Source organism: Haliotis rubra, unplaced genomic scaffold (assembly GCF_003918875.1).
Source record: "Haliotis rubra isolate DU_JTF1 unplaced genomic scaffold, ASM391887v1 Scf117, whole genome shotgun sequence".
NCBI classification, from domain to species: Eukaryota; Metazoa; Mollusca; class Gastropoda; order Lepetellida; family Haliotidae; genus Haliotis; species Haliotis rubra.
In genome coordinates, this window is record NW_025765081.1 from 1,198,092 (window position 1) to 1,324,288 (window position 126,197).

At 40.9% G+C, this 126,197-nt stretch overlaps 4 protein-coding genes across 9 annotated transcripts; 2 read left to right on the plus strand and 2 right to left on the minus strand.

Annotated features, from left to right (window-relative positions):
* Positions 1-7,613: 7,613 nt before the first annotated feature.
* On the minus strand, positions 7,614-23,193 carry LOC124257614. Of its 2 annotated transcripts, none has more exons than XM_046691727.1 (5): positions 23,119-23,193; positions 11,330-11,509; positions 10,348-10,584; positions 9,744-9,917; positions 7,614-9,328 (listed from the first exon to the last, which is right to left on the minus strand). In XM_046691727.1, exons 2-5 carry the CDS (start codon positions 11,502-11,504, stop codon positions 9,108-9,110), a joined length of 807 nt encoding a protein of 268 aa, XP_046547683.1. In that variant the 5' UTR covers positions 11,505-11,509; positions 23,119-23,193; the 3' UTR covers positions 7,614-9,107. The 2 variants fall into 2 exon arrangements, with proteins under 2 accessions (XP_046547683.1, XP_046547675.1); XM_046691719.1 differs by lacking the exon at positions 23,119-23,193 and adding an exon at positions 14,680-14,763.
* Positions 23,194-27,174: 3,981 nt separating this feature from the next.
* Positions 27,175-51,518, plus strand: LOC124257629 (tetraspanin-18-like). 5 transcript variants are annotated; one of them, XM_046691739.1, is made up of 8 exons: positions 27,175-27,284; positions 43,630-43,714; positions 45,080-45,313; positions 45,780-45,854; positions 46,146-46,256; positions 47,457-47,663; positions 49,028-49,111; positions 49,836-51,518. In XM_046691739.1, exons 1-8 carry the CDS (start codon positions 27,190-27,192, stop codon positions 49,896-49,898), a joined length of 954 nt encoding a protein of 317 aa, XP_046547695.1. In that variant the 5' UTR covers positions 27,175-27,189; the 3' UTR covers positions 49,899-51,518. The 5 variants fall into 5 exon arrangements, with proteins under 5 accessions (XP_046547695.1, XP_046547710.1, XP_046547716.1 ...); XM_046691754.1 differs by lacking the exon at positions 27,175-27,284 and adding an exon at positions 33,628-33,767; XM_046691760.1 differs by lacking the exon at positions 27,175-27,284 and adding an exon at positions 33,804-33,916.
* Positions 51,519-58,508: 6,990 nt separating this feature from the next.
* Positions 58,509-72,332, minus strand: LOC124257661 (cubilin-like). Its single transcript, XM_046691779.1, has 10 exons — positions 72,194-72,332; positions 71,675-71,788; positions 71,050-71,154; positions 70,308-70,470; positions 67,647-67,726; positions 67,014-67,382; positions 64,970-65,156; positions 62,672-62,856; positions 59,910-60,050; positions 58,509-59,259 (listed from the first exon to the last, which is right to left on the minus strand). Exons 2-10 carry the CDS (start codon positions 71,736-71,738, stop codon positions 59,114-59,116), a joined length of 1,440 nt encoding a protein of 479 aa, XP_046547735.1. The 5' UTR covers positions 71,739-71,788; positions 72,194-72,332; the 3' UTR covers positions 58,509-59,113.
* Positions 72,333-83,800: 11,468 nt separating this feature from the next.
* On the plus strand, positions 83,801-103,101 carry LOC124257668 (transient receptor potential cation channel subfamily V member 6-like). The gene is given in 5 exon segments (XM_046691792.1): positions 83,801-83,918; positions 98,511-98,661; positions 99,559-100,926; positions 100,929-101,390; positions 101,392-103,101. Coding segments are annotated over 4 exon segments (2,799 nt in total). The 5' UTR covers positions 83,801-83,918; positions 98,511-98,583; the 3' UTR covers positions 102,283-103,101.
* Positions 103,102-126,197: the final 23,096 nt, after the last annotated feature.

The window sequence follows — 126,197 nt, forward strand, 5'->3', positions numbered from 1 at the left end:
AAGCTATATTTCCTCCATCCACCCAGTGTAGCCTGGCACTGAGGGGGTTACCTATCACGTCTACATTACCACCCTGATCACCTGTAGGCTCAGTGTGAGGCTGTGCTCAACTGGTTCTATAACAAACAGATCATTTACTTGTTTGTATGAAATTAAACCTGATGAAGTTTGACAACAGCTAAATGGTACATTCTTCAACCAATACATGCAAAATAACTTCCTAATGATTGTAGGTCAAATTTAATTTACAAAAGGTGAGAGCGATTATTAACAAAATTAAAACACGCTTTGCAGGCTGTTGATTAAAAGTGGAATACTGATCTTAAAACTATTATTAAAATCAACCACTTTCCAGGCTGTTGATTAAACGCCATGACATAGATTTGGTTATGAAAGGCTAGAACTATTATGAAAATCAAACACACTTTGTAACCAAAGGCTGTTGATGAAATAAACAATACTGATTTGGTTACAAAAGTTTAGAATTATTATCAAAATTAAACACACTTTGCAGGCTGTTGATTAAAAGAGCGATAATGATTTGGTTATGAAATGTTAGAATTATTATTAAAATCAAACACTTTGCAGGCTGTTGATGAAAAGAACAATACTGAATTGGTTATAAATGATTAGAATTATTATTAAAATCAAACACACTTTGCAGGCTGTTGATGAAAAGAACGATAATGATTTGGTTATAAAATGTTAGAATTATTATTAAAATCAAACACACTTTGCAGGCTGTTGATGGAAACAATACTGATTTGGTTATAAAATGTTAGAATTATTTTTAAAATCAAACACACCTTGCAGGCTGTTGATGAAAAGAACAATACTGAATTGGTTATAAAAGATTAGAATTATTATTAAAATCAAACACACTTTGCAGGCTGTTGATGAAAAGAACGATAATGATTTGGTTATAAAATGTTAGAATTATTATTAAAATCAAACACACTTTGCAGGCTGTTGATGAAAAGAACGATAATGATTTGGTTATAAGAGATTAGAATTATTATTAAAATCAACCACACTTTGCAGGCTGTTGATTAAGAGTCACAATACCCAAATCCTATCTAAATTGTTGAGGTCTTATCTAATTAGAGAGCAAGATGACTTCTTGCTTTTACGTAGATGTCATCAAAGGTTGTACTGATGACACACAATACATCTGATGACATGTTGATGACCAACCAAATAACAAGGGTTGTTATGTTGTGGTGGTAATGTAGAAGTGAGGACCAAAACGGGGGGATGGAGAGACTGACGAAAGAATGGATGACACAGGTTTTGGAAGAAGAACTGAGACATTTATGTCTCTTAGAAGTCAGTGCCTCACAGATGAACAGACTGCTGAAATGAAAATAAACCCAACCTTCAGACGTGGGTCATCCTACAGATGACAGTCTGACCACATCAGCTTGTGGACACAGTTGGGTCGCTTGAGATAACACAATGTACAGTTTACTCCAGGACTGGGTTTGAATCCCAGCATCCGAGGGAGATGCATGATAGAGTAACCTTTTAACTAGACAGACTTTGTGGTCACACTTTGTGGTGGACAAGTTGTCAAAACTGAGGATGAAAAGGTCGGTGGTTCAAATCTCACCATTGCTTCTCCAAAAGCATGATAAGATACAGAATAAATGAGGGACTGACATATCTGGTCATGTAGACAGGGTGACATGCTGTCGTCGTATTAGCTGGTCTTTGTTCCGATACCTGAACAGAACTCTGACATTTCAAGGATGTGATAGATGCAACATAAATATCATGCATCCAACTTCAAACTAAATATGCACAGAAAAAGGCCAACTGCATTGTTGGGTGGTTGGCCATTTGAAAGATGCATTCCAGGAACTTCACCCATGAGGCACTGCTGTTTAACAATTCTAAGGCACATTCAACCATGACATAAAGAGTTCAAAATAATTGATATATGACATTTAAAGTATGAAAACAAGAAGATTTGTAATGTCTTTTCTCAATTTGAAATAAAATATGTATAATGAAGTTTATCAATTTCTTAAAGAACAAATGATTATTTGGAAATTTTGAACGGCCAGACAGCAGACAGACCAACTTCCCTACACTCCAATGTCTGACGTCACTGCATCGGAAGTGTCTTCCTTGAAGGCCGCCTGACTGCCTGCCTCCATCCATTCTTCATCAGTCCTCCGTCCAATACATCGTCTGGGGCAATATTTCAACCATCATACACGACGACCTGCAATAAGAGGGTTGAACACCCGGGATCAGGTCGGTGCAGGCAAACCACAGCTGCCAGTGTGTGTCACTCCTTGCTCATGGGTATGAATTCACACTAGAGCAGCCAGGCAACAGCACAGTTGGTCTTCCTTGGGCTAACCATCCAAGTACTATCCAAACTTAAAGCTGCTTCACTTTATGTGTAAATGTTACAGCATTGCTGTCAATGCCACCTGATCCACTTTCAAATAATTTAGAAATTATTGATATAAGTTTAAATCCAAAATGGGCTAAATTTCCTCCATCCACCCAGTGTAGCCTGGCACTGAGGGAGATACCTATCACGTCTACATTACCACCAACTATAGCCTCAGTATGAGGCTGTGCTCAACTGGTTCTAAAAATAATTACTTGTTCAATTAAAATTACTTCTAATGAAGTTTGACAGCAGCCAAACAAACAAAACTATTGATAGCACATTCTTTAACCAATATAATTTTGTAATGATTGTGGGTGAAATTTAAGTTACAATAAGGTTAGAATTATTATTAAAATCAAACACACTTTACAGGCTGTTGATTAAATGCCACGATATTGATGTAGTGATGGTAATGTAGAAGTGAGGATCCAAATGGGGGGATGGAGAGACTGATGAAGGAATGGATGACACAGGTTTTGGAAGAAGAACTGAGACATTTATGTCTCTTAGAAGCCAGTGCCTCATAGATGAACAGACTGCTGAAATGAAAACTGGAATGTTAAACATTAGTCTCTATGGTTAACAATATGTCACCTGGCAGATTGGGTTAGCCTCTATGGTAGACAATGTGTCACCTGGCAGATTGGATTAGCCTCTGTGGTAGACAAGGTGTCACCTTAAAGACTGTATTAGCCTCTATGGTAGACAGGGTGTCACCTTAAAGATTGTATTAGCCTCTATGGTAGACAAGGTGTCAACTTAAAGATTGTATTAGCCTCTATGGTAGACAAGGTGTCACTTGGTAGATTGGGTTAGCCTCTATGGTAGACAATGTGTCACCTGGCAGATTGGGTTAGCTTCTATGGTAGACAAGGTGTCACCTGGCAGATTGGGTTAGCCTCTTTGGTAGACAAGGTGTCAACTTACAGATTGGGTTAGCCTCTATGGTAGATAAGGTGTCACTTGGTAGATTGGGTTAGCCTCTATGGTAGACAAGGTGTCACCTGGCAGATTGGGTCAGCCTCTTTGGTAGACAAGGTGTCAACTTACAGATTGGGTTAGCCTCTATGGTAGATAAGGTGTCACTTGGTAGATTGGGTTAGCCTCTATGGTAGATAAGGTGTCACTTGGTAGATTGGGTTAGCCTATATGGTAGACAATGTGTCACCTGGTAGATTGGGTTAGCCTCTATAGTGGACCAGGTGTCACCTGGCAGATTGGTTTAGCCTCTATGGTAGACAAGGTGTCACCTGGCAGATTGGTTTAGCCTCTATGGTAGACAATGTGTCACCTGGCAGATTGGGTTAGCCTCTATAGTAGACAATGTGTCACCTGGCAGATTGGGTTAGCCTCTATGGTAGACAAGGTGTCACCTGGCAGATTGGGTTAGCCTCTATGGTAGACAAGGTGTCACCTGGCAGATTGGGTTAGCCTCTATGGTAGACAAGGTGTCACCTGGCAGATTGGGTTAGCCTCTATGGTAGACAATGTGTCACCTGGCAGATTGGGTTAGCCTCTATGGTAGACAAAGGTGTCACCTGGCAGATTGGGTTAGCCTCTATGGTAGACAAGGTGTCACCTGGCAGATTGGGTTAGCCTCTATGGTAGACAATGTGTCACCTGGCAGATTGGGTTAGCCTCTATGGTAGACAATGTGTCACCTGGCAGATTGGGTTAGCCTCTATGGTAGACAAGGTGTCACCTGGCAGATTGGGTTAGCCTCTATGGTAGACAAGGTGTCACCTGGCAGATTGGGTTAGCCTCTATGGTAGACAATGTGTCACCTGGCAGATTGGGTTAGCCTCTATGGTAGACAATGTGTCACCTGGCAGATTGGGCTAGCCTCTATGGTAGACAAGGTGTCACCTGGCAGATTGGGTTAGCCTCTATGGTAGACAAGGTGTCACCTGGCAGATTGGGCTAGCCTCTATAGTAGACAATGTGTCACCTGGCAGATTGGGCTAGCCTCTATGGTAGACAAGGTGTCACCTGGCAGATTGGGTTAGCCTCTATGGTAGACAAGGTGTCACCTGGCAGATTGGGTTAGCCTCTATGGTAGACAATGTTTCATCTGGCAGATTGGGTGAGCCTCTATGGTGAGACAAGGTGTCACCTGGCAGATTGGGTTAGCCTCTATGGTGGACAATGTGTCACCTGGCCTAGCCTCTATGGTGGACAAGGTGTCACCTGGCAGATCATGGTGGACAAGGTGTCACCTGGCTAGCCTCTATGGTGGACAAGGTGTCCCTGGCAGATTGGGTGAGCCTCTATGGTGGACAAGGTGTCACCTGGCAGATTGGGTGAGCCTCTATGGTGGACAAGGTGTCACCTGGCAGATTGGGTGAGCCTCTATGGTAGACAAGGTGTCACCTGGCAGATTGGGCTAGCCTCTATGGTAGACAAGGTGTCACCTGGCAGATTGGGCTAGCCTCTATGGTAGACAAGGTGTCACCTGGCAGATTGGGCTAGCCTCTATGGTAGACAAGGTGTCAACTGGCAGATTGGGCTAGCCTCTATGGTAGACAAGGTGTCACCTGGCAGATTGGGTGAGCCTCTATGGTAGACAAGGTGTCACCTGGCAGATTGGGTGAGCCTCTATGGTAGACAAAGTGTCACCTGGCAGATTGGGTTAACCTCTATGGTGGACAAGGTGTCACCTGGCAGATTGGGTGAGCCTCTATGGTGGACAAGGTGTCAACTGGCAGATTGGGCTAGCCTCTATGGTAGACAAGGTGTCACCTGGCAGATTGGGTGAGCCTCTATGGTAGACAAGGTGTCAACTGGCAGATTGGGCTAGCCTCTATGGTGGACAAGGTGTCAACTGGCAGATTGGGCTAGCCTCTATGGTAGACAAGGTGTCACCTGGCAGATTGGGTGAGCCTCTATGGTGGACAAGGTGTCACCTGGCAGATTGGGCTAGCCTCTATGGTAGACAAGGTGTCAACTGGCAGATTGGGTTAGCCTCTATGGTGGACAAGGTGTCACCTGGCAGATTGGGTTAGCCTCTATGGTGGACAAGGTGTCACCTGGCAGATTGGGCTAGCCTCTATGGTGGACAAGGTGTCACCTGGCAGATTGGGTTAGCCTCTATGGTAGACAAGGTGTCACCTGGCAGATTGGGTTAGCCTCTATGGTGGACAAGGTGTCACCTGGCAGATTGGGCTAGCCTCTATGGTAGACAAGGTGTCAACTGGCAGATTGGGTTAGCCTCTTTGGTAGACAAGGTGTCACCTGGCAGATTGGGTGAGCCTCTATGGTGGACAAGGTGTCACCTGGCAGATTGGGTTAGCCTCTATGGTGGACAAGGTGTCACCTGGCAGATTGGGTCAGCCTCTTTGGTAGACAAGGTGTCAACTTACAGATTGGGTTAGCCTCTATGGTAGATAAGGTGTCACTTGGTAGATTGGGTTAGCCTATATGGTAGACAATGTGTCACCTGGTAGATTGGGTTAGCCTCTATAGTGGACCAGGTGTCACCTGGCAGATTGGTTTAGCCTCTATGGTAGACAAGGTGTCACCTTCCAGATTGGTTTAGCCTCTATGGTAGACAATGTGTCACCTGGCAGATTGGGTTAGCCTCTATAGTAGACAATGTGTCACCTGGCAGATTGGGTTAGCCTCTATGGTAGACAATGTGTCACCTGGCAGATTGGGTTAGCCTCTATGGTAGACAATGTGTCACCTGGCAGATTGGGCTAGCCTCTATGGTAGACAATGTGTCACCTGGCAGATTGGGTTAGCCTCTATGGTAGACAATGTGTCATCTGGCAGATTGGGCTAGCCTCTATGGTAGACAAGGTGTCACCTGGCAGATTGGGTTAGCCTCTATGGTAGACAATGTTTCATCTGGCAGATTGGGCTAGCCTCTATGGTAGACAAGGTGTCAACTGGCAGATTGGGTGAGCCTCTATGGTAGACAATGTGTCACCTGGCAGATTGGGCTAGCCTCTATGGTAGACAATGTGTCACCTGGCAGATTGGGTGAGCCTCTATGGTGGACAAGGTGTCACCTGGCAGATTGGGTTAGCCTCTATGGTAGACAATGTTTCATCTGGCAGATTGGGCTAGCCTCTATGGTAGACAAGGTGTCACCTGGCAGATTGGGTGAGCCTCTATGGTGGACAAGGTGTCACCTGGCAGATTGGGTTAGCCTCTATGGTGGACAAGGTGTCACCTGGCAGATTGGGTGAGCCTCTATGGTGGACAAGGTGTCACCTGGCAGATTGGGCTAGCCTCTATGGTGGACAAGGTGTCACCTGGCAGATTGGGTTAGCCTCTATGGTAGACAAGGTGTCACCTGGCAGATTGGGTGAGCCTCTATGGTGGACAAGGTGTCACCTGGCAGATTGGGTGAGCCTCTATGGTGGACAAGGTGTCACCTGGCAGATTGGGTGAGCCTCTATGGTAGACAAGGTGTCACCTGGCAGATTGGGCTAGCCTCTATGGTAGACAAGGTGTCACCTGGCAGATTGGGCTAGCCTCTATGGTAGACAAGGTGTCACTGGCAGATTGGGCTAGCCTCTATGGTAGACAAGGTGTCAACTGGCAGATTGGGCTAGCCTCTATGGTAGACAAGGTGTCACCTGGCAGATTGGGTGAGCCTCTATGGTAGACAAGGTGTCACCTGGCAGATTGGGTGAGCCTCTATGGTAGACAAAGTGTCACCTGGCAGATTGGGTTAACCTCTATGGTGGACAAGGTGTCACCTGGCAGATTGGGTGAGCCTCTATGGTGGACAAGGTGTCAACTGGCAGATTGGGCTAGCCTCTATGGTAGACAAGGTGTCACCTGGCAGATTGGGTGAGCCTCTATGGTGGACAAGGTGTCAACTGGCAGATTGGGTGAGCCTCTATGGTGGACAAGGTGTCAACTGGCAGATTGGGCTAGCCTCTATGGTAGACAAGGTGTCACCTGGCAGATTGGGTGAGCCTCTATGGTGGACAAGGTGTCACCTGGCAGATTGGGTTAGCCTCTATGGTAGACAAGGTGTCAACTGGCAGATTGGGTGAGCCTCTATGGTGGACAAGGTGTCACCTGGCAGATTGGGGCTAGCCTCTATGGTGGACAAGGTGTCACCTGGCAGATTGGGCTAGCCTCTATGGTGGACAAGGTGTCACCTGGCAGATTGGGTTAGCCTCTATGGTGGACAAGGTGTCACCTGGCAGATTGGGTGAGCCTCTATGGTGGACAAGGTGTCACCTGGCAGATTGGGCTAGCCTCTATGGTAGACAAGGTGTCACCTGGCAGATTGGGTTAGCCTCTATGGTGGACAAGGTGTCACCTGGCAGATTGGGTTAGCCTCTATGGTAGACAAGGTGTCACCTGGCAGATTATCTCTATCGTAAACCAGGTGTCTGATAAGCACATCAGAAGTTGAATCCCATCTGTGACCTCAGTACAGCTGATACCGAATGATGTTCTGTGATCTTACGAGATACAGCTGCATCAGAAGTGGAGATGGTCATGTTGCTCTGACCAAGGCATCAAGTTTGACAGATGACCTTGACTCAAGATATGATATGACTCTATGATACAGACTATCTCTAACCATGAAATGATGGATATGTGCTGTGATCAATTGTATGTAACAGCTGTGGCATTTTATGTCTGTCAAAACACCCATGGCCATGAATGACATCGCTTAGATACTTTTATCAGTAAAACTGAATACCAATATGTCAATACCAAGCTTCACACATGTTCAGGTAATAAGAAAATTACTTCTTCAACTCCCAACCCTTGTGGTATAACTGATAGCTTGATTGAGCAGTTCAGGTTAGTTATTGTGATTTTGCTAACTTCACATTCAATGATGACATTTAGAGCACAAATGCAATTATTGATTGATTAATATCTCATATAATCCACTTAACAAACATGAGGTAATTTCTTAGTTTATTGACTAGATTCTGAAAATAACATGGCCAGTTGTTGCATCATTACTTCAAAGTAATATCATTTCACTTGTGCCCCATTGAAAAACGCGTGATAACACTGAACTGCATCATCATTTTGAAAAGACCTTATAAATTACATAATACTTGTCCATATTGGATAGGAAACTACTAAAGTGTTCTGAGTCAGAGCAGTATGCTAACTTGGTGGACACTGTCATAAGACCTATGTTTTGCAAGATATGTATATTCCTCTATCCTCAAAGCAGCCCTACATATAATTCAGTGTCTGGCAAATTGAGGCATCGTGAGTTCAATCAGTGTACTGTACATTGTATACTGTGGCAATACTTCATAAAAATCTGGTTAAAACATATCATGAAACAGTATCACAGGGTTCTCAGTAGGATATAGCCTTAAAAAGTAAGGCAAAATGTCAGTAATAACAAAATCGCATGCCTCAAGAAAAGGCTAAAATATCTCATCATAACTGTCAAATAAAAGTTGAACACAAGTTGTCGAATTCACTGCTATACTAAAATGGTATCAATAGAAATCTTACCCTTTATATTGTTCGAAACGTTGCTCGTAATGTTTTCTAGGAAAATAGCTACCCATGTACCAATTAACCCCAAATTTTGTTGCTAGTATTAAATATAATTTCACTTTTGAAGACCTGAAAAGACACTCTTTAACTAGAAAATAGGTTCTTTGTTGCCAAATGTTACATAAAATCTAAATAAAGTTTCACCTTAACTGCCTAAATATTGATTTTGAAATACTTGTGTTGTGTCTTCAAGAGTTGTCTAGCAATCATCAGTGGCGGCCCTCCTCTTGTGTTTCCTGATGCGAGGAAGATGGGGTAATGTGCTGGGGCTGGGTGACCTCATGTCATCAGCTGCGTAGTCCTGGGCCATCAGCCGGGGTGTGAGGAGTCGTGGAGATCGCCTGGGGATCTGTGGCAGGTTGAGAGATGGTACCTCGGACAGGTTGAGGCGCTGCACTGTGGTTGTGCTGTCTGATCCACCTGTTGCAGAAGAGGCAGATTAGGATTTGGTATCAGTATTTAAATGCTTTCATACCTGAAACTTGAATGCATTGTCACTTACTTATGGTCTAGTTTCTTCGGTACTTTGCATTTCTGGAGTATATTTTATTCCAAATCATTCTCCGAGATTAAAAACTTTCTGCATCTTGTGCTCATGATATTCAGTATAGTGCCATCACTGTACACACGCTGACTAAGCTTTCTCCTTAAGAAATTCAATACCTGACAAAGAGGGCATGCAATCTGACTGCCAGTACGTAAATGTCTCCTCATACAACAGAGGTCACTTGGAACCAGTTCTTACTAGTTCTAACCAGTTGGCCATGAGGACAATTGCATGTTGCATCTGCATCAGTAAGATAGCCATATTTCTCAAAGCTTACACTGAACCTACCCAAGGGGAAAATCTCCTCGGAGCTGACGTCTGAGACTGGGTCCTCCATGCCTTCCCCGGGGGAGCGAGTAAATGGGGTGTAGATCCTCTGTCCATGGATCGCTAGAGGCACTGCTTCAGGAGAGTGGTGGCTGCTTCCAGGTCCTCCTTGAGGGCTGAGTCTCTCGTTCCCACCTACACAACAACAATAGTTAGACTCACTGGTCATTTATGCCTACAAGTTGCTCAAGGAATGCCAGACGTTGTCTGAATTGTAATGTCAGACTTACTATGTTTAATGGCATATGAAATCTACAAGATGATCACAGTGACCTGGATCACACAATCACACCCAATCTGGTCACAGTGATCCAGGTCAATCAAGGTCACACCCAATCTGATCACAGTGATCTGGTCAATCACATAATCACACCCAGTCTGGTCACAGTGGTCCAGGTCAAGGACATTGTCACACCTAATCTGGTCACAGTGATCCAGGTCAATCACACAATCAAACCCAAACTGGTCACAGGGCTTTGAAACAATAATTCTACAACCCATATCATAAATAAAACATGCCATGGCCATAAGATCCTGGTTAGTTTCATCGCCCTGAACAACTCACCATACGTCATGTGAGACATCTGCTGTCTCCGGAGCAAACGGACATGTCTACGTGAAAGTCCATTGTTGATGCTTGGCAGGGTCAGATCCAACTGGGAGTTGACTGGTCGTCTGACCTGGTAGTCCTTGAAACTAGGGTGAGGCATCTGGGTGTTGTCATTGTAGGCTGCTGGTTCACGGCTGCAAGGTGGGTGTGGCAAGTAGTTCACGGAGTGCACTGATGTGCTGTGGTGAGAACCTGAAACAAACAACATTGTTGTTTCAACGACAGCCTGACCAGAGGCCTCTGAAATATTCTTTATTTCTTCATACACAGAGGTGACAGGGATATTATATTCAGCATACATCAAAATCTAGTATAATCAAAATACCACGTCATTACATATTCTAAGGGACCGTTCATAATTTATGACAATGGGGGGTGATGATGATTTTAATGGAGAAGCGATGATTGTACAATGTGAATGGAAATGTGAACGAAACACAGGCACACTACTAAAATTTACTAAAATTTACGTACAGAGTAAGTGACACAAATGAATATTTGTTGAATACTATGTCAGAAATCCTATTTGGGAAGGTTGAGGGGAATTTCATTACTGCAGGAGATGTAGCCCCCTCTACCTCTGAACTGTGTTGTAATTTTGGGTAGGATTATTTTGCATGATTTGAAATAAATGGCACTGACTATCTGTCCTGCCTCAAAATCTGTAAGCAGCATCACTGAGCTGAAAAACATCAATTTATATATAAAATAATATTAAGGCATTAAAAAGAAAAATTTCAAGCTGCATGTAGACTGTCAACATGTATCATAATTCAGTGAGAAACACTGTAGTCTGATCCCTGAGATTTGTCACAAACATTTTCTGTTCAACAAACCCAGCGTATAACAGTGAATATTGTTTGCCTAACATCTGCTGAGAATATTAATGTAAAGTAGACAGAGTTTGACACAGATCTGTTTTGATTGTATCTCCAACCTGTAGGTGGTCTGACACGTCGTCCAAGGTTGTTCTGTCCCTGTACAGTCGTCACCAGTGGGGTGTTGACAATCTGTGGGAGACGCACACGGCGAGGATCCCTGGCTCCAGGGTCATAGATCGGGCTTGTGCAGCTCGGTGGCCGAAGTGGGGGTAGCTTTGTTTTCCTACCCATTTTAGCTGGAATAAAATATATTATCACTGATGAATGACCTAGATACAAAGATGATCTACCTTGAAGTAATGTCTTTGATCTGTACCTTATAACAGAATAGTCTGGATCTTATGGTACATGACCATGAAAGATCGGGAACTTACTGGTACATGCAGGATATTATGTTATGGTATGTGATATGAGCTGGACCCTATGCTCCAAAATACTAGCTAGATCTTGTGGTACAGTGGACTTGAGGGACATGGTACAAAGTATGGACTGGACCCTATGCTCCACTACTTACTGGATCCTATGGTACATTAAACATAAGAAACCTTCTAGTAAATGTTTGATGTCATGGTACAAAGTATGGACTGGACCCTATGCTCCACTACTTACTGGATCCTTTGGTACATTAAACATAAGGAACCTTCTGGTACATGTTTGATGTCATGGTACAAAGAATGGAGTGGACCCTATGCTCCACTACTTACTGGATCCTATGGTACATTAAACATAAGGAACCTTCTGGTACATGTTTGATGTCATGGTACAAAGTATGGACTGGACCCTATGCTCCACTACTTACTGGATCCTATGGTACATTAAACATAAGGAACCTTCTGGTAAATGTTTGATGTCATGGTACAAAGAATGGACTGGACCCTATGCTCCACTACTTACTGGATCCTATGGTACATTAAACATAAGGAACCTTCTGGTACATGTTTGATGTCATGGTACAAAGAATGGAGTGGACCCTGTGCTCCACTACTTACTGGATCCTATGGTACATTAAACATAAGGAACCTTCTGGTACATGTTTGATGTCATGGTACAAAGTATGGACTGGACCCTATGCTCCACTACTTACTGGATCCTATGGTACATTAAACATAAGGAACCTTCTGGTACATGTTTGATGTCATGGTACAAAGAATGGACTGGACCCTGTGCTCCACTGTGCTTACTGGATCCTATGGTACATTAAACATAAGGAACCTTCTGGTACATGTTTGATGTCATGGTACAAAGTATGGACCAGACCCTGTGCTCCACTGTGCTTACTGGATCCTATGGTACACTTTGACTTGGTACACTAAATATAAGAAACCTTCAGGTACATGTTTGATGTCATGGTACAAAGTGTGCTTACTGGATCCTATGGTACATTAAACATAAGGAACCTTCTGGTACATGTTTGATGTCATGGTACAAAGAATGGACTGGACCCTATGCTCCACTACTTACTGGATCCTATGGTACACTAAACATAAGGAACCTTCTGGTACATGTTTGATGTCATGGTACAAAGAATGGACTGGACCCTATGCTCCACTACTTACTGGATCCTATGGTACATTAAACATAAGGAACCTTCTGGTACCTTCTGGTAATGTTTGATGTCATGGTACAAAGAATGGACTGGACCCTATGCTCCACTACTTACTGGATCCTATGGTACATTAAACATAAGGAACCTTCTGGTACATGTTTGATGTCATGGTACAAAGTATGGACCAGACCCTACGCTCCACTACTTGCTGGATCCTATGGTACATTAAACATAAGGAACCTTCTGGTACATGTTTGATGTCATGGTACAAAGTATGGACCGAACCCTATGCTCCACTACTTACTGGATCCTGTGGTACATTAAACATAAGGAACCTTCTGGTACATGTTTGATGTCATGGTACAAAGAATGGACCGGACCCTATTCTCCACTGTGCTTACTGGATCCTATGGTACACTTTGACTTGGTACACTAAATATAAGAAACCTTCAGGTACATGTTTGATGTCATGGTACAAAGTGTGCTTACTGGATCCTATGGTACTCTAAATAAAAGGAAGCTTCTGGTCCCTGGCATGAGAATCCTGATGGTACATGTTGGATCCAACAGTGAAGTATTGTAAAGAGTATCAGCATGTATCACTGCACCCCTATTCAGGCATTGTTCATTCTGCTAAATCAGGAAAGAATTCTTTCGCCCACATTACCTTTTTGAATAGGCACTGGACATCCAAATGAATTACCTGTGGGGTATTTGGATTGAACTGTTACAACTATAAATAGGAAATAGCATCAAAACAGTCTGTATGTAGACAATCTTATATATATTGATAAAGTCATCAGTAAAACAATTTCCTTGGATGGGCCATGATTGACAGTATCTGAGTAGGGTAGGGCTGGGATTGGTAGAATTTGTGTACCCTGTACTCAGACAGCATTATTTGAACACAACTTGGTACTGTTACAATTCCATTTAAAGTTTATTCCCTTGGTAGTTCATATGAATAAACTCGTATTCCAGCCAAGGCCTACATCCAGCACACCTTGGTATAGTGCAAAGTCGTGTCATCTAGTTATATGCTGGACTAATTCCCTTGGTAGTCATAGCGACTGAAACCAAAATTCTGTGGTTGGGTCATATTTCAGTCATAACTAACGCACCTGGCACCATTACAAGCTGTACGTTGGTTCATTATCTTAGTTAGAACTATGAAATTAGGCAACATATCAGACTTTGCGGACGAAACTGGCCCGGGTAGTTTATTCAGGAAACAAGGAATAAATTATTTACCCGACACGGGTAGACACGTCCCAGACCTAGAGTAGCAATTCACGTGAAAGAGCAACATTCCCAATCTAACATGCATAGTCTGAAGACAGTAAGCGTCAGACAGGTAGAATACACGCAGGTATCCATGTTTGTCCTGATTATTCTGGCAGATCAGCAATGAAACACCATGATGTAGTACAATACTTGCTTAGATATAGGGAAGTTACCAGTGTCAGACCGAGCAGAATAGACCAATTGGTGTATGCCTTATTCATCCATATCGAACAAAACAAGTTTGGGATCATGACTTTTTGAAAGGAATAATTGGGGGATTGAAAACTGAACACTGACCTTCATAAAAATATCCCCGGAATATTCGTGATCTGTAACTTTGTTTAGCAGTATACATCCATTTCACGTTTGTAATGTTTGCATCTGAATTCATATCGAATCTTAAGCTTGCGAATCCCGTGAATAAGACTCGAATTCGTGACCAAGTTGGATATTCGTAGCGTTGCCTAGATCACGTATCATTAGATCACCTATCATGTTGTTTCTACTGCCCGACAAGCTTACACCGAGCAACATATTGAGGATTACTAGCTTACGATTCGCCTCCAATGTACTTACATACGATTTTGTGACTTTTTCACTCAGATAACGTAACTTTCTTCGGAAGAAATCAGAAATAGTGTCTCCTTGTCGACATTTGCATGAATATGACGTCATTATTCTATGACATCACTGATATGTGTACACACTAGGAGATGACGTTCTACGTGATTTGGTGACCAAGCCACCTATACCAACTTTCGGCCAACTTCGTCCCTTTCCGTTCTTTTCCTTTCAGCGCACACTACTTCGAGTCACCTGAACTATCTTCACCGAAAATAGCCGATCTATTCAGAAATGTTATGACCATGGCCTTAGATTATATGACAAACCGAGATATCCAAGGACGTTTGCTGGCGAAGATCACACTTGAAGCTTATATATTATATGGTTGATGAAGTTAGTAGTCGGTGCTGAAGAAAGGTATCTAAATATAGTTCTTATTTTTAAAGTTCTAAACTTTCGTTACAGTGAATAATAACAATGATAATAATAATAATATCAAATGGAAATTGGAAAATGACTGTAGTTACGTTAGGTTAAGTTACGATACACGTAAGCATTTCGTAATACCACATCTAAACTAGTGGGTGGTGCTTGATTAATGCCCATATGTATAGTTTCCCCCTAGTTGTTCAAATGTTGCAGTCGGGTAGATTCCAAAACAGTTGTCACGATATGGCTGAGATATTGCCGATGTGACGTTAAATATTAACTCACTCACTCCAAAACAGTTGCAGCCTCAGCAAAATACTATAGACCTGTAGCCACCAAAATTTACAAAATAGTTCATTTTTAAGGTATTTTTTCTGATCACTACCTTTTGGAAGATAATGTTAATATGATATAAATGGCTTTCAGTTGGTAGTGCTAGCCCACTGACAAACCCTGCCGCAGCTTAACTTTGACCGAGTAAGTTTAGTTTTACGCCGCACTCAGCGATATTCCAGCTATATGGCGACGGTCTGTAAATCATCGAGTCTGGACCGGACAATCCAGTGATCAACAGCATAAGCATCGATCTATACAATCGGGATACAGTAACATGTGTCAACAAGGTCAGCGAGCCTGACCACCCGATCCCGTTAGACGCCTCTTTCGACTAGCATGTGTTACTGAAGATCACTTCGAACCCGGATCTTCACGGGTAGGTTAAATGAGTGCACCTCATTACACGCTGTTGGGGGAGTTCCCATTACTGGTGTCTATATAGAGACTGTTGGTGAACTGGTAAACACTCATTAATAATACACTATCGCGTGCTGTTATATGTACCAAAATATTCTATTTGTGGAAAAAACATATATATATTTCTATCTGAAATTCGTCAGAACCCTTGTATGGACAAAATGAATATCTATGCTGCCGTACATAAGAAAGTACACACCTGGTGTTTTGGGACTATTCCAAATAACACCATAAATATTTTGCTAGCAATGTTGTAATTGGGTACAATATCTGTGGTGTTTCGGAAACACTTGCACAATGTTTGTGACAAGGCAGAATCAAAACACCTTGTTAGATATTGATGCTGTTTTAAAGAAAATATTTTACCAAAGAATCAGGTGTGTACTTTCTTTTGAACGTCGGTTTATGTATAAGAGCGTATCTCGGATCTAGTTTGTCAAACATGGACAGGTTTAGTAGACAGCCCTCCTGTTTTATGGAGTATTTATACATTAAATAAAACTAGAAAGGTGTGTCTCTCACAAATCCATTGTGTATTCCTGTCTTTGACATAAGAAACTCTAACGACAGAGAATGGAAGATGGGGCATTTGAGGTACATGAAGATCGACTTTGACTTTAAGCCATGGCACGAGAACACCATGCATGCACTAATTATCATTATTCCACTATGTGCTATTTTGATGATCTACGTTAAGAGTTATGCACACACAAAATACTTTACAAGGCAGAAGTTTATCGAACTAGAACAATCATTAACTGCTAATGATCAAACAGAATTGAGAATACTGGCTCATTCCTTTTAATATCGAAGTAAACAATTTAATCATCAATATCCAATGCAGTAAAGTGAATTTAAATGATCTTATTACCTGCATACGTCTGACTGGCGTGTTACTTCATGCGTTTCTAATTATACCTATTCATTATCTCATCATTTTTACCTTGAACATATTAATTGTCGTGTTGTTGTTTGGTGAGGTGAGGTGAGGTGAAATTGGGTTTAACGTCGTGCTTGAGAATATTTCGCTCATATGACGACGTGCATGCGTGTGTATGTGTATGTGCGGCTGCTTGTACTAGCCCAGACTGAAGCTGGTTTAATAGTGCTAGCACACTGAGATACCATGCCGCAGTGAAGCATGAATACACCACTCAGACACATTATACTGACTCCGAACCGACCAGTCCTTGTTGTACCCATTAATGCCGAGCGCCAGGCAGGGACCAACAAGTACCATATTTTAACGTCTTTTGGTATGACGCGGTCGGGGATCGAACCCGCGGCCTTCCGTTCTCCGGGCGGACGCTCTAACCACTACACCACGGATGCGGTATGTTGTTGTTTGGTGATGATGTCCACGTTGATGTTGACGTGATCACCTCCACCATCAGCTGACGACCATTGCCTTTAATAGCCTAACTGTTTGTTGTAGTGGGGCGGTGGGGTAGCCCAGTGGTTAAAGCGTTGGCTCGTCACGCCGAAGACCCGGGTTCGAATCCCCTCAAGGGTACAATGTGTGAAGCCCATTTCTGGTGTTCCCCGCCGTGATGTTGCTGGAATATTGCTAAAAGCGGCGTAAAACTAAACTCAGTCAGTCAGTCAGTCAGTCAGTCAGTTTGTTGTAGTGGTGTGTGGTCATGTGCGTATAGCTCAGGTCACAATCAGGTGAAGTTAAGCAACGCTGAGCGCGGAGAGTCGTTGGGTGGGTTGCCGTGTTTGGCAGCTTGACTTCTGAGAGGTTCTAGGACTTCGGTCTGCCCCCACAACAAAGCATCCTAGGCAAGTGAGTTTGTTCAAAATTGCCTCTGTTCACCCAACAGAAAATGGGTACCCGGTGGAACAAGTCCTGTGACTATTAACCTTCTAGCGCCTAACATGCAGCTTGGGTTATCCGGGGTAATACTGTGCTGTGCTTTGATTGTTAGCGCTAAGAGCATATCTGGGGTGGAGTTTGGAGCTATATAAATGGACACATTATTATTACTTGGAGCTTAAACAAGTATCCACAACCAGAGACGCCTGTCTCTATGATAGAGACGACATACCATTATAATAGACATCGTGCAATGCACATCTAAACATGCATCTTGTCAGTCATGTAAAACTGTGGACGTATACATAGCTATGAGTGAGTGAGTGAGCTTAGTTTTACGCCGCACTCAGCAATATTCCAGCTATATGTCGGCGGTCTGTAAATAATCGAGTCTGGACCATACAATCCAGTGCTCAACAGTATGAGCATCGTTCTGCGCAGTTGGGAACCGATGACATGTGTCAACCAAGTCAACGAGCCTTTCACAAAAATATACACAATAATTACATGCTCAAAACGAAAGCTATTTACACAATAAAACTGACATGATATAATTCAATTAACCATGTAGGTAAAGAGGCTGAATAATTCTAGTTGTAATCACATGGTGATACTTCAAAATATTTGTTGCATTCACGAATACTTGATGGTATGAAAGACTGTCGAACTCTGTTTTGAGGGAAGGTAATCGACAGCAGCGTCCAGGAGGAAGTAGGGCTTCAACGAGTCCATTTTCTTGGACTCGAGTACTCGAGGGTGAGACTCGACTCGGACCCGAGTACTACGAAATTCATACCTTTCAAGCAAACAATAGCGTAACTTGCATGACATGTGTTCCGATCACACAAGTGAACACTTACTTCATTCCGACTTCATATCGTTATGTGACTAACATTTCCCATTGGTCAGAATCAGTATTTGGATGTTTACTTGACACTTGTTTTTTTCATCGTACTTCTTGTACTGCCAGGGGCGGTGGGGTAGCCTAATGGTTAAAGCGTCCGCTCGACACGCTGAAGACCCGGGTTCGATTCCCCACATGGGTGCAATGTGTGAAGCCCATTTCTGGTGTCCCCCGCCGTGATATTGCTGGAATATTGCTAAAAGCGGCGTAAAACCAAACTCAGTCACTCACTCTTGTACTGCCTGCAAAACGCAGTGATATACCGCACAGGCGGCATTTGGTTATTTTTCTCTTTTCTCTATCCAGATCAAGATACGCCCATACATTTGATTTTTTATCTTTCTCCATGTCTATCAATTGTCAAGATAGTTACCTTATCATTTTAAGAAGTGAAATTTCAAACGATGTATAATATTTACTCTCATCTGCAGAGAATTGTAACAACTAATACCATACAGCCACACCTTATGAGGAGTAAACTATATATATTTAATATAGGTCTTAATAAAAACATTATCAGATGGGTACATAGAACTCAGTATGTCAGTGTAAATGGCTATCAATCTTCTTTTCTCTCAACCTCTACTGCAGAACCAAATGGCTGTGTTCCTTCATCCGTACTCTTCGTTTTGTATACTAATGACTGTTACTTGTCAATATATGACGTGCTTACTGTGAAATTCGCAGATGACGCCACTGTTACTGGCCTAATTTCCGATTCTGAACATTATTATTGTCAAGGCATTGACAAAACAGTAATGACAGTTTTTATCAAACCTCTATTCAAAGTGTGTTGACCTACAATTTTCTATGTTGGTATGGGAGTCTGTCTCATTGCAACAAAAACAAGCTTTTCAAAATTGTTAATACTGCTTGCAAAATTTCTGGGGTGTCTTTTAAGTATATTCCCTTTATCTATGAGCGCCAGATTGTCACAAAGGCAACTAAAATTAGATTTGATAGTTGACATATTTGATCTCACCATTTTGAACTACTTCCTTCTGGACGCTGCTGTCGATTACCTTCCCTCAAACAGAGTTCGACAGTCTTTCATACCATCAAGTATTCGTGAATGCAACAAATATTTTGAATCACCATCACGTGATTACAACTAGAATTATTCAGCCTCTTTACCTATGTGGTTAATTGAATTATATCATGTCAGTTTTATTGTGTAAATAGCATTCGTTTTCTGCATGTAATTATTGTGTATATTTTTGTGAACTGTGTATATATTCATTTTGAGACAGTTGGATGTATAAGAATTTCCTCCGGGATAATCAAGTTACATCTTATCTTAATATTAGACGTTAACGGCCGCTCATGCTTAGCACATGGCAGACAGTCTGTCAACGTCAATAATTCGAGTTGTCTCCCCTTTTCGAGTCCTCGAGTCCTTGAAAATGGACTCGAGTCCAGCTAAACCCGACTCGTCCTCGAGTACTCGAGTACCCGTGGAATGTGGCAGATTCAACTTTGTATTGTATATAGTTGTAAATATAATAAACATGTGAATCTTTTTAATATGTGTGTTATCATGATGAGATATACAATCTCATTAAATAACCTAAGTGTAATCATTTTATCAATAATTTTATATTCAACATTTTATATCACACCCTTAGCCCTTCTAAACATCAATCTAATCTTAAATGTAATCTATTTCAGCAATACTCATTTGCACTGCATGCTTTTCTCCCTGCAATCCCTTCTAAAGCTTGTCCCTTGCTCAGGCTAGTGTGTAATTTCTATTGTTCTCTGTTCAGCCAAGCGTATAAGGTATTAGGTATTTAAAGGTTAATTTCATCTAGTCTCTTGGTCAGTATCTTATGTGGTTGTCATCGCGCATGTTGCGGTTTAGTCTCTAGGATCGAGATCATGGTGATCTGGACTGTGTTTTTCCCATGTATATAAGGTTAGTAATCTCTAGTCTTGTGTATATATTTATTGTGGTTTTGTGTGTGATAGTTGATGGTTATATTGGCTATAGTTTAAAGTATGTTTAATCTCGTTATCCACTTTCTACTATGTGTAAATATTTTATGTGGTGGTAACTCACAGTATAGTGAGTTATGACATTGTTATTAGTGTAGGTTATAACTCGCATTAGAGTGAGTTATCATACTGTTTTTATAGTTTAAGTTTAGCTCACAGTACAGTGAGTTAGGTTAATGTTACGTTTTGACTCACAGAACAGTGAGTTGTGTAAGTGTTATATTATATATTTATAACATTACATATAATCATTAATTATATTTCATCTAAGTATAATATTTAGCAATAATCTTATTTTCCATATTCCTATCACATTAAAGCATTATTACTATTAGCATTATTATAGCTACCATAAATAGGGTGCATGTGTGGATGTATGTGCGTATGTGTGGTTAGATGTGGTTGTATGTAGCTTTTACCGTAGTTAATCTTTTAATCATTTGTTGTAAATATCATCTGCACATGGTATTTATTCATCCTGCAGATGACGTAAAAACCAGCAGTATCACCTTTGCATTGAATGCAGGAGCTCAGGTCATACCAACCTGGTATGTTGTTATCATTGTTATTTCAATTATATTTATCATTGTATATTATGTAACATTCATCATATTTGTAAATGTTTATAGTATTCATTTATATATCTGTGGAGTTGTCACGGTAACGTGTTGGCAACAGTAGGTATGATTAGTTATGTATATACATGTACGTGTGTGTTTAATTAAGTATTTGGATAAGTTAATTCACTTGTTATGTAGTAATGTGATTCCTGTCAATTGATTGTAAACTTATATTGTCATTTTAACATGTTTCAGGCTAAAGCTTTTGTTTATTACATTCTTGTAATAAAAGTCCATCCGCCTCACACCCCAGTGGCTTTGTGGTTCTTGTCACTACAATAACTACATCCTGACGCTACTACATGAGTATATATGTATTTTTATCACAACAAACATATCAGTATTGCCACACACACTTATTGTGTTTTGTTTTGTCCCGTCAATCTCATATTTTTCAATTTCCTAATAAAATTCCTAATATTCTACATAGTAATCGATAAATAGTTTCCGGACCAGACATACTGGTCCCTTTGGAGTTACGCCTGTACATACATACACACGCCATAACAAGTGGCATTTGTTTCAAACTGTCTGTCTGATACTCAGATAGTTTGTGTACGTAAAATGGGTGCAGCAACCACTTTGCTGATATCGCAATACTTCACAATCTGTAGCGCTGCATAAAACATGACACGATGTTAAACCTGTGATGATTGGGATGGCAACGGTTCTTGTACGAATTTTATACAATCAGAGTAGGACATCTCAATCCACAGCTGAATCGGGACCACATATGGTTCGGTACTTTAATAACGGTGTGTGGCACAAGGAAGAATAACCCAAGCCGTAATGTTAGATAGAAGTTTAAAAAACGTGAAAAAACGACAACAAAACAAACTAAAAAATCACCGGTGCATCATAAGTACCCATGACCCGACGGCAATATATCGATCGCAGCTTAATCGATAGTTTCTGTCCATGCTGTGTTAAACTAGTGATGGTATCGATCCAGCTGTTAATTACTGTATCTTATTTGTTTTATTCTGGTTGGACATACTCACGGTTGTATCTCTGTAGCCATATTTAATCAGAAAACATTGATAAATGTTACCGGAATCAATTTGGTAGGCATTTTGTCCTTTGTCGTGTATTGAAAAACTAAAGGTATTACACACAAAAAAGAAGGCAGAGTGTCCTAATTTCGATGTCCTAACTACTGCAGTGCTATTGTTAGATATGTACCTGAATAGGTACAGCAATATAAAGTTTGAATATCTCAATAATATTGTAATGGAAAAAATGCAATTGATAGCCACCCCTGCAACCATGGAATCTGGGATATAAACTGAACAATTCGAACAAGATGTAGAACTTAATAATTTTGTAACATATTTTGTAAAGATTTTCAATGCTCTCTTCTTTATATTAGAGTAGCTTGTTTTGTAGACTGAAGCCAACGCTGGAACGTGTATTCTTACCAGAGAGACAGAACTGGAAGCATCTTTATCAAGAGAACATGAAGTGTTGGGCGATTCTAGTTTCATATTTCTTTGCTGGCCTCAAATTGTTCTGTGACGTAACATATGTTATATTTGGGATAACACTTTTTTAGTAAAGTGCAAATTCTAGTACTTTTTTGTGTTGAGTCCCATCCGGGATTCGAACCCACACCCTCAGAGTCAGGCACCAAATCGCCAGCACACAAAGTCAGCTGCCTAACCCGCTCCGCCACCGCGACTTCCGCGAAACGCCTTGTTCTATGACGTTTCACACGGAGACGATTAAACTATTTCAGCATACATATAGTCCCACCTCATGTACGTGATAGACAACATGTAGTTACACAGACTTAACAGATGAAGTAGCAATGGTCTCTACTCAACAGTAGGCCATCAAGATTTCATTATCTTTCACTGTTCTCTTCGCTTTATACAAGTTTCACCTCCGATGCCTGTTGACAGATATCGTTTGAGGAATATTTCAGACATACTTACCTCAGGTATTGCGCTTTTTTCTCTCAGAACTGTGGTTATATCTGGGATAAAGTTTGCTGTAGCGTCTTCCTGTCGCAAATAGCGTGTTTATGACGTCATCAGTCTGTGACGTCACAGAAATGTGCATCGTCCAACATGACGTACTACACGGGGTATTTAAGGTTGGACATGGATTCACCATTTGAAACAGTGTTTTTCTGCTCCTTCGGTGTATATTTGTCTACATAGACAACAATTGGAAAGCTATAATAAAATAAACCAGTGACTCGGGGCGGCGGGGTAGCGTAGTGTTCGCCCGTCACGCCGAAGATCCTGGTTCGAATTCCCCATATTTGTACAAAGTGTGAAGCACATTTCTGGTGTCACCATCTGTGAGATTGCTTGAATATTGCTAAAAACCACACCCATTCACTAAAGAATCAAGGAATAAATGGATGGATGGATGGTGTAAGACGCAATGTTAAGCTACATGACAAGGTGTTTGCATGCATAGATATTTCCTACAGAGGGATCATGGATATTGAAAGAGGTTGCTGCACATGGGATGTGTCGTGCATAAAGCACATCATCCGATTCCTGACACTGGCGTCATCAGCAGCGCATACGGGTAGTCGACAGACGTCAACGTGTTGTGTTGTCGTGATCTGCAACGTGTTGTCGTGACAGATCTGTCAACGTGTTGTTGTCCCCAGATCGTCACTGGATAAGGTCATTGTGATCGGTTATTGATACTTATTGTGATCGGTTATTGATACTTATTGTGATCGGTTATTGATACTTATTGTGATCGGTTATTGATACTTATGAGGTTTTTGGAGGATTGTATGCCAGAGTCTTGACCGGACTTGCTAACGTCATACGACCATAGTTATCAACACTACAAAATGTGTCTCCTTGTGTGCTTCCGCAAATAAACTGCAGTTTTTCGTTCTTTTTGCGTTTAGGTTTGCCATTTAATAATTCCTTGAGGGTCAGTTTATCCATTAGTAAGTTAAATTGAGATTTGGATTTGATGCTATGAAAAATAATGTTTTCCATGTGCATATATGCTACCCCACCTCAATTCTGGCAAGTTGCTCGTCACGCCGAAGACCCGGGTTCGAATCCCCACATGGGTACAATGTGTGAAGCCCATTTCTGGTGTCCCCCGCCGTGATGTTGCTGGAATATTGCTAAAAGCGGCGTAAAACCAAACTCAGTCAGTCAGTCTGGCAAGTGGTATGTCAGTATCGGTTGTTGTACGTCTGGCATCTTAAATGACGATTTTGTTGAGATTTTGATCTTTAAAATATATTTTACTTCATAGATTTATCGTTTGTGGTTTTTAAACTAGATTGATTGAAAAACTATGGTAAAGTTATCTTTGGTCGTAGGTTTATATAAATAGATCACGAGCAGCATCCCCTATCGCCTTGAAATCACCAACATGTTTGTTATAGGTTATAGGTGATTGGTTATATATTACACCCTGCATGCAATGTATCGATTTATCTGGTCACCACACTCTGAAGCAGTGTTAACAGGAACTCTGTGTGACCCTGACCTTGGTGGCCTTTGTTTGAAGGACATTGCACAGATCTCATTGACGCCATGTCGATCTGATACGTCAACAGTTGAGTCCGTTCGCTGCAGAATTGTACCGAAGAAATGGCAGATAAATATACCTTCGAAAGCAACAAATCGTCTTAAATGGCCCGAAAGTTAGTTATTTGTCCTTACAGAATCGTCACTATAAGTTTAGACGTTGACAAGAAGAAGAGGAAATGTTGTTTAACAAACGATCATTTAAATGTTGGTGTTTCATATTACATCATGCAGCGGTCAGTCAAATTGTTATTTCAGTCAAATTGTTATTTCAGTTGACAGTGACAATGGCAGTGACAATGAAAATATTTCAGACTAAAAGTTTTGAGACGATCCCTGTGTTTCGGGGTACACTTTAGATGTTCTATTTCTTGTGCATATCCAATGCAAATGTCTGAAATTATAGTGACGATTTGGTATGGACAAACTTTCATGCCATTTAAGACCATTTGTTGTATATTTATCGGCCATTTCATCGGTACGATTTTCCAGCAAACGAATTATATAGTGCTTAACACATAAACACATACATTAGGGAATTAACTGCTATATATCGTAAAAGAGGTGTTCACAAAACCTTCCATGTAAAGGGATTGCAAAAACACTGTGGTGGCTCAAACCACTCATCTGATTTTTCATCTGAGTGACGACTGCCTCACAGATGGCTACATTGGGTGACGTCATGTACAGGTATCGTTGCTCGTGGCTATATGCCCGACGTGGACACAAATATACCACTAAACTTTTATCAGGGATTATCAAATGTGTCATTCTCTTCAAATTCACACTTGACATATTTGGAAGAGTAATGACAATTATTATGGATATACAACTACCTTTATTCTGTGGAGGCGACGTTTCGACATAGGTTCTAATGTCGTTTTCAAGCAAGTGATGACGACAATAGAAACTATGTCGAAACGTCGCCTCCACAGAATAAAAGAAGTTGTATATCCATAATAATTGTCATTATTCTTCATCAACTCAACTTCTAAAATGCCCATCAAAGAAGCTGACATATTTTGAGAATCATTTTTATGTAGCATAGGTAGATGAGTGAGAGATTATGGAATCGAACCCGGGTCTAACGAACGGACGATTTAACCACTAGGCTACCCCTTCGCCCCCTTTGGCATGGAACATATCCTTATGAAAGGTGGAGTTGTATAGTAAGTGAAGTTGCTGACGGACAAAGTATATCCAAATCTTATTGATACAGCGTAAAGATATTTGGAAAGAAGATTTACATTGCAAAGATGTATTGTTCGTATGTATAGCCTACTGTGGATGCTTCGAGCACTTTAGTCGTGTTGGTACTTGGTCATTTCTTATGCTGAGGGATATGTCGAAAAATCGGATAAGTCGAACTTTGCCCTTGGTCCCGAAGACGTCGACACAACAGGGTTTGGCTGTACGTGTATATGCACTATCGTTTTATCTATCAAACACGATTATTTATAGACGGCCGCCATAAAGCTGCAAAATGTCAAGTGTATGTTTCAATAGAATTAAAAGACAAACAAGACATGCGCCCCGACATTCACTTTGAAACAGATAATCAGTAATCTGTAAAGTTAGGCTTCGGTTGAACCTGTACCCACGAGCAGTGCTATCTCCAGCCTGGTTCCCTGGGTCTCAGTGTCGGAGCGTTAGCGCAGGCGCAACAGACCCAGGGAACCAGGCTGTGCTATCTCTTGTCATTACACGGTAAATGACGTGGGTTTTGTGTCCGGAATCGTATTACGCTACTGAATAGTAATCACACCCTGATAGCCAACGCATTGAAATCCACAAAATAATGACACAACACGGATTTGTCTCCTACGCGTTTATCTTAGGGAGTGGTTACAGATTATACTTCAAATATTTCCTTTCTTCATAATGAATACAGCTGACACAATGCAGCGTGCAGTTAAGGAAAACTATGTCATGAAAAGGTTGTGTCCATGAATAAATAAACATGCATTGGAACATTTTATTATACTCTTTCAGAGAGTAGAATAACATGTTATTTCACTGAGTAGAATATCACTTTTGCCTGGAACTACTTTCTGTTCAAGGGCTAGACTGTAGTTGGGTTGCGTAATAAAATGCAGACTTTCTCGATGACTCGATCATTTATAAACAATGATCAAAATACAATAAATAGAATATTTTGTTAATGTCAAATAACATGTATATTTCATCTCGTGGTCTGACAAAGTCCTGACATGCGCCACTCATGAACATATCAACTTTGTCACACCACGAGATGAAATCTACATGTTATTTGACATTAACAAAATATCCTCTATGTACTTACTATTGTCATTGTAAGCCCCTTGTGTGACGTCATGGCAGCGCCACGTCTCAGTGTTGTGAACGTTCCATATGACGTCATTGTGATGAGTAACTGTAATCACTCATTGAAGATAGAGTGGAAACGTCTAGGAGGGAATTAGAGTTTCACACTTTCCGCCAATGTCAGGGATCGAATCCGGGTCTTCAATGCTTCAACCACTGGACGGGCCACTGTCCCCGTGTAGAAAGAAACTTGACACTTTCTATTGTGAGTGCTCTGGGATAACATATATTTTATTAAGGTGAGTGGATGAGTGAATTAAGCTGACAAAGTTTCAATCATAATACCGCCACTCTCTGTAGGTTAGTCGGAAATCCCAAATGGATACACACGTGAATCCCGGAGTTGCACTGTTGATCACCGTCGAGTTTTGGAACTACAAATGGAGGCAACTCTTGACAGCAAATTACTGCACCTCAAATGACTGGACATGCATGTCTTCTGCAATCATTATATTAAAACGACGATAGTCCATATAGATATTTCAAGATTTATTCAAAAAGTTGAGGGCCTTACTTTTGAACCGGCACATAACCGTACATTTATTCAGAGTTAAACTAGACAGTACTTAGTTAATATGGCACGCTTATGTAGATGCCCAGTAGACTGTGTCCCAGTGAACGTTCTAACTGGCGTTGTGTTGTTAACACCTGAACTCCGTAGTGCTTGATCGCATGTCGGTGCAGCATAACTTTACTCTGAAGGGGTTTACTCTGAACAATAGGGTCAATTGACATGAGGATAGATCACTGTATGACTCACTCGCATGCAAGAAATATTTCCGTGTACTCAATGCATCCTAACCCATATTGAAAATCTCAACGGATTAAACTGATTAAACCGACAACAACTGAATGTGTCGATTCAGGCCTGGGTATGTCGTAACACTTTTCAGATACATTGTTGGAAATCTCTATCTTTTTCTCTCTCTCTCCTCTCTCTCTCTCTCTCTCTCTCTCTCTCTCTCTCTCTCTCTCTCTCTCTCTCTCTCTCTCTATCTCTATCTCTGTGAGTGTGAAAATGCGTTAGTGAAGGTTAAAATAATCTACGTTATTACACCGTTCTATCAGTAGCCTATTTCGTTTGTGGTACACCTACAAAATACCGGATACCTACCAGCCATATTGTTTTGTGTCATTATATGGGAAGCACGAGCTATTGAAATCGAAAACAAATATGGGTGCATCAAAATAAAAAATAACCATTAAAATCAGATTATTTGATACGACATCCGGGTAGTAAAACTAACCAACGAATTTGAAATTGTCACAATATATGCGTCTTTGAAGAAAAAGCTTCGGAATTTCGGGATTTGGAGCGAATGAGCGTGGAAAAGGTACCTAACCCTAACCTAACCCCTAACCATATTCGTTATACTAACCCTAAAGAAGATAGTAACGGATGTCCAAGGACTGATAAAGTAAGTACACAAAGATAGCGAAGTACTAAAAACTCGAGTCGAGTTGCGCACATTTCTTGCGCAGTTGTAAAGATGCCGGAAGTTATCCTGTATTTTGTGTTATCAATGCGTGTCAACCTAATGTTGAAGGAAATCCCCAGGTATCAATACCGCGTTGGTGAAAGACACGATTATGGTAATCTAAAACATAATCAGTGATCGGCGCCTCATGACTGCGAACCAATGAACTAAATGACTCGATGAACTAAGTCACCAGGCCTGATCACCCAAACAATTTTTTCGGCTCTTACGACAGCTTGTTGTGGGAGGACCCGCAGGTCCCAGATTTGAGCTGACTGATCAAGGTTCACAATCAGTGCAAGAATTGTGTCATGGCTAGGGGATAGTTAACTTTGACAGTGGTTTTGCGGCACCTAACAAAGAACGAAACTGCATTCTCAAACAAGTAGCAGCTGTAAACAGATGTGTCAATTCAAGCAGCTGTAGTGGCGGAGAGCCAACTTGAAACAGTATAAATGAGGTTCTTATCGCACGGCAAGACATATTCAAGTGTTTAGATAATGGTTTGAAGTATTTATATCTCCGTTTGCCTCTCACCGTGAACAATATGCATACATTTGATACTAAGCAAGTGAACAATACGATTTTGGTTTGTACTCTTCCAACACACGCCCCTACCCAAGACCATAGCTGTTCAATAGAAAACATAGGCGGATCCAGAGAGATAGAGGTAGGTGTGTGCGTGCGTGCGTGTGCGTGCGTGCGTGCGTGTGTGTGTGCAGGGGTGCGCACCATTTGTCCTGAAAGTTTGTTCAATGAACATTGAAAATCTTAGCCCTCCAGTCAGACATTGTTGATGCAAACATTGTCGTACCAACACCCGTGAAGATCCGGGAAAGTATTGATCTTCAGTAACCCATGCCTGTCGTAAGAGGCGACTAACGGGATCGGTTCAGGTTCGCTGACTTTGTTGACAGATCGATGCTCATGCTGTTGATCACTGGAATGTCTGGTCCAGGCTCGATTATTTACAAACCGCCGCCATATAACTGGAATATTGCTGAGCGCGGCGTAAAACTACAGTCACTCACTCACTCACTCGTACCTAGCACTATAATTTGCTCAGAAATAGATGTCTTCCTAATCCAGTACACTGCACCGTTCTAGGTGTCCGTACTGTGTTTTAATCATTATAGAACCATGGATGATTGACATCTCGTGTCAATATCATGGTAACGGGATCTGACCGTACACACGTTTATAGCCATGTCAACATGTGTAGAAGCAATGTTTCCAACAGTTGTCATGGTAACATGTCATTCTTTAGGAACGTGATATTCTGAAGCCAGATCTCAGTTAGTGTCAACCAATGGTGGCCGGTTGGCTTTAGATTGTCCAACATCATTGACAGAACAATTCCAGGTTCACACGTTTCGGACGTTATACTAGGATTAATCGGGCGTGTAAATAGGAAGAGAGATATAGAGAATCTCACCCAAGTGTCTACTGATATCAATTATATCAACACGAGTTGATAAAGTTACAAATATCCGTGGCTTGATATAATTGATATCAATAGATACAATGGTGAGATTCTATTTATCATCAAAAATCATTCTTCATTAGTTTTCAATGAAAAATGTACATCTCTCAACTCTCTACTACCATTAGATTTGCAGTGCAGATGTCAACTTGATGACGTCATAGCATTGTCAGGGCATTGTACAAAATCTACTGTCAAAAGTATATCTCCTAGGAGATATCATATGATCTCACACAACAATATCTCCTGTGGGACACAGTTTGGGATGATAAAACTATATCTGTTTGGACATAATTAAGTCCTGTATTGCGTGGTGGGCGGTGGGGTGGCCTAGTGGTTAAAGTGTTCACTTGTCTTGTCGAAGGCCCGGTTTCGATTCCAAACATGTCTGAAATCCATTTCTGACGTTCCCAGCTGTGATATTGCTGGAATATTGCTAAACGCGGCGTAAACTTCACTCATTTCTATTCTATCTGGGACATCATGAAGGGAAGGAAGAAGCCATCTTGCTTGGATGAACCAGATTGACATCACTGGTTTGTCAGTGATTATAATTTTGTTACCGTAACTGGGACAAAATGGCCTCTGTTTCTACCCTAAAACAGACCATTACACATTCCAATATGACATTATGGAAAGCTTGGTTACTCCGCCACACTAATACATACGCACGCGGAGGTAGAGACGCGCCGATCAGTGGACGACTGTTTTTTTAGATCCACATGAGACGCTAACATTGTCTAAGTGATTTCCTCTAACATTTTTTGGCAATATATGTTACAAATTTACCGTCATAAAACATGTCGTTACTTCCGTGACATTATTGCATAACATGTTCAAACAAATAATCGGTGATTTAATTCACTCCTACCCCAGATAGGATCATGTGACATGTTGATTGGAAGGACCCTTATACCCAAGTCCTACAATACATGTACAGGAACGGGCTACGTGCGTTTACACTCATCCCGCAGTCAAGAGTATTTGATTTATTTAGCGTGGGGGGAAGATATAGTCAATACGGGGCAGCAGGGGTAGCCTAGTGGTTAAAGCGTTTGCTCGTCACGCCGAAGACTCGGGTTCGATTCCTCACATGGCTACAATTTATGAAGCCCATTTCCGTGATATTGCTGGAATATTGCTAGGAGCGGCGTAAAACCATACTCACTCACTCACTCACTCAATCTTCATACTATACCCTGAAGACCCCAAACAGCAAACAGGTCACAATTTCATCAAATAATACTAATCAGAATTTCCCTAGAACGAAAATAGTCATTTTTAATCAAAGGTGGTCCTTATCAAATGTTGAGCATTATGATGACACTACCTTTACGTTATTTACAAAGTCTGACGCGAAAACAGTTAAAAAAAGTATTAAAAAACCAAAACAACTACTGAACAACGGACATGCTGTGAAGTGTGCAGTAATGTGCAGGATGGTGCATATGTGCACCTGGTCGACATTCGCTACACAGTGGGTGACATCAGGTGATAGACGCCCGGATGTCACTCTACCGTCATATACAGTAAGTGGGCCGTCAGTCGCAGCAGCAGTGGAGATTCATCATCACTGATGCTGTTTTAATGCTGAATAATTGACATTGTTTTTCATTGCTACAGCTGGGTGGCCTTGTGGCTAAAGTGGTCCCTGATCACGCCTCACGTCCGGGTTTGAATCCTCACATTGGTGAAATGTGTCCAAACCATTTCCGGGTGTCCTTCAGATAGACATTGTTGGAATAGTAAATCATTTTCACACATAAGTACTGACTGGTCACTTTACTGGCAATTTGAGTGAGTGAGTTTAGCTTTACGCCGCACTCAGCAATAGTCCAGCTATATGGTGGCGGTCTGCATATAATAGAGTCTGGACATTCAGGGTAACTGGCAATTTGAAGTTTGGGGTACACGTTTGGTGTGTCATTTATTAAGGTTTCTTTAAAATTGTGTTACATATGGGGCACACTAGGGATATGTATATAAAAGTCACGGAGTGGACAGCAATACAGCTGACAAAAGACGACAGGTATAAGATGTGTTGATTGTTTGTGGAAGCCGCCTCTCCAATATAGCAGCTATATGAGAGAATGAGAGTGGCCTGTAAATAATCAAATCTGGACCAGACAATCCACTGATTGACATCGTGAGCATCGATCTACGCAACTGGTGCAATAACATGGGTCAACCAAGTCTGCGAGTCTGACCACCCGATCCCGTTAGTCGCCTCTTGCGATGGGTTTCTGAAGATCAATTCTAATCCTGATCTTCATGGATATTCTACTAACGTCATGACCTCGATGCAAATGGAGACACACGCCCACAAGATGATTATTAAAACTCTTATTTCATCATACAACCTCACTGAGGGCATTGTTTCTGTTTTAGTGGGTGTTTTTCCATATTGTGCTACAAAGCGGCAGAAAACACATCTCTCTCACTTTATCATACTGAGCGCGCTAAGCGAGCGCGATGCATTACACTACTCTTCCAGAAGCTCTGTATGTAAACGTATTAATATACACATAGGTTTAGTTAGATACATCACAAGTCATCTATATTCCCTGTTCATCATTCAGTCAAATTTAGACGAGCTTTGAAATTATTAATCATAAGCAGGTGTCGACCATGTTTTATCTGCCCTCACATATTTTTCTAAAGTATGTGTTTCTTTGATCTGAAACATACTCTATATGTTTTCTTCTAAAAAGTTCGTAACGAACGAAATGCCAGTTTCAGTAATTAACGATCGGAGCAGGTGTATGCTTATGCTGAGGGGTATTTGGTTTCTATTTTTCCTTTATGTTGGTATTGCTGGAGTGTTGAAAGAAACAGACAAATACTTGGTGATGAGTGGTCTTGTGCCTAGAGCTCAGGTCACAAAACAGTTGAAGTTAAGTAACGTTGGGTGCGGAGAGTCCTTGGATGGGTGACCGTGTTTGGCAGCTTGACTCCTGAGAATATTTTGGACTTCAGTCCTGCCCCACATCAAAGCACATGTGATACATGTGGTCTCACCTTAGGGAAGTGAGTTTGTTCAAACTTGCCTCTGTTCACTCGGCAGAAAATGGGTACCCGGTGGGATAGGTCATCACAGGCAGCTTGGGTTATCCGGGGTAATAATAATCAGATTGTAGATCCTTGAGCTTGCCCCTCCGTGGGGCGGAATTCAGTGCATTACAAATGCCCTTATTATTACTTGACTGAATTTCTGCATCCCTGAAACGAACAAACTTCAGTAGACAAGCGTTATAATGGAATCGGTGACTTCAGAAATCTATCAAATCTTAGAGTGTGCATGGGGATACGTCGAGATCCGGTGCAGTAATCCCTCCCATGTAGACGCTACGTCGTTACCTAGCAACCACCATCTACATTAAAATTAATTACTTGGTTCGTGTTCCGAGTGTTTACCGCTGTTGTTTACAAACAATCTCAGTCCGCTGAGACGCAAACGACTTGACTCGCAAGGCGTGGTCCTTCCTGACACACACACCCCCCTGCAAAACCCTATTCCTTTGAATAGTCCTTAACATTAATGATCAAAACATTTCTCCTATCGGTCGCTAGAAATGTCACCTTTGCGCTGCCCAGTGGTCAAACAGGACGATTGTTTTGCAAGAAAGCCTGGTATTGATTCGCCGAGCTGAATTGACGCGGTGACGTCACGGCATACAGGTAAATCTACTTCCAGGTGTGCAGTAGACTGTTAGCTGTTGCTTGTCCAGGGTGATATTCCAGTCAACAAGCTCCACATCCAGGTAAGTCAGATAATTACATGATTTGACTCATCTAAAACTCGAGCGACAGGTACGAACAGAGTCACACGTTTGAAAAACAACACAATTATTGTAGGTCATCGCAAGTTTGGAGCGGGTGTCGGCTTACCTGTACAGGTAGGATAGCTCAGGTAATATCAAAGTCATTTGGATTGCATATTTCTCAGGAAATATTGTTTTCAATATTATGATTTGTTAAACCAGCTGATCGTCTTAACGCATTAACACTTATATTTTCAAACTAGACAGTTGGGACTAAGACGTGTGTTAATATGTCGCTGTACTTATTTCTAAACGTGGGGCTATTGGGGCAGTGTTTTAACCGGATACGAATAGTGCACCGTGTATTGTTTAGCTTTGCGAGGCCATAGAGATTGTGGGCAGGGTGTGTGAACAAACGTAATTGACTGTTCCTGCTGTTCAGAACAAGGAAAATACTTCCTTCTAGGCTCTTTTAAAGATACCATTAAAAATTCTTTTCTGTTCACCTTTGTACCTTACGGGAAAATACATTTTCCCAAGAAATACACTTTTTTAACCTCTTCCTATTACTCCACATATATTCAAATATGCATGGCTGGAATGTTTAGGAGACTTTTCAACATTAGAGCCTGCTATGATATTGTGAGAATTGACTCATAACGGCCAGGTTGTTTTGAAAGTCCATAATGGCGTCCGAGCGAACATGTTATCCCTCGATTATCTCTACCCGTGATGTCGATGAGGCAAACATGCCGTCCACCCAGGACAAATGGAGGTTTGGTCGCTGGCGTGACACGATCGATCGCAGCTCACTGCCACGCGCCAGGGTATGGAGCTTTACTTCTAGTTACCCCGGCCCGTTATTGAGCGACACGGAATACCCTGCGGGGAGTTTCTTTGGCAGTCTTGACAGATTCTTTGCCACCAAAGTACAATATTTGATAAGTACAAGATCATATCGATGTCAACTAACAATACTGGCGGCCGAAGCTGTCATAATGCGGGTTTACATTTCACATCTTTTATGTCAGGGGATGAAATATTTTTTCTTTGGCTGTTTAGAAATTTAAACTGTTTAAGTGTTTCTGACAGTTGAGCATGTAGACAGAAGGGTTATTTTTATCAAGAATGGATTAAGCGGTGACATTATATTGATATGCTGACGTGAAACATTGAGTGGTATCACATTGTAGCGTGCCCAATGTTTGACGTGATACATTGAGTGGTATCACATTGTAGCTTGCCCAGTGTTTGACGTGATACATTGAGTGGTATCACATTGTAGCTTGCCCAGTGTTTGACGTGATACATTGAGTGGTATCACATTGTAGCTTGCCCAATGTTTGACGTGATACATTGAGTGGTATCACATTGTAGCTTGCCCAGTGTTTGACGTGATACATTGCTTGGTATCACATTGTAGCTTGCCCAGTGTTTGACGTGATACATTGAGTGGTATCACAATGTAGCGTGCCCAGTGTTTGACGTGATACATTGAGTGGTATCACATTGTAGCTTGCCCAGTGTTTGACGTGATACATTGAGTGGTATCACATTGTAACTTGTCCAATGTTTGACGTGATACATTGTGTGGTATCACATTGTAACTTGTCCAATGTTTGACGTCACACATTGCTTGGTATCACATTGTAACTTGTCCGATGTTTGACTTGATACATTGGGTGGTATCACATTGTAGCGTGCCCAGTGTTTGACGTGATACATTGAGTGGTATCACATTGTAACTTGTCCAATGTTTGACGTGATATATTGAGTGGTATCACATTGTAACTTGTCCAATGTTTGACGCGATACATTGCTTGGTATCACATTGTAACTTGTCCAATGTTTGACGTGATACATTGCTTGGTATCACATTGTAACTTGTCCAATGTTTGAAGTGATACATTGAGTGGTATCACATTGTAACTTGCCCAATGTTTGACGTGATGCATTGGGTGGTATCACATTGTAGCTTGCCCAGTGTTTGACGTGATATATTGAGTGGTATCACATTGTAGCTTGCCCAGTGTTTGACGTGATACATTGCTTGGTATCACATTGTATCTTGCCCAGTGTTTGACGTGATACATTGCTTGGTATCACAATGTAGCGTGCCCAGTGTTTGACGTGATACATTGAGTGGTATCACATTGTAGCTTGCCCAGTGTTTGACGTGATACATTGAGTGGTATCACATTGTAACTTGTCCAATGTTTGACGTGATACATTGGGTGGTATCACATTGTAACTTGTCCAATGTTTGACGTCACACATTGAGTGGTATCGAATTGTAACTTGTCCGATGTTTGACTTGATTCATTGGGTGGTATCACATTGTAGCGTGCCCAGTGTTTGACGTGATACATTGAGTGGTATCACATTGTAACTTGTCCAATGTTTGACGTGATACATTGAGTGGTATCACATTGTAACTTGTCCAATGTTTGACGTGATACATTGCTTGGTATCACATTGTAACTTGTCCAATGTTTGACGTGATACATTGAGTGGTATCACATTGTAACTTGTCCAATGTTTGAAGTGATACATTGAGTGGTATCACATTGTAACTTGCCCAATGTTTGACGTGATACATTGAGTGGTATCACATTGTAACTTGCCCAATGTTTGACGTGATACATTGAGTGGTATCACATTGTAGCTTGCCCAGTGTTTGACGTGATACATTGAATGGTATCACATTGTAGCTTGCCCAGTGTTTGACGTGATACATTGCTTGGTATCACATTGTATCTTGCCCGGTGTTTGACGTGATACATTGAGTGGTATCACATTGTAACTTGCCCAGTGTTTGACGTCACACATTGAGCGGTATCACATTGTAACTTTCCCAATATTTGACGTGATACATTGAGTGGTATCACATTGTAGATATGCTCAATGTTTTGCAAGCCACATTGATTGACAGTATATTGCGGTTTTGCGGATATGCTTAATGTTAGGACAAGGATGATAGTGTGTTTGGGTGTTCACCATGAGCAGAGGGTGTTTGGTTGTTCACCATGAGGACTGACTGACTGACTGAGTTTAGTTTTACGACGCTTTTAGCAATATTCCAGCAATATCACGGCGGGGGACACCAGAAATGGGCTTAACACATTGTGCCCATGTGGGGAATCGAACCCGGGCCTTCGGCGTGACGAGCCAACGCTTTAACCACTAGGCTACCCCACCGCCCCTCACCATGAGGAGAGAGTGTTGGGGCCGGTATTCACCAAAAGGAGATGGTGATAGGGTGTTCACCATGCGATGAGGTTGGTATGAGGCCCGAGTGGAGGGCTATGGGCGTACACCACGGTCTCCTGTAGTAGACTAAGGGAGGAGGGTGTAAAGCTTCTAAGACGAGGATCCGTTGCTATCTTTTCCCGGAGAATGGCGTTGTGACGAATGTGACCTACTTTCCAAATCTGTCCCATGTAATGCATGGAAGGTTTTCAGGAAACTTTGTTGATAAACAATGTACTTATCTGAAGTGAGGTGTGGTTCAAAGGCTTACCGTGTTTTACCATCACCGCGTCAGGGGAATGTGTGTTTCCACTAGTCAGGGTGGTAGGTACGGGGTATGTCCCCACTAAGCCGGCGTTGGCAACCCTGACGGAGATCTAGTATCAGATAACATACCCAACCTGCTCTCTCTGATCTGTAAATATGTACTTGACGGATATATGAACGCTGCACCTTTGTCCTGGAGTAGTGGCTGTGATGTCATCTGTATGACGGCATGACGTAGTATTAAATAAAAATCAATAGAGCTTCAGTACCATCGTCTTCAGACCCACTCCTTCAGTAAATACCAGTCAGTGGCATTCCATTAAATAAAACCCTTTCAGTAACTACCTACACAGGTACAGTAAAGCACTTCCAGGAAAACTCACGCTAACATAACTTTCCTTTAAGTAATAAACCTTCAATAACATACGCTTTAGTAACAACTTCTTAGTCCCACACATCCTCAGTAAAACACCTTCAATAAAATCCCCCAGTAACACCCCATTCAGTAAAACCCTTCACTAACATCATGTTCAGCAATACTCTATTCAATGAAACAATCCACGGTAAGGCCTTCAGCAACACACTTAATGAACAGGTTATAAGCAGCCTTCAGAAACATCGTTCAGTAACAGGTTATAAGTAACCTTCAATAACACCGTTCAGTAAAAGGGGCTTTAAGTACCCTTCAGTAACACCCTTCAGTGACAGGTTTGATATAATTCTAACACTATAATCATCTTCAGCAACATGACCCGTGAAGATCCGGGGTAGAATAGGTCTTCAGCAACCCATGCTTGCCACAAAAGGCGACTATGCTTGTCGTAAGAGGCGACTAACGGGATCGGGTGGTGAAGCTCACTGACTTGGTTGACACATGTCATCGGATCCCAAATGCACAGATCGATGCTCATCACTGGATTGTCTGGTCCAGACTCGATTATTTACAGACCGCCACCATATAGCTGGAATATTACTAAACTCACTCACTCACTCACTCACTCACTTCAGCAACAGCCTTGGGTATGGTTGATGATCGAAGTCCACCTGGTCCAGGTAGATACCATAAAATACAACTGATTTCTGTTTTGTCGCCTGGCAACTTAGTTACACGTTACACCTACTAACCTGAACAGCTTGTACTCAATACCCACTTGTCGCAGGAAATCATCACAATAAATTAGTCTTATGGGATCACGTGACGATTCACTCTCGGGGAATATTCAAAAACCTATTTCCATGATTACTCATGCAGCAAATGACGGGTAATGCATTGTAACTATTTCGTGATGGTATCTGGGTTTTCCTCTCCTCATACTTGACGTGTAACACAATTAGATTGTCCGCATATGGTTTAGCAGAGGCCGGGAAGTTAATAATGCATTAGAATCCTGGCTGATAAACCTTTGAATGGTATCCAAACAGAATATTTGTCTAATATTGATTTGTATAATTGCACGTTGTTATCACCAATGTCCAACATATGTTACACGGCCTGAATGACTCAGAGAGGTCGGCCTTCTGCCAATACGTTAACTTGCTGACTCAGGTGAATGTGGAAACATGCCCTTGTGAACCTCGTCACGAACATAGAACAAATCCTGTTTACACGACAGGGATCATGAACAATTCGACTTATCCGGACTTATAAAGAGAAGTGGGTAATGCGGACCAGGGTGCAGTTGTTCAAAGCGATCTTTGCGTTAAGGTGACCGTAAGTCCCATACTTTAACACTGACTTAAGGTAGCCTTAGCGCTAAGGTTGTTTTGAACAACAGCACCCTTGGTCGGCTTAAGGCCTGGACACAGTAGGCAGTTGTGAGTGAGTGAGTGAGTTTGGCTTTACGCCGCTTTTATCAATATTCCAGCAATATCGCGGCGGGGGACACCGGGAATGGCTATGCAGGTGCCTGAGGACCAGACAAGCAAGGCCCCATGCGGATCTATGTGTGTTGCGGCTTGCTATCTATAAGTAAATAAATACTATACTGATTTACCCAACTGTAAATATTTGTTTCTGGCATCTGTTCCACCCGAGGGCCTCTAATGCTGGTAAGACGGATAATGCGGATATAACACTCGACTCGACTTGTGTGTTCGTTAGCCAAGTAGTTGAAGCGTTCGCCCTTTACGACTCCGTGTTTGGTTTTGGTGTCCTTGGTTAAAGGCTTAATAGAGAAGTAAAACCCAACAATCAGACTGTTACCACTGAGTATCCACATCAGCCCCAGTGAATTTGTCTAGAATCGAATACCAAATGACGAATAGTGTTAGGAATGTTTAAAAATTAGACACGGGAACTAGCCAAGTCGTTTATCTGGAAATCCGGTAATCCATGCTATCGGAAACCGATAATTCTCTTCAACAGTCAGTACCCTTACATCTGTTTTGATGTCTCATTTAAACACGGTCGAGTGTCGATGTCGGCATGAACACTGCACGTGCGGCGTTCTCTGAACGATGAGTGGATGGACGTAGAGGCGCTAAGTCCAGTGACGGTTAAATCCACCGTGTTGTTGGAGTGAGTGTTCTTGGAACTGTTTACTAGAAGCATAGATTATTATTTTTTCAGGTAAAACTACTATTCTTCAAAAACGAAAAATGTAGGGAATACTCGGAAGAAACTAAAAACTTTCAAAATTGTAAGAAATATTTGTTTTTAGAATAGATATATAATTAGAAATAACCCGTTACAACCGGGTGAAGTATAACAGTTGATATTCTGGTCGCCAACGATTTTGAAGGACCATAGGGATAAGATAGAAAATGTCAAAGTTGAAGCTTTCGCATCAGTAGTGCGTAATACAACCATGATTTGCCAAACATTCATTCACATAATAAGGCATACTGGAGATGAGTCCCCCAGAAATGACTAGAGACAACCTTTCCTACTCCCCTTGCAGCGCCTGGCCAAAGTAACCAGCTTGATCGTTGGTGTATGACGTTGACACATGCAGATCACTTCTAGCTCATACACAAACAAGTAAATCACAATTGTATGATAAACAAAATCAATAAGCCTGGCAGATATCATGGTCCACGGAGTTTAATCGACCTTCTTTCAAAGTGACATAATCAGGAATGACACCTCACGCACTTGTGTGGTATGTGGTATTTGCAAACTATAGGGTGTCTCAAGTTTCCAGATAGGACACCGTGTTCCTGCAGAGATGATGTTTGTCGTCAACACTGTTCCTTGTTCTCATACTTGATATTAACTTATTATGCTGCCTAACTTTTAAGAGCGTATGTTGACTATAGGGTGTCTCAAGTTTCCAGATAGGACACCGTGTTCCTGCAGAGATGATGTTTGTCGTCAACACTGTTCCTTGTTCTCATAAATGATATTAACTTATTATGCTGCCCTACTTTTAAGAGCGTATGTTGAACCTGCGATATTATGTTTCACTTACTTCAGCTTTATAACATGTTTTTCCTGATGCCAAAGGCGCTTGCAGTAGAAATACATTTCCCAGGTATTTCTTTCTTTACGATGGAAGTCTTCCATGCATGACTTATGCCGCCGACAACACAACACAATCACGGATCGGATTACACGACATGTTCCCATTAAAACAGGGACGTAATGGGGTTACACGCATCTGCCCCGGTGTTGTTGTGTTCGCGGGAGACCGTGCGGGTAGACATTGTTGTTACGCTAGAGGCGCGAGGCCACGCGGATAGAACATCCTGATGATAGTGAACGGGTTGGGTGCAGTTTCGGGCAGTTTTCCTGTCATAGTCTCAGTCCCTTAACCATGTCATTTTCCCCAGATGAAATCCAAATCTCCCATCTTGCCCGCGCTCCTTACCATTCTTCTAAAGTACCCGTGAAGAATCGGGTTAGAATTGGTCTTCAGCAACCCATGCTTATAAAAGGCGACTAACGGGATCAGGCTCGCTGACTTGGTTAACACATGTCATCGTATCCCAATTGCGTAGGTTGATGTTCATGTTGTTGATCACTGGATTGTCTGGTCCAGATTCGATTATTTACAGGCCGCCGCTATATAGCTGGAATATTGCTGAGTGCGGCGCAAAACAACAAAGCAACCGACCATTTTGCTGAAGCGATGACAATTATGACAATTATGAAGAGTGTGAAAATACTTTAAATAATAAAAAGACGACGATATCTCATTTCCCTCGGCACTAAAGAGTAATGATGTATCGATAACACCACAATGATAACCATTATAGTAAGATTACAGTTCCATCTATCAACGTTCAAATACAACACTGATTACAGCAATGGTCTGTGTCATCTCGCAACATCTGGCATCAAGCTTTGTTGTATTCACACAATGTCAAAAGAACTATTTCCTTGAATTGCCAACCTTCAACCCGAACACGATCTAATGAGCTTTCATGATAGTGTATTCACGGAACTCCCTTCCGGGTCGGATCGATGGCTTCATGCAGTAGCCATCATAAGACAATGTGTACATACTGCAGAGTAAACGTTGGTTGTTGCATCACATGCGGTGGTGTTTGTAGCGTCGCTAACAACAATCAGCCAGTGTCACGATTCGATCAGTCATAACCACGCCTTGAGTGAGGCCCGGCTCCCCCCTCCCTCCCACTCCCCCACACCATGCCGATACGAGGCAGCCATCTTCAGATTAAGTGTAATGTCATACGATGTTGGGCAATCAGCGATCACGACCGAAAAAATACCGACATGTGACTTGTCCCCTGACGTATAGCATTACATCCTGGTGTCTACCTGCCCTATAACTCTCAAGTGTACAGATTCATACCCAGTACTTAAACATAACATGACTACCTAAACTTAATATAGATACTAGAATGGGGTCATGTCGTCTTGTAAAACAGCAACGGGAAATATGAAAGAGGGATATGAGAAACCTGGAAAATGTGATAAAGTACAAACTTAAGTGAATATTAACTGTTTAGTATCTCGTTGGTGGAGTTAAATGAGAGTATTTTCTCCTATATTTCTTGGTAATGTTTTCCTTAAAATATATTTACACTAACAGGAAAAAATAGGTCACCAACGCGACTTAGGGCAGCAAGCTAAAAATAACGTATGTCGCAATCCCTTTTCTTCATCGGAGCTAGAAACACTGTTCACAAATCACTCACGATGACGTCAATGTCCACACCGGTTCAGATATAAGTACTAAGAGGCTGGCCAAATATTTTCAATCGCGACTTGCCCTGGTGAAGTTGGGCGTTAAGGACTTAACTAGCAAATAGCTCCCGTGATAACATACGTGTATTCACTACAGGTAAGACCTTTCAGGTATAGCGCTGATTGGCTTGACATCATGTGAATCGGAACATTATGTTGAATAGTAACAATCATTTAAGTTTTAAATGGACATAGTGATTGTTGTGTGCATGTTGTGGGGACCAACAATCGATACTTGCTATCATTATTCGATTGATTTCTATAAAAGGGTGCTGGTATAGGACAGGTATGTTTGTATATAGCGGAACCTTGATATTCCGGAATTTTTGGTTTTCATCACCCCGAATTAATTAGGTTGGCTGTATCTTCCAGATTATGTAACAGCTGGCTCGAAGATTACATTCCTGGTGAGATACTGGGACCTTGGTGTCTGTCTCTCTTTCTCTGTCTGTCTGTCTGTCTGTCTCTCTCTCTCTCTCTCTCTCTCTCTCTCGCTCCATCTCTCTCTCTGTGTTACTGATGGTGGGGATGGAGGAGGGGGAAGGGGGTGTTATAATCGTGTCGTATAACAGGTAACAATGTGGTTGTATTGTCGATTTTAATTCTAAATGTGCAAACATTTCCCCAACTAGCCAAGCTGTAGTTGTATTTCCTCATCATTAACATGTCACGGATACAGGACTAATAACACGCTATCATGAGTTTTACAACAAATAGTATCTTGTAGTATAGTTTTACAGTATCATAATATGATATCAGCGATAACTGACTGACTGACTGACTGACTGAGTTTGGTTTTACGCCGCTTTTAGCAATATTCCAGCAACATTCACGGCGGGGGACACCAGAAATGGGCTTCACACATTGTGCCCATGTGGGGATTCGAACCCGGGTCTTCGGCGTGACGAGCCAACGCTTTAACCATTAGGCTACCCCACCGCCCCATCAGCGATAAAGAGGACATAGTGTGTGTAAATCACGTGACAGATTTTATTTGCATGATCATGTTGATGTATCTACATCTTTCTAGTACTCACGTATCAGTGATCAGTCAAGATTATGTTCAAGCAGGTTGTGTTGTATTATCACTCAAGTAGTTATTTTGTATGCCTCTTGAAGCTTATTTTATATCGCCATGTTTCTGTATGTTTTTATCATCATCTTTATATTTTTATAATTATTATTATCTTTCAGATTTAAAGGAAATCCCAAATACAGCTTCACAATGTGTCAAGGACTAGCTCGGTGTTTTCTCATCGTCTTCAACATAATCTTCTTGGTGAGTATATTACTAACACTACAACTTAAGCTTGGCGGTCACCAGTCCAGCACGAGTTGTTTAACTCCAAAGTAGTTGTAAACAGGTTATTGTACATTAACAATCTTGGCATACCTCCAGATGCAGTAAATCAGCGTTAAAGATTATTTGAGTGAACATTTGAGGCAGTGTGATTATGATAATAGCTCCAGAGACAGGTTTAGTCTGTGTCCTCCTTTCCACATTATGTTGACCATGATGTTCGTTCATTATCATCAACGTCACACTTGCCATATAATATTAATATTTTAGTCATAGCATTAATGTTCATATTGTTGATGGCCATACATGACGTGTATATTGACTTGCCGTGACATTTAATTAATTCAAACGAAGAAAATATTGGTTTGAAAATTTGTCAAAAATCACTATGGCCAAGCAGATTCTTCTGATGACGGGTGTAGCCCTGATTAAAGATCGACTGGTTTCATTATTGCTAAGCGCTACAAACATGCGACATGGAGGTGGAGCTTTAGTTTGGAGCAAACTACTTGACTGCGATAAGACTCGAGACGTTTCAGATATTTGGGTTTTGCGTCATGGGTTGGTCTGACTACGTTGTGCATTGAATCAGCAACCTGTCTTGATAAGATATGGCCTGAGTTCATGCATATAAATCTGTTCCCGTCACTGCATTCTCCCTTTAATCTTGTGCAATAAAAATCTTACATACGAATTCAAATATGAAAGAAATGGATCTTGCAGCAGGATGTCCTGGTGACTCACCTGATTCATATGAATAAAGCTGCTGAAACCACCAGAGCTTGAAAAGATTATTCTTAAACACTGAAATACAGTTTAACATGGTATAGACTTATATACTGGTGGTTGACCAATGTTAATTTCAATGTTCCCCTTTATCTTTGATAAACAAATTCAAATTCAAATTCAGATTCTAACGTTATCGTTTTGGGGACACGAACAGGAAGCTTATTGATATTTTTCCAACGACCGATCAAACTTCCCCTAATTTAAGTACCTCTACACACGGATAAGTCAAAATGGTTCCAAAATGTACACAATGTAAAACTCCAGTCATGTCACCATCACCACAGTGGGGAATATGTTATTTGTTGTTTTATATTTGTAATTAATACAGCCACACTCGCCATTTGAGCGTATTAAGAGTTGCTGCCTAAACCACCCATCGACCTACTGTTGAGCTCAAACGCATGCATGATTATTTTCCGTTATGAGCAGTTTGACGTGATAACTTGACTTTCAGTCAGGTTTGCTAAACCGTAAGCATGCAATCAGCAGTACTTTAAATAAACAATAATTAAATAATGAAACGCTCATGAATATACGTTGAGCTTTTGTTCACAGATTTTCGGCGTCCTATGTCTTGGCATCGGCATTTGGGTTGTGGTTGATAAGACCCACGTGATCGCCCTATTCCGGTACTCGAGCGACAAGATAGACGACCTAAACGCCTATGACGTGCCCTCGTTGCTGGAGAGTGGCGCGTACATCCTCATTGCCGTTGGAGCCCTTGTCTTCGTCATCTCCGTCTTCGGCTTCTGCGGCGCCATCAAGAAGTCCAGATGCTGCCTCATCACGGTCAGTAGTTGCCTAGTTTCAGTGTATGTTCCCCGGGGAGTTGAGAATACAAATGGCATGGCCAACGTTAAACGGACAAACGAAGTGAAGGTCCACCTTGGGACCAGTTGCACAAAGCGTGTTTAGCTAACATCATACTTAAAAAGAAACTTATGATTCGTGGACTGAGCCACCTTAGCGTCATGTCAGTGTTAAAGGTCTTATTAATGTGAAAGATTATAGCCTACAATGTTTGGTGTGAATGGATACAAATGAAGCTAATTTTACCAGCCATATTCTTTTCTTCTCAGCGTGTGAAGCCCATTTCTGGTGTCGCCGTGATATTGCTGGAATATTGCTGTAAGCGGCGTCACACTAAACTCACTCACTCTTTTTTTCTCAGTAAAGAAAATAATTATGAAAGATTTAGAAAAACCTACAAGTTTATATCATCACATAAGTGTTACATCGTTTCTTCCCATTTCAGTACGGCGTGTTGGTCGGCATCATCCTGGTCATACAAGTAGCCGCTGGAATCGCTGTAGGCGTTTTCAGTAGCCAGGTGCGTCTCCATAGTTACCACAATATCTAGCCTTACTCCTAGATTCCTAGAGGAAAATATTCAGTCGTTACTGTATTTAGTTATTCAGTAGAGAACATCGACTCTTCATGATGTTTATGGGAACGAAATATGATATCTTACTTGACGTAACTCAAATTTTGATATAATAATTTATAAGAAATATATAAAGTATACTTTCTCTTTATTTCACTTTGAAATAAAAGATTTCGCTATGATAGAATATATATACTTTAGACTGGGTTATATAACAGTTTCAAACCTGTTCCACAGTTCGACAACTTCGCCAAGCCATTCCTGAATGAGACGATGCCGATGAAGTACAAAGGGCCGTATGACCACTCTGACGTCATCTCTCTGGCTCTAGACGCTCTCCAGGCATCGGTACGTTGAACAGTGAACACGGTGAACACCAACATATATTTGATCACGGTGGAGACCAACATATAAGTGAACACGGTGAACACCAACATATATGTGTGAACACCAACATATATGTGAACACGGTGAACACCAACATATATGTGAACACGGTGAACACCAACATATATGTGAACACGGTGGAGACCAACATATATGTGAACACGGTGAACACCAACATATATGTGAACACGGTGAACACCAACATATATGTGAACACGGCGGAGACCAACATATATGTGAACACGGTGAACACCAACATATATGTGAACACGGTGAACACCAACATATATGTGAACACGGTGGAGACCAACATATATGTGAACACGGTGAACACCAACATATATGTGAACACGGTGAACACCAACATATATGTGAACACAGTGAACACCAACATATATGTGAACACGGTGGAGACCAACATATATGTGAACACGGTGAACACCAACATATATGTGAACACGGTGGAGACCAACATATATGTGAACACAGTGAACACCAACATATATGTGAACACGGACATCAAAACACCCACATGTGGACAATGCTTCACGTTTCTGTGATCACACATTTTATCCCACAATAATTTGCAGTCAAATACTTAGACAACGCTCATCGTGGATTGAAATATGTACTTTGGTCTGGAACCAATGTAGTCGGTATCAAAGATAATTGTTCCTGATAACTGACGATGATCTGTCAATAATCTTGAATCGTGAGTTTTCACCAGACAACCTAGTGATTGACATCAGGAACATCCAAGCCACTGGTGGACTTGCATTAAATTATGTCGTTTAATACCTGCAGTCACTATACACGCCAACCATGGGATACCGGAAGGGGAAGGGTGTCTTGGTATTATGGCGGAACCCCCACTGACGATATATATATCCCACTTGTCAGAGAATTCTGCCGGACATCTAAAAGATTATATGTGTATCTAAATATACGAATACTCTTCAAATGTCTGTGCTTCTTTTCTTGTCAAAATCAACCCTACACGGAAGCCAACATATTATATTTTTACAAATAAGAGCCATTTTAATTTTAGAAGCTTAAGCACTGCTCCGGATGTCTGCTTCACTAGTAACTGGCCACTGGGCCAGTGTATTTGTCATTGCTAGTATGAACATGTCACGTATGATTTTACTTTCCTTTCTACAGCAAGGATGTTGTGGCGTTAACGGCCCGAATGACTTTGCCAGTTACCCTAACTTCAACAAAACATGGAAAGGCCTAAACAACGCCAAGATTCCATTTACCTGCTGTGAGTCTGGCATGAAGGACTCATTCCCCGACAAAATGGAAGACTACATCAGCGGCCTACTGGACCAAGACTGCCCGCTTATGGAGGCTAAGGGTTACAAAGAGGTATGTTCCTATGGTTTCTGGAAATACACTACAGGGAAAAAGAAGGTATACATTGACAAATATATTGCAAACGTTATCAAAACGTTACTAGGCAGAAAACAGCATCTGGAACACAGCAACGTACGGACAGAAACAGCATCTAGGGAAAGAACAAAGCAACGTACGGACAGAAACAGATTGTAGGGAAAGAAACAGGTAGGGAAGAAACACAGATTGTAGGGAAAGAAACAGATTGTAGGGAAAGAAACAGATTGTAGGAAAAGAAACAGATTGTAGGGAAAGAAACAGATTGTAGGGAAAGAAACAGATTGTAGGGAAAGAAACAGATTGTAGGGAAAGAAACAGATTGTAGGGAAAGAAACAGATTGTAGGGAAAGAAAGTCTCATAGCGATGATTATATCATTTCCTCTTTTATTAACCACCAAACCAGGATGTGTACTTTCTGTTTCCCCGGCAGTTTAGACAAAAACTGTTGGAAACTGTCATTCTGGTATTGCCGTTCCTGCTCTTACAAGCAGTTCATACAAGCTTGTCGTGACAGATCCAGGTTGGCAGTGATGTATTGTTGTCCCTGGTAAGACCTGCATGACTTCGGGCTTTCCTCCCACATTTAGCAGACACGCCTTGATATCACTGAAATACTGTTCAAGGCAGCGTCAAACAAAAGTCCCTAATTCACGCCATTCGTGATCACTCCTGCCACGTCAAGTCGTTTGCTTTTCTACCGACGTGACCTTTGTCGCAAAAGTTGGTCTGCCACATATGAGTGAGTTTATCTTACCCCTGACTCAGAAATATTCCAGCTATATGGCGGCGGTCTGTAAATAATCGAGCCTGGACCAGACAATCCGGTGATCAGCATCATAAGCATCGATCTACGTAATTGGGATACGATGACATGTGTCAACCAAGTCAGCGAACCTGACCACCCGATCTCGTTAGTCGCCTCTTACGACAAGCATGGGTTACTGAAGATACATTCTAACCCGGATCTTCACGGGTACCACATATAAACACCAGTGTCTGTAAATTGATGGACTTACTAAATCACAATTGTCATTCCAGAAAAGTTTCCTCGTGAGATACCGAAAGACGAATGTCTGCTTTCGACTAGTTTGGGAATGGCTCCAATGCATGTTGACACAATACAATAAAAAGTTCATAGAAATGACGAAAACAAACCCTAGCTCGGCGATTCCAGAACTGAACATTTCGTATGCAAATTCCAAGGAAAGAAGCATAAAGTACCAATGTGTCTGTCAGACGCTTGCTCTTCCTCTTCAGACTGATATGTTCTACTATATATTTCCACTGTCTACTTTCTGTTGAATGTTTTGAAGATTTGTACTATTTTACGTTACAGGGTTGCTATGACAAGTTGAGGGATCTGGCAAAAACCTATTTCGCTGGTGTGTTGGGCGTAGCCATCGGGGTTGCCGTATTAGAGGTAAGGATAGAGTCCTTGTGTTGAGAATATAACCTGTGTACATAGTTGATAGATAATATATCCCATGTCGATAATATATCCTGTGCAGATAGTTGATAGATATTATATCCTGTGTAGATAGTTGTTAGATAATATATCCTGTGTAGATAGTTGATAGATAATATATCCTGTGTAGATAATATATCCTGTATAGATAGTTGATAGATAACATATCCAGTGCAGATAGTTGATAGATAATATATCCTGTGTATATGGGGCGGTGGGGTAGCCTAATGGTTAAAGCGTTGGCTCGTCACGCCGAAGACCCGGGTTCGAATCCCCACATGGGCACAATGTGTGAAGCCCATTTCTGGTGTCCCCCGCCGTGATGTTGCTGGAATATTGCTAAAAGCGGCGTAAAACCAAACTCAGTCAGTCAGTCAGTCCTGTGTAGATAGTTGATAGATAATATATCCTGTGTAGATAATATATCCTGTATAGATAGTTGATAGATAACATATCCTGTGCAAATAGTTGACAGATAATATATCCTGTGTAGATAGTTGATGGATAATATATCCTGTGTAGATAATATATCCAGTATAGGTAATATACCCTGTGTAGATAATATTCCGGATGTAGATAGTGTAGCTGAGATAATTCAGTCAATATTTTGTGACTTGTGTATATAGACGTTTCTCGGACGACTTAACAATGATAACAATTCCCGTGTGTTATCTTGCAGCTCATCCTGATAATCGTTGCCTGCTGTATCGCAAAGAATGACCCTGACGGGAAGCTGGTGTAGATGGTTCAAGCTTGAACACAGTTTAGATGCAGGGGTGGGGTGGGGGGACTTCTAAACTACAGGGCACTGATCGTCAAACACGAACAACTGACTGCTGTAGGCAAGATCATACGCCCTGTTCTTTAGCCTGAAGGAGAATGACGTTAGTGTTTGTTACGATGTTTTGTTAATACTGGTTGCCACCTATTATCTCCTGAGACACTTCGTTTATATACAGTGTTGTTAGTTACAGTGGTACCTGTAACATGGTTATCCTTCTCTATCAGTTACACCTGTAACCATCTGTTACACGACGTTCACGATCTGTGGCCTTACAATGTGTTGTTAGCAATAATAGTCAATGTTATAATACTAGTATAGTGCTGTCAGGATAACTAATCACACCGTATGGCTGGTAAACCTAGCGGCCACATAGGTCCTCGTATGATGATAACTGGATCTGAAAAGGTACCCTCAGTTTTGAGGGTTTAATGGTTCATCGCCACAGAGAACCATTGACAATGATCATGTACTCACACACACAGCACAGGTGAAACTGTCAAGCCGAACAACAGTTTATCAAAGAGAACAAAAACCAACAGAAATGGCAATGGTGGATTCATTATAAAAATATGTTGTACCAATTTCCTCTGCAGTGACATGATATGTAAAGATGGATTTATAACATTTTCATTATACAGAGATGAACAATTAGGATGAAATGTATCGAGTTTGTCTGTAACATGTTCCGAACTTTGAAAAGGTTGCCATGGTGATAAAACGGAATGTGATATCAGTAAATCTGTGCAAGCAGAACAAAATAATATACTACTGAGCATTCTGTTAGATAATTCCGTTATGATTCCACATCAAATGAGTATAATATCATTGACTCCACAGACTCTTGCTTAACCATAAAAGAAAAATAAATATATATTTTTAAAAAACTTTATATTTCGCATAATTATTGTTGATATACCGGTTGCTGACAGTGTTCCTTAAAAACCCAACAAGTGCAGCCGATAGCTTTGCCAGCTCAATCTATTTTATATTATTGTTTGACACCTGTTTATCGTGCACTAAGAATTCATATGTAAATGTTTCATAAACGAAATTTTATTTTTCATCGTTGTGACGTAGCGGAAGTCTGTACCGACTTGTCACGTGATCTCATCGTATCCACTCGCTGTTTATATTTGGCGGGATCTTAATCTTGTTACCATGGCATGGATTGTAAGGAATTTCCCTGGCTTGGTAACCTGCTATGTAATCCGTTGCTTGTAAGAGAATAAACCATTTATAACCAGGAATGTTTATACAAATACAAACATATCATGAAAGTGCACGAAATGAATGTCATTGCTGTGCGTCATATTCTTACAGTAAGTCAAAATCAAATATTTGTTATATTTGTCTGTCTCACAGTCATACAGTATTAAAAACCCCATTCACTCAGCACTGTCGAATGCAAAAAGCCCTAAATAAAGCAAGTCTAGATTCAACCAGGTTGGAGTGCTGAGTCTACCATCTCATCGGGGCTCCTTTTCGAATTAAAAATACCGTTGTGTCGAAGTTGAAGGCACCTAAGAAAATACTTCGAGTTATGCGATGTTCGACTCAACCGAAAAAAGGATCAACAAAGAAGGAATTTGTCGGAGCCAAATAGTTATTTTGAGACAACTGTATTTTCAAAATATCAAAGTTTTTGACACAGGGGTGCTTAACTGTAAATGAAATTATTTGTTTCTTTCAGAATTGTGTATTTGTCAGAGACTAAGTTTTAATTCAGGGGTGTATCTGTGATCATTATTATAGGAGCGCAACTCACGATAGTGCTTAGGTGGTTATCAGAACTAAGTGGATTAACTTCCTGGGCCTCCTTTCACAAAGCACTAAGGTGATCGTAAGTCACTAAGGTAACCTTAGTCCAATGTTAAAGAATGGGAGTTAAGGTTAACCTTAGTAAAGGTTGCTTCGTGAAAGGACCCCCTGGTCTGTTTAAATCTCTCTACCTGGAGGGCGGTTGAGCTATCATGCTCATACACATACCTGATAACTTTATCAGGGAACATATTCCTCGTTCATGTAAAGACACAATTATAGCTTAAGAGTGTCTGTGGCGTGGTTGTTAATTTTTATCAAATTTCCCCCACAAAATATCAAACTGTGCGTGCATTTATAAATTCACAGATAAAGAACAATTGTGCTAAATAGCACTTATATCATACATGTAAAAACATACAGTCGCTCTTTAAACCCCGTCTGTGTTCGTGTAAGTATAAAGTAGGTATACTGCCGTACACCTCTTATGTGTTTTGTGACGTTACTTTATATTTTTATCATTACAAACATAGACGTAGTTTACTTGTCGATAAATAAAAAGCTTCATATGCAAAACATAATTTTCTTTGTTTCTTCTGTACTTGTTGTTCACAATTGAAGATCCGGTATTCAGTAACCCATGCTTTCCTAAGAGGCGACTAATGGGATCGGGCGGTCAGGCTCGCTTACCTGGTTGACACGTGTCATCAAATGCCAATTTCGTAGACCGGTGCTCACGATGTCAATCACTGGATTATCTGGCTCAATTACTTACAGACTACTGTCAAACAGTTGGAAACTTGATGAGTTAAACAACAATCAACTATTTTAGTTCTTGGTCACGCGATGCATGCTGCCGGTATACTGGGGAGCACCTCAAAGCGGTGACCGGACAAAATCCACCCCCAAAATTGCCACCATGGACAAAATCCACCTCTTCTTAACAAAAAAATGCACAAAATCCACCCTTCTCAAATTGCCTCCGACACCACCCTGCAACACCTGGCATCAGCAGACACCTGGTTTATGGACGGTACCTTCGATGCTGCTCCCAACCTCTTCACTCAACTGTATGTGATCCGTGCTCCCCTTGGGGATAGTGCTGTTAGTTGTGTGTATGCCCTCCTGTGCGATAAGACTCAAACTAGCTACCAAGAAGTACTTCAAGCAGTTGTAGATCAATGTAGCGAACTCGGTTTCGAACCAGATCCTTCTGTTATTGTACCAAACTTTGAGTTGGCTGCCATCAATGCTGTATCTGCTGTGTTAAGTTCTCATGTAAATGTTCATGGGTGTTTCTATCATCTCACCCAAAGTACGTGGCGTAAGATACAATCCTTAGTCCGGGGTGGATTTTGTCAGGGTGGATTTTGTCCTAGGTTGCAATTTTTTTGGGTGGATTTTATCCGGGTGGATTTTGTCCTAGGTTGCAATTTTGGGGTGGATTTTGTCCGGGTGGATTTTGTCCTAGGTTGCAATTTTGGGGTGGATCTTGTCCGGGTGGATTTTGTCCGGGTGGATTTTGTCCTGGATTCCATCAAAGCATACCCAGTTTGTGTTTTGTCACTGAAAATCGAAATATCTGTTGTCACATGTGACTATGTCTCTTTGAGCAGCACTCATTCTTGGAACAGGTTGTAACAGCAATCCTTAACTGGGTAATTTTGTATAGACAAATTGGTTCAACAAACTCTGTGCAAGAAATAAACTGTAAACACGTTCTTTGAAATGAATGTTTCAAATGTGTTTATTCTTTAAAAGCTTAAACGCTACCCATAAAATGATGTTGGTGCAGGCCTTAACACAATAGTACCAACAATATGTGTCGAATACAGTGGTATATTGAGAGCTCGCGAAGTTGGTTGGTAATATTTGTTTGTGCCTCGGAACACTGAGTTTCCGCACATCACCATATTATGTACGACATAAAGTGAACTTAGACACACAGACACACACACACTATACCTTAACACATATCCAGTATATTCAGTCAGGTACCTTTTCGACTGTGCACCGCTTGTTTGTACCTTAAGATGCTTATATCATGTACACAACGTGTCAGTTTTTAACCTTGATCACGTAGTCTATGTTAAATGTGATGAGTGGACCTTTGGGCGTAACACCTTACAATTCGAAATCATGATAAGTGACAGAACTCCGTGAATTTTTTACGCGGTTTCTGCAACTCTGTAAGCATGGGTTACTGAAGACAATTTCTAATGCGGATCTCTTCACAGGTCCCCTAAAATGGACCAGAGGATGAATATAATCATTTTACGAATGAGTAATAAGGTGCTGGTTGAATCTAATTCTGTTTTCACTCCAGATCGACCAATGTGCTTCTGTACTATAGTCTGTTTGCAGTGAAAACGTACCGGTAAATTTCACTTTAAACAAAAATGTAAATCGAATAAAGTGAAATTAAGATTGCGAATCCTCATAATTCTACCTTGCCAATTGAAAATTTAAGTCTTAGATTTTTATTCTACGTCGGAAAAAAGGTGTTTAACAAACGATCATAGATTCAAATCGCTTATATTGGGTTGCATTACAAGGGGGTAAGCGTAGTAGTTGGAACAGTGAAACAAATGCACGTGCGGTACGTGACCAGCGTTAACTTAGACCAACCCTCCTTGTTCTCAGGGTTTGATTTTATGTGCATACCCCCTTGTAATACAAACCAATAATACCGATTTGAAACTATGATCGTTTGTTAAACAACTTTTATCCTAAGCTGAATAAAATTCTGAGATTTAAATTAAAATTATGAGGATTTGCAATCTTAATTTCACTTTATTTGATTTACTTTTTTGTTTAAAGTGAAATTCATCGGTACGTTTTCACCGCAAACAGACTATAAAAGGAAGGAACTGTTCTCACTCCTACTTTACAAACCATTGCCTCCTGTACACGAAAAGTACTGTATTTTTCTTGAATATTCATTTTGTCAAACGTCATGAAAAGCTTTTCACGAATGGGTCGAGTTTTCATCCAAAGAAAACATTTTACAAGTGAACGATTTTGACCTCCATCTAGACATCCAAGTTTGGGACACAAAAAGGATAAAGTCTTGTGTTATGATAATCAATGTTTATTTATGTTATCAAAATATACAATAATGATAATCAGCATCTGAGATAACTCTCTCCATTATCAACTGTCCACATGCCATAACACAGAAGCTAATTGTACATAATTCAAGGAATTATTAAAACCACTCTGGAATCCTGTTTACCTAGACAACTACAATGGTGGTGTCCTGGTAACTGGTGACTCCTTGATGGTGTCTCAAATTATACCAAACCCTTCATAACACTCCAACTGATGCTGTCATAAAGTGTTTATCATGCACCTCAATGTCAGACGTGAAGGCGGTGCCAGGGATCTGAGGCTGCTGTCCATGGTGATGAATTCAAAGCGACCCTAAATATTGAATGTCTAAAAGGAAGTTGGCTTGACCATAACCGGAACATACATGTTAGAGTTTCCCGAAGGGTCCAAAAAGGGCAGGGTGACAGAATTTCAAACGGGACACCCCTATACCAAAAACAGCATACCATAACAGATTTCCAAGTATTATGTCAAATCATTCATGCATATGATTCTTAAAGGCTAAAAAAACCCACAGTTATTTCACTAAACTTAACATAAAATAGAAAATAAAAACAACCATGGGTTAATATATATTATTGTACTAAAAGAAACACAGGGTGCCAAATAAAAAGGGCAGGGTGCTGCGCCCTGGTGAACTGACAGACTGAGTTTGGTGTTATGATGCTGTTAGCAATATTCCAGCAATATCACGGCCAGAAATAGGCTTCACACATTTTGCCCATGTGGGGAATCAAACCCAGGTCTGCGGCATGGAGAGTGAACGCTTTAACCACTGGGCTACCCCACCGCTCAGCGCCCTGCTAAAAATGCCTAGGGGAAACACTAAATGTTTAATAGCAAGCACTTCCACTTCGACTGCCCTGGTTCATGAAAATGTAGCCATGTAAGTGACAGATTGTACAGATCCAGACAGTTTGTTGTAGTCCAGATTACAAGGGTCTTGCTGTATGCAGTTTCTCATAATCCCCAACAAAAGCTGAAGTTACAGTTGTGCAAACATGAGACAATATGGATGAACTGCGGTGCAGTGGTGAAATAAGCGCTTGACCAATCAGAAAATAGCTGTATCATTGGGGTATTGACAAATAACCACACCCAATCTAGGAAGGAATACCCTTGAATACACGTCCATAACATACGGTGCTTGATGCAACACAAGACAAGCTTCACGGAACAACTGATAATCATAAATGCGATGAAGCAACAAGTAAACACACACTTGATTCAATTCGGTGTGCATTAAACAAAATTCAAAAGCAACAACGTTTCTCTCAGATATCCTGAACACAATCGGAAATATACACCTTGGAAAACATTGAGCATCACCAACTTTTAATTTCAGATCAGATAAGGATTTAAAATTTCTTTTTATTTTCGTACATAAAGTGGCATATAATATACTAAAATTCAGAAACCGAAACTTCATCTCCTGACCAACAGTTATTTGACTACCCTCTCAATGGTCTCTTGTGTCTTAAGAACCTGTGAACCATTGTTTCTATAGATTATGAACAATATTCAGTTCCCTTGCCAAGTTGTCACAGGAGTCTGGGCTAGTTTGGACATTGTTAAACTGTGGTCACTGTAGATGTTTCCATGGTTACCAGTTTGGAATGTATGCCAATAAAGGAGTTGTGCTGATCATTTCGGTGTGTATATATTTCATGTCATCCGTACAGTTTTACATCACCATGTGATCTAAAACAACCATTTCAGACAAGGCATATTATGCTTTTAAAAGATTAACTGACTAACATTTGGGTTAAAAAGTCATTGAAACAAAACAAAATCAAAGTTATTAGGAGATATAAACCTCTGTAAAATATCACAAGAAAACTCTTGCTAAAATCTTGAAGCGTGCACTTGGTCATCAGAACATAAGCATTGGAGAAGAATGACTACATTGTATAACAATAATGAACACACCAAGGACTCTCTGGTTTAAGTGGTTCTTGAGAAAAATACCTGTGAATATTCTTCAAAAACTGAACTATTTGTTAATAAGACAACAGGTCTGCTTCATCCCCCGGAGTACAATCAGAAACAAATTTCATAACACATGTGACTAAATATGCCATAGCTAATGGAGATATGGAAGAGACAGTGTACATGTATCACATAGACGCCCATGTTGGAGTTACCTGGAGTTGACTCCATCTATAATATGTAGGAGCAAGGAGCACAAGATGTTTTCTGACACACCTATGTTTTGAGCAAGAATGGATGCCTTACACACTCTGAGAACTCTCAACAGGTCTTCAAAATGTCTTCAAAAGTATTCCACATTTCTACCTGCATGTCCTGATAAATCCAACTTGGGTAAAACTCTTGTCTAAATATCCTGAAATATATGTTGCCATGGTGATAGATTCCAACACTGAATCTTTTTAACTTCCTGGATGACTCCAAGCTGGAAAATGTTAAACAGTCCACACAGTACCATACCACAAGTCTGAGAGTCCCAACTGAGGCACATCACACACATCAGACATGAACCAATCTTACTGGTATTCCTATGAAAACACTAACAACGCTATTCTCTTGAAAATCAAACTGAGCAATGCTCTTCAAAACCCAGACTCAATGCTACTATTTAGTCCTAGGCCAAACGATAGAAAAGTCCCTATCTTTTAAGATCTCTCAGTAGCAGTAACAGTGTTATCAAGTATAATTAGTATGACACCTCCAAATCTCAGGAAATATGGAACTAGCCGCAGAATGTATCAGGTTACTAAAAACAAACACGGTTTACAACACTGCTTGACCCACACAGTACTAATGTCCACAAACAACTGCCTGAATATTAACCCTGGACTAACGAATAGTCACAAGCACTGGTGTTGTTCAACATGGTCAAGATATGCAGTGTGGGTCATACGGCCTGGTGGGTCATATTACCTGATACATACTATCTCTACATTTGACCTAGGAGTATATTCCTTACCAACATATAAAATAAACACGAAGACTTCAGAATCTTCAGTCTTTATCGTCTACAGCTACCACCAATAGTTACCAAAGGCCGATACAAATTGTACCTATCAATTACTGACCATGAAAAATGTCATCAAAAAGAGATCAACTATCTCAGATCTATGCTTTAAAAATGATCTGCAAAATAAGTACACCTAAAGTATTTTCCCAATACTATGTAGAACCACAGATCTCCTTCCAACACTTACTGCAGGTGTTAGTTCCCCACGCTCAACACCAAACTGCATGTAAACTCACAATAGCGAGATTCTAATGTGTACATCCTTGATGGAATGTTTAAGTAGGTAGTAAGTATCATCAATCTGTATGGACATAATACTGAACTTGTCCTTGTCAACAGGTACCACGCTCTGTACCACTGGTCTATGATAATCTGTTTACACTAATGTGGCTATCAAGGCTTATATATCCATCAGCATGATGACACTAACATTTCTTAAGCCTTTCCACCATTGGAATGCTAACATCGTCGACCACTGGTTTCATTTTGCTAGTGAAAGATGTTGCGTTTCACAGTGTGTATTCACCTCGCCTGGTGCTAGCATGGGCGGATCCAACGCACAAACAAATCTTCAATCTGTGGTCTTAAGTCATTTTCAAACACACACACCCCACCCACCCCCAAAAAAAAAAAAAATTAAAAAAGGGCAGGGGTTCAAAAAACAAACACACACCAAACCCCCACCCCCTTCTCTCTCTCTCCGCCAATGTGCTAGGGTGGTATCCGTCATGACACTGATCCAGGCAGCACCTCAACACGGTGAGTACACAATGTGAAACAAACATTTCTGAAATGCTCATCTAATAATGAAGCACCTTCCGTGTGTTGTTACCAGGGAGACCATAGGTTTAGGAAGGCTGAAATACCCACCATGCCAACATGAGACAAAAACTAGCAAAACAACCCAAAACAATATTAGTTCAAACATGAATCAACTCTACTGTGTTTTAAATAACCTACCTGTGAAAGGACTTCCACACTACCGATTACAGACTGACACAAAGCAGGTCTACAAAAATACCATCCATCTTGAAAAGATATCTGTTTCTGTTGTAAAAATATTCATTGATGTCCATTTGTCAGTAGTTGCTAACACGAATTAAAATAGTACGTAAGCTACCGTAAAACTGTAAAGCAAACAATAACATAGGAAACAGTTCTCTCTTCATCACTAATCTTTAAGTTAAAGAAAATCTCATTCTTTGGTAGCAATACTCTGTGAATGTGCTAAGTAAACACTCAGCTGAAGCAATAATATTTTCTGAGAAAAGCTTGCAAGAATGTGAAGGTCAGAAGGTGAAGGTGATTATGTGACGACAGGGGCGCTGAGGTCCCGCAGCTGGCTGTAGTTGGGGTACTTGATCCTGCGGTAGATGGCGGGGATGACGAAGGCCAGGATGACCCCGAACAGCAGCCCCAAGATGATACACACGGGTACCCAGTACGAGTGCACTGCAACATACAACCTCAAATATTACCCAGCATGTCGATTATTTCATAGGCAAAGCCTGCAGAAGATGTAGCATCTACCTACAAATATCACTTCAAGTAAACAGCATGATCAACTGTCCTGTTTATTTAAAGATTCAGTATTAGCATGTATTTCTGTTGCCTTCTAAACTTACTGCAGTTCAGGAATATTCTGCATTAAAACTCATACACAGACATGTTTATTCACTTTTATCTACACATCTGATGACCTGCTTTCAGTTGCTGTTAGTTAACTTAGGAGTTCACAGAGTATGGTGTTGGCCTATGGTATTAGATCAGAGTTTGATTTCAGGAGATGAAACCAACTTGCCCCCAGTGCAACCTTAGGTAAGAACCTTATTGCAACAGACAAAAATAGGCTGCATTAATGCTTATGAGAGAGTAAGTATGGTTTTACGCCTCTTTTAGCAATATTCCAGCAATATCACGGCTGGGGACACCAGAAATGGGCTTCACACATTTTACCCATGTGGGGAATCAAACCCGGGTCTAGGCTACCCTTATGAAAGACTTGGAAATGGAATTGTGTCAGACAATGTATGCCAACACTGGCTCTGTTCTACTAGCGGGACCAGTTACCTGAAAAGAAATCGCGATATCCTGCTACTCACCCAGACCAGAGCGGTCAGCAGGGCCGGTGCCGTTACAGTTCCTCTCATCTGTCATGTCCCCGCAGTCGTCCACTCCGTTACACACCCAGTCTGGGTGGATGCAGATTCCGTCCCCACCGCACTGCCGGCTCCTGTTGCAACCTGGAACACACACAGTGCTAGGTGTAAAGATGTACCATGTCTGTGGTGGCGACTATCTCCCAGACCCCAACATAGCCGTGCCTGCACCTTGCTTTGTAGCTTTGTAGGTTTTGTCAGGTGACTATGTATCTGTATCTGTGTTTCCTAGCTATACATCTGTCTGATGACTAGAGTAAAACCTAGGTATGTTGCAATACTCGGTATTCTTACTGGAGGTGAGAGTATCCACACCCTATACCATCCTATGTACAACCTAGGTCTGACGCAATGCTCTGTGTTCTACTTACTGGAGGTGAGAGTATCCAGACCCTAGTCCATCCTACGTACAACCTAGGTCTGATGCAATGCTCTGTGTTCTACTTACTGAAGGTGAGAGTATCCAGACCCTAGTCCATCCTACGTACAACCTAGGTCTGACGCAATGCTCTGTGTTCTACTTACTGAAGGTGAGAGTATCCAGACCCTATACCATCCTAATGCATAACCTAGGTCTGACGAATGCTCTGTGTTCTACTTACTGAAGGTGTGAGTATCCAGACCCTATTCCATCCCGTTACAATTCTAGGTCTGGCTTAATGCTCTGTGTTCTACTTACTGAAGGTCTCCAGACCCCTATTCCATCCTACCGTACAAACCTAGGTCTGACGCAATGCTCTGTGTTCTACTTACTGAAGGTGAGAGTATCCAGACCCTATTCCATCCTAAACATAGGTCTATAGGTCTGTATTCCAATGCCGGTGAGTGTTCATATTACTTAAGGTCTACTTATGCAGACCCTGGTTCCATCTCTACTGATGCATAAATCCTAGGTCTGACGCCTATTCTCTGTTCTATCCTACTGAAGGTGAGAGTAAACGGACCCTATTCCATCCTGCAACCCCTAGGTCTGACGCTGGAGTCTGGTGTTCTACTTACTGAAGGTGAGAGTATCCAGACCCTATACCATCCCTACGTGATTAACCCTGGGTCTGGCCTAATGCTCTGTGTTCTACTTACTGAAGGTGAGAGTTATCCAGACCCTATTCCATCCTTCTCATGACAGAATATTCTGTGCATTAAAACCCAGGTCTGGACATTGTTTATTGCTCTGTATCCCACTTCTGCTACAACCTGACTTACTGGAGGTGAGAGTATCCAGACCCTATTCCATCCTCATTACAACCTAGGTCTGACGCAATGCTCTGTGTTCTACTTACTGAAGGTGAGAGTATCCAGACCCTATTCCATCCTACATTATAACCTAGGTCTGGACGCAATGCTCTGTGTTCTACTTACTGAAGGTGAGAGTATCCAGACCCTATTCCATCCTACGTACAACCTAGGTCTGACGCAATGCTCTGTGTTCTACTTACTGAAGGTGAGAGTATCCAGACCCTATTCCATCCTACGTACAACCTAGGTCTGACGCAATGCTCTGTGTTCTACTTACTGAAGGTGAGAGTATCCAGACCCTATTCCATCCCTACATTATAACCTAGGTCTGACTTGAATGCTCTGTGTTCTACTTACTGAAGGTGAGAGTATCCAGACCCTATTCCATCCTACGTACAACCTAGGTCTGACGCAATGCTCTGTGTTCTACTTACTGAAGGTGAGAGTATCCAGACCCTATTCCATCCTACGTACAACCTAGGTCTGACGCAATGCTCTGTGTTCTACTTACTGAAGGTGAGAGTATCCAGACCCTATTCCATCCTACGTACAACCTAGGTCTGACGCAATGCTCTGTGTTCTACTTACTGAAGGTGAGAGTATCCAGACCCTATTCCATCCTAGGTGAGAGTATCCAGACCCTATTCCACAACCTAGGTCTGGACTTTAATGCTCTGTGTTCTACTTACTGAAGGTGAGAGTATCCAGACCCTATTCCATCCTACGTACAACCTAGGTCTGACGCAATGCTCTGTGTTCTACTTACTGAAGGTGAGAGTATCCAGACCCTATTCCATCCTACGTACAACCTAGGTCTGACGCAATGCTCTGTGTTCTACTTACTGGAGGTGAGAGTATCCAGACCCTATTCCATCCTACGTACAACCTAGGTCTGACGCAATGCTCTGTGTTCTACTTACTGAAGGTGAGAGTATCCAGACCCTATTCCATCCTACGTACAACCTAGGTCTGACGCAATGCTCTGTGTTCTACTTACTGAAGGTGAGAGTATCCAGACCCTATTCCATCCTAATGCATTACAACCTAGGTCTGGCCTTAATGCTCTGTGTTCTACTTACTGAAGGTGAGAGTATCCAGACCCTATTCCATCCTACGTACAACCTAGGTCTGACGCAATGCTCTGTGTTCTACTTACTGAAGGTGAGAGTATCCAGACCCTATTCCATCCTACTTACAACCTAGGTCTGACGCAATGCTCTGTGTTCTACTTACTGAAGGTGAGAGTATCCAGACCCTATTCCATCCTAGGGTTGCATAACCTAGGTCTGGACGCAATGCTCTCTGTTCTACTTACTGAAGGTGAGAGTATCCAGACCCTATTCCATCCTACGTACAACCTAGGTCTGACGCAATGCTCTGTGTTCTACTTACTGAAGGTGAGAGTATCCAGACCCTATACCATCCTACGTACAACCTAGGTCTGACGCAATGCTCTGTGTTCTACTTACTGAAGGCACTGAAGTCAAGAGAGAATCCCATTCCGGTTCCGTCCTGGGCTTTGGTAGCAGTGTAGTTGTACATCACTAGGATGGTGTTGGTGCGGGCAATGATATTTCCAGTCTGAGTCTTCTTGAACACAACTGGCAACAGCGGGTTGCTAATGGACCCTCCGTCATGGATGGCCAGCAAATCACTGTTGAAACAAGGCATTTCCAAAAGTGTGGACAACAATTCTAACATTCACAATTTAAATTGAGTGTGTACAACAGACTGTACATACAGGCAGCATCACACTGTAGAGTGAGTGAGTGAGTGATTGAGTTTAGTTTTTCGCCGCTTTTAGCAATATACCAGTAATATCTTCGGGGGGGGGGGAAGAGAACCAGAAATGGTCTTCACACGTCACACTGACTGCATGATTCACACGTCACATTAACTGCATGATTCACACGTCACATTGACTGCATGATTCACACGTCACATTGACTGCATGATTCACACGTTCACACGTCACATGGACTGCATGATTCACACGTCACATGGACTGCATGATTCACATGTCACTGAAGGCATTCATACATGATACAGTCACATGGACTGCATGATTCACATGTCACTGAAGGCATTCATACATGATACAGTCACATGGGCTGCATGATTCACACGTCACATGGACAGCATGATTCACACGTCACATGGACTGCAGTATTCACATGTCACACGGACTTCATCATGATTCACAAGTCACATGGACAGCATGATTCACACGTCACATGGACTGCATGGCTCACAACATGTCACATCGACTGCATGATTCAGACGTCACATGGACTGCATGATTCACACGTCACATGGACTGCATGATTCACATGTCACTTGGACTGCATGATTCACATGTCACATGGACTGCATGATTCACACGTCACATGGACTGCATGATTCACACGTCACATGGACTGCATGATTCACAACATGTCACATGGACTGCATGATTCACAACACGTCACATGGACTGCATGATTCACACGTCACATGGACTGCATGATTCACAACATGTCACATGGACTGCATGATTCACAACATGTCACATGGACTGCATGATTCACAACATGTCACATGGACTGCATGATTCACAACATGTCACATGGACTGCATGATTCACAACATGTCACTTGACTGCATGATTCACACATGTCACTGACTGCATGATTCACACGTCACATGGACTGCATGATTCACACATCACATGGAGTGCATGATTCACAACATGTCACTTGGACTGCATGACTCACAACATGTCACATGGACTGCATGATTCACAACATGTCACATGGACTGCATGATTCACAACATGTCACATGGACTGCATGATTCACAACATGATGGACTCATGATTCACAACATGTCACATGGATTCACAACATGTCACATGACTGCATGATTCACAACATGTCACATGGACTGCATGATTCACAACATGTCACATGGACTGCATGATTCACAACATGTCACATGGACTGCATGATTCACAACATGTCACATGGGTGCATGATTGCATGATTGACATGTCACATGTCACATGGACTGCATGATTCACAACATGTCACATGGACTGGACTGCATGATTCACAACATGTCACTTGGACTGCATGATTCACAACATGTCACTTTGACTGCATGATTCACAACATGGACTGCATGATTCACAACATGTCACATGGACTGCATGATTCACAACATGTCACACATGTCACATGGACTGCATGATTCACAACATGTCACATGGACTGCATGATTCACAACATGTCACTTGGACTGCATGATTCACAACATGTCACTTGGACTGCATGATTCACAACATGTCACTTGGACTGCATGATTCACAACATGTCACATGGACTGCATGATTCACAACATGTCACATGGACTGCATCATGTCACTTGGACTGCATGATTCACAACATGTCACACTTGGACTGCATGATTCACAACATGTCACACTGGACTGCATGATTCACAACATGTCACATTGGACTGCATGATTCACAACATGTCACATGGACTGCATGATTCACAACATGTCACTTGGACTGCATGATTCACAACATGTCACTTGGACTGCATGATTCACAACATGTCACATGGACTGCATGATTCACAACATGTCACTTAGACTGTCACATTCAAGCTAATGGACAGGCATAAGAGCAAAGCAAGTCAAAAACCTAATGTGGACCAAGTATCTTGATGTACTAAACTGATGTAAACTGTAAACTGAGTAGACAGGTCAGTGACCATGAACTTACAGCTGCTTCTTGTCTGTGCTTGTGACTGTCAACTTGAACTGAACCGAGTTGCGCACAGTGCTGTTGTTCCCATGGGCAGGTAACTCTACAATCCACACACACAGTGAGCTTTTCGCGACAGGTTTGGGGTAGCCTGGACTATGGAACTGCCCAGTTGAGGAGCTTGTGGTGAAGTTTCCCCCACAGTCTGGAACCAAGGACAGACAAACGCTGTGATGAAGATGCAGTGATTGTCAAGTCAGTGTAGCTAAATGTCCACCTACACGCGACAGTCTGGACCCAAGGAGAAACACAGGGGGGAAGATGCAGTAATTGTCAAGTCAGTGTAGCTAAATATCCAACTACACGCGACAGTCTGGACCCAAGGAGAAACACAGGGGAGAAGATGCAGTGATTGTCAAGTCAGTGTAGCTAAATGTCCACCTACACGCGACAGTCTGGACCCAAGGACAAACACAGGGGGGAAGATGCAGTAATTGTCGAAGTCAGTGTAGTTAAATGTCCACCTACACGCGACAGTCTGGACCCAAGGACAACACAGGGGAGAAGATGCAGTAATTGTCAAGTCAGTGTAGTTAAATGTCCACCTCCAGCGACAGTCTGGAACCAAGGACAAACACAGGGGAGAAGATGCAGTGATTGTCAAGTCAGTGTAGCTAAATGTCCACCTACACGCTAACAACAGTCTGGACCCAAGGACAAACACAGGGGAAGATGCAGTGATTGTCAAGTCAGTGTAGCTAAATGTCCACCTACACGCGACAGTCTGGACCCAAGGACAAACACAGGGGAAGATGCAGTAATTGTCGAGTCAGTGTAGTTAAATGTCCACCTCCAGCGACAGTCTGGACCCAAGGACAAACACAGGGGAAGATGCAGTGATTGTCAAGTCAGTGTAGTTAAATGTCCACCTACACGCGACAGTCTGGACCCAAGGACAAACACAGGGGAGAAGATGCAGTGATTGTCAAGTCAGTGTAGCTAAATGTCCACCTACACGCATAACAGTCTGGACCCAAGGACAAACACAGGGGGAAGATGCAGTGATTGTCAAGTCAGTGTAGCTAAATGTCCACCTACACGCGACAGTCTGGACCCAAGGAGAAACACAGGGGAGAAGATGCAGTGATTGTCAAGTCAGTGTAGTTAAATGTCCACCTACACGCAACAGTCTGGACCCAAGGACAAATACAGGGGAGCGCATGCAGTAACTGTGGAGTCAGTGTATTTTAGCCTTCATGATTTCCACTCAAACCCACACCTCTATCATAAAACATCAACACATTTGAGAGAGCATCATATCCTAAATGTAAGAAAACACTTCTTAAACCAAACTTGCTTCTGAGACACGAAGGATCAACGTCACCCCACACTGAAGAAGTTGTCTTTACACCAAGACTGGGCAGCTCCTTAAAAGCCTTCTATCAGTCAAAATGCAGACAGTGAGCTTACAAGTGTACCATTTAATGCAGACAGTGAGCTTACAAGTGTACCATTTAATGCAGACAGTGAGTTTACAAGTGTACCATTTAATGCAGACAGTGAGCTTACAAGTGTACCATTTAATGCAGACAGTGAGCTTACAAGTGTACCATTTAATGCAGACAGTGAGCTTACAAGTGTACCATTTAATGCAGACAGTGAGCTTACAAGTGTACCATTTAATGCAGACAGTGAGCTTACAAGTGTACCATTTAATGCAGACAGTGAGCTCACAAGTGTACCATTTAATGCAGACAGTGAGCTTACAAGTGTACCATTTAATGCAGACAGTGAGCTTACAAGTGTACCATTTAATGCAGACAGTGAGCTTACAAGTGTACCATTTAATGCAGACAGTGAGCTTACAAGTGTACCATATAATGCAGACAGTGAGCTTACAAGTGTACCATTTAATGCAGACAGTGAGCTTACAAGTGTACCATTTAATGCAGACAGTGAGCTTACAAGTGTACCATTTAATGTCATTGAAAACAATCAAACATAGATAATACACATTCTTTGGACTTTAAAACAATAAGAATTCTAGAATGAATGTACAAACCCAGTTTCCAGTAGTTTGCTGCAAATCCTTGTCCAGGGGTGAAGGGGCCTTTCTTGGGCGATCTGGCAGTGAACTCCACGCTGGTTGACTCTGCTGCCACAATGATGTCGTTCGGCTTCACCATCCCTCCATATTGTGCCAGCAACTGTGAAGTACCATTATTTGTGTCCTTGACTCTGACAAAGTGACCTTGACCTAGCTGCAAGGCACTGAAGGAGAGATAGAAGAGCTGTGACGATGTGGTGTTGGTGGTGGTGTTGGAGGTGGTGTTGGTGACGTCCCAGACACAGTCCGAGTTGAGGGGGTAGAGTCCGGGGTAGTCTGGGCTGGTCAGTTGTCCAGCTGCCTTGGTCAGCAGGCCTCCACACACTGCAGTAAGAAGCAACATCATGAGCATACTGAATGACCACTCTTTTCATGTTTTTTCATGAATCACAACTCATTACATTTGGGGTAATGGAAGTTCACACAAATATCATGATAAACAGTGTTAATTTATGTTTAAAATATTCTCTTTGACAGAACACATCAGAATTTTGAATGATAACTCATCTGCATAATATAGTGCAGGTGATACGGATGACAGGTATTCTGAACACATCTCCTGTCATCAGTAATCTACCGGGTACCCACCTTCCTGTGACACTGCATATGTTGCCATGACGACTGGAGCAGTACAGTTTTTGCAGGTGTTGTTGGACTTGTACACCAGTCTGTTAAATAAACATGTTATATAGCTCGGTAGTTGAAGATATGAAGTATTTTCAAAATCTAATGACAAAAAGGATTATGATAGCTTGATTACTTATAGCTTAGCTCTTGAAAATAAAAATTATATGAGATATTTGTCAAATATGTTCCAAGAAATATACAGTGCAAGATTGTGAATTTTGAGAACAAACAAATTGTCCATCCATTCATTTGCAAGCCAAACAATAATTAATTCAAACGTAAGTGTAGCAGCCACTACATTTCACGCTGTTTACTAACCATGTGTTTACTACACCCTGTTTCCTGGCCATGTGTTTACTATACCCTATTTCCTAGCCATGTGTTTACTACACCCTGTTTCCTAGCTATGTGTTAACTACACCTTGTTTCCTGCCATGTTTTTACTACACCCTGTTTCCTAGCCATATGTTTACTACACCCTGTTTCCTGGCCATGTGTTTACTATACCCTATTTCCTAGCTATGTGTTAACTACACCTTGTTTCCTGCCATGTTTTTACTACACCCTGTTTCCTAGCCATATGTTTACTACACCTTGTTTCCTGCCATGTTTTTACTACACCCTGTTTCCTAGCCATATGTTTACTACACCCTGTTTCCTGCCATGTGTTCACTACACCCTGTTTCCTGCCATGTGTTTACTACACTCTGTTTCCTGGCCATGTGTTTACTACACCCTGTTTCCTGCCATGTGTTTACTACACCCTGTTTCCTGCCATGTGTTTACTACACCTTGTTTCCTGCCATGTGTTTACTACACTGTTTCCTAGCCATGTGTTTACTACACCCTGTTTCCTAGCCATGTGTTTACTACACCTTGTTTCCTGCCATGTGTTTAACACAACCTGTTTCTTAGCCATATTTAATACAACCTGTTTGCTAGCCACATGTTTAACACAACCTGTTTCCCAGCCAGGTGTTTAACATGACCTGTTTCCTAGCCATGTTTAACACAACCTATTTCTTAGTCATGTTTAACACAACTTGTTTCCTAGCCATGTTTAACACAACCTGTTTGCTAGCCATATGTTGAACACCTGTTTCCAAGCCATATGTTTACTACACCTTGTTTCCTGCCATGTTTTTACTACACCCTGTTTCCTAGCCATATGTTTACTACACCCTGTTTCCTGCCATGTTTTTACTACACCCTGTTTCCTGCCATGTGTTTACTACACTCTGTTTCCTGGCCATGTGTTTACTACACCCTGTTTCCTGCCATGTGTTTACTACACCCTGTTTCCTGCCATGTGTTTACTACACCTTGTTTCCTGCCATGTGTTTACTACACTGTTTCCTAGCCATGTGTTTACTACACCCTGTTTCCTAGCCATGTGTTTACTACACCCTGTTTCCTAGCCATGTGTTTACTACACCCTGTTTCCTAGCCATGTGTTTACTACACCTTGTTTCCTGCCATGTGTTTAACACAACCTGTTTCTTAGCCATATTTAATACAACCTGTTTGCTAGCAACATGTTTAACACAACCTGTTTCCCAGTCAGGTGTTTAACACGACCTGTTTCCTAGTCATGTTTAACACAACCTATTTCTTAGTCATGTTTAACACAACTTGTTTCCTAGCCATGTTTAACACAACCTGTTTGCTAGCCATATGTTTAACACAACCTTTTTTGCTAGCCAGAAGTTTAACCCAACCTGTTTGCTAGCCATGTTTAACACAACCTACTTCCTAGCTGTGTTTAACACAACCTGTTTCTTAGCCATGTGTTTAACACCTATTTCCTAGCCATGCTTAACACAACCACCTTCCTAGCCATATGTTTAACACAACCTGTTTCCTATCCGTATGTTTAACACAACCTGTTTCCTATCCGTATGTTTAACACAACCTGTTTCCTAGCCATGTGTTTAACACCTGTTTCCTAGACATGTGTTTACCATAACCTGTTTCCTAGCTGTGTTTAATGTACCATTTACTAGCTTTGTGTATGATAGCTCACTAGCTATGTGTTTACACCCTGTTTCCTACCTATGTGTATGATAGTCTGTTTTCTAGCTGTGTCTATGATACTGTTTCCTAGCTGTGTCTATGATACACTGTTTCCTAGCTGTGTCTATGATACTGTTTCCTAGCTGTGTCTATGATACTGTTTTCCTAGCTGTGTCTATGATACACTGTTTCCTAGCTGTGTCTATGATACACTGTTTCCTAGCTGTGTCTATGATACTGTTTTCTAGCTGTGTCTATGATACACTGTTTCCTAGCTGTGTCTATGATACACTGTTTCCTAGGTCTATGACACTGTTTTCTAGCCGTGTCTATGATACACTGTTTTCTAGCTGTGTCTATGATACACTGTTTCCTAGCTGTGTCTATGATACTGTTTCCTAGCTGTGTCTATGATACACTGTTTCCTAGCTGTGTCTATGATACACTGTTTCCTAGCTGTGTCTATGATACACTGTTTCCTAGCCGTGTCTATGATACACTGTTTTCTAGCTGTGTCTATGATACACTGTTTCCTAGCTATGTACCAGTATATATATATATATATGTATTGTACACACAAAAACTTCACACAAGTCTGAATGTTCTTACTCAACGCCTTTGCTGGCTGGAGCACTGAACTTGGGCAGCTGCTGGTCCATATTGGTCAGGTCAAATGTTGCCAAGGTCACACCGTACTCCATGACCCCGCTGTATATGGTAACAGTCTGATTGACAGAGAGACTCAGTTTGGTAACCCTGAGAGACACGGTACCTGGCATTCAAGAAAAGACACAATTATCATTTATAATAGTCCAAATATTATGTAATATACTGAGGGAAAGAAATAACGGATCACATGAAAGCACACATGTTCCCTGACTTTTTTCCAGGTTTCTTCACAAGCTATGCGATACAAAGCTTGTGAAGAAACCATGGAAAAAATAAAGGAACACTCGTCCTTTCATGTGTTCCCTTATTTGTTTCTGTCAGTATAAGTATATTGAAGCCACATTCAAACTGTTTGGAGAACAGTGACTATGTCTGTAGCAGTGTGCAAAAATGTATTTCTAAACATTATTGTATTGAATTACACAAAACAAAATAATAACCTAAATACTATTATTTGACATGGAATCTCTCAAATACTTATCTGTACTTGAATGTTCACAAGAATGTTTACTGACAGGTAAGAACGTTTCGGTTGGTCAACGCCCCACTCAGCAATATTCCAGATGTATGATGGCAGCCTGATCATATTGCCCTCCATCAGGATCCAGTTCTACATTTATTGCACCTCACATCCACTACCTGTATTGTGCTGTGTAACTCTGAGAGGGATGCTCTCACTCACCTTGCTGACTTGCTGGTCTGATCGTCCAGCGACACAGTGTTCCTGGGACAGCCTCAGGGTTCAAAGAGTAGTCTCCCCTGGTTCCAGATGCCACAACATTGCAACCTGCACAACAATATCAACAATCAACATGGCTGACACTACCTGATAGTGTGTATTTAGGACAAGCTTCTTGTATTGCTGTATGTGGATTATTTAAAAGGAAGTTTAACTGCTGACTATGCTCCTGGGAAAAGATTGCTGTGTCACCTTGCTCTGCCTTTTGACACAACCTTACTCCAGCATCTCACCTTAGACATGTGTACTGCACATAGCACCACTAGCTATATTGTTGCTATATTGCACCTATCTGAGCCTAGACCGGCACACCCTGGTCCTACAATGGCAGTCTTTTTAATCAAGGCATCCCAGAATTGAGAGAAAGTGAAGTGGTTTGAGTTTGAAAGAAAGCAAAGAGCTGAGTTTGGTCCTCTAGGCAGAAAACTGTGAGTATAGCTGATGTTTATCACACTGTTGTCCTTTACATACTCTGAATAGAGACGACATATATCTGACCCCAGCCTTCTCAGCTATATACACTGGTCCTCTAACTATATACTATACATCAAAATGAAGTATATCTGACTTTGGTCCACTGCCTGGTACTCCAGACTGAAGTTTTCCCTCTGATTGAAGTTCCTGGCCACCATCAGCAGCAGCGTTGCTAGGCGACGTCACTGGGAATGCTTGTGTCTTGGTCCTGTCAACATAGATCAGTTCCAGCCAGTCCAGATGTGATGAAACAAACACCAAAACGACAGTCCTCGGTCCACTGACAATTAATCAAATCTCTAAACACAGTCTCCTGTGCCCTGAGAAATAATCAGATCTCTAGATACAGTCTCCCTGTCCACTGACAATTAATCAAATCTCTAAACACAGTCTCCTGTGCCCTGAGAAATAATCAGATCTCTAGATACAGTCTCCCTGTCCACTGACAATTAATCAAATCTCTAAACACAGTCTCCTGTGCCCTGAGAAATAATCAGATCTCTAGATACAGTCTCCCTGTCCACTGACAATTAATCAAATCTCTAAACACAGTCTCCTGTGCCCTGAGAAATAATCAGGTCTCTAGATACAGTCTCATGCCCCATCCACTCACTTGAAGGACACCAGAAGCTTGTCCTTGGGCTGGAGACCATCATAGAAGTCGAGAGAGGCCAGCGGGTACATCAGGCTGTTCTGGGACAGGGTGACCTGGACCTGTTGGCCCTGGGGGGCAGAAAACTGGTAGTACAGGGCATCGGCGGTCTTGTTGTCGGGGCTGGGTTGCATGGTGATGTTGCCGCTGCCACGGAAGCTGCCACCGTTGGCTGTTACAGACATTAAAACAGGATATGACAATTACAGAAGGAAAACAGGATATGCCTCCTGGTTTGTCTGGGCTCTATTTTCAGGAAACACTTACTGGATGTTCCCATACAGAACAGAAACAAGACTCTCCAGGACTCATACATGCAAGGCCTGGGCTTTGTATTTCCGTTGTACACTCAACCAGGTGATAGCAGTAATGGAACATCTGCTGCATGCTATACATTAACTTCCTAATCTAGGACTGTTTGACTTCATACTGACCTTGTTCAGCGACATACAGAGCCAGTTTCCTGTCCCCTGGTAGATCCCCAACCACAAGCCTTATCCACAGTTCACTCCCAGAGCTGGTCACCAGGTCACCTGCAACAAGATCAGAGACAGTCTTATGTCAGAGTCAGACACAGTTCACTTCCAGAGCTGGTCACCAGGTCACCTGCAACAAGATCAGTGACAGTCTTATGTCAGAGTCAGACACAGTTCACTCCCAGGTCACCTGCAACAAGATCAGTGACAGTTTAATGTCAGAGTCAGACACAGTTCACTCCCAGAGCTGGTCACCAGGTCACCTGCAACAAGATCAGTGACAGTCTTATGTCAGAGTCAGACACAGTTCACTCCCAGAGCTGGTCACCAGGTCACCTGCAACAAGATCAGTGACAGTCTTATGTCAGAGTCAGACACAGTTCACTCCCAGAGCTGGTCACCAGGTCACCTGCAACAAGATCAGTGACAGTCTTATGTCAGAGTCAGACACAGTTCACTTCCAGAGCTGGTCACCAGGTCACCTGCAACAAGATCAGTGACAGTCTTATGTCAGAGTCAGACACAGTTCACTTCCAGAGCTGGTCACCAGGTCACCTGCAACAAGATCAGTGACAGTCTTATGTCAGAGTCAGACACAGTTCACTCCCAGAGCTGGTCACCAGGTCACCTGCAACAAGATCAGTGACAGTCTTATGTCAGAGTCAGACACAGTTCACTTCCAGAGCTGGTCACCAGGTCACCTGCAACAAGATCAGTGACAGTCTTATGTCAGAGTCAGACACAGTTCACTCCCAGAGCTGGTCACCAGGTCACCTGCAACAAGATCAGTGACAGTCTTATGTCAGAGTCAGACACAGTTCACCCCAGAGCTGGTCACCAGGTCACCTGCAACAAACAAGATCTTAATGTCAGAGTGACAGTCTTATGTCAGAGTCAGACACAGATTCACTCAGAGTCAGACACAGAGCTGGTCACCAGGTCACCTGCAACAAGATCAGTGACAGTCTTATGTCAGAGTCAGACACAGTTCACTCCCAGAGCTGGTCACCAGGTCACCTGCAACAAGATCAGTGACAGTCTTATGTCAGAGTCAGACACAGTTCACTCCCAGAGCTGGTCACCAGGTCACCTGCAACAAAAAGTCAAAGTCACCAGAGCTGGACCTGCAACAAGATCAGTGACAGTCTTATGTCAGAGTCAGACACAGTTCAGCTGGTCACCAGGTCACCTGTAACAAGATCAGTGACAGTCTTACATGTCAGAGTCAGAAACAGAGGCTGGTCACCAGGTCACCTGCAACAAGATCAGTGACAGTCTTATGTCAGAGTCAGACACAGTTCACTCCCAGGTCACCTGCAACAAGATCAGAGACAGTCTCCGTCAGAGTGAAACAGTTCACTCCCAGGTCACCTGCAACAAGATCTGTGACAGTTTAATGTCAGAGTCAGACACAGTTCACTCCCAGAGCTGGTCACCAGGTCACCTGCAACAAGATCAGTGACAGTCTTATGTCAGAGTCAGACACAGTTCACTTCCAGAGCTGGTCACCAGGTCACCTGCAACAAGATCAGTGACAGTCTAATGTCAGAGTCAGAAACAGTTCACTTCCAGAGCTGGTCACCAGGTCACCTGCAACAAGATCAGTGACAGTCTTATGTCAGAGTCAGACACAGTTCACTCCCAGAGCTGGTCACCAGGTCACCTGCAACAAAATAAAGTGACAGTCTCATGTCAGAGTCAGACACAGTTCACTACCAGAGCTGGTCACCAGGTCACCTGCAACAAGATCAGTGACAGTCTTATGTCAGAGTCAGACAAAGTTCACTCCCAGAGCTGGTCACCAGGTCACCTGCAACAAGATCAGTGACGGTCTTATGTCAGAGTCAAACAAAGCTCACCCCAGAGCTGGTCTCCTGAAATAAGTGACTGATTTTTGATACAAAGAAGATTAATCTGTTCTCATGACTTCAAATAGTACACTGATAACCAAACATCTAGTACAATTAGGCATATTTTTCTGGCTACCTGATTGGTCTAGAGGCGGTCACGTGACCATCGACAGAGAAGCATATTGACTCCAACCCAGTCTGACCAAAAGTCATATTGACTTGAGTTACTAAAAATAGATTTTGTTTATGTAAAGGCGTCAAGCTATGACGTCATTCTATTGTTTACATGTGACAGTATTGTTGACATAACGTTATTGGTTTCTAGTGAAAATAAAATTACTTTTCTTGACTAAATGCACATGTTTTGGTTTTTAGAAGCTTTTTTCCGGTAATTACATAATAAAACAATTATGGACTGGTGAATTTGGTCAATACCTGTTTTTATGGAACCGTGAAAAGCAAATATTGACCTCGGGACTTCGTAGTGGTCCTCGGTCAATATTGCCTTTCGCTGGTCCATAAAAAGAGGTATTGACCTCATCACCAGTCTATAACTGTACCGTGTATTGGTCAGGAATGTCACAAAAATGATTTGGCTGTATATGTCATGAGCTGACCTTCAGTAGGCAGAGTCTGTATCTGGGACATGAATGGTGACGCCATGGAGCCCCCGTCGGTGATGATAACCTTGTCGGCCCCTGGCAGAACTCTAAGCGTGGTTATGTTGAGCATCAGTGTGTACCCGGGCTGTGCACGGAGGATCCAGCGACAGTCCGTCAGCGGAGACCTGTCGCCTGGCACCATCACAGAGATGTTCTCAGTGTTGTTCACATCAATAATCCTACTGCAGTCTGAAACAAGAGATGTTATCGTGTTGTTCATGTCCACTGTGCTGCTAAAGTGTTGTTCATGTCCACTGTGCTGCTAAAGTGTTGTTCATGTCCACTGTGCTGCTAAAGTGTTGTTCATGTCCACTGTACTGCTAAAGTGTTGTTCATGTCTACTGTACTGCTAAAGTGTTGTTCATGTCTACTGTACTGCTAAAGTGTTGTTCATGTCCACTGTACTGCTAAAGTGTTGTTCATGTCTACTGTACTGCTAAAGTGTTGTTCATGTCTACTGTACTGCTAAAGTGTTGTTAAAGTGTCTATGTCCACTGTGCTACTAAAGTGTTGTTCATGTCCACTGTGCTACTAAAGTGTTGTTCATGTCCACTGTACTGCTAAAGTGTTGTTCATGTCCACTGTGCTGCTAAAGTGTTGTTCATGTCCACTGTGCTGCTAAAGTGTTGTTCATGTCCACTGTACTGCTAAAGTGTTGTTCATGTCTACTGTGCTGCTAAAGTGTTGTTCATGTCCACTGTGCTACTAAAGTGTTGTTCATGTCCACTGTGCTGCTAAAGTGTTGTTCATGTCCACTGTGCTGCTAAAGTGTTGTTCATGTCCACTGTGCTGCTAAAGTGTTGTTCATGTCACTGTCTACTAAAGTGTTGCTACTACTAAAGTGTTGTTCATGTCCACTGTGTGTTGTACTAAAGTGTTGTTCATGTCCACTGTGCTGCTAAAGTGTTGTTCATGTCCACTGTGCTGCTAAAGTGTTGTTCATGTCCACTGTGCTACTAAAGTGTTGTTCATGTCCACTGTGCTACTAAAGTGTTGTTCATGTCCACTGTGCTACTAAAGTGTTGTTCATGTCCACTGTACTGCTAAAGTGTTGTTCATGTCTACTGTGCTACTAAAGTGTTGTTCATGTCCACTGTGCTACTAAAGTGTTGTTCATGTCCACTGTGCTGCTAAAGTGTTGTTCATGTCCACTGTGCTACTAAAGTGTTGTTCACTGTGCTGCTAAAGTGTTGTTCATGTCCACTGTGCTACTAAAGTGTTGTTCATGTCCACTGTGCTACTAAAGTGTTGTTCATGTCCACTGTGCTGCTAAAGTGTTGTTCATGTCCACTGTGCTGCTAAAGTGTTGTTCATGTCCACTGTGCTGCTAAAGTGTTGTTCATGTCCACTGTGCTGCTAAAGTGTTGTTCATGTCCACTGTGCTGCTAAAGTGTTGTTCATGTCCACTGTGCTGCTAAAGTGTTGTTCATGTCCACTGTGCTGCTAAAGTGTTGTTCATGTCCACTGTGCTGCTAAAGTGTTGTTCATGTCCACTGTGCTGCTAAAGTGTTGTTCATGTCCACTGTGCTGCTAAAGTGTTGTTCATGTCTACTGTGCTACTAAAGTGTTGTTCATGTCCATGTACTGCTAAACTGTCCACTGCTACTAAAGTGTTGTTCATGTCCACTGTGCTACTAAAGTGTTGTTCATGTCCACTGTGCTGCTAAAGTGTTGTTCATGTCTACTGTGCTGCTAAAGTGTTGTTCATGTCCACTGTACTGCTAAAGTGTTGTTCATGTCTACTGTGCTACTAAAGTGTTGTTCATGTCCACTGTACTGCTAAAGTGTTTTCATGTCTACTGTGCTACTAAAGTGTTGTTCATGTCCACTGTACTGCTAAAGTGTTTTCATGTCTACTGTGCTACTAAAGTGTTGCTCAGGTGCTGGTGTTGCTGAAGCTCAATATGCCTCAAAAGTGTTGTTCGTGCTCACTCTGGTGCTAGTGATGTTCATGCTTGTTTTAACTCCATGTGTACTTCATGTCGCTGAGCTCGCATGGTACAAACACAATTTGACCATGCGGCTACACTATTGGTCCAGACTGCGACACTCACATTCATCCACCATGGTGTAGACAGCAACAAATGTCTGAGCGACCGTGGAATTGGCCAAGGTGAAGGTCATGTTGATCTCCCTGTCCATGGCGATGAAGTCATCAGGGAGCTTGGCAGTAGCAGATCCTACAAACAGAAACCCATCCTGAACTTACAGACTAGTTACTGTAGCTCACACTTAGAACAATATTTATTTACAACTAAGCTTCCACTCATTCAAGTGTTTCAAATTTGTGCTCGAAATGTTATATCAGTCCAGCCCAACTTCTTCTGTCATATCTCCTTCAGCAATATTTGCTCCTAAGACCTGGACAGTCAGAAGGCAGATGACCGGACCAAAAGTAAAACTGTTGACTCAGGCTTGTAGAAAATAGCCAGTCTGCACTGAGTATCTACTGAAGATTTTCGTGAGCAGCACATCAACACACTGAATAAGTTGCACAAAAGCTGGTTGTATCTCGAAGAGTATTTATTCTTCAAGAGGTCTTACATGTTGAGTGCTTTTGACAAACTGGTAGAATTGTTATTGTGACTAATTCAGGACAGCCATCATCCAAATATTTAAAAAGTCCAAAACTATGTTGTCAAGACATGCGAGACTTTATTGTAATATATATATATGACGCTAACCTGTATTCTTAATCACTACTGCACATCCTTATCACTACCGCATTGTACATTGACTTGTCAGCCCATTAATTATTGTATAAGACATTTATAACCTTCATCGGTAATCCCCCCTTGGCCATGTCTGCCATCACATCAACTGGTCAAGGAAGTGCTATTGTTTTTCTATCTGCCCATTGTTGAGTCGTCACCTGTCCATTGTTGTCAAGAAGTTTGAGCTCAACTATGCCTTCGTCTTCGTCAACACACACTTCATCTTAAACATGAGCTAATTCCCCCAGTCGACTATATACCATGCATTGACAGAATGTAAAAGACGGAATCATATAATACACTAATTCCACTTACTGCAAAATACAGCATATTACATGCAGGATAATGTTATGCACACCTAATCATCTTGCTACCAACATTTTTATTTAGTCATGTACACTCTATATCAGTAACAATATATATTCATATAAATATATAGCTATATTTCACAAATATTACGGCTAAAGAAACCAGAAATGGATTTCTGACATTCTACCCATGTACAGAATCAAACCCTGACGTTTAGTGTGACAAACAAACACTTGGCCCAGCTGGCTTATACCCAGACATTATAGGAAGCATCTCAATAAGCAGAATATACATGAAACACTCACACAAATCAAACACAATGTCACCTGAAATGCTTTGTATTCTCATATTTTGATAAATATTGAAGATCCTAAAGAATGAAAAGAAACATAGATTGACTTGAAAATATCTCTTGATTGATTATGCATCTCAATCTTACTTCCCCAAATGTTCAACAATTAAAGATCACATATACTCTAGGGGGGTACAAATACATAAATCACTAATTGGCAACGTTATAAATGAAACCCAGTCATTAAAACTACTCATTTCGATCTTTAATTAACTTAAATCGACCTTTTTTACAAGAGTGCACAATTCTCACCCTCAAACGAAATTTCAACCAATCAGGGGCGCATCTCCGTGACGTCATATGAGGAATAGATATGAGGACCGATGTAGAATTCATGTACATTTCAGGGGGTAAATTATCTTGTGTACAGGTTTGTATAAACCTGAAATCGTGACAATTGTTGTGAAAAATGAAAGCTATATGGGTCATTTTCAAAATTGGTAGGATTTTCTGTCCGTTCCAAATAAAAAAAACTCTGTTAACTTAAAAGGATTCTTTTGTGCTAGAAAACATATTTAGATGTTTACTAGTCAGTAAATGTGGTATATCATTAGTCTTGTCATTTTGAAATTTATATTTAGCCACATTTTAGGGTCAAAATTGGCAGATTTCCTCTGTCCGGAGGTGACTGTCTTAATATCAATGTTCACAAATAATGTAAATATAAGTGCAAATAAACAAACTAATTCATATTATGCCAATTAGGATTGAACAGGCATACTCAAACTGCATTTAATTTTGTTTTAACTTAAAAAAGTTTTTTTCTACAAATTGTAACATGCTTGTCCTGTGATTTTGTGTCCTGACCGTTACCAGTGTATGAAATTCCTGCAATAATATCCCCCTGGAGCTGGATTGTAATTCTACTTCCTGTGTCTGCTTGAGCCCGCCCCTGTGCATGTGACAGCAGATTAAATAATGAAATTCAACACATTTTGCAGAAAATGGGCACCATCAAAAACGTATAAATGTTATGTGTCAACCTTAATTGTCCAGACCGTTACCAATATATTTTGTGTCAAATATTTCTCTTTGTTTTTTTAAATTTCAATGGATATGTTGCCCAGAAATGGAAGAGGTGGAAAGCATGTCCTTTGAATCTTTTAGGGATCATTCATTTTTTTATTTTATATTTACTTACAAATTGTCTTGACCGTTACTGTCCAAACCGTTACCATTCTGCAAAGTAACGGTTTGGACAGTCCTTGTAACGGTCTGGACAAAATGATTTGTATTTCAAAAAGTTGTTCATTAATATTTGAAATATAACAAATTTATAATTACTTTAAGGGTTAAGATGAGTTTAAGCATGGAATTTTACTGTTCAAAGGAGTTTTGGTGTAGTAGCATAAAAAACACAGTCTCTAGTAACGGTTTGGACAAATAATAGTAACGGTTTGGACATATCTTTAGTAAACTTCAATTTTAAAGAATATGTTCCATGGTGTGATAATAATTTTCTATTTACTTATCTATCTGCTTTAAATAATAAAAACCAAAACGAATTTATCATGTTAAGTTTCTATTTTCTATAAGATCTATAGTCTTTATAAATTAAAGGTAACGGTTAGGACATCTATGGTAACAGTTTGGACAAAATGTAGTAACGGTAAACAACTTTCAGTATTCCAACCTTCAAAGATTTTTTGGGTGTAAACTGTTTTAACTTTAACTGTGAGATATGTAAGGCTACCATTTACTTTGAATATTTGCTAGGTGCTAATATGTTGGCCAGACCTTTGTATTTGATAAATACGTGTTACCATCTCACGATTAACAAAACTAAAGGTATCCGAGTGAATGAAAGAAGTATATTTCGTGGAGACTAATATTGCACCATAATATCAACAGCAAAATGATATCTATGCAGTGACCTGTGTAGCATGACCATGTGTACAGTATCATAGTTGTTGCAGTACCTTTCAGAATTTAATCTTTTGCAACTTTTTAGAGGGATAATATTTGTTTGTTACACTGATGTCCTGACCGTTACCAATAATGTCACAACCGTTACTATTCATTCAATTTTCGTTCCCCAATTGCACTCTTCTTCAGATTATAAGTGATTTTCAACCTAGACAGGTCTGTTTTTCTATTCTTTAGAAGCTACAGTTTGTTTTTATTCAAAAGCCTAAATTCATTCACAAGTTTCATATTGATATAACACATGTCAAAACCGTTACCACAGCATGGAAGAAAACATGTCACATTTGTTACAAGTTACAATTTCTAATACACACTTCACTGTCTAGCCAAAATAGGGTTAGCAATTGAAGTAAATGATATCATTTTTTACTTTCATGTTACCTGTTTCTATGTTGAATTAAATTGTTTAAGGTTTATGTCCAGCCTGTTACCATTCCTGTCCAAACCGTTACCACTATTGTCCTAACCGTAACTGGTGTTAATTGACTGCTTTAATTAATTCATGATAATACATGAAACACTCCTCTTTATGCTGGTGTCATCAAAAGATGTTCTGGGCTTAGTAGCTGATGTTTATTTTAGACAATTTTACCTGTTGAAAGCTATATGCATAAAAATGTTTTAGAAAAATGCAATTATTTTGTGGTAAATAAATGAAAGATACAAAATAACACTTTCAAGATTCATGATAATAGTCTTTACCTTCAAGTTTGATTAAGTCGGTGTAAAAGCTGTGTATGCCATCTTTAAAAGATTTTTATGAATTATATTTCAAAATCCTTATTCTGATTAAGAAGTGGTAACGGTCAGGACCTTCCCTCATCCTATTAATTACTTATGTATCAATTAAAAGCCCAATTAGTAAATTTGAGCCTGCATGTTTGTATTATTGAATAATTAAGTGTTTGAGATTTCATTTGAATAAAAACTAAATCAATTTTCAGGAGTTTGATTTTACTGTAATAAAGAATTTAAAATCCTACCAATTTTGAAAATGACCCATATGATCTCACAATCTACTGTCATTTAATTTTGCCACCTGCTTTGCCTAGCTTCCGAGTTACAACTTGTTTTCATAGACAATTCTGTCAAAATCGCTTGGTGTCGCTAAGCCTTATTTGGTCGAGCCAGACGCTAGTGATAGTGAAAACAATGATCAGACTCGCTCATCACGGTTACAGTTAATTTCTTCAACCTAAACAGTGAGACATTAGGAAGGGTGGAGGCCCATCAGATGCCGTTATTTGAAAATATCCCCGTCAGTTCTTGTCTGATTGTAATAAAGTATCAAAGCAGTGTGGGTTTTTTCAGGTTTTCTAATGCCTGGATGGTATAATGACTGATCCAAATTGATCCCATTTCTGTGGTTTTTTTACCTCGATATCTAATCATGTCATGTAAAAATATTATGTTTATTACGTATGATCTTCAACAGTGTGATCTGATTTATCTGAATCAACCCCACTTTACCATTGCTACAAGAATCTGAAAACTTACTTAGGTAAATAGGTACATAAGGTTTTAGCACACAGCAAATGCTTATATGTATTTCTTATGCAACAATGAAGTTCTGTTTGTATTCTCAAAACAGTGTTGGCCCATAAGGTTTCACATGCAATGCAGCAATTAATACTCCCTTGTTGTAACCCGTGTTAGGTGGTATAAACCTACACATGTTATTTGTCATCATTCACTTGATGGTCAGTTAATGAATTTATAACAGGTATAATTAGTGGTAACACCACTTAGATTACCCAACAACGGTTCCTATTTGGCATTTCTTGTGTCTTAATTCTAACAGAGTTTAGCCTGTGATGTCACGATTTTTAAAAAATGGCTGCGCCCTTTCACGAACATCCGCCAGTCTGAGGATAAATGCTTTTTAGGTTTGTTTTCACTGAGTTACAAAATCAAAACTACTTTCTACTGGTATTAAAATATGTATTTGATTGAAGGCCAATAGGATTTTGCATGACATAGCTTATAACATAACAATTTCTCTCGTGGAAGCGAGGTGGGTGTCAATATAACACTACTTACAATATTATTGTTACTTCGACCACAACCTCACTTCCGAGGAAAAAATCATTATGTTACAAATTGTGTCATGGAAACTCTTTTGGTCATCAATCATATACATATTTTACCACAACTAGTAAGTAGTTTTGATTCTTTAACTTCCGTGAAGCGATCTGAACACAAGTAAGATATCGTTCCAGGCTTCCACAACGCTCACTTCGCAAGCTCAAACATAACCCATTTAGCACGAACTATGGGGTCCGGTGGAAATCAGTACATGGTGACACCATCGCCCGACCTCTAGGAGCGATTGACGGCAACGGAACGATTCGGCATGTCTTCATTGACGACAAGAAATCAGCAAAATGACGAGCTTGTTACACACTTTTATATACAACTAACTGCAAAATCCTTCCTAAGATGACGTCACTTCTGGTTCGCTGCAGTGCTCTGGCGACGTAACGTAACCTCTCTGTGGTTTCATTGGCGGGCGATAGCGAAGGAGGCAACTTTTGGGCAACTTTTAATCGCTCGGTATTAATTAACCACAAGTTTTTTAAAAACAAATTTGGCATTCCGCTTGAGACTAACCACACGTCTTTCATATGTAATGGTTAAAAGAGTACAAAAAACAACAGTTTATTTGTTCTTTAAAAAAAATCAAAGGAATATCTTGCAAAGATTAAAACCAAGAATAAGGGTTCAGTTCTTGAGGCGTATAGGTTTTCTCGGGTGACGTACAAAACTGCACTAAGGTCATTAGATTTGGAGGCCTATGTTGACCTAGGACATAGTGTAGAGTCAGCTTACGAAACAAATAACTGCCAAAAGTAAGTGGCAATTCTGCCAAACATATAAAAGATATGTTTTGTGCTGCAGTAGAGTTGCCGTATCCACATATCAGATGTCTAGGCATGTGAACACTGAGCTAGCCATGTTGCTTCAAATAAACATCCTAGAAAGGACAGGCAGCTTCTGATTAATTCTAGACACCAATCAGTACATCTCATTAAACTTGCAGGCCAGTATACATTAATTATCAGATTTTGATCAATAGGATAAACTACTTGAGGAAGGTATTTTGTTTTCAAAATATATAATTATAGTGTTATTGTTATTGCGGAAAATTTGTTATAGAGCTCGGGTTTCAGTATTCAGCATGGAAACAACAAATCAATATAATCTCATTACTCATTCACAGAATGTGATGACATTGCAGTCTAGCAATCTTAGCCCACTCGTTCACCTTAAGCCCAGCTCCGCTGTTCCTCACCTACCCATGTACAATCAATACCACCATGCACTACTTGAACACTGACTACAGGCACAAGGAATACCAGGGGAAGCACTCAAACAATAGGCCAGCAAAATATGAAAGGTAAATACATTATTTAAATACAAAGTGTTGTTAATTTCAGATTACCTTATTTAGCTCGAATATGTTTATTTATTTGCCAGAGCTCCAGATAAGATTTAGCTCATGTGGGTACTGTACCGACTGTATATTTTTGGAGTGGGTATTATGAATGTTGAGTGGGTATTTCATTTTCCGTTATCCACTGCTTTCAAATATGTGCGTATTTCAGTCATTTTACTCACCTAAGTATTATGTCATTGAGTAAGTTTACTAAGGAGGTATGTTCTGCCTTATGTCATACCTAATCAAAACCAACTTAAATATAATGGAAATGATTTCATAAAAAATCACTCATCCTATACTGACAGTACAACACTTGTCCTATACTAACAGTACAACTTGATAGCAATCCATGTCTTTTTCATTACGCAAGCGATTTTTATAAATATATTCTGTATGCATTTCTTTAAACTTTTTGCGTATCTAACATTTAAAATGCGTAACTGGTACGCACAAATTATTTTTCAATGCGTAATTGGAAATTTTATATGCGTATTTTACCCGGATACGCAGCTTATCTGGGCCTCTGATTTGCCATATTTATAGAGACTTATCTGGAATTTTTACCTGTGTGACTAGAGGGAAATCCTTTCACTGTTTACATTTCAGATTACCGTTGGGTTTACTGTTAGTTTTGATGGTAGGAAAAGACACATATCCACAAACTGGGGTGCTGTTTCTTCCAAAACTGGCTTATAAGTTGTTAATCTATTTGAAATCTGCTGAGATATACAATCAAGAATTTTACTAAGAGAACCCTGCTAGTCAACTCATCACTTCGAGTGATCAGTGATCCGCAAGTCAGGTTTCATAAAAGATATTAGCTATATTCCAGTACCATCAAGGCAGGAGAAACCAGATACTTGCCCGCGTACCCATGTGTGGTCTCTGGTATGACAAGCGAACGCTTTAACCACTAGACTACCCAACCACCCGATGTTCACAACCTACACTGCTCAGATGTCATTACCTGGGTTGAAGTATTTGTTGAAGTGAGTGAGTTGGGTTTTACACCACTTTTAGCCATATTCCAGCAATATCACGATGGGGGACACCAGAAATAGGCTTCACACACTGTACCTATGTGGAAAATCGAACCTGAGTTTTCGGCGTGACAAGCGACAGCCTTAACCACTAGGCTACCACGCCGCCGCCTGCATTTGTTGAAAGTTTGAGAACAAACTCTAACTGCTGATCAGTAAGTTACCGAAACACTTGTACAACCTCAGCAACAAAGGAATGAGTCATTCCAGGAGAAGCTATCTGAATTATTTAAATCTATTTCAACAAGTCCATTATATCTGCATGTGCTGGGGTATACAGTAAGCATAGACAATCATTTATGCACTCAGTATGCCTGTTACCATCTGATTTAAATATTGTGTGCACATTGTTGGCAAAAGCTAGCTTCCCTTTCATGCATATTGTGTAACTTCTGTCAGCAGAGCCTCAGCCTGACATGACCCAACACTGACATGACCCAACACTGGACCATGCCCATGGCACTCAGAACCTACTCACAGAACACACACTACAGACAAACAACCAGCTGACAGGGGCATGACTTTGCGTTATCTCTGACCAGGCTGTCAGGCTAATCAGTAAAGAGATTTAACAAATGCAAACCTATGGCAACCGAAAATTTTGTAGTATCTGAAGAGTTTTGAAAGCAAACATATGAGCTTTAAGTCTTCAAAAGTTATACGCTGCCAATTAAACATTTCTGTAGAAATCAAAGGTTTATTCTAATATTCCATAATTCCATTCCTAAGTCTTTTATAGCGTCACACTATGATTACATTGGGTACTGTTCTAGAACAGTTTTATCACAGCAACTATCTGTTCCGGCATTCCCCCTCTCCTTACAAATGTCACCTGTAAAGGTCCGGGTTAGAATATTGATCTTCAGTAACCCATGCTTGTCGTAAGAGGTGATTAACAGGATCGGGTGGTCAGGCTTGCTGACTTGGTTGACACATGTCATCGGTTCCCAATGGCGCAGATCAATGCTCATGTTGTTGATCAGTGGATAGTCTGGTCCAGACTCGATTATTTACAGACCACCGCCATATGGCTGGTAGATTGCTGAGTGCAGCGTAAAACTAAACTCGCTCACTCACTCCTGACAAACGTGTAGCATCTCCTATAATGGTTCTATCACACTAATAATTTCATACTTGTATCATAAATATCTGTGGCTGTTAGGAGAGCAGCGACTTTAAGAAAAGTGGCCTAATAAAGGAGTTTAATGCCCCCATCTCTTGTATGGACATATTATGGCTCATTGGAAAGCCTATTGTGCCTACATTAACATAGGCCATGAGGTGGTGGCCAGATATGGTCCAGTTTTAAAACTGCATGTCACGTGATCCCACACGCCCCAAAACATATAATTACGATGTTTAATTTAGATATATAAATCATTCATTTTGTTTGTTAAGTTTCCATCACTAATGGTGTTAAGGCATATTCTGAATTGTTTTTATTTAATTAAATGACCAAAAGGCAATAATTCAGATAAAACCTGAAAATCATATTTTTGGGGAAATCAGCCTTTTTGGAAATTTACTTATCAGTTTCATCAGGAAACGTTCTCTTTGCGTGAAATCTCTGTGCCCATCCCAAGGCAATAGAAATTGTGTAAAGTATTAGATAACACTAGGGAAAATAATTCAAACATTGCAATGAAATCGAGACATATGTCTTTTTGACTCTTAGAATGATAATCTTTGGAGATGCACGATGTTGCAAATCTTCCAAGGTTATTTTCATATAGCATTGTCAGTGTTTATCTACAGTTTTCTGTGAATGTCTACTTTTCCAACTGATTCAGACACTTTATACCTCCCTGACAAATGCGCATTTAGGTATATGGTTGCATTATTTGCAGGCAAACAGTCCAGTCCAAATTTTCAGTTCTTTCAGGAGTAGAGACAACACTGTAGTATCTCTTCTGCCATCATACATTGAAAGTACACAGGTTCCAGATCGTCATTCTCTTTCCTCCAGTCAAAAGGCCACGGGACACCCAAAACTTATTTTGCAATACGGAATGATATCCATACTCTGCTTTGCCAACATGCACGTCGTACATGTTAAGTGAAACTATATTCACATGGAGGCACAAAGAAGACTCAAATCATTTCTTTGCTCCGAGAGTGCTCAGTGTACCGTGACTGCCTTGCTGTTTTCCTTTAGGCTCATATAATTGTGCTGCGATGATTCTAACGGCCCACAATGCATTTTCTAAACTTGATCCTGCCATTGAAAACAAGCAAAATCACTGTTAGGTGTCTTCAGTTGGCCTTGAATGGACCTAGAAGCAAATTCCATATCTACATGTATGGAATGAAGAATTATACAGGTGTCAGTTTCTCCATGGAGAGGGCATCTTCTTCCTTCTAACTAGTCTTCTCACTATTGCTGAATCCCCCAGCTGGCATCAACTTTCTCTCTGGATGTCCATTAAGATGGTCCTGGTCATGAAATACTGCTTAGTCACAAAGAAATCTAACCAGGGTCACATCAACAACTAATTACTTGCTACTGTATGCAGCTCCCATCCTTCTCCTGGTTCTCACTCATTATGGTCGTACCTATTAAAACATCTACAACAACATCTGCTTTGTTGAAGCAGTACATAAGCTGAGTCTGCTAAATTGTCAAATGGAAAAGGTGTTCCCTGACATCATGTGGAGTCCTGCCATGCCATTTCGAATGTAAACTGTCTGACTGGATGTATCTGAAGATATTTCATTATGCTTTGGTACTTCTCTAGTATGTATCCAAGGTCACACTTTGCACATTTCCTAATGGTGCCTTCTTCAAGGATATGAGAAGTTAAAACGGAACCTATATGGTGCCTGAGAACAGTTTCCAGAGTGACATCTTCACATGTAGCAAGGAAATAGGCGGATCTGGTGTGTGTGCGTGTGTGCACACACCCCTTTTGTCCAGAAATTTTATTAAATGACCATTGAAACTCTCGTGAAACTAAACTGTGCAACACCCCCACACACACACACACACCCACAAACACACCTTCTCAATAAGCTGTATCCGCCCCTGAAGGATAGGATCAGAGCGCGACGAAATATGATTTCTAGTCAAGACGTTTCCTACTTTGCTCTTGAATTCAATTGCCTTTGTCATGTCAGTAAATGTTTTGACATCTGATCTAGTAATGGGACTGTAAAAGCTCTGATTTGCATCTGTTTTCAATGCAGAATTCACAAATCTTTCAATTTTTTTTCTCTCCAGTAGTATATAGAATAGCGGTACGAGATCACTTTTGACAAAAGCCTCTGTAAAGCTTTATTTATAAAAGCTTTTATCAGGCCCTAATCTCTTCCGCTATTGTATATACCACTTTTGAATCCCCAGCCAACTTCCTGGTCACTATGACCTCGAGCCAAAACTTTCTTGGTCACGTGACACTGTTGTGTTTACTTCTTGAGCGGTGGCAACATTGTGTCATGAGGTATGATCAATACCTCTGGCTTCCTGGCGACCGCGAGCCAACACTCGACATGGAGGTAAGTGTTAAATATTTTGAATCGCTACTTCTTGGGTGGGGGTAACATTGTGTCGTGGGGTATGGCCAATAATTCCTCTCTGGCGAAACCTCTCGGTGGCCCATCTTGCAAATAGTACAAGTTCGGGTTCGTCGTCTTTGATGTCCACTTTATCTATGTTGTAAGTTTTGATCGACCATGTCAAATCGGTGGCTCGTTTCTGAGTGTCTCCTTCGTGTTCTCCCGGCTGGTAGAGGTACCTTATCAAGAGCACAAAAATGGTCAGGACTACTAGGACTGATACTACCTTTTGCATTTTTTCCCCGCCCGCCATCCAGAAATGTGTAGACTTTCCAGAAGGGATCTATGCCATCCTCAGGTTTGCAAAGCAGATATATCGTGGGACCGAGCGAACTATCCTGTATCCTGTGTGTTTGTGCTATATATCAACACCATTGTCTATATGGAAAACTAGGCAGTACCTAGACAGACTAGGCAAACTAAGTACACACTAGGCAGAACCTAGACAGACTAGGCTAGATATATAGCACAAACACAATGCCTCCGAAAAGACAACTATCGCAAGAGCAAGTGGAGGAGATTCGTGGACAAATCGATTTGGAATCGGTTCCAATCGACTACGCAAAATATGGAATACAGAAGAAGATATGCAAATACCTACAAATCCCATTTCCTCCTCCCCTGCTCCAAACGCGACCTCGCTCTCCAGCACAACCGTATTGCCTGCTGCAGAACCGTCGACCCTCTTGCCCACCGGCGAGATAGCTCCGACCTCCAGCACAACCGTATTGCCTGCTGCAGAACCGTCGACTGCGCCCACCGTCCAGGACTTCTACGACCGCTTGGGGAGGCTCGAGGCTCGTGTGGAACAAAACGCGACGATGTTGTCGGCTCGTGTGGAGCAAACCGCGATGATGTTCTCAGTTCGTGCGGAGCAAACCACGAATTTGTTGGGCGACATCTTGTCTAGACTAGACAAGGACGACGACGACGAAGAACTTCAGGAGGAAATAGAAAGCGTCGAGGAGGAACAAGAAGAGACCCGTCTGGATATCGAGAAGGTGTGGCAGATGGTAGAATTGGCCCAAAGGTGGACCTACCTTTCGATAGCTGCCGTGTTTCTCTGGAAGGTCGTCCACAAGGCCTGGAAGCACAGCACAACCGTTAGCACGCCGGTCCACATACCGGTCGACGAGAAGACAGAAATGCCCAAACCAGCTTCCACGGCCAAACCTGGGGATCCCCACTACATGGAGTAGAGAAGTCTATGTGTGGAATGCAACCGATTTGGAAAAAAGTATTGTAGTAGGGTATACGAACCATGCGTTTGTTTTTTTTCGTTCGGGCGTGCGCCCTACTTTCCGTACCACGTATTCCACGAAAAGCAGTTGGAATACGAAAACGGGCCTAGACAAGTCTACGACTCCATTCGTCCTTTGCATCTGCAAAAATACTAGGCGAGCTGTCGGAGGGTCTGTCAGCTATGGAAAGAGTCTGTGGACTTGTACTTCTAGAGGTGGCGTTGTGTTGTAGTTTCTACTGGTACGATTCTAGCTTTCTTTTTGTTTGGCGTTGTGCGAATGGGCCCTAGACTACACAGAGCTGGGCTTTGCTTTGTCGACAGATCTATATCCGCTACGGCACTGTCCATCCAATGTCTACATCGTCTTTTGGCGCTCCATTTTCGTCCAGCCCTTGTAGATACAGGATAGTTCGCTCGATCCCACGATACATCTGTTTTGCAAACCTGTGGATGGCAGAGACCCCTTCTGGAAAATCACATTTCTGGATGGCGAGCAAACAGACAGGTCGACGAGAAAACGCAGACACCAGTTTCCAAGGTATACCCCATCCGCATGCAGTACCATTCATTTAGACATTTGACTTTCATAAGGTATACAACATGTGGCCCTTGGGAATTTAGGAGTCAAAGGTCATTATGGCTTGTATAAAGCACATGGGGCTGACAAAGAATGAAACCCATCAATAAAAGGCAGACAGATTTTATCAGTGAATGTAGGAGACTCAGGAAGATTAACGTTTAAAAAAAATTCATACAGTATACAATTAATTAGAGAAACAACATTCATATGGTATACAACCAATTAGAGAAACAGCTTTCATATGGTATACAATCATGGCTACCGTCGGAGAACTTAAAGCGTTGGCTAAGAAGCGTGGTATGATTGGTTATTCTCGCATGAGGAAAGCCGAATTGCTCACCTTGCTGGACATGAACTATGACAAGCCCCCAACTGTACGAGAGCTCAAAGCTCGAGCTAAAAAACGTGGATTGACTGGTTATTCTCGCATGAGAAAAGCTGAGCTGATCGAAGTCCTGGAAGACACCGAGCTGGTCGAGTTAAGATTTGTGCCGATGGACCACGTGGTGGGTAAGTATCTCCGAGGTTGGAAAATGGTGGTCGATTCTAATATCGATACCGATAAAATCAAACCCTTAATCGACAGTAAACTTCGCGAAGAATTAAACGATTTGAGAAGCATCAAATACCCTTAAAATCAAATACCCTTAAAATGTCGCTCCAAAAACCTCAGTCGGGCGGCAGTACCAAGTCCATCATGCCCTATGTCAGAGGCAAACAGGAAGTCCTAACTCAACCAGAATCGATTGAATCCTCCATCGACGCGTCGTTCCAAAAACTACAAGAATCGTTGGAGAAATATACCCACATGGGCTCTGGATGGGTGGTAGACAAAATCAACACCATTTTTATCTCGACATAGCAAACTACATGCCACTCCAGAGGTGGATTGCACATACTGGTGCCCAAGCATTTCAGAGATAAAAAGGCCCTCGTTAACCCCGAAACCAAAGGCGATGATGTTAATAATTATTGCGCGGTGGTGGTGGTCATAGCTGTTACGCAACGGGTGATCCGTGCAGGCGTTTCATCTACCCATCTCCTACTGGACCAGATTCGAAAAGCAAAACAAGACGGCTGTCAACGTGTTCAGCCACGAAGGCGACAAAACCATCGTGCACAGGATAAGCTCTGTGAGTGATAAAACCGTACGCAGAATCAATTTATTTCACGTTGAAAAGGGCGACCAGTATCACTACACGGCGATTAAAAGTCTGAGCCGATTGTTGTACGACTAATCCAAACACGCCAAAAAGAAACATTTCTGCGAACGGTGCCTGCATGGGTATTCTAGCGCTGATTTATTAGAATCGCACCTGGAGGATTGCCGAGGCATGGGAGAGAGGGCGATCAGAATCGATACGCCTCAAGAAAATAAAAACATCTTAAAATTCATCAACCACAAACATCAAATGCCTTTGCCCTACGTCATCTACGCCGACTTCGAAGCTCTCATCAAACAGGTGAACACCGTCGCGCCATTCCCGGAAAAAAGTTTCACGTACAAAACGCAAGAACACCAAGCTTGCGGGTTCGGGTACGTGGTCGTCCAATGTGATGGAAAAACGGAACCACCGTTGATTTACCGAGGTCCTGGAGCGGCCAAAACGTTTCTCACGTTCTTACAACGCGAAGAGAGAAACATCAGGGAAGCTTTGTCGGCTCCTGCCTCCATGGATATGACGCCGGAGGATGAGTTCGCTCATCGACGAGCTAGATATTGTCACGTATGTCGAGGATCCCTGAATGGGGATTCGGTGAGAGATCATTGTCACATCACCGGTCGATACCGAGGTGCCACTCACAACGCGTGCAACTTAAAACTTAGAATCGATCCCAAAAAAATCAACATCCCCGTGGTCTTCCACAATTTGAGAGGGTACGATGCTCACTTGATCATGCAGGCCATCTCGAACCTGTACTTGAAAACGGACACGCTGCTGCTGGCCGACGTGTTCGAGACGTTCAGAAAAACGTGTTTGAAACAGTATCAACTCGACCCTGCTTGGTACTACACCAGCTCCGGTCTCTAGTGGGATGCGCTCTTGAAAAAAACGGGCGTCAAACTGGAATTGTTAACGGATTATGACATGCACTTGTGAGGCGGGATTTCCATGTCCTCCAAACGGTACGCGAAAGCCAACAACCCTTATGTGGAAAACTACGATTCGAACAAGCCCACCAATCATCTCCTCTATCTCGACGCCAACAACCTGTACGGCTGGGCCATGAGTCAGTATTTGCCTACGGGCGGGTTCGAATGGGTTAATAGCGAGCATTTAATCCGAAAAACATTATGGCCATCCCCGACAACTTTGAGGTAGGCTACCTGTTCAAAGTGGATTTGGACTATCTCGAAGCATTGCACAAATCGCACAACAGTTACCCGCTGGCTCCCGAATGATTGATGGTCGATCGAGGCTGGATGTCCGACTATCAGCGAGACTTGTTGGGAGAAAACACCCTGGCTGACGTGGAAAAACTCGTCCCGAACTTGATGAACAAAACCATGTACGTCGCGCACTATCGCAACCTGCAGCTGTACCTATCATTGGGTATGAAGCTGACCAAAATACATCAGGTGCTCAAATTCGATCAAAAACCCTGGATGGAACCGTACATTCGGTTGAACACCGAATTGAGAAAACGAGCCTCAAGAGACTTTGAGAAAAACCTCAACAAACTCATGAACAATTCGGTGTTCGGCAAAACCATGGAAAACTTGAGGAAATGCATTGACGTGAAACTCGTGCGATCGTTACAGGTCATTGGCTCCCTCCCTCTGCAAGCCGTCTGCGTTCTGCTGTTTATTTTGTTGACAGTTACATAGACAGATTCTTTAATACAACTGCAAAAAATCGGTGATTTACAATGTGATTAGGTTGTCTGACAAAACATCCACTTGCACAGTTTGAGATCGATTGCGTCATTGGATGAAGAGATATTTACAAAAAAACGGGTCCACATGCATTTCATGCCAAACTATAGAATACCGTTAATTTTCTATGCACCCAACACTAAAAAGTTGGTCCACGACATGGTGAGTTAAGTACCTGTGATATCACCACCCTAACACCTGTGACTGAAACACCCAAATAACACTTTTCATTATTGTATGGTTGTGAATCCATAATTATCTCACACAGTGGAGCTCTGACAGACACACTGAAGCACAGACCGACACAGTGAAGCACTAAAACAGACACAGTGGAGCACTGACACACTGAAGCACTGACTGACATATTGAAGCAGTGACAGACACAATGAAGCACTGACATATTGAAGCACTGACAGACACAATGAAGCACTGACATATTGAAGCACTGACAGACACAGTGAAGCACTGACAGACAGACACACTGACAGACACATTGAAGCACTGACTGACATATTGAAGCAGTGACAGACACAATGAAGCACTGACATATTGAAGCACTGACAGACACATTGAAGCACTGACAGACACAGTGAAGCACTGACAGACACACTGAAGCAGTGACTGACACATTGAAGCACTGACTGACACAGTGAAGCACTGACATATTGAAGCACTGACAGACACAGTGAAGCACTGACAGACACACTGAAGCACTGACAGACACAGTGAAGCACTGACAGACACAGTGAAGCACTGACAGACACAGTGAAGCAGACACAGTGAAGCACTGACAGACACAGTGAAGCACAGACACAGTGGAGCACTGACAGACACAGTGAAGCACTGACAGACACAGTGAAGCACTGACAGACACATTGAAGCACTGACAGACACAGTGAAGCACTGACACAGTGAAGCACTGACAGACACAGTGAAGCACTGACAGACACAGTGAAGCACTGACAGACACAGTGGAGCACTGACAGACACAGTGGAGCACTGACAGACACAGTGAAGCACTGACAGACACAGTGAAGCACTGACACAGTGAAGCACTGACAGACACAGTGAAGCACTGACAGACACAGTGGAGCACTGACAGACACAGTGAAGCACTGACAGACACACTGAAGCACTGACACATTGAAGCACTGACAGACACAGTGAAGCACTGACAGACACATTGAAGCACTGACTGACACAGTGAAGCACTGACAGACACAATGAAGCACTGACACAGTGAAGCACTGACAGACACAATGAAGCAGTGACACAGTGAAGCACTGACAGACACAGTGGAGCACTGACAGACACAGTGAAGCACTGACAGACAGTGGAGCACTGACAGACACAGTGAAGCACTGACAGACACAGTGAAGCACAGACCGACACACTGAAGCACTGACAGACACACTGGAGCACTGACAGACACAGTGGAGCACTGACAGACACAGTGAAGCACTGACAGACACAGTGGAGCAGTGACAGACACAGTGAAGCACTGACAGACACAGTAAAGCACAGACCGACACAGTGAAGCACTGACAGACACAATGAAGCACTGACAGACACAGTGGAGCACTGACAGACACAGTGGAGCACTGACAGACACAGTGAAGCACTGACAGACACACTGAAGCACTGACAGACACAGTGGAGCACTGACAGATACAGTGAAGCACAGACCGACACACTGAAGCACTGACAGACACACTGAAGCAGTGACTGACACAGTGAAGCACTGACTGACACAGTGAAGCACTGACAGACACACTGAAGCACAGAAGCACTGACACACACTGAAGCACTGACACAGTGAAGCACTGAAGCACTGACAGACACAATGAAGCACTGACACAGTGAAGCACTGACAGACACAGTGAAGCAGTGACAGACACAGTGAAGCACTGACAGACACAATGAAGCACTGACACAGTGAAGCACTGACAGACACAATGAAGCACTGACACAGTGAAGCACTGACACAGTGAAACATGGACAGACACAGTGAAGAACTGACAGACACTGTGAAGCACTGGGGCACAGACACTGTTGGATCTGACAGTCTGCTACAATCACATCAACACACAGAATTACAAGTGACATGAAGAATGACAATCAACACCCGTTGTTTTCCAGCACATATTGCAGTCTGTGTGTGAAGCAATGAGCAGGGGAGGCCAGCAATCAATACCCTTTGTACCTATGACAAATGTCCTCCACCGACCTTGTCTGGGTGATTAGGAGTGCCGTGGCACCCCAGTAGACAAATCTTGAAATATTTGACTACAACTATCGCTACTGGAAAGATGCCATACAGCTGACAGACTATCCCGGTCTCAGCTATACACCGTACAGCCCTCCTCGGTGAAAGTGCCATCTGTGAGTACTGCTAGAGTGTTGACTGATTCAGTTTGTGTAGAAATACTTCAGTTTGCAGATCAGTATGTTCACTAAAGAATCACACTAAATATGTCAGGATTTACAATCCCTTTTCACAGCAAAAATCCCCAAGATTTTACATGCGTATCAGAAATTATTTTTATTTGTGAAACGTGGACTTTCCTCTCTCACAGTGACTCAGCAGTAGTCTCAACTTCAATATGAGACGCTAAGGCAATATCAAGGCAAAAGTCAAAACAACATTTGTTGACACTGTAAATACAATACCTTGCACAGCATTCTTGTAGCGGATCAATTTTCATAATGGTATGCGCAGAAATGGATTAAAATGACAACATAATAGAGTGAATATTAACAAATTTTTTGTTTCACAATACATTTCATAGATATTAACATAAATTAAATGGATACAACAATTTACCACTGAAGAAAGGGCTAGAATATTTTCCTTCCAATTTTTATGCTGAAAACATTTTTGTAGGCAACATTTAGACTTGTGGTGGTCAGATTAAATGAATAAATCGAAGATTGGTCACAGTGACAAAACAACCAAGCAATTAATCATGTTTTCTCATAATCAAACACAAACAATTTTGGAACACTTGTTTGCATTAATAATATTTTCACAAGGTTGGTTTTGTCTGTGCCATTAAAGTTACATTTCATAAGCTCGTTCCAAGTCATGATTGAATTTATCTTAAAGACTCCAGGAAATTTTAGTCCTTTAAAGATGTGAAATTTGCAAATGCAATTTGAAAAAAACAACAACCCAAAGAACTACTGTTTATTTGCTTTATTTTGTTATGCATCAACAAACATAACAGAAACATTTGATAAATGACTCTATTTCTGATGATTGAATGGCTGCATTGAACCAATCATCAATTAAGAGAGTTTAACCAATTCCCAACACTAATTTCCAGTATATGATCACTGGGAGAAGATTGATTGAGTGAGGGGGTTGAGAGCTTGAGAAGAGCAAGTGCGGAGGAACTAATATCACTGGGAGAAGAGTGAGGGTGTATGAACTAATATCATCGTGAGAAGAATGAGTGAATGGTTGAGTAAGAGCATTTTCTCATGTCTGATGATGAAAGGACTGATCATCTATTGATGTGGCAAGCACATCTTACTGTCGTGATACACGAACCTGCCAACATGATTGGTTCACACAGTTTAGAAGGACTGGGCCTTGGACATTTGCCAGTCCTACAAGATCACAGCTATTACCATATCCCATTTTGTCAATTGTGTGATGGGCACACATCCGGCAGGTAAAACAGTTGCATAATGGTGTCCTCCTTCCTCCTTATAAAACAGCAGTAACCAACACTGATCAAGATCTGTATACACAATATCACCAATCACAGTCAATATATTCTGAAAGGCTAACAGGCTCCCTGATTGCTGACACCCTCTTCATCTTCTGAGTGCATCTTCTTCCAGACTAGCTTTGTGAAATGTTTAGTCATCCTTGGAATGTTTTAGTCATGGTTAGGACGGACGACGGAGAATCTTTTTACAGTTTTCACTCCTGCAGACTTAAGGTCAGCCTTGATCATCCTGAGGGTTAAATCTTCATTCTCTTATGATATATAAGACCTATAAACCACTGCACCAATATTTTGATCCTTGTTCAAATTATAGAATATGAAAAATAGCCATCCAATCAAACAACACCAATCCTTCATGACTAAGCAGAGGCAACTCCAGTACCTGGCTTGACTTGTGCCATCACAGAGACATTGAGAAAGTCTTGAAGTATGAGAACTCTCTCACATGTCTGAAATGTCTTCACTTGTGTGCTGACAAAGTGGAACCTGAAGCATCAGTAGGAGGAACGTATTAAGGACATAACTCATAACAGCACTACTGGTGCTATGACTGCACTATGAAATTCCAATTAAGTTTGGCAATGGTTGAAACTGGACTTTCACAGTCAGCTAACACCCCTGCCTCAGGAAGAAGGACCCCTTTGAAAACCTTAGTCATGTTCATAATTACTTACAGAGGTACAGATAAGCTGCGTATCTGCGTAAATTACGCAAATATTTATGTGAAAACTCAATTCCTATTACGTCTGTTGCGTACAAGTACGCTTGTATTTTAGTAAATACTCAATAAATTTGATTGTACATGCGTACACACAAAAATGTCAAATCTCAGCTTGAGTACCGGTGGATAGATAAAGCAACTGAGGTATATTGAGAGATTCTATTTCGGCACATGAACACTCAACTAGCAGTCTTTCATATCGTTTTTCATATTACAGATCAAATATAAATAACAAACACTAACATTTAAACTTTATTATATTTTTACAATTAATGGAAAATGGCAAAATACCCAATAGATTTTGAGTGAGGTGAGTACAATTTGTTAGGTTACTCAAAGGAAAATCAGGATACCCAATTGAGATGAAGACAAGCGGGTACATAACTCAATGACCCAAAAAATTATCTGTAGCTCTGACTTACTTTCAAACTTGCCAGAATATTTACCACAACAGAGGAGTTTTGATGTAAGTTCTTAAGATTGGTCTTGTGTGATTGCAGCCACAGATACAGGATTTATGGCAATGCTGTAAAAGAGACGGAATATTCACAAGCATTGTACAATTCTGTAGGTTCCGGTGGAGGTGGAAGAAAGGAGGAGTTGACTCACTGACCTTTGATACAGATAATTATGGCAAAGCTACTTCAACATATTCATGTGGCAGGTATTCATGTGTTCAGTACAGCCAGACCAATTCATGTTTATCTAGGCTCAAATAGTGATCAGTCATGCAACCAGTAGGAAAGATACCAGTAGTGGTGGTTGATCACAGACTACATTATGGCGTACTATGTTGCAGCAATCAACATGACAAGTACAACCATCAAGGTCTGTCGGAGTGAGAGACTGTGTCGACTGGACACCTGGTGGTGATGGACCCCCCCGCCCAGCTTCAGCAACTGTCCAGATACACCCAGCTGTATCAAACAGACAAACAGGACTTCCTCAAGGTAATACAAGCAAGGCAACACTTTCTTAATAGAGTGTAGAAAACAAATATCATTGACTGCAGACCTGGCTGAAAAACTGCAGAAAAACTGCAGAATTATTATGCAAAATTGGTCAGAGCCATATGACAGAAAACAGGTTTAGCTTAACAGGCAATACAATTTAATGGTAAATATTTACGTTGGTGATATTTTATCTCACATTTCACATTTATATGCACCAAGTTTGTCATCAGCTCTTCGTTCACCTAGATTCACTGATGGGATATGATGTTCACTGTGTATGATATCCAAATGATCTTATACATTTTTGTCTCCATAGAATTTGGGTTGAGGATGTAACAGAAGATTCAGATACTGATGTACATTCATAAATTTTCCCTTTCATGTGTATCATTCCTAAATGTGATTCAAAGATAATATTTGAGAAAACACACGTGTCCAGATAAGCAAGGTCCAGCTATAATGTGGAGTGGGAGAGAATCAAGAATCATGTCTGAACAATGCAGACTTACCAAGAAAATGATTGTTTTATATTCTAAATTTTCAATTTAAAACATATACCATCATAAAAAGTTTAAGGGAGTCGAATTCTCCAGTGACTCATACTGGTAATTATTACTAAAAACATATTTCCATCTGTAGCTAGAAAACATTATTTGAGTGAGTGTGTGAAGTCAGTATGTTCTTAAGCCGCTTTTAGCAATATTTCTGCAATAACACACCGGGGAACACCAGAAGTGGGCTTCACACATTGTACCCAATTTGGGAACGAACCCAGACCTTCGGTGTGACAAGCGAACACTTTAACCACTAGGCTACCCCACCCTCCCAAAACATTATTAGAAGTTCTGTCCATCAGTGAGTGTTGTAGTAATGCTATTCACTTCTATCTGACAGCAACTGGTGACTAATGTGACTCTTGGGCAAGACAAGGAGGAGGACACTCTGGTCCAGCTGGACGTCCTCCAGAGGATGGGATGGGAGGGTTCGGAGCTGCTGGCTGCACACCGAGACAAGGATGAGACCCTCCTCAACCTGGCTGCAAAGTTTCATGAAGACATCACTGTCATGAAAAGGATCATTGATGTGTGTCCTGGCCTTCTTTTGGTGTCAAGGACAGGTGAATATGAAGGGCAGACAACTCTCCACATCGTCATCAGCAAGTGTAACCATGCTGCTGTCAGGATGCTGCTGAAGGCCGGTGTGGTGAAGAAGTTCAAGGATCAGGTGCTTCGGATGGTGGCTACAGGGTCCCGCTTCACCAACACAGTGATGATGGGAGAGCTCCCTCTCTCAGTAGCAGCTCTCACACTGGACATCGACATTGTGGAACTAATGTTCAAGTATGGCACATCAGACATGATATCCTTCCAAAACAGTTATGGAGACACTGTGTTCCACTCTCTCATCAAATATGCATGCCTGAACCCAAACAAGACGAACGCAGTGCTGGAGATGTGCCACGAGATAAACAAACGGCTTGGTGAGAGACCAGCAGAGGAGGTCGTAACTACTGGCGCAAGAGTCCATCTTGCTTACAAGGACCTAATTACGGCATGGTTTCTGCCCAACTTCAGTAACCAGACACCCTTGCAACTTGCAGCCTCCCTTGAGCAAGTGGACATCTTCAGGTTCATCCTCAACATAGAAGGTGTTTATTGTCAGCTGGATAGACATGATGGCCTGTTTGATGTTCATCTGTATGACATTACAGAAATTGACACAGTTGCCCTGACAAACTGGCAGCGAAAAAACTCCAGCAAGATGAAACAATCCCAAGCACATCAGAAGAACAAAGTCTCAAGTATAGACACGCCCTTGACAAATGTCAACCAAAGCAACACACGATACAAAAAACCTGGCGCCAACCCCTTCAAACAAACATACAAACCCATCCTGGAAACAGTCTGTGAAATTGATGTACAACAGGCATTTGAGGTGCTGAATCTGAAAGTTATGCGGACAATAATCCGAGCTAAATGGTCCCGATACCGCTGGCTATATTTCACCTGGGCATTTTTCCATTTAGTCTACATATCAATTTTGACTTACTATGCTGTGGTGAAAACAGAAATACTGAATCAGCAGCTACCAAGCAGCACTACACCCAACTCAACTGGCCATGGCAACACGTCTCTGTTCCAGTGTGTGTATACATGTGTGCTACACACCATGAACTCAGAACCACAACAAACCATCACCCCATCTCCAAGACTGAACAATCAGTACAACAAAACATTATTTGTTTTGATAATTAACATCGTAAACATTCTCATAGCGTACTGATCATTCTGTTTGAGATACGACGAAGAATATTCCAAGGATATAAATTCCACTTGAAGAAAATTCATCACAACGGGACATATCGTGTACTCTTGTGCATATTCTCAGTCAGTATCCTCGTTGACTCACTGTGGTACTTGATTTCCCCGACCAACAACTACCTCCTCATCTTGGCACTGCTGCTGGGGTGGTGGTTCCTGACGTTCTTCCTCCGTGCGCTGAAGAAGTTCAGCTTCTTTACAGTCATGATTCAGAAAGTCCTGCAAGGGGATGCTGTCAGGTTTGCGGTGATAATCATCCTGGAATTCGTCTCTTTCACAGTTGCCCTTTATATCACCTTTCTGTCCACCCAGCCGGAAGGTTTCCGCTCACTCGGGGAAACGTTCCTCACACTATTCAATCTGATGCTAGGACTGACAGAACTCGACATTCTAACCCAGGCCAGAGACCCCCTGGCTTGCTATAACACTGTTCATCATCTTTGTGCTTCTTACCTACGTCCTCATGCTCAATGCTCTCATTGCCATGATGTCACAGACCTGTGCGATGGTATCAGAGAACAAGTTTGCCCAAGGAGAGCTTCAACGGTTGTCCATTATTCTGTTCTTGGAGAATATCATGCCCCACAGGTTGAAGGTCTGCTGTGGAACTTGTAAGAAGGTCAAACATTTTGATGTGAGCCTGAAGACAACCATTGAGGAGGACCGCTACTTTCTTGAGCTGGACTCTCTGCAGACCAACTACTCCAAAGGCTCTTCCATTATGAAGAGGAAACAGATGGTACAAACTTTAAACTTTGACAACACATCATCAGATGTGCAGAGATATTTAGAAATGTTAAACCAGAACAAGTCCATGAAGTACCCAGAACATACACCAGCAATCAAGGAAAAGAAACAAAGTTCTCATAATTTGTTAGAATTCCCCAGACCTCAGAAGGGTGGTTTGTCTCCAGTCTCAAAAAGAAAACCTTCACGGCTATCAAAATCTTCTTCTAGAAAGGGAAGGGATTCTGTAGAAGCAAGTCCTTCAGAGGAATCAAACCATAAGATACGTTTTGGTGGTACGTCTGACGTTAAACAAGCCTCTGTAAGGCTTGGTGTGGATGGCGTATCTGACGTTAGAGACAGGCCCTCTGTAAGGCCGGGTGTGGAGGGCGTGTCTGACGTTAAAGACAGGCCCTTTGCAAGGCTGGGTGTGGAGGGCATGTCTGACATGAGGGACAGGTCTCCTGTAGGGATGGGTCAGGAGAGTGATGACCCTCCTTCCAAAGACCAAACCGATGGTTTGCATATGTCACTGGAGTACCGGCCTGACATTGCCAATGTTGAAGTGTGAGTGTGTGGGAAGAGCTCCTTGTGGCAACCAGTGATCCAGTTGGGTAACATATTACTGTCATAAATATAAATAATATATAACATAATTAATTTAGAAAGTGCCTAATATCCACCATAGAGATGCTCCGTGGTGCTGTGACAATATTAGGGAAAGAAATAGTTTGTATGGATTTTACAGAAAGGCAGCAGTGAACAGATGGGTCTTTAGCAGAGATTTAAAAGTTTCTTTCGATGAAGTGTTCCTGATTTCCTTTGGAAGAGAGTTCCACAGTTGAGGGCTGGCAAAGGAGAAGGCTCAGACAGACAGTTTGATTGGAGATCTTTGTTTGTTGAGGAGAGAGTCAGTAATTGTTGGATGTAGATCCACACACAATACACCATAGGGTGTTGTAGGTCATTCGAGCAGTGATCTAATGGCATACTGTCACAAAACATCAAAGGTAGATGGAAGTGTTACCAGCAGAGAGGCTGCTGCAGCAGTGTTTTATCAGTCCTGTGAGGGGCATCGTATGAAGTGAGCTTCCTTCACATGGAGTCCAGTATTCACGCAGTACTTCCACCCATCTACACAACAATACTTAAAGTATAGCTCAGTCCACCAATGACTATTTTCCTAGGATTTGGAGAATCCAGACATCCAGCCGCACAACAGAAAAAAAAATTCAATCATTGGTCTCTTGGAGATTGTGGTTTGGATAGATGGAATACATGTAGCATTTCTTGGTTGTATTTTTATCTGTTATTAACTGCTGATGAGATTCACAACAGAGACATTGTTTCATAGACTATGATTTCAATAGAGGCTAGTCAACTATTGTTTGAAATAACACTCATGTTTGTTCTAAAATCATTCTGTAATATATTCAAATGAACAAATATTAAAATGGTTAAAGCTACACCTCAATCTTGTATTGTTTCCATTTATGCACATTATTTAGCCAAATTCTAAAGTTTGTAATATTCTGATTGGTCTGACACCAGTTCTAATCATAATGTTGTCAGATTACATAACTACATCTTTTGGTATGAGATAAAAGTATTTGAAGATTCAAATCAAAAGCAACTTAATCAGAATCTTACAAAAAAATATGATCAAGAAATGTTGACACAAGGCTTCATAAGGGACCATTCATAATTTATGGCTTAGGCGTGGGGGTGTTGAGGGTGTGATGTTGATGATTTTAAGCCCGGGGATGGGGGGTGTCACCCATTTTGTTCTGGGGAGCTAAGAGTGTCATCAATTTTGTACACATGTACGAGGGCGGTCAGCAATTTTGTACAGAAAAAAAAGGTTTCAAATTATGCTTAGAAAAAATGGGCAGGGAAGGGGGTGTCATTGATTTTGTAAATGACATGCAGGGGGTTCACTTATTTTGTACATATATTTTAGGGGGGGTCATTCACATTGTACATGCTTCTCCATAAAAATCATCATCACCCCCCTTGCCATAAATTATGAACGGTCCCTTATGAAGCCAAATTTAACTTGAGTCATTTGCCTTGTAAATCCTCTTTGCAATGACCGACTCAATGACCCAAAGACCCAACTGTGACCCAAACTGAGGTTTAGTCAGACCTTCAAAGAGTCATGTCTGTCATATTGAAGTCATATGATGTTCCACTGTAGTGACCTAGTTTTAAACTGTAAAACATTTGTACCAGACACCATCTTGTATTCAAGCAGACGTGTGAATATTGATCACATGACAGGCCAATACTTATCATATGGCAAGTCAATATTCAAGGTCAACGTCAGTCATATGATTTCAGGATCTACATTGAAATGTATTGTTTCATTTGAGATTAAGATTAACCAACAAAACTGCAAGATTCTTAATAAAAATTTAGAATAACAAAACACTGCAATTGACCCGGGTTCAGTTCATGATAGAAAAAGACCTTCTGTCCTCCTAACAACATATCAATAATGGGGAACATGATTGTCTGGAATGAAACAAAGGAAAGTATTCTAAACTACCTGGAATTTTGGAAGAATTATGTACAGAAGCATGCACACACTTTTGTATCAGTTTGATCAAGATGAAAAATATAAGTCCAAGAGATTCAGTAAAGACTACAAATATTAGTCAACGAGGACAAGTAAAGTGTGGTTTGCTCAAACCAAAAACCTACAATCCTGCGCCAACAAGCCACAATCCAACATTGTCATTGTCAATTTGAGTGTGCAGGGCCAGATACAGAGTAGAGATATTCTGAATTAGTTCAGGGGCCAAGTAATAAAATTAAGCGTTCAAAGTTAAGGGTTTCACATTTTAACCAATAGTGAGGAGGGTTGTTTCAGCTAACTTAGGAACGGTCTAACTATAAGAAGTACCGTAAAAAGTGAACATACAACAACTCTGTGATACCCCATGTCAGTGAGAAATGCAGCATGCAGACTCGTGACGTCATGGCATGGAAGACTGACCACTCTTTGATGACCTGCTTGAGTGGCTCAGTAGACACAGTTACAATACTAAATATGATCTGTGAATTTGCAGGTTCAAATCACATCCTGAAACTTTCAATTAAATTTTTAACCTGTGAAATATCAAAATTATATGCAGATATAAGGATGTTCATAAATCTTCAGTGACAGAACACTCTAAACTTAGATTATATTTTCCTGCAGAACACCCTGGGCATTGATAATGAGCCTGCAGAATTTCTGCTATTTGCACAAACCTGAAAAGTAATATCATGACCTGACTAAAGGATTCTAACTGATGTATAATGGACTCACCATTGGTGTAGTTGTAGCTTTCTCCATCTGTGATGTTCAGCACGCCGGACACGATGTTGAAGTCGGTAAAGCCGAGAGCCAAAACCTTGTCTTGTGTTTGTGGGAGCCCCACGATGTGGTACTGACAAGTCAGAGACCCCTGGCCAGGGAGGTACGAAGGGTGCAGACATTCTCCCAGCATACTGTGGCTCAATGCCCAGGAGACAGTCTACAGACAGAGAAGAGCATCTGCACTGACACATCTTCATCCAGGAATCAGATTTAGAGTTTTCTTTACCCACAACATGGTTTATCAAAGACTCAGCACTCAGCAATATTCAAGCTACATGGCAGTGGCCTGTAAATAATCGATTCTGGACCAGACAATCCAGTAATCAACAGTACAGTACAACCAGAAATTATTGAGAATTTAAGATAGTAAATGTTTTTATATTTTTCACTCATTACTCACGTAGTAAATGTGAATATTAGCAGAACATAACTCCAGATTCAAAGACAGGTGAACAGTTAGTATTTTGTCAATTCACCATGGGCAGCAATGCAGGCTTCAATGCGGCGGGGCATACTACTGATCAAAGAAGTTAGAAAGTCGTGGTCCATGATGTCCCAATATCGGACCACCGCTTCTTTTATTTCGGCAATATTTGTCAGATTTTTCTTATTGACACTTTCCTTCATAAGTCCCCAAACATTTTCTATTGGATTTAGGTCAGGGCTATAGCTTGGCCAATGTAATAATGTCATATTTTGGGTCCAAAACCATGCCTGTGAATGCTTTGAACGATGTTTTGGGTCGTTGTCCTGCTGGAAAATCCAAAACTTTCCATAGAACACGTGAGCAGATGGAAGTAAATGTCCCTCGAGAATATCTGTGTACCGTTCACTGTTCATATTCCCTTCAAATACACAGAGTAGCGCGTTGCCCCTAACACAGATATGCCACCCACGTTAAATTTCGGACTGTACTTTGGGCGCTGATACAAAGGTTTTTCAGTTAGTTTGGTCCAGAATTTCAGTGTATTAGGAAACAGCCACACAGAACTTTCATCTGAGAAAATCACATTGTCCCAGTTAAAATTTCTATGCTTTAAGCACCAGTTCAACCTTCGCTCCTTTTGTTCAGGTTTCATGATTGGTGATGTAATTCCTCGACTTTTCTGCTAACCCATTGCATACAGCTCAGTTCTAATTGTCTCCTTACAGACAGCCACAGTTCCTCTATCAATCATATCCAGCCTTAAGGTTTCTAAACTCCTTCGTTTGTTTTTAGAAACAAGAATACCAAGCCGCCTCCTGTCACCGACAGTCAACTTTCTTGGCCTACCTGCGCCTCCCTGGTGCTCAATGCCATATCCATTTGCAATATTTTTCAAAACACGATAAACAGTGGACAAAGGGGTGCCTGTTCTACTTGAAATCACTTTAGCTGATCTGATGTCCTTGTTAAAATACTCAAAAATCAACTTCCTCTTCTCTAAATCATCCATACTGAGGATCACTGAAAATGTTGTCTGCTAGCAAGTAAACAAAGGGGGATAACTCTTCACAAACTAATGCAAAAGGATTAACGGAGTTGTCTCTCTTGAATGAAACCAAGCACTTGATAGCTGGTCAAGGTTGTTTATACTAGAAATCCAATTAAACATATTCCTAAAATTCCCAATAATTTCTGGTCATACTATATGAGCATCGACCTACGCAAATTGGGATACAATGACATGAGTCAACCAAGTCAGCTGCCTGACCACCTGATAGCGTTAGTCGCCTCTTACGACAAGCATGGGTTACTGAAGATCAATTCTAACCCAGATCTTCACGGGTCTTAAAGTATAACAATTCCCAAAAGCCTTCAAAACATTGAACAGGTGAAAGTATGTTTTAAAAGATTGAAAAAAAACTAAACTCTGGAGAAGACTTCCAAAACAAGACTGCTCATGGATGTTGCATCTATGTGACTGCAGTCAATGGAAGTTATTCACACACCATACAAACACTTCATCTTACACATCATCAAAACCAAAAATCAATAAAGGCTGCCAGGTGGAACAATTATGTACATTCAAGGAGACATCAGGCAAAACAGTTTGAAGTAACAAGATAACAACATTTATGCCATGACTATTCAAGTAACCTTGTTCTCCGACAAAGGTCACTCAAAAGTTCTTCCCAGTTCAGTGGCCATCTTAATGTGACCCACATGGGCACAATGTGTGAAGCCCATTTCTGGTATCCCCCGCCGTGTTGTTGCTGGAATATTGCTAAAAGCGGCATAAAACCAAACTCCGTCAGTCAGTCTTAATGTGAACCTTTGACTGGAACTCATGTTGAGTTGTCTTGAGTATAATCCAGTTTTGAGTGACTTTCAATAGCTGTGATAATAAGTTTTTTCATTGGGCTGTTTACATATATAACAAATATAATGTCCTTTGGTGGAATTCAATGTAACAATTGGAAAGTGCATAACCTACTTGGATGACAGTGACTTTGGGCAGATATCAGAACAATGATATCACCTGATATAAGAATATAATCACTGCATGAAACAATACAGTCACATGACCTTGACCTTACTTATGAGTCATGCACTGACTTTCCTGCTCTATGACCAAGTTTCACAACACTATTAACACACAAACAATATTACCACTACAAAGGCTTTAAAAAGTTTCAAATGAGACCTTTCAGTATGTATGCCATACACGCCTTTAGAATGACCCTGACAGTGATTTTGACCTGGTACATTGGACTCTCGGAACCTATTTATACCTCTGCCTTGTGTTGAAGATACATGTACCAAGTTTCATTGATACAGAGTAGACTTTCTTGAGATACCACTAAAACACTTTTCTTCAAGCTATAAACTTGAGGACCCGTGAAGATCCGGGGTAGAATAGGTCTTCAGCAACCCATGTGCTTGCCATAAAAGGTGACTATGCTTGTCGTAAGAGGCGACTAAGCGGGATCGGGTGGTCAGTTTCGCTGACTTGGTTGACACATGTCATCGGTTCCCAATTGCGCAGATTGATGCTCATGGTGTTGATCACTGGATTGTCTGGTCCAGACTCGATTATTAACAGACCGCCGCCATATAGCTGGGATATTGCTGAGTGCGGCGTAAAACTAAACTCACTCACTCACTCACTCACTATAAACTTGAGGATGATCAATCACAAAATGATATTCCTGAGACATCCAAACACCTCATGGTTTCAAAAACAAACTGTAGCAGTAAAATCCACCCTTAGCCTTAAAGCAACCCCATTTAGAAATGACAAGTCTGGACACACTAAAGATGCCATAAAACAAGTCACTGAGTGTGAGCACTCAATTCATTAACTCACCTGCAATGATAAGCATTGCGTAGGATTTATTCTAATCAGGAACCTCATGCAGGGATCTAGAAACAATTCTCAAGTGAACATCTACAGAAATCACACATAACAGCAATGTTCCTCTATCGACTACCAACTTCCTGCAGCTTTGATCTTATAAACACATTATCAGAAACTAACTACAAACAGAAGGCAAATCAAAACTAGGACAGGAAAGTGATCTGATTTTGCTAAACAAATGTCATTGTAAATAACTGACCTGTGGTGTCATACTTGAATGTCAAGCCAACAGCGCCTGGTGACGCCTGGGTGTACTCAATACTGATTGTTTTAGAGAAGGTCACGACAAGGAAAGAATCTGAAATAGAAACAATAGCTATCTATGATAACAATTCTATGATTTACATCACTGCCATAAATCCTGTATTTGTGCTTAAAATCCCACTAAACTAAATTAAATTTTCAACAGAAGCTCTCTTTCTTGCCAACTATACACAACTAGTTGTTTCAGCAGTAGCATCATCAGCTCTCCAAGCCCATGTGGGCTAAAAGGCAGAAAACCCTAACCTGTATGGACTAGGGGTCAGAGAATCTGACTTGATCAATCAAAATACTGATTTGGTCAGAGCAGTTCTTCCTCCATGATGTAAGGTGTGAGTTACACATCTTTGTGGTAACAAAAAAATACAATCTTCTCCTGTGAAATGTCATTTTCCAAGTTTACTGTTCTTGATCTTACTGATAGAAAGTAATGATACTTTATATAATTTCAGCCAATGAGGGAAGAATAGATTTATAATAGCATACAGGTGACAAAAATATTAACATTTTACTTCTAACATAGCAGAGACAATACATAAACACGCTCAGTTAAACATGTCTGCCACATCAGCCAAAGAGGTTTACCACGTCAGAAGGAGTGAATATTATCTGTGGTAAGACTCGACCACACATTCCATGGCCCTGATGCTCAAAGCAGTCTTAGCGCAAAGATGATCGTAACTTTCAATCATTAACATACATTTATGATCATCGCAGACCTTAGTTCATCTTAACTCCCATACTTTATTCTTGACTAACAATCATCATGGTGCTACGATTGCTCTGTGGTGTGGAACAGACCCTCTACATTATAAACGTAGTCTCATACCTTTCTTCCCTGTAGCGTTGACGACTTCTGACTCGTTTCCGTTTCCATCGTACACGACCAGGTAGTCCTCCTTGCCCAACAGGAACTCGCTGAAGACGATGGAGGTCTGACCAGTGGTGTTGCGAGAGATCTGCCAGGAACATTGGCCGGGCCCCGTGGTGTTTAATGTGTAGCTTGCGCTGGGCGCTGTGAAGTTCTTGTCGCACGACACTATGGGACAGGAGTAAATGAGTGAGGGAGTATGATTTTATGCCGCTTTTAGCAATATTACAGCAATATCACGGAACACCTGAAACGGGATTCACACAATGTACCCATGTGGGGAATCAAACCCTGGTCTTCTGCGTGACGAGCCTACGCTTTAACCACTATGGCACCCTACCGCCCGACAGGAGTAAGACCAGAAATCACACTCATGCTACTCTACTTCGTAGGCTCACAGCTACTTCATAGGCCCACAGCTACTTCATAGGCTCACGGCTACTTCATAGGCTCACGGCTACTTTCACAGCTACTTCACATGCTCATAGCTACTTTACGGCTACTTCATAGGCCCACAGCTACTTCATAGGCTCACGGCTACTTCATATGCTCACGGCTACTTCATAGGCTCACAGCTACTTCATAGGCCCACAGCTACTTCGTAGGCTCACAGCTACTTCATAGGCTCACGGCTACTTCATAGGCTCACAGCTACTTCATAGGCTCACAGCTACTTCATAGGCCCACAGCTACTTCATAGGCTCACGGCTACTCCGTAGGCCCACAGCTACTTCTTAGGCTCACAGCTACTTGAGGCCCACAGCTACTTCATAGGCTCACGGCTACCCTCCGTGAGCCTACAGCTTCCAGTAGGCTCACAGCTTCGCCAGTGGGCCCACAGCTACTTCATAGGCTCACAGCTACTTCATAGGCTCACGGCTACTTCATAGGCTCACAGCTACTTCAGAAGGCTCACGGCTACTTCATATGCCCACAGCTACTTCATAGGCTCACAGCTACTTCATAGGCTCACGGCTACTTCATAGGCTCATGGCTACTTCATAGGCTCACGGCTACTTCATTGCTTCATAGGCTCACAGCTACCTTCAAGGCTCACAGCTACTTCATAAACAGAAGTCCTTTAATTGTGAACCATCTGGCGACCATTAGACAGGAGTCAAGGGATGTCCTACTGGCATGTTTTACTCTAACATAGTACATGCTGGCAACTATTTATGGTTAAAGTGAACCTTCGTTACATATCACCTTTAGCACATTTCAACACAGCCATCAAGGGTTTTCTGTATGTAATCATACTGTTTTATATATCTTTTGATTATTACTTTGGCAAAGCCAGTATCTTTCCGTCTTAAAAGGAGCTTTCTATAATCAGTCAACAGAACTTTAAGTTTAAAAATGCCATTGTATGCTGAAAAAAAGATCAGGTACAGTCTCATGAATATCTGGTCAATTTGTGTTGTCATTGTGATGTCCTTAACTAGTCAGTCCTTAACTTTCATACTTTGTCTTTTGACTTTTAAACAATCTTTTCAGAAAATCTGTAAAACAAATATAGCAATGTGTCTGGCCTCATAAACACTGAGCAACGAGAAACTGAAAACAGAAAGACTGTAACCCGAGATGCAAACAGCTTAATTCCTGTAGTAAGACTCTCCTTTGTTTCACAGTCACTGTACCATATCATGTTTTCTTACATCTAATACTCTTCCTGTATTGCGAAGTCTAGGTGAAAAAGTCTCTCTCTCTCGAGGGTAATACGGTCTGATGTACGCCTCTTTGTAGCAGTGTCGTCTGATCCGGTAGGTGAGGGATGACACTGCTACAAAGAGGCGTACATCAGACCGTATTACCCGAGGGAGAAGCATAGAATGTATTTATCTTACCGCCATGTTAAATGTACAAAATATCATTTTATTTTATTAAAGATCGCTACAGACTATATGACATGCAAACAAAATGGCGTCTGCCTCTCGACTGGATTTTTAACATGAAACATATTCTGACAAGCATAAAACTGCTATAAAAATTGTTAATTATTTTAAGCTGAGTGTGCAAACCACTCAAAGTATAAAATAGCTTAAATACAGCAGTGAAAGTTGGTAAAATAAATCTGTACAAAGTGAACACAAAAACAGCTGATCAAGCGGTTTTCGAACTCCGGGCACAGCATACGTCATATTATGACGTCATACGATTGTTAGCGCTTCAGCTTCTTGGCGGAGAGCTTGGCGGTTACAGTGGCAGTGGGTAATATTTTTTCCAGTTGTCACCCTCCTGGAGGGTGACACGAAACTTGTTAAACCGTCATGGACCAATGAAATTAAAGTATTTTACATGAAGGTAAGATAATTCAATTTTAAACAGTTATTTCTTAGTCTCAAAACATCATTTTCAGAGACTAAGCTTTAGTCAAGATTGTTCCTTACCTGCGTCATCCAGTGTCTGTGCTGCTGTGCCTGATGAAGAAAAATACCATCAACAGAAAGTAGGACTTGTTTGTATGATATCACAACAAAACCTGGAAGACAGGCATGAACAACACGACAAAGCAAATCTTCCACAAACAACAAACTCATTTTCACATTTGTAATACACACAAGCAGCAAACAACAATACGAACAATATGAGTTTCAATTCATTTCTTGTTTGACATTTTACATGGTGTTTCTGACTACTACGTAATTACCTCCCTTTCATACTGAATCAGATAAACCAGGGCCCACTTGCACAGAACGATCTTGGCGCTACACTTATAGTAAATCCTTAAGATGGCGATCTTAGGCTTCGGCTACAATTGCCATACACTTGCACAAAGCGATTGTACGCTAAGATCATTGTAAGTTACAATCAAAACTTTTACAATTGGTCCGGACCAGTTGCAAGGAGCTAAGACCACTGCTGTGTGGGACAAAATGGCGTTCAAGTCAGGGTTTCTTTCACGCAAATAATCAGCTTTCCGTTTGGAGATTGCTTTTATATTGCATAAAAGTGTATGATTTTCCTCGACACTTCAACAACACAGAGAATGCACCATCGATTTAACGTCAGAAACATTGTTATTTGCAGTAGTGAACCCCATAACTATCAAGTCGATATCATAAAGTATCCCAAAGTGAGCTGAATTCGACATTCTGGTGTTTTCGACGATTACATTGCTGGCGCTATATCGGGGGAGTACGTGCGCGATCAGTTAGCACAAGCAATTTCATCGGCAGGGCGGATGCCCAGTCACTGTGGTGAGAAGTTTTATTGACAATTGAAAACCGGAAGTTAAGATGTTTAAAAAGCAAACAAACATCAATATTATGTACCTGAGATCGTTAATACCATTTCAGATGCAAAATCAGTTGCCTTTATAACAAAAAATAGCAAGCGAAAATTCAGTAAGATCATTCGTCTGCTGGTGACAGGCAATATTTAAATAGAAAGCCACGTTATCACAACACTCCCTCGCAGTGCGGAGCGAAAAGTATGGCACATCGTCAAAAAGCCATACAAAATCCACAGATGTGGCGAATGGCAACAGTTTCGCCGATACGATGTCATCAACCTTATTTTTGTAGGAAACACTTGATATTTTTGTGTGAAATAGATGAATATATCCTTTATCACCCAAGGTTAGTAAAATTAAAACTTCAAATGATATTACAGATAAAAATTACGTTTTTGTCTTACATCGTTGAAAACCCCTGATACCGGGATACTATTCCCACACGGTTTAGTGTTGGAAGAAGTGTGAAACAACATACCTTTTTCATAATCAAGGAAAGAATAGTAACTATCGGTGTCTGCAAGCGATTAACAATGGCCAGGACCTTTTCAATAACTCAAGGGCAGCTAATCTTAGTTTATACTCAAGGTGAGAGTAGTTTCCCTTGGCATATTATGCCGTTTCCGTAGAGTCTGCCATGCCCAATGTGCTTAATGTTGTGACATCGAGGAACTCCACGTTTCTTTTCGGTCACATTAGTGTCAGTGATTTTGTCTTAGTTTATCATTAAAATAATCTACAATTAGATAATATGCAGAATCAAGTTTCTTTCTCATTCTTAAATCTAAATATGGAGTCGGAAGAGAGACAAGTGTTTTTAATCTATGCATGTAACAGATAATACAAGTACAGATCAAACAGGGATATACACTGGCTTAGGCATTTGAAATTTGCGTAGAAAGGAATTTCACAATAAAAACAATAATTATCAACAAGATAGGGTTAAATAATTAACATACTGTGAATAAGTATTTAACAACACATATTGCACACACGAAATATTATTTATTGTTCATATTTCCCTGTCATGCATTTTCCACAACACTTCTGGATATATATCGGGCGGTGGGGTAGCCTAATGGTTAAAGCGTTGGCTCGTCACTCCGAAGGCCCGGGTTCGAATCCCTACATGGGCACAATGTGTGAAGCCCATTTCTGGTGTTCCCCGCTGTGATGTTGCTGGAATATTGCTAAAAGCGGCGTAAAACCAAACTCAGTCAGTCAGTCTGGATCCATATCACATTTTCCTATTGTAACAAAATCAATACTTGTAGGGTATAGTTGGGATTTTACTCCCCCCCAAAATCCCCTGATCAGATGTGTGAACAATGCCTCATTGACAACAATTGGCAAATCACACATTTAGGTGCTATATCATAAGGAAATATTGTTTATTTTAATGCTTTTTTTCATAATTATTAAGTCACTAAATATAGGCCCAAATTTATAAATGAAATTTTTTTTTCATTTCAATATTTTCATAAACATGGCTAGGTATTTCTGTGGTTGCAATATTACATTCTTAGTTCATAAATCATGACAGTTTAAATGTAGAAAAAATTAGGCTAACTTCCACGTAATCATTTCCTTCATAGAATTGTGGGAATGTTTTTCATGAAAATTCTGCAAGGTGCGATTGAGGGAGGTGTGTGTTGTGTGCAGTAACCAGTTCCACCTTTTATTTGCGAGGCATTCTATGTGCACTTGTACACAACTGTAGACAGGTGTCAAGTTTTAGAAATTCGTACCTCCACTGTTGAAGAGTTCAATCTTTGCTAAGATTGCGATCTTAAATCCATGCCGTCTTACAATCGCACTAAGATCGTCTGTGAGCAAGTGGATTAGCGTAATTGTATGGTGATTGTAAAGTTGATTGTAGGGGCCTAAATCGATTGTAACTAAGATTGTTCTGTGCAAGTGGGCCCAGATCTTTCCCAGTAAGTTGGTGCATTAGCTCATTCAGGCTGGCACGAGGTTAGACATGGGAGTTATCTCCCTTATATCACTACAGTAAAATATCGTACAATTATCATGTATTTCAGGGTTTAAATAACACTAAAATTAAACAACTGACAACTTGGGAATTTATGGAAACAAGCAGACCAAATATGACATGGTATCAACAATGCATACATTTTCTCTTCAACAACAGTCCAAAAGATATTTCAGAAAACCATCATAAATAGACAGTGACTGCTGTGAAATCAGCTGATTCACCATAAGTGTCAACACAAACAATACTGGTAAAGTTGGGAGAAATACAGCATTCTTACAATTTGTACCAGATTTGTAATGACAGGGTGAATTCAGGGAAGAAAATCCAACATTTTGCCATTTGTTTTCAATAAACCCAATTCACCACATTCAGCATCCTGGCAAGTAAGGATATTGCAAAAAGATACATGTGTCTGCACAAAGCGTATTTAAAAAAGCCCACCCGTATTTTGTTGTATTTTGAACACTGCAGCCTTATAATGGAGACAGACACCCACGGTGAACTCTTGAACATTTGGTGCAACATACTTTGTGAATCCAGGGAAACATGATGGTTGCAACATTTAAGCAGACGTGAAGATTCAGCTGCTTCAACACAATTGACATCAACTGTAGGCTCATTCCTTCAACAGGTTCAGAGATTAAGCTGCAGTTTTACCATCAGGAACAGGGAACTTTGTGCCAAGTCATAAGCAAAATTTATGAAGCATTTGTTTAGTGCCTCTCTGCGATGTGATATTTTCGACTTTGCGTAACCCAGCCATGCTGATATATCATCAAGGTTAGTAGTTAGTTATCTGCTTTAACTAAGGTATTTCGGCGGCGGGAAATTACACTTATTAAGAAATGAGGTGGAACCAAAAATAGAAAATTTGAGAGAAAACTGATTTGAAAAGTTAAAAAAACATATAATTACATATTTATAACAATTTTAAGATGGTAAAAAGTGGAATTATTCTATTATTGTTTTGGGAGATTTGATGGTCTATGGAGATCATCAAGGTGTTTGTGGAATTATTTTATACCTACCTTCTTGTTGTGACACAAATTAGTTTGACTTTTAGAGAGAAAACATATAAGTTAAAAAAATTAAACAAAACATCAACAGTGTACATCAAGAATAACCGACGAGTCCAGAGGATTGGAGCCAAGATGGAGCCACGCTGGACTGGACCATACTCCGTCGTCCAGACATTGACCAAAGGTCGTGTGAAGCTACAGAACGTGAAAACCAACAAGATCCTGAACAACACATACCACGCCAGTAACCTCAAAATCTACTCCAATGACCAACCCACTAACGAGGAATTTGGCTGCTGCATTAGGCCTGAACTCTTCAAAGGACATTTATTACGGAAGATCAACAGACTTGACAGCACCCCGACGGACATACAGAACCAAAGGCGACGGCAACTGCCACTTCCGCTGCATCAGTTACAGCCTGCAGTCACAGCAGTGGTTCAGCATATGAACAATGACATTAATGATGAACTAAAACATTTCCTGGACTAAAATGTCAATGAGTACAGAATTTCACGAGATGGAGTGGGCAACAGATGCAGAAGTTATGTCACAGCCAGTCTGTTAAAATGACATTTATATTTACAGTGCAGTTGGTCAGTCAATGCAATGGCTGATGTACCCTGCCAGCTTCAGTTGAAAACTCACACTGATTATGCTTTGTATCTGGAAAATGTATCGGACCATTGCAATGTTGTAACCAGTGTTTAATTGTGAAGTACAATAAAATTATAGTCGTATATAGGGTATAATCTGGGCTGTGGGGGTATACTATGGCCTAGTTCAGAATATACCCCGGGTATAACTAGGGCTAGCCCAGATTATACCTAGGGTATAGTCTGGGCTAGCCCAGTTTAACCCCGGGTATAGTCTGGGACAGGGGTATACACTGGCCTGTTACACCGGTAAAGCAACATGATATCTCCCGACGGGGATACTTTCCCGGATGAAGCAGACCTTTGACCTTCACCTCCCTACTAGCTTTTTCAGGTCATGTGATGTACATGATATTTGACCCGATCAGCTGAATGTCCACAATATCTGGTATGATGTATGTTTTATTAAAGGTTCCACGGACAGACACAGTACCTGAAAGTGACGCTACACCCAACAGAAGCAGCAGACCAGCTAGAGCTCCAGGACACATCTTCGAAGTTCTCCTAGCTGCAAACAGGAAGTGTAAAAGAATTGGCCATGCATGACAGATCATGACTGATGACATGACAGACTCCACGCCTTCTCCCCCCCTCCACCCCCTTAACACTTGTATGTCTTGTTTCTATGCATATAAGCTGCCTCATATAAGCCGTAGGCTGATGTGGCTTCAAGGTCAAATGATGACGGTTGAGATTATGTATTGTTTAAAAGACACCAACAGTAAAGGAACTGTTATGAACTCATTAAAATCATTTACATCTGTAAGATGGTTTCTTTAAAATAACTCTAACGGAATTAACTATAGGATAAGATAATTGCCTGCCCTTGCAAGAGTGTAACATATGTCATACTTAGTTACACTGTCTTCGTAAAGTACACATTTTGTACTTTGGGGTGAACTAAGAAAGTGTAATCTTGAAGATAGCATAGGTCACATTTGACCACATTCTAATCTAAATGCATTCTTGATAAGTGTGATACATGTAATGGATATATTATTGTGTCTTGTACAAATAGCTGTAGATGTGAATAAGTTACATTGTAAATCCTTGAGGACACAATCAATGGCTGTTTGAATCATTTAAACTAATGAATATTAAATATCTTATGTTAGAGAAAACTGACATATCTTATGTTAGAGAAAACTGACATTTCTAGTATGGTAAGAAGTATTGACAGATTTACAAGTGTCAATATTTCATGTCATTTCAGTCTACCATTGAAACCAGCGTCTATCATGAGCTGAAGGCAATGATATGACATCAGTACTAATCTCATCTTCCTGAGGTAAGGAAGTTAAATAACGGCATAAATCAATTTCAACCCCTTGCCTAACTGGGCTGGAATTTCAGACTTACATACTTCTGGACTAATACGTTTATGCAAGTCTAATCAAAACAGTGTAACAAAATCAACATCTGGTTCATAAACTGCCCTGCATGGTAATCCATTTCTACATTGTGAAATGACAATGTAGTCATCACATGTTTCTCTCATATCAAAGGTCAAGGTCATGTTAGTTTCAAAAACGTTTCTCATTGTACTGATTCTGTGAATAAATGTAGCCTAGTGGTTAAAGTGTATTCGCTCGTCACGCCGAAGGCCCGGGTTCAGTTCCACACATGGGTACAATTTGTACCCATTTCTGTTGTCCCCCTGCCTTGATATTGCTGGAATATTGCTAAAAACAGTGTAAAACCATACTCAGTCAGTCAGTCTTCCCAAGACTCTTGACTTCTGCTCCTTTGTTTTTATGTATTTATTGTGAAACTGACCATCCAGACAATATTTGGTTTAAGATGACATTTTAACAGATACTATTTACTTACTTGTATGTTTCCTTGCTGGTATGAAAACTTGATAAGACATTCTTCGTCAGTTACCATGGAAACACATGACATTGTAAACCCTCTAGAACAACAATTCTTTCCCATCTACCATCAACTGTTTTATGCTGATGCTTCAACTAACTGATACTATTAGTCTAGGTTTATAGAGGATACTAAACGACCCTCCGTGTAATACCATTTTTATTAAACGAGTTAAAGATTTGGTATCAAACGAGCGAAAGCAAGTTTGATGCTAAATCTTTCACGAGTTTAATAAAAATGGTATTTCACGGAAGCAAGTTTACCATTCTGTTTATTACTCTCCAACATAATTGATAGAAACTGCCTACAGTGTGATGAGTCTCGTCTTTCCACGAGTCAAGCAAGATCTGATACCATTGTGACAGAGGTATTAGCATTGTGATGTCATAACTGTAAACCATTATGACGTCATACATCTAGCGGTATTACACTAGTGTAATATTGCTGTAAAAATATTACACTGCAGTATCTTCCACGGGCGAGTAATAAAAATCTTTACTAAACATGGACACATATTCAGCATGTGACATTCTCCCTTATCAACAGATATAGGAACCTTGTGTCAGTGTAATATCTTCAGGTTTGATGATAAACGGGGCTACCTCCAGATAAAGATCACTTTTGTTTACTCTGCCATGATGGACGCCTTAATTATGTTGCGGAAAAAGTACACATATTCTTTATGTTTGACAGTTATTTCTAACAGATGGCAAATGCTTTGCCAATAATTTAATCAACACCTGAAACCTTTGTAGGACTGAAATCAACAGAAAATATCTGCATTAAAAATGTTTCAATAATTTTCTGTGTCAAGTACTAAAGATTATTTGCAAAACTTCTATATCTGAAATATATTGTACTCCACATGTTTATTTAGCACGTACACATGATTATTTTTAATTTCACTTGCATTACGGTCCAAGGACCTTAAATAGAGAATAAAGTCTGTCTGTCTGTCTATATCATGATTATATTCAGTGTACATGATGAATACTAGAAACTATCTTTTCTGCCAACTGCAGTATTTCATTGTATAAAAGTACTTATATCATGCAGATGTTAAATTACTGAAAAAGAAATGAGAGTAAAATAAAAATACAAACAAATGATATTCACAAATACATATACATCGACAACAATAGACAGAAAGAGACTTCAACAGTTAGTTTAACTTCACATTTCCTAGAAATTGAAATTCAGATACAGCTTCAGTTTCACTTCTATAAACATGATCAATTTCATGTTTCGGCCATCTTAAAGGTTTGCACAAACTTCTTAAATTCATGTACTCGTACCTTGGTTTTACGAGCAGATTTTATATCTTATACTTAGGCTGCACTGACAATACACAAACCCAGACAATGGCAGCAGACCGTCTCCGCTAGGCAACCAAACATTGTGCACATGACATGCTCTCTGTATCCAGAGCTAACAATAACTTTTTGGGTCACTGAGTTATGTACTCGCTTGTGTTCATCTCAATTGGGTTTCCTAATTTTCCTCTGAGTAACCAAATATATTGTACCCACCTCAGTCCAACTCAGTTGGATATTTTGACATTTTCCATAAATTTGTATAAAAGCAATAAAGTTTAGATGTTGGTTTACGTGTTTGTTATTCATATTTGATCTGTAATATGAGAAACGATAAGAAGACTACAAATAGCCAAGCTCACGTGTTGAAATAAAACATCTCAATATACCTCAGTTATCTGATCTAACCACCGGTACGCAAGCTAAAAAATGATATTTATGCATGTATGCATGTAAGATCAAACAATCACAGCAGACAGTCTCTGCAAGGCAACTAAACATTGTGCACATGACATGCTCTCTATATCATGGGGAATATCGCCTTAGGATAAAAGGGGTTTGAAGGGGAGTGTTCTTATGTACTAGTGGTAGAAGATCTCACAGTTTCTTCTAAATGTATCATTCTTAGGTTCCACTGTCAGTAGCGGAATTGGCATCTGATAGCCATTGGTTTTGTTGACAGCAAAATTTTCACTTCTTCCACAATAACTGTTTCACGAGCTATTCAGGTGCATAAACTTCGATTGCAAGCAAATTCTTTGTGCATGTTATACAGTTGTGCACATTAATTTTACATCAGCCTTGTCTCCAAACTTGCTCTAGAAAAAACAACCAAAGAACAGGTGGTTGGAAATTGTTCACACCATTTGGATGAATACTGCAGCAAGGTAAACGTCCCAAGAATGATTCTCATTAGAAAGAGAATTTCATGGATGTCAACTTCTTGGTTGTGAGGAAGAGGATATTCTTACAAAAGGAAGAAAGAAAGTCACATGAAAAAAAGTCACGGGTAAAAAGTCAAGGATAAAGTCACAATACAACAATGACTTTCTTTCTGATCCCCTTACTTCCTCCTTCATCAGTGAACCTGAGAGCTAATGATTCTCATTGTTACTTCTAATTAAGAAAAACATAATTTGAACATATCTTAGACATAATTTGAACTGTTTCAAAACATGAAAGTCATCATCACAAAGATGAAATGTATACAATAACACATATCCCATTTACAACTGCGATGTATGCATTAATATTTTATGTAAGCTCACTATTCTCACTACCGGGTATATTGTTTACATACAAATATACATGAAATTGAACAACCACGTTGATAAAATATTGTTTGCATCTTTACAGGGCTCCAGATAATTTTTCATGATTAGGAGTACGTACTCCTTATTTTTTCAATATAGGAGTACTGGAAAAACTTTAAGAGTACATTTAGAGTACTGAATGGAATTTAATGGAGTATCAGTAATCTTGTGTTTTGTTTCATATATGCACCACAACATTGCTACTCTTGTGTAAACAGGTCAATAAACAATAAAACAATACTTTTTCAGATAAATACGTCTGTAAATGATTCTAAGACCGTACACCATTGCTGTGGTGCGTGTCTGCTACGTTTTCTAAATCATTTCCTACCGTATCGTGCATATATTTTTATCAGTACATACACCAATACAACCCTTATCTGGAGCCCTGCATCTTTACTAAAGCATATTTGTAGGGCTGGGTATTGCAGAGAATTTTCATATTGCAATATATTGGGATGCGAAAGCATATATTGCGATATGTATTGAAATATATTGCAAGAAGTTCTTTTTTAACAAAAAACTACTTATAATCGAGTTAAAGCTTGATTTATAAAGCAAAAACACAACAAAATCACCATGTTTGATTAAGCTTTAATAAAAAAAAATCATGACAAAATAAAAATGTAAATAATATTTGGCACAAATAAAAAAAGGAAAAGAACAATTTATAAAACGGAAATATCCGAAGATTTCCGAGTGTTACGAAGTCTTATCGAATGCATGTCAAAATACCAGTTTTCAATCAGCATATCGCAATACGTATCGTTTTTATGTCTGAACCAGTGTATACCGGTAAACCGGTTATATTGTGCAGCCCTACATATTTGATGATGCAAATTTCAACAATTGGGCCCATTTTTTCCCATAGTGATACACCGCAAATGAACTGAATGCCCAGTATAATAACTAGAGTGAATGAGTGAGTGAATATGGTTTTATGCTGCTTTTAGCAATATTCCAGCAACATCACGGCAGGGGTCACCACAAATGGGCATTACACATTGTACCCATGTGGGGAATTGAACCTGGGCCTTCTGCATGACGAGCGAACACCTTAACCACTAGGCTAGCCCACCACCCCTATAATAACTAGAAAATCCAACCTTTGATCCATCATAAGCATGCTCAGTGGCAGGATCAGTCAATAGATCTGATACTTAGCATCTGGAGTTTATCCACGTAAAAATCCATTTGTTTTCTTCTTACGATAAAAAATGAATTATTCACAGATTTAGTAATTGAAAAACATAATTGATGAATTCACAATGTGTTTCTGAACAATATATGTGCCTGTAAAAATGTCATATATTGAAGTGGTGATGATAAAGAATGATATGTATTAACTATTTTTAATAAATTTTGTGCAAATCCACGTCTCTTTTGATATTATTTATGTCAAGTCTTATTATTCACAGGATGATAGTAATAAAACAGCGGTCACAGTGCGGCAACCTCACTAATAGGTTATAGAGACGTTTATCACAAATCATACCATTGACATACATGTATTATTAAAATCTCTTTATGTTCCCATCTTTTAATGTCATACCCACAATGGCTGTGGTTTTATATTGGGCCTTTTTCACCTAAATCATATGTATCACTATCTATCTAAAATTTATAATAAAAATTCCGATAAAACATTTAAAGGAATATGTGTACAAATATCAAATTACCATTAGTTTCAAACAAATTGAAAATCACAGTAATTATAAAGTCTTGTAAAGTCAAACAGCTGGACTGGTAACTTTAAAAAATTACCAGTCCGGATACAAACTTGCCTGTCCGGTAGTCTTGGGAATTGGTTGAAATCTCTCAATTGATGATTGCTTCATTACCAACGAACAATCATCGACAAAAAATTAGTTAGCGTCATCTTTCAGATTTTCCTATCCAGGTTGTTATTGCAGATATGTATAACATGATGCAACTTGATACTCTGAAGTGATGACTAATATATCATGAACATAAACTTCCCAGAGTCTTCAAGAAATATTCAGTCATGAATTTTCAGTTAGTGAAGTGAGTTTTCTAAGAATTAAACAGGTTTTCAGGCCCTGACAACTTCTAGGATATGTTCCATTGTCAAGTGTTTCAAACACTAAAACAGCAGTTCCAAAATCGTTTGTGTTCGATTATGACAAAATGTGATCGATAGCTTGGTCGTTTAGTCACTGCGACCAATCTTCGATTATTTCAATTAATCGGACCACCACTGCTGTCCGGTTTTCAACAATAAACTTAAATTACACGTGTTATGATTGGTTATCGTAACATGAACTGTCTAATCGTAAGTAGTTTAACATATTCATAATTTTCATAATACCCTAAATACCTCCAACAGATGACAAGAGAACCTGTCTGATATATAGAGGATGCTAAACGACCCTCCGTGTAATACCATTTTTATTAAACGAGTAAATGATTTGGTATCAAACAAGCGAAAGCGAGTTTGATGCTAAATCTTTCACGAGTTTAATAAAAATGGTATTTCACGGAAGCGAGTTTAGTATTCTGTTTATTACTCTCCAACATAAAGTGTATTTACTTTCAGCATTCCATGAGTCAAGCAAGGTCTAATACCATTGTGACAGAGGTATTAGAATTGTGACGTCATAACTGCAAACCATTATGACGTCATACGTCTAGCGGTATTGCACTAGTGTAATATCGCCGTAAAAATATTACACTGCATTATCTTCCACAGATGAGTAATAATATGAAATATTTACTGTTAGGGGTAAATTCTACCAGACCACCGGACAGGCTACTTTTGAAATTTGACCATCCAAGATGAAATAAACAGTTCCGGACGGTGAAAATAGGCATCTGAGTAAGTTCCATTTTGTATTGTTTTCTTCCTACTAAACACTGAACAATCTGAAAACATTGAACATATGTTACATGTGGGATTACACTTTCTCTGTAAAGTACAGATTCTAGACCACAGACCTTGTGTATCCCTCTGATAAGTGTGAAAACAATATTGGCATGGCTCCTACAGCTGAAAGCTATGACTACATAATGCCATTTGGAAAGCGGTCAAATGTAACATATGTTATATGTTTCTTAGTAAAGTACCGATTCTAGTACTTTGGTTGGGTTGAGTACCATCCGGGATTCGAACCAACACCCTCAGAGTCGGGCGACTAATCACCAGTACACAAAGTCAGACGTCTAAACCACTCAGCCACCACAGCTTCCAGAAAAATAGAAGTCGGACAACTGGTTGTCCAGACAATGGACTTTGTGTACCCCTCTGGTCAGCATAAATTGGCATGGCTCCTATGTCCGAAAGCTATGAATACACAATGCGATTTAGAAAGTTTTCAAATGTAATATGTTTATTTGGCACTGTCTCAATAAAGTACAGAATCTAGTACTTTCGTTGGGTTGAGTGCCATTCGGGATTCGAACCCACACCCTCAGAGTCAGGCTCCCAATCTCCAGCACACTTTGTGTGCTGACTCTCAGAGTGTGGGTTCCATAGATAACATATATCTCCCAAGGTGTAGCATGCATTTAATGATGTCACAGGGCTTGATGTAAGAGATGTTAGTCCAATTGCACCAGGTGCAACCTAAGATAAAAACCAAGATGCACCAAATTCCAGTTGCACTGTTTTTATTGCAATATGTAATATCAGAAATATGATATTGAATTATTTAGATGTTTTATTCAGAAGTTTACCCACTCAAAAATTGACTTGCACCCGGTGCAGGTTAGACTAATAACTAGGTTGCACTTTGTAATATCGGGTTGCACCAGTGCAAGTAACAAAGCACTAAATCGAGCCTGTGTCAGTATGTATATGCTCTGGTACTGACTTAAGCAACATAAACAATAGTACTCATGGTCATGACAGGCTTCTTTGGTAACCATCACCCTTACTTCAACAGTTCACAAATATATAAATTTTCATGTCTACCTTACACTCATGCCTAGCAATCATTTATTGAAATTAAATGATATTTTTGAAATTTTCATTTTTATTTCATTTACTAATTACCCTTCTAGGTTTTGAAACTATAAATACATATATATAAAAACCAAGATGAAGAAAAAACAAAGGCCTAAGTTGATCATCAGTGAATCATCAGTGAGTTGCTCCAATTCAACAATCATTCTTCAGGTGTTTGTTCTTTAAGCCTTAAACACTGAACTACCGGTAACCTGATTGACACTCACTGTTCCCACCTGAACTACAAAATAAACTACCCTTGTACCTGAAAAACCATCATTAATAGAAGCTTTTTGCAACACTGTAGTTTAACTGATCTTGTAAGGTTGTATTGTTCCTGAGAAAATGCTAAGTGACAATCAGTATAAGTGACTCCAGCTCAAACGTTTGCAGCTTTGAGAATCGACCAGTTTACCGTCACAGTTATGTCACATAAATTATCTAACATGTTGTATTTTATATTTTTAGCTTGCTGAGGACTTTCTGCCAAGAGGCTTTGTGAGGGCAGACAACGTGAGAACAAAGCGCGAGGCACATACTCCTAGCTACTGACCAGCAGTTATCCATGTTAAGCAGGAGCAGACAATGGTTTAGATGGAACCTTTAAAAATTGTGCGGGCTCCCTTCTACCAGCTGTTGTCTGTTCGTAGCTTTCGTGAGATCTGGACAAGATGCAAAGATGTTGCCTCTGGCGTTTGTTATCATGTCTCGGCGTAGGCGTGCGTCCGATTACGTGAAGGTGTTTAGGTGGTTTGCTGGCCATATTACCAAGGGAACCTGAGGTGAAGACTATCATCTTGGATTTTTGAGCTAGCTTAGCGTGGAAAGCTCTTGCTAAGGTTCTACCTGCCGTCCGTCTTCGTGGATGCCTTTTCCACCTAACCTAAGCGGTCTGGAGAAAATGCCAGAATTTGGTCTGCAGGTAACTTGTGTTTTTATTTATACTTATCACTTTTATTTATTATGCATTTATACATATATAAATACATTTATACATATATTTCCCTAATTGTTTTCCTTATTTTTCCAGATTGCCTACCAGAAGGATGATGCCGTACACAAGTTTGTTAGGAAACTCATGGCCCTGCCGTTTTGCCTTCGGAACACATTCGAGGATGTTTGCCAAGATTGCGGACCGGTGGAGAGACATGGACCACTGAATCAGCTGATCATATATTTCAGCGTCAGTGGATGGAGCATCAAGTTTTCGAGCCATCTACGTGGAGTGCTTCGCAGCGTGACCATCCGCACCAACAACCGCGTCGAAGGTATATTATTAGTAAT

Bases quoted from the DNA above. Each gene is read 5' to 3' on its own strand.
- LOC124257629 (XM_046691739.1), top strand. From the start codon at position 27,190: ATGCTTCAACCACTGGACGGGCCACTGTCCCCGTGTAGAAAGAAACTT. The intron at 43,715-45,079 runs GTGAGTATATTA...TTTTGTTCACAG, and splicing joins TCTTCAACATAATCTTCTTG to ATTTTCGGCGTCCTATGTCT. The intron at 46,257-47,456 runs GTACGTTGAACA...TCCTTTCTACAG, and splicing joins TAGACGCTCTCCAGGCATCG to CAAGGATGTTGTGGCGTTAA.
- LOC124257614 (XM_046691727.1), bottom strand. From the start codon at position 11,504: ATGGGTAGGAAAACAAAGCTACCCCCACTTCGGCCACCGAGCTGCACA. The intron at 10,585-11,329 runs GTTGGAGATACA...TGTTTGTTTCAG, and splicing joins ACGTGTCAGACCACCTACAG to GTTCTCACCACAGCACATCA. The intron at 9,329-9,743 runs GTAGGTTCAGTG...CTTCTGCAACAG, and splicing joins CGAGGAGATTTTCCCCTTGG to GTGGATCAGACAGCACAACC.
- LOC124257661 (XM_046691779.1), bottom strand. From the start codon at position 71,738: ATGGTGGCCAGGAACTTCAATCAGAGGGAAAACTTCAGTCTGGAGTAC. The intron at 71,155-71,674 runs GTCAGATATACT...ATTGTTGTGCAG, and splicing joins GTACCAGGCAGTGGACCAAA to GTTGCAATGTTGTGGCATCT. The intron at 59,260-59,909 runs GTGAGTAGCAGG...TGTATGTTGCAG, and splicing joins TGCTGACCGCTCTGGTCTGG to TGCACTCGTACTGGGTACCC.